The 106,873-nt window shown below is 31.5% G+C and overlaps 7 protein-coding genes and 2 pseudogenes across 11 annotated transcripts; 4 read left to right on the top strand and 5 right to left on the bottom strand.

Annotated features, from left to right (window-relative positions):
* Positions 1-262: 262 nt before the first annotated feature.
* Positions 263-18,881, bottom strand: LOC124846094 (hyperosmolality-gated Ca2+ permeable channel 2.1-like). The gene is made up of 12 exons (XM_088107255.1): positions 18,568-18,881; positions 14,625-14,980; positions 9,490-9,636; positions 8,570-8,633; positions 8,237-8,446; positions 5,119-5,310; positions 4,163-4,461; positions 2,770-3,046; positions 2,299-2,577; positions 876-1,109; positions 623-791; positions 263-531 (listed from the first exon to the last, which is right to left on the bottom strand). Exons 2-12 carry the CDS (start codon positions 14,900-14,902, stop codon positions 455-457), a joined length of 2,226 nt encoding a protein of 741 aa, XP_087963381.1. The 5' UTR covers positions 14,903-14,980; positions 18,568-18,881; the 3' UTR covers positions 263-454.
* Positions 18,882-19,366: 485 nt separating this feature from the next.
* Positions 19,367-21,301, top strand: LOC148204180 (uncharacterized). Its single transcript, XM_088107858.1, has 4 exons — positions 19,367-19,589; positions 19,642-20,030; positions 20,582-20,758; positions 20,804-21,301. The coding sequence occupies exons 1-4, from the start codon at positions 19,367-19,369 to the stop codon at positions 21,299-21,301; spliced, it is 1,287 nt and encodes a 428-aa protein (XP_087963984.1).
* A 2,410-nt stretch (positions 21,302-23,711) lies between these two features.
* Positions 23,712-28,605, bottom strand: LOC124846096 (1-aminocyclopropane-1-carboxylate synthase CMA101-like). The gene is made up of 4 exons (XM_088108036.1): positions 28,399-28,605; positions 27,796-27,927; positions 25,158-25,318; positions 23,712-24,769 (listed from the first exon to the last, which is right to left on the bottom strand). The coding sequence occupies exons 1-4, from the start codon at positions 28,537-28,539 to the stop codon at positions 23,857-23,859; spliced, it is 1,347 nt and encodes a 448-aa protein (XP_087964162.1). The 5' UTR covers positions 28,540-28,605; the 3' UTR covers positions 23,712-23,856.
* Positions 28,606-46,666: 18,061 nt separating this feature from the next.
* Positions 46,667-55,114, top strand: LOC124825315 (AUGMIN subunit 4-like; annotated as a pseudogene). The gene is made up of 14 exons (XR_015784450.1): positions 46,667-47,237; positions 47,413-47,460; positions 48,081-48,179; positions 48,361-48,683; positions 48,804-48,903; positions 49,026-49,074; positions 49,582-49,675; positions 49,877-49,948; positions 50,023-50,081; positions 50,864-50,932; positions 51,007-51,058; positions 52,128-52,205; positions 52,641-52,720; positions 54,689-55,114. The product of XR_015784450.1 is annotated as an AUGMIN subunit 4-like (transcript).
* A 1,210-nt stretch (positions 55,115-56,324) lies between these two features.
* Positions 56,325-59,730, bottom strand: LOC124829725 (putative pectin methylesterase CGR3). Its single transcript, XM_047303289.2, has 7 exons — positions 59,562-59,730; positions 59,109-59,273; positions 58,966-59,005; positions 58,822-58,863; positions 57,388-57,762; positions 56,881-56,936; positions 56,325-56,697 (listed from the first exon to the last, which is right to left on the bottom strand). The coding sequence occupies exons 2-7, from the start codon at positions 59,223-59,225 to the stop codon at positions 56,545-56,547; spliced, it is 783 nt and encodes a 260-aa protein (XP_047159245.2). The 5' UTR covers positions 59,226-59,273; positions 59,562-59,730; the 3' UTR covers positions 56,325-56,544.
* Positions 59,731-59,920: 190 nt separating this feature from the next.
* Positions 59,921-65,184, top strand: LOC124829726 (Chaperone DnaJ-domain superfamily protein). 3 transcript variants are annotated; one of them, XM_088107256.1, is made up of 8 exons: positions 59,921-60,171; positions 60,292-60,333; positions 60,744-60,869; positions 61,540-61,775; positions 63,386-63,422; positions 63,816-63,873; positions 63,976-64,083; positions 64,779-65,184. In XM_088107256.1, exons 1-7 carry the CDS (start codon positions 60,076-60,078, stop codon positions 64,044-64,046), a joined length of 666 nt encoding a protein of 221 aa, XP_087963382.1. In that variant the 5' UTR covers positions 59,921-60,075; the 3' UTR covers positions 64,047-64,083; positions 64,779-65,184. The 3 variants fall into 3 exon arrangements, with proteins under 3 accessions (XP_087963382.1, XP_047159247.1, XP_047159246.1); XM_047303291.2 differs by having other exon boundaries at positions 64,795-65,184; XM_047303290.2 differs by lacking the exon at positions 64,779-65,184 and having other exon boundaries at positions 59,922-60,171; positions 63,976-64,412.
* An 80-nt stretch (positions 65,185-65,264) lies between these two features.
* LOC124829744 (squalene monooxygenase SE1-like) lies at positions 65,265-69,556 on the bottom strand (annotated as a pseudogene). Its single transcript, XR_015784451.1, has 8 exons — positions 69,087-69,556; positions 67,825-67,936; positions 67,504-67,675; positions 66,925-67,092; positions 66,493-66,711; positions 66,133-66,391; positions 65,744-66,021; positions 65,265-65,642 (listed from the first exon to the last, which is right to left on the bottom strand). The product of XR_015784451.1 is annotated as a squalene monooxygenase SE1-like (transcript).
* A 6,450-nt stretch (positions 69,557-76,006) lies between these two features.
* On the top strand, positions 76,007-79,758 carry CSLC12 (Cellulose-synthase-like C12). The gene is made up of 5 exons (XM_047303295.2): positions 76,007-77,486; positions 77,620-77,928; positions 78,094-78,384; positions 78,501-78,614; positions 78,713-79,758. The coding sequence occupies exons 1-5, from the start codon at positions 76,701-76,703 to the stop codon at positions 79,340-79,342; spliced, it is 2,130 nt and encodes a 709-aa protein (XP_047159251.2). The 5' UTR covers positions 76,007-76,700; the 3' UTR covers positions 79,343-79,758.
* Positions 79,759-91,109: 11,351 nt separating this feature from the next.
* On the bottom strand, positions 91,110-95,053 carry LOC124829730 (AP2-like ethylene-responsive transcription factor ANT). The gene is made up of 9 exons (XM_047303296.2): positions 93,982-95,053; positions 93,201-93,849; positions 92,996-93,078; positions 92,819-92,827; positions 92,638-92,726; positions 92,478-92,551; positions 92,337-92,387; positions 92,169-92,245; positions 91,110-91,814 (listed from the first exon to the last, which is right to left on the bottom strand). Exons 1-9 carry the CDS (start codon positions 94,262-94,264, stop codon positions 91,141-91,143), a joined length of 1,989 nt encoding a protein of 662 aa, XP_047159252.1. The 5' UTR covers positions 94,265-95,053; the 3' UTR covers positions 91,110-91,140.
* Positions 95,054-106,873: the final 11,820 nt, after the last annotated feature.

The following is a 106,873-nucleotide window of genomic DNA, read 5'->3' on the forward strand; positions in this document are numbered from 1 at the left end:
TTAATTTAATCCCTGTTTTGTGAATTTAGTACTAATATTGTTTTTTATTCCACAAAATCCCAATTTTCATCAATTTAATTATTTTTCTAACATTGTTTAAATAACTAAAGAATAATAAACATTGTATGTCATACGTTAATTTATAATTTTTTTATTTTACTTTTAATTTTAATTTTAATTTTTCTTGATTTAAAAATAAAATTTCATATGTGAAGCTAAACCCTAAACCAGAATAGTAAGGAGGAAAGAGATGAAGTGCACATTTATGACTAAACAAAATATAGCTTTTGTATTTTTCAGTCAGAATTGAGAGTGTGTGTTGCACAACTGAACTTTTCAGGGATAATCCAAATCCTGTTTTCTATGCAGGTATCAAAATTGTTGATTCATGATGCTCCATCCCTTTTAGGGGACACCACGATTCTTACAACATCTGCGGGTGTAAAAACTAAAATTACTTCCCCCCTTTTACCGGCTTATCGAAACTATGAATAACTGGTGGCCATGATATATCTTCTCTCATTTCGTTGGCTGAAAAATAAAAACAAGAAAAATATATATCAAATCATATCCTTAAATTCAGATAGAAATTGAAAAACCTCCACTGGATATGGAAGCAAACCTTTCTCCATATCTTGCGGCGTTCGAACATCTTCTCTTTCCCCTTGATGAGTGCTGAAACAGTCGGATTGATCAGAACTAGAAAACTGGCAATACGCTGAACTCAGCTGTTCATAAATCTGTTCCATTCTCCCACAACGCTCATCTCTCCTATCCATGTCGATAAGAACCTAAAACAAACAAGAAGTGAAGTGGTCTTACAAAGGAATGAATAGAGTGGGAGAGGAATTGTAAGGGTAATTAAGTGAAAGCACCTGTGTTGCATTGTTCTTAAATATTGGCAGAAATCGTTGCCTACAATATTGGTGAAATAGTACAGTGCAGATCAGTAATGGAAAGGTAAACCCTGATGCAACTGGTGACTGTTTTATTCCAAACACCCCAAGTGCAATAACTTGAGCGACCAGCAACGAAAGGACCGTTGTGTTGTGAGCAATGGGCCATAACTGTCCCCCGCTATCATATTTTTTAATATATACATTCAGAATCTGAAAATGCTAGTGTTAAGTCCAACCTTTTTCTCTATCATCATAAAAATTTACTACTAAACATTAAAAGTTCACGCATGTCATGATGTCACACAAGGTAGAGTGAAAATTTTTAACTACGAAACTGCTAAAGGTGGATTAAAGTGAAGAAACTGCCACACACAGTAAACAAGATAATCAAATTCTAAATCCATCTTTCCAATCAATTAATCAAACCATACTCAAAAAAGTTTCTTATTTCTAAAGTTGCGGACATGATCTACGATTGTATTCTACGATTGTATTCTCAATCCGACTGATGTCTTCGGGCGACTAGTCTATCTGTTCTCATAGTCCAAAGGGAATCAGATCTACATACAAGCCATAAGCATTCACTTGAGTTCCAGATCTTCTCTTATGCCAACAATCCCTTCAAATTATATTCCTATTTCCACCTTGTAGCCCGATTCAATTTCGCGAACCTTGGTTTGAACTATGTCAGCTGTCCTATGGTTTGTTTCAGCCTCGTAACCACAATATATATTCCTTTCATTATACCTCGTGCAACAATGCTATTTTGAGGCATTTCATCACAAAAAGAGGTGGTTTAATCCATTCATACCCCTGCTAAACCTTATACCGTGAAAACATGGACGGGGAAATAGCTGCTGCTTCCAAAAGGTAAACTACAAAATGTCAGAATAAAACCTCGAGTGATGCATTGATATCGCACTAAACCATGGTAAACGAAAACGCATTCAACCTTATAAATTTTACTCGATAAACAAGGCGACACCAAAATTGTGGATTTCTGACCCCTGAACTCGTATTATCCCATAATATTTAATTGCATAAATCTCACAATATAAAATTGCTCGAAAATTGTCACCACATGAAAATGTCAAGTTGGGAACGGATTCAAATCTATCAAATGTCCAAAATTTGTTAGTATTTTATTGGTAAAAGGAGTTGAATCGACAACTTCATTCACCCTCCCTCCCAAACCCATCAAACCAATCTTATAACTCTCAAGTGTTGCATAATTTCAAATGCCAAACTTGCCCTCCCTTACAACTTTACCACTAAGCCACCTTAAAACAAATATACAATGCCCGTAAAGGTAAATGTGTATACATATATAAAAGCATCAACGCAATTTAACTTCACGATGAATCAAATTAAAAGGAACAAACATGAAAGAAGTACTAACCTGGTTTCGGTAAACGACGTATGCCAGTACAAAGTAGAACAACAAGAAGGGCAATATTAGGGGTGCCAGAATAGAACAGGTGAACCCAAGGAATCCAAACAGCAAGATCCTTGGAACTTCTGTATGGTATGGAAAAGTTAGGAAGCCATTCATTGTATCCTCATTATACCCAAGTATGAATCTTTGGAACAGATTGCAAAAAAGCGGAAAGAGTTGCATAATTTCAAATGCCAAACTTGCCCAACCAGATGATAAAACATATGTTGTGAAGTAGGTAGCCTGTATGACATGAAAATGTCACATTAAAGTGAAGAACTAATCATGGAAGAATTACTAATTCATTGTTCCAAAAAACTGAAGGGAAAAAAACACTTAGTTTAGCGATGCCAAAAAAAAATTATGCAAGTGAAGTCCACACAAGGGATACGCAATTTTAAATAGGCATTTGCCAAGTAAGTATGGGCATATCACCTGCGCAGGAACAGCCTTGGCAAGTTGGGCAGGTAATTCTGTTAGACTACTAAATACTGCGAGTTGGCTGATAACAGACCCGGCAAAAACATTTACAAAAAAAACATTCCAAATTGTGAAGTACAAAACTTGGGAGCATGCGCTTTTCTTCCTTTCACTACGAGAAACACATCCCTCCATTGTTGAAAATAGCATCACCACTGGTGGAACAACATATAAAAATAAAACCAAAATCACACTTGGTAAGTAACCAGTCACCAGCTGAATCACAAATTTCCTGCAAAACAAATACTTGCTCAATATATAATAATTTTTAAAACGGCTTAAGAATTAAATTACCAAGCTAACCTTCACATCCTACGCACAAATAATCATCAACTACAATTTATAATAATCCCCGTTACGGAAAAACAATGTTCTGACATTCTTTATGTGTAACTCGTGTATTTGAAATGAGATACATATGGCACTGTGTCTGTCGATTTTCAATAAGATTACATACTTGGCTTTTATTTGCTGTAAAGAAATTGGGTCTTTGAATGAGATTTCCGTAGCAGATACAGGAGAGATTGGGTACCTTTGCTGCGTTAGTTTACAAATTTTACTGTTGTTTAATGTTTTGTTTTTATGCCAGTGAGTATCCTTTCATCCATCCACCCTTCTCGTTGTAATTATTTTCTGACTTAAAGAATTAATCTTTTATCAGCAATAAAAGGGTATACGTGTGAAGTTATAAACGGAAATTAGGTGAAGTAGAAGGACAAATAATAAGCAACTTGAACAAGTATTCAAATACACAAACACCAGGTCAGAAAACAAACAGAGCAGATGGTACTAACTAATAAGCTCAATAGAAAGACATAAAATCTAGGAGAACTTACAAAAATGAATTCTTCGTTTGGTAAAAAAGTTTTTACTTAAAGATTTGACTATTAAATAGTTAAGCCAATAAGTGGGGTTACTCATTAACCACTCTTCAAGATAGTGAACCAGTTGAGTTGATCATTCTAAATGAAAACATTTCTACCAAGAATTCAGCTTTGTATTTCTTCTTAAAGGCTTTTGTTGAAGATCTACTAGCTTTGAACAAATTCTTCTACATCATAATTTATTGATGCATATTGCGAATCAGTGGCTTCACACTGTAATTTGTAGAGTAATCGAGCATATGATAATTCAGTAATTGAGGTAGGCCTTTGATCATACATGGATTCTAATACTTGAGGCAGGCCTTTGATCATATATGGATTCTTATATAATGCACCTTTGTTGCTCAGAGAGAAGGTTTCTTAAATGAAGTTCAACATTTAACTTTTCATGCATAATTATTTGTTACCAAATTCTAATCCATAAATATTGTGAAAATGTTGTCTGATGTGTAAATACAACTTACTTTTGAAGCATTCCTGTGAGAAAAGGGAACATTTTCTCAAGCTTGTCCAGTTGCGTCAATCCTTGGGCGAATGTGACAGGGATAAGGAATACAAGGACAAAGGTGACAGAAGCCGCAAATGTAGTTATCTTACGGATCCAAAGTTGCTTGTATGGTATGCAAAGGTTGGACCAGTAAACATCCTGTGGTTCAGGAGCTAGGTCTGTGACCCATAGCATAGGATTTGATGTTTGAAGACTTTGAGCAACCGTAAGAGCAGCATAACGGCTTTTAAAGAACACAAAAGCAGCTGCACATTCCTGTATTAAAGTCCAAACATGTTCTTATTTTGTTTGTTAAATGAGCACAAATTTGAAATGACATAAAATTGTGATTCTAGGACCAAAGCAGAGCGAGTATATGTGTACTTTTATAATTACAGTGGCAAAACAAATATCCCGGTAATGACACATCTATCGATCTAATACACAACGATCTTCTGAGATACAACAACATAACCCCCCACCACAATAAACAATGTCAAACCTATCATACTGTTTAAATAAAGAACCAATCCATCCTAATCAGCCATATTGGTTTGGGACTGGTCCAAGAACGATTTTTGTTCCACCAACTAAAAAAGAGTGAAGCGTCTTTGACGATGCCTTCATTGTCATGTTCACTAGAAATAGTTTATACTTGTTTCTAAGGTTTAAATTGGACAAATGATGTTGGGAGACCTAGACAAACGTCTACTAGAAATAGTTCATAATTGTTTCAGAGGTTTAAATTGGACAGTGCCGCAGAAGAGAAAATAATAAGTGAATCATTAAAAATCAAATAGAGTTTAAAGAGGTTTCACATGTTCATATTAGATCAAGAAAATTCTTATCAAGGGAGTTCACTAGATCACAAAAATGAAACGCCTTAACACATTAATATTGTAATTATATAAATCAAATCAGCCAGAAATTGACCTTTTTTCTTGCATTTAAATGCACGTCAGAGTAGCCTGTTCTTCCGTGTATACTATCAGTTTCATTAGAAATAATCTTAAAAGAATTAGTGGATCCTCCACAAAAGTAACATTGCGCAAAACTTGGCTTACACGTCTGTTCCATTGAACCACAACCAGAACTGAGCATTTTACACATATATTCTGCATCATCCTAGCAGAAAAAGATTAAAAAAAACAAAAGTTTAAACAACGGTAATGTCAACAGAGATAAGAATGTTTGAAAAGCTTATATTATTTTTGAAAGATTCTTAAGACCACAAGTGATATATAACAAGCCATGGCCACAAGTGATATATATTTCGCACTTGTACTTCTTGAATCATAAATAAATGCCTAATTACCCCGTCAAATAGGGAAATAGGGAAAGATGTCATAGATATTAAGAAATCCCACTAACTTCGTAAAAATGAAATTCAATAATTATGACCATGATAAAATTCAGGAACTCAAGCATGCCACAGGTAAATATGACCATGAAAAGCATTCAATAATTCGGACCACGAAAACTATTTATAAGCCTTCATTTAATAACTTGAGTTTTTTAGAGCATTGGTCATAATACTATAGAAACAATGACCATGTGTCCACAATTGCTTCTTCAATTCTTCAAAACAAAAATAGAATTTTAGTAGTTCCACTTCCAGGACTCTTGGTTTGATGGGGGCACCTTAAATATAAGATCATTCATAAGTCTTAATCCAATAGCTTAAACTCTTGAAAGAGTTTATTCCTGATAATTCTATGCATAAATTTATAACGACTTCTGTATTGGATAGCCTTGAAAGGCTTTGATGATATTTTTATCATCTCAAAATGGACATCAAAATGCAAAAAGAGGCGTATATCAAAATATTGAAAAGAAAGCAAACCCGTCTCAACTAAAAGTTCCTAGGATTTGAAACATTAAGAAAAAGAAGTACAGGAAAAAGTTCAACCAAATAAGCAGATAAATTGCAAAGCATGAATTCCAAAATTAAAGAAAAACAGAAACTTATTTCCATAAGCCTTGATGCAGGTTAATTCACCTTGAACAAAATAATGGAATTCTTGACTAGCATTGACTGTTATGAATATATTTATGTATGACATTAAAATAGAGAAAAAAAACTGTTGAAATATAAACTTGATTTTGGGCCTTAGTTGTCTTAACAAAAAGCCTAAAATCCTAAGAATGCTTAACATGTTCTAGAGAGACATTTTAGAAGCATGTTCTACAAAGGATCTCTTTAGGATATCATTTTAGGGTAGTATGTAGATATGCTAGTACTTGTGGAGAACGTCTAGAAAGGCACTTGTTAGATTAAGTACGTGTTGGCAAAATCCTGACTACAGGTTTATCAGGAACCACTAGTATAAATAGGGTGGTTGTCCTAGAGTTTGTGTCAAGTCCACAAAACCTTGAAGTGATCAAATATGACTAAAATATTCTATCCAAAATTCTAGTCTTCACATTCTTCAAATATTCCCTTCATTACTAAAATATCATTTCAACAAATTGACATTAGAGCTTGAAGACCCTATCTAAAGAGATGACATGTAGCATCATGGTTCCATTCCTAGTCCCAATTCTCAACAAGAACAACTATTGACGATTGGGTCGTTATAAGATGAAGACTCTTCTTGGTGCATAAGATGTTCAGGAGATAGTTATGAGAGACCACATTGAACCAAAAATGAGGATAATCTCTCTCAAACTCAAAGGGATATAGGTTGAAAGACCCCAGACAGAGAGACAAGGTTCTTTTTTTCAGTCTAACAAGGATTAGATGACTATATTTTGAGAAGATATTTGAAGCAATTTATATAAGATCAAAATAATGATGTTTTAATTGTGTGGTTCAATGTAGATAATTTTATCTTTAAACGTAGCAATCCAAACACATTCAATAAATTTAAGAAAGAGATGCAGAAGAGTTTGAAGTAAAGTAAGAAAACAGAGACATCTGTATGTATCACTCAAGAAAGCTATGCAAAAGTGACAAAAGAGTTTGAAGTAAAGCAACAAAAAAACAAAGACATTTTCATTACTCATAAAAGCTATGCAAGGAGACGATTAAAAAGCACAAGATAGATGACAGTAGTTTGGTCGATACACCAACAGAATGTGAAATGAAGCTAAAGATACATAATAGAGTGGATCCCACACTTTTCAAGAACTTAAGTTGAACCTTACGTTACATAAAGGATCGAACAACCAACTATAACACGACAAAAGAGGATAAAGGAACAATAAATTCTGGCTTGTACTATTCTCTAATGATTACAGGCTTCTTTTATGCACTGATCAGTTATTGGAGAAGAGATATGGATGATCACAAGAGGAAAATTGGCTTTGTGCTTTACATGGGAGACATTATCTTCACATGGATGTCAAAAGAAGTAATCGATCATCATTACTCTTACCACATGTGAATTGTAGTATGTGGTTGCTACCTCGTGTGTTTGTCATGCAATTTAGATGCAAAATCTCGTAAAGGAGTTGAGTTCATCACAAGAAGAGTAAACCAATATTTTGATGGACAACAAGTCAACTGTATCTTTTGTCACAAAACTCATTTCAGTTTACCATGATGTAAGAACATTGATACGCACTGCTACAACATTAGAGTGCATTGCGAGAAAGGACACATTACTAGAATATGTGACAACCCATGATTTTGGAATATGAACTTGATTTTGGACCTTAGTTTTCATAATAAAAAGCCCAATTTCTATATATGTTTAGAATATTCAAAAGACATATTCTAAAAATATCTCTTTATAATGTAAGCCTAGAGTAGTACCTAGAAGGATCTAAAATATATAAGTAGACTACTATTTGTGGTGAAGTTCTAGAAAAACACTTGTATTCATTCAATTATGTGCGGGAAAACAATCCTAATCGTAAGTTTACGAGGAGCACTAGTATTAAGCCAATAGAACTAGAAGTGATCAACTTATAAGTACTTTTTTCTCCCATTTTCCCTTAATCAAACTTTCCCTTTACTACTAAAATGGCATTCTCACAAAACTCCAGAAATATTAATGTAGATTTTGTAAACACCATAAAAATAGCAAAAATTAAAAAAGAGACAAACCTTCAGTTTCTGGACTGAACCAGACTTATACACAATTTGGTGCGACAAATATGTTGAGGGGTGATAGAATGAAAAAAACTTTTTCACTGTTTCGCAGTATGATTGATCTGAAGACCAAGGTATTCCTCTGACAAGAATTGCAAAATGACTAGGATTTGGCTGCGATGAGGTAATATGTAGTAGCCGCAAATTAGTAATGCTTTTGTATTCCTGAATATTATTTCCACTTCATTAGTCAATATTTAAATATTTGAAAAGTAAAGCATAGTTCACTCTGAAAACAGATAAAGAAATTAATCTTGCGATTTAATGTCGCTAGTCACAACTCCTTACAATGTAAAGAAGAGTACAAGCTGTTAATGTTATGATGTATAATGCGAGACAATGAGCCCAAAGCCTGACATCAAGCAAAAGAATAAATGCAATCAATAAGTAAGCAGTTTGTAGGAATATTCCTGATTGAAATCATTAACTATTCACACAATATCATCTAAAACTTGAAGTGAAAATAAATAATAAGCATGATTCTACCTTTCCTGTTGCTGTTAGGAGAAAAAGGTAAAGCTATCAAATAATAAATAAGATCTAATTTTACTAATCATTTTAATTTAAAATGTATATTTTAGATTTTGAGGCAACAAAATTTTTTCTGAAGTTAAGTAAATTCACTCCTATTGCCAATTTTCTTTTATCTACTCTTTATTTGTTACCCAGTGTTTGAAAAACTATCACGTAAAAAAAAAATATTTAAGCTTGATTAAAGTTTGAAAGATTTTATAAGATGTGAAATTAAGGTCTTACGGGGAAATTTTTTTAACATCTTTCATATTTTCATTAAGATTTAACATTATGTTAATTAGTCATGCCCAAAAGAAGATTTAAAACAATTTTGTCATATACAAAGAAAGATTCTAAATAGAAAAAAATTATTTTAAAGTGGTTTTAGAACTCACAACAAAGTATAACCTGACATATAAGTGAGAATAAATTTCATGTTAGGAAGTCGATTTTGAGTTAGACTTGAACTCTCTTTTTTTCTTAATAACAAAACTTAATTTGCTTCAATTATGAGAGACATCATTAGTTATTAAAAATAACTTGAAATAACATAATCACAGCCTTGACAGAAGTGATCAGATCAAGAAATCACTTTCTTTTTTCTGTTGTTTATTCGTTGTTTCTCAGCTTCAACACAATATTGACTATCGACATGATGGAAAATCCCATTTAGAATAAAAGTAACTGCTTCATACCACTCGGATCCTTCTTTAACATTCTCAATAGTAAATACTTCCAGTGACTCAAAAGGTATATTCTTATGTTTTCTGTCCCGACCATAATAATTCACTGGAAGCACTAGAATAGTGCAGATGACAGCAGCAACAGAAAATACTCTAATACTGAAAGAGGAAAATTGATACCAAGAGTTAGTAAAGCACTAGAGCCACAAAAATGGACAACAAAATTAGTTTCCACTTCATTTTTATGTACTTTTAAGTGGATATTAGCCCATGGTTTTAAATTCAGTAACATAAAATAGTGCAGAAAGCAAACTCATCAAACCCAAACAAGTAAATTTACCATACAGAAAATAATAAAAACGGTAAAATTCCATAGAGGGCATCAAACTCAAACAAGTAAATTTACAAAACTGAAACTAATAAAGACAGTAAAACTCCAAGAAGGACCATAATTACCAAAAGGTACTTTGGTGACTGGATAACTCAAATTGAATCACCTATATCAATTAAGCATATTTTATAGTCAACATAGTATCTCTTCTGTGAGCACAAGTCTCAGTTCCATTTTGATGAGGCCAATATAGAGATAAAGCCCAAAGAACCATTGGTCCATTCTTATTGGGAGAATACGGACCCTACCAAGTGGAAAGTGTAAGTGAGAATGAAGAAAGGCGTAATGCAAGGATGTTGAGCTGGCAAGGGCAGTAGGGTCAATCCCTGTTGGGAAAATCTCACAAACACTCAAATATTTTTTTTAAATTGAATCTTATTATTTATCATTCAACATTGACTTTAAATAATCATAATATTTATAATGTTATAAAAAATAAAAATAAAATATCAATTATCTTAAAAATAAAATCTGCTTAATTTATTATAAAATAATATATACTTACATAAATAAAAATCTCTCTATTCTATCCCTTCAAATGAAATTAAATATTACTTAACTCAAAAATTAATAAAATAAAATTTAAATAAAATTATTAATAAAATTCTTTTATCCCTCTTATTGTCAGGGTTATTACGGTGAGAGAAAGAGAAATTTCGTTATAGGGGGATGTTGAGAGAGAGAGAAGGGGAAGAGAAGGTTTTCGGTATAGAGATCTTGATTTCTCTATATAGAAGCTTTGCTCTGGGAGTTGGAGTCTCACTCCTTTTGTTTTTCCTATCTTTTCAATAATATCATATACCTTTCTATCACCTATTGTGCTCTGTTCTATTACTGTATTTTTTGTATCCATCAATTTGGTCTCAACTGTCGGATTTGTGCTAGTGGTGGATGCCAAAAGGGAGGAAGAAGAAAACCATCGCACAGATCGAGGAATTAGCACACGAGGATAACATCGAGTCACAAGTGAACTTGTTGGAGGCTGAAGTGTCACAAATAAGAGTGTCGGTTGAGGAGCTTAAGGCTCAGGCAGAGGTACAAACGAAGTTGATGGAGGCAATCTCCCTTAGCCTATCGCAAAAAAGAATGAAGGAAGAAGGCAAGTCAATGAGCTCAAAGAAGAAGAACGAAAACAAGAGTGTTTTAGGGTCTGGACTGTGCCCCTTCAGCGGGATGCAATGGAGGAATTCTGACAATTAGCCAAGAAGATCAAGTGGCCCTTGTTTAACGGTGATGATCCTGCTAGCTGGATACTAGAGCTGAAATTTATTTCAAAATCCAGGAAACTAGTGAGGAGGTGAAGGTCAATTTGGCACCAATTATTTCTTCAATTCTTTGGTGAATGACAATGAAGATTTGTCTTGGGAACAATTGAAGGAAGCTCTATTGGAGAGATATGGAGGCTGGGGAGAAGCCTTGGAGGGAAAAGTAATTTACGAGTGGAGGGATGCTAAGAGAAACCTTGGAGGGGGTACATCTAATTGGCCAGACCCAAAGAATGAGATGGTAGACAAAGGAAGACATGGGCCACGTGATAAGGGCATAAGACATTTACCCTATCAAAAGCTAATTGATAGAAGGCAGAAAGGCGTATGTTTTAAGTGTGATGGGCCCTACCATCCTTCCCACACGTGTCCAGATAAGCAGATAAAAATAATGATATTGGAGGATGGCAATACGCAAAACGAAGCGGAGGTTGACATATCAACACTTGAGGGTGACTAGACTGACGATGACGTAATTGAAGGAAACTGAAGCATTTTAAGCCTCCAAAGTTTAGTGAAGGATAAGCCCACTCATGCCCGCACTCTGAAATTGAAAGATAAAATTAAAGAAATTCCTATTCTGATTTTGGTTGATAATGGGGTAACCCACAACTTTATTTCTCATAAATTGGTGGAATCTCTAGACTAATAAAAAGAAATGCTTATTTGGTCAAAAAAGTGTGGAAGACTTAAGACAAATTATTTCCCAAGAAGGCGTAGGAGTGGACCTAGTAAAGGTTCTGAGTGTATAGGAGTGGCCAATTCAAAATAAGTGTAAAAGGTATGCGTGGCTTCTTGGGTTAACAGGTTGTTATCGAAAGTTCATTAAGGAATATGGGAAAGTGGCCAAGCACCTCACGGATTTGACGAAGAAAGATGCATTTTGCTGGAATTAACGTGCTCAACAAGCCTTTACGACAACCATAGTGTTGGCACTTCCTGATTTCAATCAACCGTTTGAAATAGAGTGTGATGCCTCCGGTGTTAGGGGTGGAGCTATCTTAATGCAACAGGAACGCCTAATAGCTTTTTTCAGCAAGGCTTTGGGAAGTAGGAATTGGGCCAAGTCTGTGTATGAGAAGAAATTAATGGCCCTTGCTTTATCTATACAGCATTGGCATCCATATTTGTTAGGATGGAGGTTTCGTGTGTACACTGACCAGAAGAGTCTAAAGCAACTTTGCAACATGTGACGACTGGAAGCCACAAAATTGGTTAGCAAAGCTATTGTGATATAGCTTTGACATAATTTATCAACCAGGTTATGAGAATCGTGGTGCAGATGCTCTATCAAGGAGCATGGAAGAAGGTGAATTGTGTTCAATGGTGTATTTTCCAATGTGGGTAGACTCACAATCATTAATTGTTGAGGTTCATTGAGATGAGAAGTTGAAGAAAATTATTGAGGAAGTGAAAGTGGATCCTCAAGTTCACCCTGGATAAAGTTATCAACAAGGAGTTTTTATTTATAATGGTAGATTGGTGCTTTCTGAAAAATCTACTTGGATTTCAGTTTTGTTGCAGGAGTATCATTCCACACCCTAAGGTGATCACTAGAAAATATGTACTAGAAAGGATGAAAGCAAAAGTTCAACAATTTGTGAAGACTTGTGATATTTGTCAAAGGCAGAAATACTTAACTATTGTCCCTGGGGTTTACAACAGCCCTTACCCATTCCAGACCGTGTTTGGGAAGATATTTCGCTGGATTTTATTAGAAGACTTCCAAAATCAAGAGGTTTTGAAGCAATCATTGTGGTGATTGACGATTTGAGTAAGTGTGGTCATTTTACTCCTCGAAAACACCCTTACACAGCCAAATTAATTGCAAATGTGTTTGTGAAGGAGATAGTTTGTTTGCACGGTGTTCCCAACTCAGTGATAAGCGACCATGATCCTTTGTTTATGACCCAATTATGGAAGGAATTCTTTAGAATACAGAGGACTACTTTAAAAATGAGTATTGCTTACTATCCGCAAACAGATGGACAGACGGAGGTTGTAAATCGTTGTGTTGAGACCTACATATGTTGTTTCATTTATGATGAACCAAAAGAGTCGGTGCACTGGATTCCATGGCCAGAGTAATGGTACAATGCTACATACCATGTTCCATAACCACATCACCTTTTGAAATTGTATATAGTCGCAAACCTTCTATTTTGGTTTTGTTGTGTCCAAGGTGAAGTTCAATTAGAATCAGTCCAGAGGGAATTGTTGAACTATGATGAGGCTTTGAGACAATTAAAAAATCATCTACACATGCTCAAGTTAGGATGAAAGCTCAAGCGAATGAACACTGGAAGGAAAGAAGTTTCAAGGTGGAGGAATGGGTATTTTTGAAGCTGAAACCTCGCCGTCAACATTCAGTGATGACAAGAATTTGTCCTAAACTGTCTGCAAGATATTATGGACCTTTTGAAATCTTGGAGCAAATTAGGGTTGTGGCTTATAGACTAAAGCTTCCACAAACTTCAAGAATTCATCCTGTTTTTCGTGTTTCTTTATTGAAGAAGGCAGTGGCCAATTATTCTATGCAACCTAAATTACCAACACGATTGGAGGGAGACAATGAAATGCACTGGGAACCATAGCGATATTGGCTATTCGTAGCATTTGGAAAGCTCGAGATAGAGTCAATGAATGGCTCGTGGAAGGTCGGTTGATGAGGCCACTTGGGAAGATGAGATTGTGTTGAGGAGCCCATTTCCCACTTTTAGTCTTGAGGACAAGACTGTTGTTGCAGGTGAAGGCAATGATGAGACCCGTATAGAGATGAAGCCCAAAGAACCATTGGTCCATTCTTAGTGAGAGAATACAGATCCTACTAAGTGGAAAGTGTACGTGAGAAGAAGGAAGAAAGGCATAATTCAAGGATGCTAAACTGGCAGGAGTAGTAGGGTCAATCCCTTAAGGCTGTTAGGGGTTGTTATGGTGAGAGAAAGAAGAATTCCTTCATAAGGGGATGTTGAGAAAGAGAAAGAAGAGGGAGAGAAGAAGGTTCAGGGTATAGAGAATCATCTTGATTTCTTTGTATAGAAGCTATGCTCTAGGAATGGAAGTCTCATTCCTTTTGTTTCTCCTATCTTTTCAATAATATCATATACCTTTCCATCATCTATTGTGCTATGTTCTATATCTATATTTTTGGTATCCATCACAGTTATTATTGCACAAAGTGTTTATCTTCATTTATTTCAAAGACAAACAAATCATAAAAGTGTTGTTCTCACATTCGGCATTTTAACAAATATTGATCAAAGAGTTTTGTGGTGCATAATGCCAGGCCTAATATCATAATGGTTGAGCCTAACAATGTAACATCTATTCAATTCTACTTATTTAAGACTAAGACATCTTCACTCTGTAGGTAGGTGAGGGCATCTTGTGGATTTCAGATTAAAACTATAATTTAAGCATTTCTTTATTTAGTCTGCCTTAGTATAAGACATGCAGCTTGAAAAGTTTCAATTTTAAAATGATTGAGCAACCTGAACACAACCATCCTGCTAAAAACCACAGCATCCAAGCCACAGGTAGTCAACATTTCCTCTTGAGTTGTTTCCCATGCTTTCATTACCCAAGTAGGAGAGGGAACAAATCTATCCAAACAAAGATCCCGGCTTTTTGAACACCTGGAAGCTAACCTTTTTCCAAAGTACACATTGACATTGCTGGGCTGTTTTCTTAATATTGAATAGAGTGAAAAGAGCACCACGCACACGGCAATATTAATTCCAGCAGAGGTTAAAAGAGCAGCAATGTCCATCTCTGCCTACTGAGGCAAACTTGACTGATCTCATTACCCAAGCAGAAAGACACAAGACATCCAAATCAAATTCATCACCTGAATGAATAATATTCCAATTAATAGCCCGATAAATATGGATTTCTTAGGACAAGTTCAGGAATGCAGCATATGTTGTTCCCTTTAATTATTTGGTTAAGTTGCACCTTAACCTGTGTGAATTTAACCTCAAAAGCAGTAGTAGAATATACCGAGAAGCAAAGATTTTTCAAATAAAAAAGAATGATCATTCATCTGAAACTTGCACACACCAAGACCAATCAAAAGACGTAAAGTTTAAATGCAAAAGCAACATGGGATCAAGTATTATAAACCTTTCATCATAATAACTAATACCCTCACGCAATTTACCAAGGAATACCAGAGAGACTATATTTCATAAATATGATAATGTGACTGTTCTACTTTGTTTTCATGAAATCGCAGTTAAAGCTGATAGTGTACGCAACTAAAAGGTAAGATAAGGAAACAGGAAAATATAAAAAGGGTTTAAAAAACTTGTGCAGTAAATTACTAACATATAAGGAAAGGGAAGGATGGGTTGCCATTAAGTTCAACTGAACATGTTTCAAATAAACACTAAATAGTGAAACTGAATAAACTTAGGCACCAATTGAAAACAGATATTTCATATATATGTATAACATATGACCAAATAGACTAACTTTGTTATGGAACCAATGTAATACCGCTAATTTAGATTTCACAAAAATGTGTAAAAATTTAAAATTTTCACATTCATGAATAGAATCATTTTATTTTAATCGATTAAGGTCTGTAAAGGAAATTTCTTTCATATTCCTCATCATGGTTATTCAATACTTATAAATCAAAGATTAAATATGAAAGTATACGACTACAAAACTCCTCATCATGGTTATTCAATATTTATAACTCAGATTAAATATGAAAGTATACGACTACAAAACGCTTCAAAATCATGTTAAATACACATGTCTCTAATAAATTTTCCAAAGAAATAAAACTTTTACAATTTCAATATATAATCTATCACCAACGTAAAAAGTTTAATACGATTCTTTACATAAAATGGATAAACTTTAAATAAACTCCGATTCTCAAATATCTCTCTCGTCAATCTTATTACTCCTGCAATGTCTGTGTTCCTATCTAGGCTTCCATATAACATACGTTGTACAATCATTGCACAGGTACATACACTGACAAGCAAACACACAAGTATGGGTGAGCTAAGAAATTCAATTAATATGCAATTCAAATTTACTAATTTATAATCACTTAGTAAAATTACTAAATTAAATAGTTAACTAATATCAAACAATTTGATAACTTGTAATCCATTCAAACAACGATGATTCATTATTTCAAACAACTAACTAATCAAACTTAAAAATATATTTTACAACCCAAGGTTTAATCAAATTATCGTCCATTCCAAATTTCCAATTTACTCTCGTAAAGTTATGATACTAAAATCAAAAGGTATTATTGTGCATAATATTAGTTCAAATCTCGTGGTACATTCACATATTCATACATCTAAATATAATTAAATTATTGCAACAATCTAGTTAATACTTCTAATTCCCCAACCATTATCTAATACTTAATATAACATACTAATAAACCCCACAGGAAAAAGTTTATTACAAGTTATCTAATATATATATATATATATATATATATATATATATATATATATATATATATATATATATATATATTCAAGAGTTAAATGATTTTATTTCTTTGACAACTATTCATAAAAATAATAACATAACAAATAGTGAATGGTTTATTTTCTACCGAAGCAGCCGTTATATATGTGTGTAACACTTAGCATAATTGGTTATACATAGATGTTAAAGTAATTATTTATTATGATATAAAATACTTAGAACAAGATTGTATTAAATTAGCCATGTACATAAAACCGTTAATTTTCTATATTAGAAGTTACTTTCAAATAGCCATGTACGTATATTTTAGCATCTTGATTTAACAAAATTAATGATAACAAGACTAAAACATAATTATGTAACTTATGATAAATAACTTATGAAATCTAAATTAATTAACACATATCAAAACACATTGGGTTCAGGTTATCAAACAGATTGTAGATAAATAATTACTGTTACTCTTAGATTTAATAAATTAAAATAACCTAATCTAGTTCAATAAGCATGTATCAGATAATATAATTAGTCATTCTAATCAACATACTACAAATCAGATTTGTAATCACTTCCAGCCAACCTATTTCTAATTTTCAACCATACTTTAGTCCAAACAGCAATTAATTTTCTGTAACATTTTTATACCCAAACAACAATAGTTTTCAGCAAAGTTTTATTCTGAAACAACAGTCTAAGCAGAATTTTGAAACAACATACATAGTAAACCACAACCAGAAAAATTTCAAGATTTATGCATACAGCAAAGAAAACAATATATAAACAAAATCTATAGCAGCTAACAGGAAGTCTTCGTGACAGCAAACAATAAGGTTTATATGCCAAAGCTTCATCTATACAACCCCTTGCTCTACCGGTTCATACTATATCCAATTATTTAATCATTAAAAAAAATTACGGTTCATCAATTATCTAACATATCCAGAGTTCAATTCACTGTTCTCATTTAATCAAAGCTACATTAACTAATATAATATTCTAGCAATCCAAGTTCTTTTCTTCCAAACTAATTTGTCATACTTGGCTCTTTACTAATAATTTTAAATCCATATATTGATCTTTATAATTTTTAACCGAACAGTACGTGAAAACATAACATTTCTATTCCTTAACTTATACAAATTTAATTTATAAAATAAAGACAATTCATTCACAACTTTTAAATTCTCGTCCCAATATTACTTATTTTCTTTCCTGATGTTTTTCACAGATTAAAATGAAACACTCTTCACCAATCAAATATCAATCATTCTTTACCTTAACCCATTTTCTGATTTTTGTTTTTATATTTATTTTTAGGTCTTGATTCCACGTAGTTCAAACAGTACCCATTTACACTACACCTAGATTATCCCTATATTTTTCTTTCCCACTCAATTATTCATTACTACCCAAATTCCAACTGCATCAAACTTACTCCCCTGTTTTCATTCGAATGTAATATCATACACGTTTTCCCTTTTCCAAATTATGACAAGATTATTTCCAGTTCAATAACAATTATTCAAAAAGAAAGCATACTCCCATGTCCCCCTCTAATTCACACCTTATCTTTTGCAGACCACAAACACAGTTTTAATTCAAACATAAATATCCCACTTTATCCCTTTTAAATTAGTTCATATACCCATTATTTCAACTTATAACAAATCCCCAATTCAATTCAATAGAAAGAACATATACGAGTTTCCCGATTAAGAATACTCAATTTCAATATCACTGGACCCAAAAAGAATTCATACAATCAAGCATATCACCACCATATAATTAAACCACCATAAGATACAAAAATTCCAAATTTTCCAACCAGCATCAAACCCAACTAAAATTTCCGCGACGTACAAGTTCTTATCAACCCAAACCATAATCTTGATACATCATTTCATTAATGAGATAAGAATAAAGACAATAATAGAATCCAAACATAATCAGTTTAGCTCCTCATACCTTGATCCGAAATTCTTACGGCAACCTCTCAACTCACCCATTTATGCAATAAATCTCTACCCTTAGCAGCCTCCAATCTTCATTGCTCACGGTTCTAGGGTTTGGTCCGAGGAAGAGGAAAAACCAAATTTGAAGAAGAGAAAGAACTGGGTCAAAAAGAGCTTTTGATTCTAAAAGAAGAAAAGAGAGGAAAATAATTGAAGAAGAAGAATGAGGATGGGTGAGTTTTTTTTTTTTTTTTGCTTCTCTGATCTTCTCCCCTCCCTCTTTGAAAACGCTCCCCCGACCCCTTTTTCTTACCGCAGACCCCCTTTATTTAATTATTATATATATATATATATTTTACGCATAAAAAAAATCAAAAAGAAAATATGTATGTAGAAATAACCCACTTTTGTTCTCATGAGGTTCGAAGATGCGTCCATCAAGTCATGGATACACAATCAACACATATACTACTAGCCCAACCCTATAATAAATATATAAAGTAAGTTTAATGTTTGTAGGTCTAATATTTTTTTACTAGAATCTCAAACAGGTCTCTTTCTTTTTCGACGTCTCAATTGAGTTTTTATTTTATAAAAATTGCAACAATTAGACTCCTACTGTTAAATTGGGTATAACGGCGTTAGTGTATGGTTGACGTGGCATGCTCATCTTTATTTTTAAATGACGTGGAGTAACATATTTAATGTATGTGATTCTGATGTGTTTTTTATTTTTTTTTTAAATAAAAGAAATTTGTAAATGAAGTGCAATCTACTTAGTATTGGACAATTGGTAGAGAAAGGGTATAATCATGGGGAATCACGACCGAGTGGAACTGCTGGACATAAATAAGAGGTTGATCTTGACAAGCAAGATCTCTAAGAACCGAACGTTCCAAGTCAGCCTAGATGCAGTACCAAATCTTCGATGTCTGACTACCGTGAAGGATGAAGAAAGCTGGAAGTGGCACCTGCGGTTCAGTCACCTGAACTTCAAGGATCTTCAGCAACTTGGGGAGAAGGATTTGGTGATAGGTATACCGAGCGTCTCTATTCCTGACAATGCTTGTGAAATCATGTTTAACAGGAAAACATACCCGAAGACCATTTCAGTCACAGGTGCAGATGAGATTAAAAGGATGCCTAGAAGTGGTGCATTCGGACATCTGTGGACCGTTCGGTGTGCCCTCATTAGCCAGAAACAAGTACTTTCTCACATTTGTTGATGAATACAGTAGGATGCTATGTGTATACATCATCAAGATGAAGAATGAAGCTTTAAAAGTGTTCAAGAAATTTAAGACCTGTGTAGAAAGAGAAAGTGGAAAGCAGATAAAGATCCTCATAATTGGTGGAGGAGGAGAATACATTTCACATGCATTCGAGGAGTACTGCCAAAATCACATAATTGCACATGAGGTGACAGCGTCGTACACCCCTAAACATAATGGACTAGCGGAAAGAAGAAACCGAACGGTAATGAACATGGTCAAGTGTCTCATAAAGGAGAAGAGATTGCCACAAAGCTTTCTGGGCAGGGGCCGTCTCGACAACTGTTCACATTCTCAATAGATGTCCTACTAGAAGGCTTCAAGGCAAGGTACCACTAGAGGCATGATCAGATAATAAACCCTCGGTTCATTATTTTAAAGTGTTTGGTTATCTTGCATTTAGTCATGTTGCAGATCAAAAACGATCGAAACTACAAGATAAAGGCGAAGCTATGATTTTTGTTGGATATCACTCAACTGGCGCATATAAGCTCTACAACCCGATCATAGAAAAGATGGTGCTGAGCAGAGATGTGATCGTGCTTGAAGATGAACATGGGACTGGGATCACAAACGAACCAGCCTGAAAAAATTGATAGGAGAATTGTTGACCGAACGACAGAGGCATTCTGAACCGAACAAAGGAGACTTGTCAACCGAATGGCAGAGGTGTTGTGAACCGAACGGTCGAGATCCTATTCACCGAACAGCAGAAGCACTCGAGAATTCTGATGATGAAATCATATATACCAATAGGGCAATGTCGATTCAGCAACAACTCAAAGGCCACGTAGACAAACAGGTATACCTCCAAGGTTTTCAGATTATGAGATATATTTTGATGCAGGTATTAATGATGAGGGAGATCTTGTTCACATTGCGTTGATGGCCGAGGCAGAACTAGTGAATGAGGATGAGGCTCTACAGCAACCGGTTTGGAAGAATGCTATGATAAAATAACTCAGATCCATTGAAAAGAATGAAACGTGGAAACTGGTTGATCTTCAAGCTGGAAAACACTACATTGGGGTAAAGTGGATTTTTAAGAGGAAGTTGAATCCGGATGACACAATCTCAAAACACAAAACGAGACTGGTGGCAAAAGGGATAGTGGGATCACTGCATTTTCTATGCAACAGCCGACCGGATTTGATGTTCAGCATTGGGATAATCAGCAGGTTCATGAGTCAACCAAAGAAGAGCCACATGCTTGCTGTCAAACAAATTTTGAGGTATATCAAAGGAACAACTGATCGTGGAATTCTGTTTCGAGCCGAGAGATATAAAGATGAATTGAAGCTCATGGGTTACGCTGACTCAGACTATGGAGGAGATCCAGTGGAAAGGAAGAGTATGTTCGGGTACATTTTCTTCATCAATGAAGCACCCATCTCATGGTGCTCCAAAAAGCAGTCGGTCGTTGCCTTATCAAGCTGTGAAGCCGAGTACATAGCAGGATGTTATGCCGCATGCTAAGGAATATGGCTTATGGAACTATTAAGGGAACTAAAGTTACTCAGGGAGAGGCCAGTGCAACTGAGAATGGATAATACATCTGCCATAAACTTAGCAAGAAACCCTGTAAGTCATTGCAGGAGCAAACACATCGAAGTCAAGTATCACTTTCTGAGGGACATGGTAAACAAAGGGGAGATTGAGTTAGTCTACTGCAAGACCGAACGACAGGGGGCGGAGCTTTTCACAAAACCGCTAAAAATTGACACATTTGAGCAGTTGAGAAAGGAGATCGAGGTTATATCTCTTAAGGCTTGAATTAAGGGAGAGTGTTACGAGATTATAACTCAAGCCTCCAATTAGTTAGTTTTTTTGTTATTTCTATTACTGTCATATACAGTGTATAAATACACACTGCACCGCTTGTACTTTTTTTAATGCACTCAATACAATTCACTTTCATTCTTTTACTCTCGTTACATTTACATCGTTTGGTCACGTAGTGCTTCCATTACGTCGCTCGGTCATTTCGTGCTCACTTTCACACCGTTCGGTTATAGTTGTTCGGTCACGATCACTGCACGTTCAGAACCACTCGATCAAGGTAATCTCTCTTTCAAAACACTCTTCTCTTCTTTTCTAACAATGATCCCTTGTAAATTGAATGGTATATTAATAATAATTATTTTAAAAATATCCTTAATTAAATATATAAAATGATACAACTATTCATAAATTTTCATTCACGTGAAATTATTTTCTTGAATTGATTTATATTCACTCATCATACAAAGATCTCTAATAACTTTGTATCATTGCATCACAAACAATGATATAAAGATTTCTAAAGTTATGTATGTTTATTATGAATTTGTGATGGATCATATATTATAAGATGGTTGTAAATACGATTGGTGCAATAAATAAATAAAAATAGGGTTATAAACCCTACACTAATAAAATAAAAATAATAAAAATAAATAAATAAAATTTAAAATAAGGATACCAAAATAAATAAATAAATTAACAAATACAGATAAATGAAATACATAATATATAAATGTTTTGTTTCCTTTATCTTATAATTTTTTTAAAACTTGTAAGCTATGGATGACGAATAAGGTAAATAGGAAAAAAAAATTTGGAACTTGTGATGAAGAATTTAGGTAAATAATGAGTGATGTCTTATAGAGAAAATAGTTGGATATTTATAGAGTGATGTGGGTACAGATGATGAAGGTGGAAAATGATAAAACATTAGTGAAATAATTAGATAAAAATAATAAAAAATTATGGGTGGAGTAATTGGATAAAAATAATAAAATGGTTGAAGTAAGTTGAGTTTGTCAAAAATTTGGAAGTGAAAACAAAAAACATTGGATTAGTTGGTGCATTAGAAGGGGAATAAAAATGTAAAACTAGTGAGAGGGGGTTTGAAATCAATAGAGAGAAGAAAATAATAATCCTCATAATAATTTTTTTTACCCCAAATAACATACATAAAATAACATTAATTTTAAAATGTTACACTAACTATGAATATCTTACTTATATAGTAATTGATCTCAATAAAACATGTTTGTCTTATCTTTAGTTAAAAAAACTTTAAATACAATAACTCGTTTAAATGATCATTAAAAATGAATCTTTAATTTTGATACTGAATCAGAGGAAAAAATTATAATAGTATAAGTTGACTGATCTCGTTGATGTTATGGAGACCAATAAATTGAGTAGTTCTAAAATTACATTCATTTAAGACTCGTTTTTAATAATATAATAATATATATTACACTTTTAAAATAAAAAATAGTATACATATGATTAAAATACTATTACTTTTTAATGTCAAATGGATGTAATTTTGCGCTTGTGGTCTCAAAATATCACCACCATCGGAGAAAAAGGTTGACTAAGAAAATAGAGTCTTCAAAGGTGATCGCGAAATCATCTCATTATTCAACGGCAAATTTTGCTCTACAAATGTTGAAATCGTCCTAAGAATTACTGTTTTTTTTAGTGTACTTCATCTAATTTCAAATATCGGTAACCATGTTATTTGTCTTCCATTTTCTCACCATTAACTGTTCATCCGGTAACTTCGTTGTTTTTGGTGATGATAACTAAATTTGATTTTTAATTTTTTTTTATTGGCCTTGGTTGAAGTTGCTCTAAGTTTTCACATCTATGTTGAACTATATGACCTAAATTCATTATTTTTGTTTATTAGCATTAAGTATACGCACTATTATTTATTCCGTCTCCCTATTTTCATACTTTATTATAACCCATTATATTTTTTAAATTTTTTTCAATTAATTTAGAATTTGTGGAGTATTCTTAGGAACATAGAAATTAATCAAACGCAATTTCAGACGTAGATTAAATAATTTTCTAGTAATAACATTTCCATAAATTGCATTTGAAAGAATATAAAATCATAAGTGGAAAGAAACTCCTCCTGAACATGATTTGTTGCAGTATAATATTTTAGGAAATCATCACTGTTCATCACCCCTGCAATAATCTGGAAATGGAGAGAATAGAAGGTTAACGAAGCATACGAGTTTCCCCACTCAGCAATTGACCCTGACAGATTGCTCACAAGTACAACCGTTGTCGTTGACAACAGAGACGGTTGAATCTATAAAAGCCTTCATTCGCCGCATTGCAACTTTTAACGTGGCTTCGGACATGTTGGCAAAACATACCCTAAACCACCCAGGTTCAGAGCAGTGGCAAGAAGAGCCAGGAGATATGTTCAACCCAACATGGCAAAGAATCATCATCCAAAGCTCCTTCTCTGCCTCAAAACTCGCAGAGCTTAACAAATGTCTCATGTCCACCCAACAGAACAACCCTGCATTGCTTTTCAAGCACTGAATCCCTGCGTTTCTCAGACCACAAACTAGCATCTCCATGCGCCTCTTCACTCTCCTCTGATTCTCTTCAATGTAATTAAAAGCGAACTTCTTGTCCTTCAGCACGTTGCCCACCAAATGTTGAGTCTGTGATGAAACCAATCCAAAGCTTGACATTTTTGTTGCGGCGGCCACCACCGTTTCGTTTTCAGAGTAAATCATCCCCACCCTAAATCCTGGTACTCCGAGATCTTTGGAGAGACTGTATATTATGTGAGTACGATTCCGAATGTTGTTGATGCTACTTGTTCTCTCGTTCACAACTTCCATTATGCTCACGAATTCGGGTGGGTCGAAGACCGTGCCCGAGTAGATTTCGTCGCTGATTATGTGAATGTTCTTCTCGATTGCGAAATCAATTAGAAGGTTAAGTTCCGCTTTGGTCATGGTTGTTCCTAGTGGGTTCGAGGGGTTTGTTACTAAGACCCCTTTCACTTTGAGATTCAACTTTTGTGCCTTTTGATAAGCTTGTTTTAAAGCAGAGGACGTGATTCTGAAACCGTTTGAACTTGAGCAATGCAATGGAACAATCTCAACCCCTGTTCTCCATTTCAGATCTCTATCAAACCTATCCAATAGCAATATAAAATTATTTTACACATTTTAGACTAACGGTCAAATATATTTCAATGGTTTAATCATTTTTTTTTATATTTAAGTTTTTTATTCGGTTTGATTTTTATATTTTTTAATTTAATTGAATTCTTAGTTTTAGAAAAAAATAAACACTTAATGAGATCTTTTCCATTACGTCTTAAAATTTAAAATTGTCATTTATCAAAAAATTTAAATGGTGTTAATATTAATTTAATGTTATATATTAAGTCTTTTTAGAAAACAAAAACAAAAAATACAAATATAAAAATCAAAATAAAATAAAAAACTTAAATATAAATGACCCAAATTATTAATTAAGATTATTAGAATATATGATTAATTGAGAAGAGAATTTATACCCGGGATAGTAGGGTGTGGGAAGAATGAAAGCCTCTCCTGGATGAGCAAGGCAAAACATCATAATCTCATTAGCAAGAGTGGCACCAGCGGTAAGGACCAGCTTCTCCGGAGCAAATTTTATTCTATTTCCTCTTATTTTGGACATAAATTCCACCAGTTCCTTCAAGGGACCAAAACAAGTTTACAAACTAATCTTCTATCTTATAATTTCAAATATAAACTCACAAACTTTACAAATTAAATAATATATTTACAAAATTTTATTAAGTATTTTAAGTAATTTTTCCTATCAAATTACAGTTTTACTTCAATTGTCAACCCCATTATTTTAAATGCGTTTTTAATTTTAAATAAGCTTCTTTATCACAACCAAAATAACAGGATATATAAACAACTTCTAAATCACTAATTTGGTTTCAGTATAACATGGTAATTAAATTGATTTTTATATAATTGATATTAAATGAATTTTTATATAATAATAATTAAATGATTTGTGATTAAGATCAATCTCTAATATTTGTTATAAAAAATTTAATTATTTATCGTAATTAGATTTTAAATTAGTTTTAATTAAACTAGTAACTAATTTAATTTTTTTAGAAACTAGTAATTTAATTTTTAAAATCAGATTTTTTTTATATTAGTGATAGATCTTGTGATACAAACTTTCTCTGTACATACAAATATTTAGCTATTTGAAAAATGCTAAATAACTTTTCATTTTGCTTTTATGTATTTTTAAATAACAGTTTCATATTAATTTTAACTCGACCTGTGTTATATAAATATGTTCATACTGTTTTCAATATTAAAAAAAAAATAGAGTTGTTTCTAATTATCTTTTAATTAAACGACTCTAAAGTGTAGTCACACCATTTGTACCAAAGATTTATGTCTCTCTCTTTTTTATTTTTTTGTTGACTGTTTTTCTTACGCTGATGACTCCATGATCAAGTACAAATAACCAAAGCAGCGCAAACATGCTACGTTGTACGCGAGAAAAGTCTTCGCATGATTATATGTAAGAAAACGGTGCACTTCTATAGGACATAGTTTTAAAGAAAAAAATTTAGATACAATATTACGCTTTTTCCTTTTTATTTTGAGTGGATTTGAGAAAGTGAATATGAGACGATTTGAAGATAATTTTTTTTGTCGTTATTTTTAGCGAATTTGGAGGTAAATAAGAGTTAAAAATAGAGTTTTATTGTAATGATGTTAAAAGAAAAAGTTGTCAAGTTATTTCTAATTTTATTAAGACAATAACTCTAAAAATACTTATAGAGTGTTGTACCTCGGTTTTTGTATTTATTCAGTTCAATTTTTCTAGGCATACTTCAAACTAATGAACAGAGAATACAGCAACACAAAACACTATGTGTTGATTTCACAATGTTTGTAACATTTTCTCTTCGTTTCACTATTCATAACTTATTATCTTGATCAAAATATAAATTATTAATCAATAATATTAAAAAAAATCATTTAAAACTTTTCATTTTTCTTAATGTAATAATAATTATGGTGTGTTTATAATTGATTATATCATGTTAGACCAAGCTTGGATTTTACTCACTTCCACATATAATTCATACAGTAGATAATCAAGTGTTTCATATTGTTTTGAAAAAACTTGACCTTTCAAAAATAATGAATTATTTCTAACAATAATTAATTATGTTAGGTTTTGTTTCTTTTAAAAAAATTTCGCATCACATCCACTGATGATAAATTAAACTAAGTAATAATCAATTATATTATGAAAAACATAATCAATTATATAATCGATTATATCATTAAGTTACTTAAAAACTTCTTTTTCCTTTTCAGACATAATTTCACATCTTTCAAATTCAAAGAATAAAAATGGTGTAAATTATACACATGTTACAATTTTAACTTTTGAAACAATATAACATTACTTTTCACTTGAAATTATCAAGGAAAGTTTAATATATATATTTGAAAAAGCTCACATAAAATATCAAATTTGTTTATTATATTTCATACTGATTCTCTTAAACTTTTTTAAACATAATATAGATAAAACCATAAGGTTATGTTTTTTTAAGTAAAAATAGAAAATATACCCATTAGAATTGAACTAATATAATAGATATAAAAAGGTTGGTTATTGCAATTATGACAATCAGTGAAAAATATGCGCCGTGGTAAAAATATAATAAATTATAAAATAATTATAAAAATAAATAATTTATATAATCTTTTTATGTAAATAAATTTTTATTATAAATAATTATTTGAATATAAAAAAGTAGTCATTAAAATGATGAAATTAGAAAATATTTTGCATTATGAATAATGATTTGAATTTAAGAAGATAGTTACTAAAGGATAAAATTAAAAAAAAAATATTGGAAAAAAATCATTTCCCTATATTTTTGTGTTTAAGTAAAAGTTAAGTCTCACTCACACATTCAATGCCAAAAAAATAACAGTAAATTTAATCAATAATATTAAATATGTTACTATTTTAATATAACTATTTTAAATTCTCACTAATTCTATTTTCCTTACAAACGTATACTAAAAAAACACATAAAAACCTAATTATAAAAGGAAACAAAAATTACCACCCCCATTTCCTTATTAAGGAAAATACTTGTGTGTTACCTTTTTTAAAGCAGGTAATCCATGATAATCTTGGAACAGAGCAAGCTCTCTAAATACAGATACTCCATCTTGCTTCATCCCCACAATTTCAGGATTTCTCTCAAGCCATGATTCAAGAAGGTCAAATGAAAGCTGCAAATTAAGAGATTTCAGCAAAAAATTGTTGAATAGCTATACCTACAGAATGAATAATATGTTTATATATATATATATATATATATATATATATATATATATATATTAATTAATAGTCGCACACCAAGGAAATTTACATGTGCACCGCACTCAGAAAACATTGTGTTGACATATCCCAACCCCTTGTTGCAAGGTCAACTGGTCAAGCATGCTTGTTTCAAACATTCTCGTGTCTTTCTGTCGGGACTTTTTGTTTACTTTTCTCTTTAAGACACATTTTCTTCTTTTTAAGATGTCTCTTATCAACATGAAGAAGGTCTATATTTGATAATCGAACTTTTATTCACATGTTTAACAGATATAATTAACAGTAAGTAATAGTTGTTAGTAGAGCAAGGAGCCTAGTTCATAGGAAGCAAATTAATGTGTGTTAATTAAGATGTAATTTAATGAGGTAATTAAGTTAACCTGATTCTCTGCGAGTCCCATCTGAATGATTCCGGTTGGGTTTCGAATGTGGTGATAAGGATTTTTGTCGTACTCTTGCCATCCTAGAAAGTAAGAAGAGTCTTGGCCATGAGAGTCCTCAGTAGTCTTCCTAGACAGCATGTCTTTTAACCCTAAATCAGTGTGCGTGAGCAAAACTGACTCCAGAATCAAAACACAACTGAATGGTGAAAGATTTTTTAACGTGTGATGTGGTGAAATAATGATCTGCTAGGGTTGTGTATTTATAAGGACGAAATCTTAAAGACATGAGCCCGACAATGGGAATGACCTCTTCCATTGACATCATCAAACCAAGCATGGAAACATTACTTCTATTAACTAATTATTATATTAAATTTTTTTCAATAAATACTTTTTTAAAATAGATACAAAAATATTGATAAATAACATTATATCACATTTATTTCTGTTTTCATATTCGATTTTAAAAAATAGATATTATCTTTACTCATATTTATTCAATAAGAAAGTTTTTCATAAAAAAATAACATATCTAGACAATATCTACTATATATATTCATTTGTCATCTTTAGGAAAAAAAACACTAGTTTTCGTGAAACTAATAATTTTATATAGGTTCTTTTATACATTTGTTAAAGTCATATCAATTAATAAGTATTTTTTTAAGTAAACATTATGTTTTTTTTTTAAATCTGTTAAAGTCAAACAATCTAGAAAAAAAAACTATTATACACTATTTGTTTATCTCATGAGTTCTTGATGAGGAATATATATATATATATATATATATATATATATATATATATATATATATATATATATATATATATATATATATATAGTGAATTAGTTCAACTTACAACATATATCATCTTACTTCATCACTTCATTTGTTTAAGTTATACAGAGTATTAAATATGAGAAACCGAAAAATTCTTAAACATTTTAATATTTGCAAAACCTTTGATTGTTGTATTGAACTGTTGACTCTTAGGTTTATTAGATTTATTATTGATTTAAGTATTGGATTAAGTCAAATATTTAAGTATTGCAAATTTAGACGTTATTTTCGTTTATTTTTTTATATGATTTTTAACAACAAGAACCATTATCGTCGTTTGAATTTTTTAATAATAATTATTTTTACCTTCGTTATTTTTGTCAGAATTTTAATGACATTGACATCTATAACGATAAAAAATTATTATCAGATTTTTAATGACATTAACATCAGCGGTCAAAAATTATTGTTGGAGGGTTGTTTTAATAGTCAATGAAAAATTCTTTACAGGATAATATAAATCTTTTGGAATACATGTATTTTTCTTTTAATCTTATTATATTGCTCATTGTATTTATGTATTCTTTGTTAATTTATATGTCATTACAGGGTAATATAAATCTTTGGGAACATATGTATTTTTTTAATCTTATTATATTGCTCATTGTATTTACGTATTTGTTAATTTATATGTCATGATATTTTAGTGTGATTATAATTGATACAATTGTAGAAGATGATTCGATGTTTCGATGGAAATCTTAAATGTAAGGGATTATTTTGTGGTAGTGTTAATTTATTTATGTATGTATATATTTTAGTTAAATGAAATTTTGGTTAAGAATACAACTATATTGGGTAAAACTTTAAACTATTGTTATATTAGTACAATTGTTATGTCTTTTTAGGTTGTTATAGACTTATATTCCAATGATGACTTTTAATAAGAATCGCATTATATTTTTATTTGTATTTTTTTTTACAATTTAAAGAGCTAATTTAATTATATATAACTAAATATATATTTTTTTTATTCTCAAGACTTTCATCATATCATATTATTGAATTTATATTTTCGGTATTATTTGTTTGTTGTGTATTTCAAAATACACTAATTTTAATATTTTAAAATGTGTTAAAGAAAATAATATATAAAAAAATTATGTATTTTTAAAATACAACATCAAAAACTAAAAAAAAAAATATGGATTAACATGTTTCAATAAATTTCTCATAAAATCTTATTCTTAAATTTAAAAAGATCATGATTAACACTTCTATATTGGAGATATTCTAAGATTAAAAGTTTTTCACAACTATATATTAGCTAAAAAAAAGTTTTGTCCACTATAACCTAACATTATAAGAAAAATATTAAATAAAATTTAATTTAAAGATAAATAAATAATTAATCATTGACTAGTTTAGATACTATTTTATAAATTAAAAATTATCAATATTTAAAATAATTTTTATTATTAATAAAAAATTATAATTAGTTTATAAATTAGAGTATAAATAAATGTCTAATATTAGTTATGACTCTTATTAATTCTAAATTAGTGTTTATACTTATTTATTTGCAATAAATATATAATCCTTGATTTTAAGATTTTTCTTTAACTATTTAACATCATTCTATTGGTAGTAATTTTATTATATTTTTAAGAAAAGGATCCAAAATAAATTGTTAATGACATTGTTATTTTTTTTAAAAAATCTAGCTACTTACTTCTTGTGAGTCACAGTTGTATAAGATGAGGGAGACCATATAGTTCATAAGTTTTCTGCAAGCTGGTCCGTCTCTATCCGTTACTTATTTTTGGTAGACCAGATACAACATGGTAAACCAAAATATTAATTATACATGAAACTAAAATCAATTTTAATTATAAAATTCACATGCTAAAACCGTCATCACATTAGCTTTCAATCTACATTAAGAATGCCCAAACATTATATATATTTAAATTTTAAAAAACAGAAATGATACAAAAGAATATTAAAATATATTTAATATATTTAAACATTCACATGTACAATATGTATTTTGTATAAGTAAATGAGAAAATATTGTATATGTAATTGAATTTGAGATGACTTTACGAATATAATATGATAATTATGTGTGTATTTTTTTAAACGTAATGTTTGAGATACTTTAGTGGAGTCGAAGGATGAAAATGTTACGGTTGATTTTAAAATAATTTTTTTAAGGAACTGTACTTAATTATTTCAGTGAAATGCAGAATTTATTTACTTAAATTTAGAGCTGAGTATTTTTAAAAAAAAAAATCAGTTAAGACAGATTACAAAGTTATTTAATTTGAATTATGTTTGTTGCATTCAATTTAACCATTTGTTTCACCCTGTCCAAACCAACTATTTTTTTTGTTTGAAATACGACTTTCCAAACCGTTTTATATAATAGGTTTGATGGAACCAAATTGTGTTTATAAAGTGGTTAGTTTTAATATTTTTTATATAAAAAATGTAACCTTAGAGTAGGCATACTATATCATTACCATGATTTAGATTGAACTTGTAACTTTTTCACAATTATGAACTCGTATTTGGGTTAGCAAAAATTTCATGTATATTTTATTCTTCATTCTAGATAGAGAAAATATTGAAATTAAGTTTTCAAATATTCTTTAAGAAAAGAGATGGAGAATTTGAAAAGGTTGAAGAAATGAAGAGTCAAACCTTTAGGCCCTGTTCTTTTGAGTGGATTTGAGAGGATGGATTTGAGGGGATTTGAGAGGATTTGAAGATAATTTTTTTTGTCGTTTATTTGAATGAATTTGGAGGTAAATGAGAGTGAATTTGAAAATAAAATTTGTGAGAATTAGTATAGAATTGTATTGACATGACAAATTAAAAAAAATTATTTCCAAATTCACTCTCATTTACCTTCAAATTCACTCAAATAAACAACAAAAAAAAATTATCTTCAAATCCTCTCAAATCCCCTCAAATCCATCCTCTCAAATCCACTCAAAAGAACAGAGCTAAGGAAGAAACTTCAATATTTTTGTTATGTTAACCTTGAAAGAGAGATTATTTCCGTGTTCAACAATTATTGTGTACATAATTGCATGGACTCTCACCTTTCAACTTTTTTACTTTTCTAAAATGAGCAAACTTTGTACTCTAAAATAATATAAATTTTAATTGAGATGTAAAAATATCACCTATCAATTATAATTTTTGCATAAAAATAATACATTATAGTTATTTAATTGGAATTAAAATATAAAATAAAAGTATTTAATAAAAAGCGAGTTATTAAAAAGGGTAAAAACAAAAGTTGAAAATGAGTTGAACTTAGTATTGGCAATCTTGATTATAGATAATCATTGTTATATAAATAGAGATCATGTTTTATTTTTGTACTTAATTATTTCGTTATGTTATTAGTACTTTGTGATGTGATTTGAAGATTTTTTAAATACTCTAATTAGTTATTTCAGTGGATTATTATCAGTTGTTTTGTTCATTTATTAATGAACTTTTTAACTTGTGAATTGTGATATGTCCTATGATATCAAGAATTGATCAAAGATCTTTTTCGTGACTGAAATATCACAATATCTATCGTTCAATAAACAAGTATGTAAATTATGTTTTTTTTTAAGAAATTAGGATTTTGAACTTGAAATACATGTAAGAATTAAACCCAGTTGAAATAAATTTAAAAATGTGTAGTTTTAATTGTGAGTATGTTCCATAGTGTGTCTTTTATGAATAAATATTTTAATATACAACAATTAGTTAGTTTTCATTATTATCTTTATTTGTTTGTTTTATTTTGTATTTGGTCGATAAAAACCAAACTGGATTGACGTGATCGATATAAGAAATATAAACTAATCCTTTTAATTTGTTTTGCATAATATTTCTTATATAGACTAATCTTTTTAATTTGTTTTACATAATATCTAACCCGCATAGCTACGGGTCAATTTTGTAACATCTCGTAATCTTATACTTGATAATTCATAATTTGTATATTATAGCATTACATTTAAGGTAAACATCCTTTAATCTCATACTTGAAAATTCATAGTTGACATATATATATATTTTAAACTCAGATTTCAACTACAAATTCATAAATATAACTTGAATTCTTCTAATTTATTCTTCTATCTCTTTCTTCATTGGCACTGGATCAGACGACCTTCCTCCATCTGCTCCCGTATAACGAATTATACGATCATCGCACATACACAAACACAAAAACAATTAGGGTGAGCTAACATGCAACCAATCATTTATAAAAACATGCATAATTAATTTGATACACTCAACAAACATCACATAATAATTATGTCAGACACCCTCATACCATCATACAACAATCACATCATAGATACTCATCCCACAATACCACAATTACTAATAGACATCCGTCCCACAATACTTAATAGACACTCGTTCCACGATACTCAATAGACACTCGTTCCACAATACCCAATGGACACTCATTCCACAATACCCAATAGACACTCATCCGGATGATACGTTGATGAGCGGTCACGGGAGGTTATGCACTTGTGATGACTTCTACTTCATCTTACAAATACATTTCCAAAATACTCCATATCATTCACAAGGTTAGTCCTCAACACTATGTCCAAAACCGGCACATAAACCAGGACCTCCTGCCCCTCTCACCACATAATTCATCCTTCTCTACTTGAGACTGGATGATTATTAGAGTATCAGGATAACCTCCAACTACAGGACCCTCAACATCAACATATACACAAATACCACATCATTACTGAATCTCTCCACGAGACTCATACCATGCTCATATTCCTCAACTCATATTATACCCTTACAAAATCTCTCCATAATACTCATATAATATTCAGATGCATAAATTCAAATCCAATAAAATCCAATCATCGCAGAAATCATACAAAATGAATATATCACAAAATAAATTAACAATACTAAAATATCACCATAAATGGTCACCGGAGAAGAATCAAATGTTTGACGAATCAAACTCACCATAAACGCCAGTACATATGACTAGTCACAACTTACTGGATTTGACCCGGGCTGCTCTATGATCAGGGATGTACCAACTCCGGTTTTTAAGATTCCTCTATCCTACCATCACAATTATAATTCATAATTTCATATCTACCACAATAACATGAATTCATCAGACATTTTCATTCCAACGAGATATATTGCACAATAATTTAACAGTACATAATATGTTCAACAAGATTTAAGTTAAAAACTTGTCGAGTAGACTTCCAAGAAAGAGAGGTGTGTCACAATGGACAACTTAAGTACCAAGTCTTTCCTTAGCCAAAGTGTTCCTCAACTAATTTTAACAAATTTATTATTTACAGATTCAAAACAATAACATATAATATTAGCATAAAAATTCACTATTGGTAGATATACAATAAGCACCTATGTTTTTTATTAATAGTATTCACACAAAATTTCAAGACATGAATACTAATAAAACAATACTAAATCATAATATAAAAGCTTAGAAAGGTTAGCTCCCCTACCTCTATTCCAGACTTCTCTTGTTCCGAATTTGTTTCTCCAAAAACTCTCAAGAGCCTCTACTCTTTTTGCAACTAAAAATTTCTTCCTAACTCTTTCTTCTCTATTTCTCAAGGTTTCTCACTTGATTCTTCCTCTCTTTGTGCAAAATAGTCTCCCATCTCATGGCTATTTATAGTCCAAAAATTTTACTATTCAACAATTTTTTAATATTATTTATTATTTTATTATATTAATATGTTAATCACTACTTACATAATGGATTTCTCAATAATGCCTATGGAGTGCTTTGTCCACTATCAATATTTTATTTTTTTGGGTTAAATATATTTTTAGTCCCTAAACTATTGGTCATTTCTGGTTTGAACTCATGTTCTTGAAATCACCACAATTTTCTACCAATTAACCTACCAAAATTTCTTATTTAGCTTTCCACATTTTTTTTTACATAAACTTATCATATTTTCCATTCACAAAGAAATTTATTATTACTAGTAATAAAATTGTTACTATTGGTAACTATTTTTCATGGATCTTACAAATCCACATAAAAGTTACTTAATTTTTATTTTTGTACACAATGAATTAACAAATATAATACATCGTATGAAAAGAAGAAAAAACGTAATTTAAAAATAACCAATAAAATATTTATACATTTTTTTATGTTGATTTTTTCAGTTTGACTATTAACATTTTTTATTAAAATTATGAATATGATCAATCATAATTGTTAGGTTAAGGTCTAAGTGCTTAATTTAATAACTTATATATTTATACACACCTAATTATTACAAATATCTTTTGATGTATTATGGAGTGTTTGTTTTTTCATTTAATACTAAAAGCCTATAATTGTTTTTTTTCAATTTAAAGTTATGTTAATTATGTGAGTCGACTCGTCCCACCGAGTCGTTAGTTTATGTGAACTGCAAGTTATTCGAGACAAAACAAGTTAACAAATTTAAAAACTTAATCTATTTCGAAGTTTTTTCAAGATCGTGAATCGATCTACAAAGCTTACTCCAAATTATCACCTTAGAATTCTTTCTAATTATGTTTAAATGCATGTGAATAACATTAAAAATATTATTTCACTTAAAAGACTACAATTATATTTAACACATGCAATAAATTAATAAAAACAATATTTAAAAAAGTTGTAGCCATATGTGTTAAATAACGAAATGATGTTGATTTCAATAAAAAAAGATGTTCATAATTCAAAGTTGTGATTATCTTAATCACCAAATGTAAATTGTTTTAGTATTTTTAAATTTAAACATGATAAACAATTGAAATATATTTTAAGGTTAATAGGAAATTTTGCAAAGACTTCTCTTTTAATTTTCAAATAAAGATACGAACTTAACAAAGTAAATATTATTTTACGCCAACAAATGTAACAATTAATTTTTAATAAAATAAAATTTGTCTAACTTATTTACTTATTATCGATGTGAAACTTTTAATATATTTATTTGCAATAAATAATAAAAAATAAAACAGGTTATAGATTTTAAAAGCAGTTTAATGAAATAGAATTAAAATGAAATTCCTGTACGTTTGATAATGTTAGCCATGGTACTTATCCTTATCCCTGTCCCTGTCCCTGTCCCTGTCCCTGTCCCTGTCCCTGTCCCATATCTTTAAACCAAAAGTAAACATGACGAGATGGTCGGACTGTACATAATTAGACTAACGTAAAGGCGTGTGCTCTAGTGCAGCAGTCTCTTCCACTTTTGTCATCTCTTATATCCCTCTTCAATATTCCTAATTATCAACCAGTTTTCCATCTTTCTTTTCAGTTTTTTGACTTCTGCCCTATATTTTCCATCAATTCTCTAAGCTAATCATGAAGCCATAGAAAGACTATTCCAATAAAAGTCCCCCTTTTCACTTTTCCAGTTTCAGTACTTCTCTCACAAACCTCTCTCCAATATTTATCTTGCCTTTCTTCCACAAATCAGGAAATCACTTTTCTCATCCGCATGTTTTCATTAACAATGTAATTAAATCATACATTACTCTGGTTTCCTCTAAAAATACAAATATATGTAATTAAATCAGAATAACCCTATTGTTTCGGAGTGTAGAGAACTTAAACAGAATTTGAGGTTGTAGATGATTGAAGAGCATTATAATAGACTAAACAAGACATGTAAGAAACTTTAATAGGCTTAGTAGGATGTACAAGAGACTGACAAACATTATAACAAACTGGATAGACTATTAAAGAGGTTGACTGAACTGTTGGGAAGTTCGACTATATTTTATTCTGTTTATCCAAAATATGTGGGAGAATGTCTGGAAAAGACATTTCGATGCTTAAGTCAATAGATGATTGTTCGAATGACTAAAGATATATATTGTGTGTATAATGTCTAAAGTCATACCTGATGGTCAACTTGATCGACCTGGTTGACCTAGTCAGTCTATCAACCTAGTAATAGGCTTGGTCAATCTTATCGACTTGATTTACTTGATAGTGGACTTGGTGGTGCAAATCCTTTAGGAATTCGACCGTACAATATACCTATTTACACTATCAATATTCATCTTAAATTAAACTTTTTACATTTTTTATACTAAATATAATTGTAATAATAATTTCTTTTGTTTGGAATTTGACCACTTTTTATTATAAATGACATGATGAAATATTGAATTAAAATGAAAGTAAGAAAATCAGAGAAGAGTGCACATATATAGTGACTCCAATTGTTGGGGCCCTTAGCTTTTGCTACAAGAGTTGCAACAGTTAGCTAATTGGTATTTGCCAAATGTCCTGGATATAACAGAGGACCACCCAGGGAGACAAACACACTGATGGCAAGTGGTAGTTGGAAGCGAAGGATTAATTGGTAACTACAAAAATGCATTTGTACTCTTGAGCTTCCTAAAATCAATGTCGGCCATTCATTCTGTCTCTAGTTGCATCACAATTACAATGACCATGTCTCAGTGCATATTGGCTTATCTGAGCTTGCCTTCTTCTTCAACCCCACCGCATTTGAAGGAATGATGAGCTACAATAATTCATAACATTACCAAAATTGCTGCAGACATGCTCAAATTTCCTCCATAAATGCCAACTATGATGTCATCGATTAAGGGATAATGCAGGACGTCTCAACAAATTTCGTATTACAACACTTAATTTGAATTGTAAGTGTCTGGCCTTGTGTATCTATATTGGATCTCAGATTGTCTGGTTCATTTTTGAAACAATATTAATTGTTTTATTCTTGAAACATTATTAATTGAGGTGGCTATTACTTGTTTAAACTTTCTCTTGTTTAAATGCCTCACATTTATTCTAAATCAGTAAAATAAATAATATATAAAGTTTAAACTCATTATATTTGAGTTTTAAGTTAAAAATAGTGTTCTAATTTCTTATTTAGAAGTTCTATTTTTACCATTAACTTTATAAGGTGAGGAGGTAGAAGTCAGAGAATTTATCAAATTATTATTTGACGTATTAGAAAATAAATGACCCTTTCAAGTCTCGTTTTTTTTTTTCTAATTCTTGCAATCCACGTACATACATGTATTTTTTTTCTATCGTCTTTTTTGACAAGTATTATATTAGATGTTTAACTTTTGTATTTAATCTTCTTGATGAATTCAGCTTATAGCATATCCTCGGTGAGTTACACTTCAATTTAGAGTTTTTGTCTTATTTTGTGCTACTTATAAGTTATATTATATAAAGTCTACTTTTAGTTTATGGGTTAATCGGTTGCATGTAGCTCCTTTTTTAAGAAAAAGAATTTCAGTTGACTTGGGAAAAGTCACTTAGATATATCTTAATCACTTGTGATAAGTTCATTTATAGGGTTTAATTAGGGTTGAATTTTTAGAGAACAAATTAATTCCGTGGTGAACTCTATATACTACAATATTGAGAACGTCCATGGTGAATTTTTTAATGTGACATAGGTAGAGTTGTTAAACTCCCACAAACTAACACGTTAAGTTGACTTAATTCAAAATATAGTTATAATTATTTTTTATTATTTTTTACAATATATTTTATGGGGATTTAATAAATAATTTTCTTGAGTCAGAAATATATTTATTCTTTTACTGAGTAGAAGCAATTGATTACGTCAATCTAATATAAATACTACTCTTATACCTACTTGTTATGACATATCATGAAACCTTTTTAATCAATAACCATACTTATCATGGTTGATAAGTTTCAAAGTAGTCAATACTTAACTATCCACACGTGAATTATGGAGAAATTTGTATCTCCCTCGTTAATGAAGTGAGTAGGTTGATGAACTAGTTTCACCGTCAAATAGTTAAGTTAGCTCATTTATTTTTCTACATCATTATAGAATAACCTAGATAATTTTTTTAATTTCTAAATTAATATTTCAAACACATTCAAACCAAAAAAAATCAATTTCCTTTACAATAATTGTTATGCTTCATATTTTTCCAAATCAAACTCTCTAAGTTTTTCTTCAATCATTCCTCCTTTTGTAGGCTTTTTTTTTATTATTTATTCTTCTTCTCTTTTCTTTCATATTTCTTACGAGCATCTCCTTTAAAATCATTAACATCTTTTTAGTAAACTGTATTTAATTCATGATCTCATCGATTATAAAAAAATTAATTTCTAATTTAGTTTTATGACTTTTTGTATAAGAGTGTTTCAAAACTTTGTGTTCAAAATATCATGTCACTTTAAATACTTATTAGTGTTAATTGAAAAAGTAAAAACTATAAACATTAATCAACTTGTAAGGATGTTGAGTCTTTAAATTCATGTTCACATATAAGAATGTTGAGTCCACACAAACAATAAAATCTATATTTTAACCAGAACAATCCACAACATCAATAAAAAAAAATATAACTTATTAATAAGAAAAAAAATATGGGTAGTCATGATCCTTAAAATACATAATTTTTTTTGAGTTTAAATGTTGTTGTTAACCATACATTTATTACAAGTAACATTAATTATTTCATAATGAAGGTCCATTGGAGGCATACAAAATATTTACATCTTATAATTTTTGACTTAATAATAAATTTTGGATCTGACAAATTTTATATGCATCATGCATAAGACTTGATGCAAAACATAAAATAACATTAAGTAAAAATTTGTCTTGAGTCTTCATGTATCATCTCTTCTTAGAAGATTCTCTAATAATATGAAGTGAGAAAAACTTATATATTAATAATTATATAGTGTTAGATTGAAAAGGTTGAAACTAATTCATTTATAATTATTTTTCTCTCTCTAATAATGAAGTATTATTTTATTTGCATGAAATGTTTTTAATTTTATTTTTAAATTCAATTAAATAATTTCAATTAACCCAAATATATCATCATTATATAATATTATTTTTATTTTAAAAACATATTTTAATCTCAATTTTCCCATTATTTTTAGTATTATTAGGATGTTTTTAATTGGAATAGACTAAAGAGGTTCAGAAAGTATTAGTTGTCCACATATGATAATATAACATTACCTTCTATATATAATCTTCAAATTTAAATTTTGTATATTTTGTTTTTGTTATACGATACTTAATTATCTTATTTATACTTTATACAAAAACTTTCAATTAATACTTAGATTTCTAATAAGTATGATTATTATTTCTTGTTTATATATTAATTTTGTTTTACAATTTATGCAAGTGAATTTAATAAAATAAATTTTACATATTTAGTCATTTCAAATATTATTTAAATGGATCGCTGTTCTTTAAAAGTTAATAGTGACAAAAATTTAAGAACTGAAGGAATATAATTAAAGTAAGAAATTAAGAAATAAATCCCTAATTTGAAATTATATATATATATATATTACAGCCATTGTTAGGGACGGACACGACTTGCACCATGACTTATGTGCATCATTCCTTTACATTTTAAGACTACTATGTACCATTGCTCAGTGACCATTTAAATCTTTTTTTGGTAGAAATTCATTAACTTGTTTTCCTTTACTAAAAAAAGAAAAATCAAATTCAATAAAATTCTCAATGATAAAATCAATCAATACAAATTCTAAATCTTGAAATTTTATTTAAACTTATATAAAGAAAAATATTAGGTGCTTTAATTTTTTATTTATGTAAGTATTTTTTTTTTCTCTAACCATTTTATTCACCTATTGTTTACATTCTTCAATAGAGCAGTACACCGCCAACAACTCGTTATTTGTCATAATCATTATCATATTTTTCTTAAAATATGAAAAAGAAGAGTGTATCATTTTGTTAGAGTAAAAAATATATTTAAATAATAATTAATTGTAGACACAAGGAATAATTACTCACTAATCTCTAAAATATAATATAAATAAAATACTATAATTAATTATTAATTATATTTTAAATTAATCATTAATATTAATTATTAATATTTTAACTATCAATAAAAGTAATGTATAAATTAATTATTAATGATAATAATAGTAACTATTTTGGAGATTAATAATTTTTAGACGATAAATTAATATATAAGTTAGCCAATATATTAATTATATTTTTTTCCTTAAAATTGATTGTTATTTAAGGATTTTATGATAATATCAATATAAATCAATAAATTATTATTTTTAAAAGGAAAAGAAATTAAAATGTATTAAATCCTATAGTTTAGAATATACTCCTTTATGATTTTTTATTTAATCAAATAAATTATTTTTTCTTCACTAACATAATACGAATCTCTTTTTTTCTCTGACTATGATCAGGCGTTGAGTTAGATAATAGATTTTAGTATCTCATCAGAGTTTTTTACCCTAAAATGTGGTGAAGGTATAGTTGTTTAGTGGGCCTTAATGAAGTAATTAGAGGGATTGTAGGTTTTAATTAGCATGATTTGAAGATGGAGCTTAGTGACATGGAGGAACCAAGATTCCCGACATGATAAGATAGGAAGGCACTGCAGATTCTGAAGTGAGCAGTCGCAACAACTTTTGAAGGCAACAGGGATTACTGGTTTTGGTGTTTGGGGGAAAAAATTAGTAATGATTTGCAATTGGCAGACATGGAATGCACCTTCTTCTGACCCTCTTCTGCAGCGTCGCTCATCTTGCCACTTGTACTCCATTTCCCACTCACTAACTTTTTAACAAATAGTTGTTCTTATGGATGATGGTCTTCACTCCACCCTTTGTAATGATGCCACTCCGTTCGAACAACATGTTAATCTAAATTATCATGGATGTCAACTATGTTACTTTATGGGGAGCAAAAACTTTAATATACACGTCATCACAATGAGACGTTTCTTTTATCAATACAGAAATGTATTATAATTGACAGAAAGAGTGTCTAATTTAGAAAGAAATTAAACGACAAGTAAATAAATGCGTTACTTATTTATAATAAAATTATAAAATATACTATATAGCCATATGGACGTATCGAATAGATGGTCGAATAAAACTATGAGAAGGGACTATAGTTCTAAATAGGCAACTATCAACATCATTCGGTACCACATAACTAATTGTTAATAAATGTTTGTTTATCAACTGGCCACAATATCATAGGGCTAGGAGACCGAGAGGTCGGACTCGACAAATGATAATTCCTAAACATTGTTTATAATCAAGATTATTAGTAAGAGTTACTAAATAGAGTTGTGATTAGACCGTGTTAGGATTACATCAATCACAAATTTATATATTGGAACTTATAAATAAAGGTTAAAGGTAAGAAGATAGGTAATTGTATTTATTGTGAATTAAAGATTTTATACTCTAATCAGATTAATTACTAATTTGAGCATTATAATGTCTTTGACAATTATACTTAGACAGTTTGAAGTTTGGACGAAAGAGAATTGTAACTAAGAGTGCTCAGGATGATCTGAGCTAACTTGAATTAAATTATGGAGGAGTGTTTACGAAGATCTCAACTCTACTTCCAAAACATAAAATATAAATAATTTTTACAATAAAAGATAGTTTTACAATGATGTCATATTTCTTGATTAATATAGTCGTATTAAATTGAGTTGGATTAGAGTAAGACTATGAAACACGTTTGTTCATACTTGAATTATTTCGAAAATAATTATTTTTCATTTTGTAAGGTTGAAAACAATAAAATATTTGCAATTTTGAGCTTAAAAAAACGTTTGTGTATTTATATGCTATTCTTACATAGTCAACTAACTATAATATAAAGACTCTTAACTTTAAGCATTTTTAATTTTAAATATCAGGTAATCGTTTTTTTATTAGAGGTAATCGTTTTTTATTAGAGGTAATCGTTTTTTTATCAGAGGTGCACGTACCCTTACATGATTAGATACCGGCTACATTAATTGAATTATCGTAATTAATCATGGATCATATGGTTTAATTTATAGATTAATATAACTAATAATACGACTTTTTCCTAAATAGATATGAATGAGTACATATTAAATTAGTAGACTATATGTATTTGGTTAGATCAAAGTTCTATGCAATTACGTATTACATATATTATTTATTCATTAAAAGAATATAATATATATAAAAGTGTATGCGGTTTACCTTTTAAAAAACAAAAAATTATATGTATATAGATTCTATCTTAAAAATTAACCACACATTATTTTTAAACAAATAATTATTAAAAAACATTTTTTTTACAAAAAACACTTAGGTATAGTAAATGAACGTGTTCTCATGAGTATTGTTTAATTCAGTATTTCTTTTAATCAGTAACTCCTGTTTTGGTTACATATGAATATGTCACAATACTTATTCTCATCCTTATGTCTGTCAATTTTAAAATACTAAAACAACTTAAATATTTGGTCTTGAATAAAAGAATATATGGAATATTTTGACATTAAATATTTGATAATATATTTTTTGTTTATTTGATTTTTTTTATATAAAAAAACATATTTGAAACAATAAATTAGTTGTAATGGATGTGGATGTGAGCGTGATAAGAGTGGAAAATGAAACTAAAATTTTATACGTATTAAATGTAAAAATGAAAATAGAAATAAATTTTGATTCTGACGGTAGAAATGAGATAATCAAACAAGTGTTCCATTTTCATCTCATACACTGAAGAAATTATTTTTCTTATAACTTAGAATACGTTAAATATCGTATAGACATTAATTTACTTTATAGTAAAGTAGGTTATAATATACTCATAGGAATAATTTTGTAGAAGAACAAAAATTGAAGATTCCACAATAAACCTTGACACTTTGCAGCATAAGTAAAATAAAGAAGTGAGAAATAGATGTCAGAAGCAACTTGGATGAACTATATATATGTACTTGAAAATGTCTCCACTACAGGAGGCAAGGGGTGGGGGACGGGGATGATAAAAGAAAAAGTTTGTTGAGTCTGTGGAAACAGTTATATGATGTAGTGCTGTGCCATGCAATTCCCACGTGACTTTTTCCCTAAATCACGTGTTTGGCTGTTGTCCTTGCAGCCCTAGGGTCATACATAATCCCTATCATCCCTACAAAAATTCTCTACAATGAACTAAATAAAAAGGTGTTAAGACAATAAAATTAGTTATGAGTAATAAAATTAGATTGTTATAATCATTTATGTATATAAAAGATTAAAGTTTTTATTCAACAACACAGATTAACTTACTATATTTAATGTTTTAGAATTTAATGTATTATAACAACAAAGTTATTAATATATGCATACATGAAAAAGGTACAGAAACTACTAACCCATTAAGAATGCTTTTACAAATCCAAATACTTTATAGATTTGAATAAAAGAAATTCATCCCTGTCCTCAAAACTTACATAAAATTAAATTAAACAATTCAGTAAAAAGTGACACTGTATAATAATTTTTTTATACCATAGCATTATATTAAATTACTTTTATACTTTAAAAAACCGTATTATTTACACAATCTCAAAAGTACAAGTATGGACTGTCTAAAGTAGTCAATAACACTCAAAATACATTGTTAGAGTAAAGGTAAAATAATCGATTGATATCACTAATTAAATTGTGAAATATACTTATGGTTGCATTTTGAATCATTCATTACAAAATCATGGTTACTAAAATAATTAAAGTCAATCTAGATGGAGAAAGTGTACAGAAACATGATCAAGATGACTATGGAAAGGAGAAAAACAGCGATAGATATTTCAATACACGATATTTTTTTAAAGTTGTATAGAAGAAGATATTTCTGTTGTTATTGGAAGTCCCACATCGATTAGAAATAAGGTCAATTCTTAATTTATAAGTGGGTGCAAACCTTATCTTACAAATTGATTTTGTGGGGTTGAGTTAGGTTTAAAGTCCACTTCTAATACCATATAAAAGTTATGGCTAGATCCTATCGGACCGATTTAAGTAATTTAGCGTTCCATTTATTTAGAGTAATATTTTTAAATTTATTTTTTATGTAGAAGTAGGAAGATGAAAATAATTATAATGTAAAATTTATCGTATTATAGTATATACTCGTTTAAATCAACTCATTAATTTTATTTTATATTAGAAAGATTTAAATTAGTTTTATAAAAATTACTCATAATAAATGAGTTTTACCATATTCTTAAAATCATACCTCCAATTATAATGTGATAAATTCTTTATTCATTTATTATTCTTCAAGAATAGATACACGCTTTAAACTCATACTAAATACTAACAATCTCTCAATTAATAGGTTTATGAATTTTTTACTTATGTATTAATAATTTTTATCATTATTATCATCTATGCGAGACTTTCCACGTACATTGATTCCTAACCATCTCTCTCTATTTATATATTCCTTATACTATTTTTACCTTGAACTTTATTTAACTCTAACCTTTCTACTTATACATTCATCATACTCATATTTATCGTCATCAAAACTCATCCAAAAACCAGTTTCGTTGAAAATTAATGTTGTCAAAACTTATCCAAAATACACTAAATCTATCTATAATCACGTTCAAACCAAGTGTTTTCATAATGAAGAGATATCAGAGATAGATAATACACGTAACCTTCTTCAACTATTTAGATGGCATATTTATATCATTAAAAGGTGACTAATTAAGCTTTTAATATATATATTACAGCCACTTGTTAGGGACGGACACGACTTGCAACATGACTTATGAGCATCATTCCTTTACATTTTGAGACTACTACGTATCATTGCTCAGTGGCCATTTAAATTATTTTTTTGGTAGAAATTCATTAACTTGTTTCCTTTACTAAAGAAAAAACAAATCAAATACAATAAAATTATCGATGATAAAATCAATCAATAAAAAATCTAAAATCTTGAAATTTTATTAAAATTATATAAAGAGAAAAATTAGGTGCTTTATTTATTTATGTATTATTAACCCACTGTTTACAGCAGTACACCGCAAACAACCCGTTATTTGTTGTCATAATCACTATCATTTTTTAAAAATATGAAAAGAAGAGTGTATCATTTGATTAGAGTAAAAAATATATTTAAATAATTAATTTTAGACACAAAAAATAATTACTCACTAATCTCTAAATAGTCACTAATATAAATAAAATAATATAATTAATGATTAATCGTATTTTCAATTAATCATTAATATTTTAACTATAAAAAAAGGAAATTAATGTCTAAATTAATTATTATTAACAATAATAGTAACTATTTTGGAGACTAATAAATTTAAGGTGATAAATTAATATATAAGTTAGTCAATATAGTTAATTATTTTTTATTTCTAAAAATTAATTATTTAAAGATTTTATGGTAGTATCAATATAAATCAATAAATTATTATTTTTAAAAGGAAAAAATTAAAATGTATTAAATCCTAATTTAGAATATACTCCTTCATGACTTTTTATTTAATCAAATAAATTATTTTTTCTTCACTAACATAATACAAATATCGTTTTTCTCTGACTATGATCAAACGTTAAGTTAAATAACATATTTTAGTATTTCATCAGAATTTTTAACCCTAAAAAGTGGTGCAGGTATAGTTGTTCAGTTTGTTTTAGAGTTTCTTTGGCCTTAATGAAGTAATTAGAGGGATTGTAGGTTTTAATTAGCATGATTTGAAGATGGGGCTTCGTCTTCTTCGAGTCGTCATCTTCTCGAGAGAGCAGCAGCCACAACTCCATTTCAGGTTTCGCTATCATCATTTTAGATCCATATCTTCCATTTTTCTCGACATTCAAACATCTTCTTCTCCATTTTCCTACCTCACCGAACCTTACAACCTATTCCTCTAGGATTTCCTTCGTATTTCACCATTTTCTTCATTTTCAATCGATTAAACCTACTTTTGCACCGATTAAACGCATTTCCACCGATCAATCTTTCGTTTCCACCGATTAAACGGTCCAGATTAGGGTTCATTCTCCATTCTAGGATTTGCACGGCCATCATGAAGGGTTTGCACGGCCAGAACCTCCCTGGCGACGTGGCGCAGGTGGTTGATCAGCTGGAGCGCCACTGCTTCGCTCCCGATGGATCTCTCATCTCCAAGCCTCTCTTCAACGATCTCCAACTCGTATCTCTCTCACCCCATTCTGATCTCTCTGTGTTTGTAAAATGTCCCACTACAGTTGCCATATGACTCCTCCGTTCTTCTTTTCAAAATTTGTACTTTTTTACCCGTTTTGTCAAATTTCTCAGAAGTTGAATAAAATTTAATTGGATATTGATCCTTTTGTGTTATTTTGCAGGCCAGAGAGGAGATGTGCAGGGAAAGACTGCGTTACCTGGAAGCCATGGTAAAGCTTTATTTATATAATGAGTGTATAGTATGTGTTTGTTGAAAGGATAAAACTTATATACAATACTTTTTAGGTGCTGCTTGTGTTGTTATTTAATCAGAATTAGGATTGTACTTCGGTAATCAGTGGAATATGGCTTGTTTAAAAGATTACGCGGACTACTGAGATGAAACTTCAATTCTGGTTGTATAACATTGAAAACGCCAACCAAGGTACTGCATCTAAGTTTAAAATAGAGATTTGCTAAAATGGTATGTAATATTTGAACTAAGAATTGTGATATTTTGGGGGTAAGATTGCAGTTTTCGGTATCACTGGAACGTGTTGGTTAGTTATAGTGTGATTGTTTTCTTGCTACAACAATAACAATTTTATTTTATCACGCTTGGTGAGATTTGCTACTTGTATGTATGACATGATGTTATTCAGTTTGGTTAAAGACCAAAACTTCAAAAATATTATTTGCCATAAGATACTTCCTATCAACTTCCAATTTATTTCTTGGTCTTCGCACTCTTTGAAGGACTGAAAATCATGCGATCTACTCTCCTTACTAATATTTTTAATGACCTTTGTACTTTGTGATTTGTATTTCTCATATGGGGATCTGGTTGCAGGCGATATATTCTGAGGCTATTGCAATGGTGGAAGAGTATCAGCAAGCCGTTTCTGTAGGCAACCTTTATCCACAGCTTGGGTTGAGGAACACTCTTCAGGTTTTGAATTGTTGTTTCTGAAAAGTATGTTTGATTCATGAACAAGTATGTGAGAATGTTGTTGATTTTTGGTCTTGGATACTCTAGTCTTGGCATTTTTTGTTTATATGTTTTTAATTTTTTGGCACATTGGTCTTTATTGATTTAAACAAACTTTACATGTGTATGTATATGTTGTCAGGTTTATCAGACTCTAGAGCATCAAATGGTTGTTGCTGAAGTAGCTCAACGATTGAGACTACCTCTTATCTCCAAAGATGGGAAGTTCATGATGAGGACATTGAAAAGCTAAGTGTAGTGTCTCGAAGCTCCCTTGACAGTACTGTTAGTGGGGTCAACTCTTCTAATTATAACACACCAAACAGCTCTGTTAGTGGGACTAATTCAGCTCTTGTTGCTTCGGATCCAGTGGAGCCTGCTGTTGGTGGTGTTCCAAATCGGTTTTTGGGAATTACGCCTGCTTATTTGTGGCAAACTCAGTGCCAGAAAACACCGTTGTCTGTGGTATATTATGTAATTGCATATGAAAGTCAGCTAAGAATGCTCTTTCTGTGGTAGATTATGTTTTTATTTTGTGATTAAGTGTTATGCTTTTCATTATTGACACGTTAACAATATCCTTAGGATATGACTGAATATCGCTTGCCTGTTTCACGGGAGGTAGATGCTCGCTTGCAAATGAAATGTGAAAAATTATCAGACGCCTTTGTATTGGATGATAATGGTAACTGTGATCTGCTTATTACTTATATATGGAGTTGTGGTTGTAGAATTGCTGATTTTCCTTGGTTACCATTTTGATTTTATGTGCTGGCTGATTCCTCATTTCCTCATTTATTGTTTCAGATTCTTCATCGTCTGCAAGTCAAAGTTCAAGTTCTCGGCTTCCGGAAAGGTTTATGTTCATTTGAGTAGTCTAATTCTTTTCTTTTTTTGGCAACGTATTCACTTACATGAGAAGTTATGGCCTATATGGCTATCCAGTTTTAGTCTTGTCTCAACTCTCACAAGATGAGACTTGTAAGTTTTATGACATATAGTCAACAATAATTTACTGACCCACAAAATCACGTCAGTATTTATGTTAAAGTTGTTGGATGAGGTCAGATCTGTATTCATCCAATTTTAGATTAGTATAATGATGAAAGAGCCTGATAAGAATTTGCTTTAATTTTAGTGATTGTAACAACAAAGGTTTATTTGATTTTGGTTTCTTTTTTTTTCTTTTCTTTCAAAAAATATCATTTTATTTTGAATTCTAGGTGAAGGATCTATCTCATTTGCTGTTGCATGTATATGCTGTGCAAACAGCAAATATTTGAAATGGTATTGTGAGTCCCGTCCTAGAAAAATAACTGTAAACTAAAGTTTCTTGCTTTTATTTTTCCCGTTACTTTACCAGGGTGAAATTGTTGATTGACGAAATCGAAAGAGGGGAAACAGCACTGCGTGATGACCTATATTCTGCAGATAGAAAGTTTGCTGAATATTACAATGTACGTGCACAAACATTTAGTACAAGAACCATCTTTTTGTGGACGCAAACATTCTCTGAAACTCCCATATTAAATCTGTGTGCCTGTCAGAGAGATAAAGAATTTACGTGTGTGGTGTATTATGCATTACAAGTTGTATTTCATTTTTGGTAACATGTTTATGGTGGCATGTAGATTCTGAATGTCATTATGCTTAAATAGGTCTTGGAGCAGATACTTGCAGTGCTTATTAAACTTGTCAAAGATTTGAAGTTGGAGCATCAACACAAATACGTCAGTATTCATTTAATGAATTCCACTGTATTGATTGCTAAACACATATCTTGACTAATCCTCTGTACTTGTAGGATGACCTGCAAAAGACTTGGCTCTATAAAAGATGTGAGACCATGAGTGCTAAATTGAGGTTAGTTTCTTATCTGATACCTATGTATTTTCATTGTTCTTCACCAGAAATATACTGAAATTTGAGGTAACTAGAAATGAGATGATAAATCTAAATAATTGATAATAGAAAGTCTCGTATGAGATGATTTGGTAAAAATAATTTTGCTTTTGTGTAATAGACCGTGTTTTAAATTCCAAAGAGGGTGTTTCTTGTACACCAGTTAGATGCAAAACTTTGCTTCTATTTATGGGTCACGGTAATTAAAAAAAAGAAATTAAACTTTATATATATATATATATATATATATATATATATATATATATATATATATATATATATATATATATATATATATATATATATTAACATCTAGACAATGTAAGATAGATGGGTTCATCTAGAGAATGTCTTCTATAGTATATAATTTTTCTGTTAGCAGGATGGTTGGTTGCAAAAATACATCACAGTAGATTTGTTGAATGTACAATGGTTATATTTTAGTGAGGATAAAGGGAAAAAAGTGCAAAAAGAATTGGAGGCAGTTGAGACTAAACGATAGGATGTTGAGTCTGAAACTCAAGGCATAATTCTTGAAATTAATTCGTTTTAAATTGAGATAATAGTATTTCTATTTTCATATGTTATTTGTAACATTTTTCTACCTCCACCCTAAGTCAGAGAGAAACATGATTTGTCTAAGTTTGTTCATAATGGTAGTCTGATTTAAGTCCAGATCTTAGCAACGATATGTTAATTCTGTCTGGCTCGTTATAATTCTGATATTACCAATTTCTTGTCAGGGTTCTGGAACACGTTCTCCTGCTTGAAACTTACACTAAGGAATCCATACCTGCCCTTCATAAGATAAGGTATGAATAAAATCTTTACAAGTCTATGAGCACTCTTTATTTTAAATACACCATTTTTTGTTTTTCAATGTTAGGAAATATCTTGTTGAGGCAACAGAAGAAGCTTCTATTGCATATAACAAAGCGGTATGTGCCTGTGTCCTCGTGCATATTTTAGTTAGAACTAACCTAATTTAGTAGGCATCGACTTAGTTCTATGTAATTTCTTACCATGAATTGAGTTCTTCACCAGGAAAAAAAAATGTTAATGTGATGAAGTTAGGTAAATTTGTCAAATTAGCTCGGAAAATGCCATCCGTGTTGAGAGCATCTTGTGATTTCTTATGCATTGAAAATAATGTATTGACGCCTTTTCAGTCTAGTTATTTTCTTTTCTAGTGTTGTGGGATCAGAGAACTTTTAACGGGCAAATTATAGCACATCTGTTCAAATTCAAATCTTAAATACCTTATCATTTTTTATACAATATTCTCAAGTCTCCTCATTGCTGTGACTGTTTTAATTGAACAAGAAATATTTGTTACTTATTATAATGTGAATGAGATTAAAGTATTTTGATGGATGTTGCAACTCCAGAACAGAATAAGGGAATGAGGAATTGAAACATGCATTTGAAGGAGATTGAAACATGTACTTGAAGGAGCAAATTGTGAAGTAATACTATCATCTACATCATAAAAGTGTGAATTCTTTGTTACAGAAACATAAGAAAATTATAGTAGTGTTGTTACTGTGGAATTTTGAAATGTGGAGTCTGTGCCAAGGGTTGACTGTCAGTATCTTAACCAGTACCCCGGATCTAATTTTTGTTTCATCTGTGAAATAGTTATATAACATAGTTTCGGTTAGTGGTTTGTACTACTCAGTAGTTTTCCTTCTAGTATCAAGACCTTGTTTAGATATTCTTTTTTTCATAAACCAAACTTTTACAACTTAAAATCAATTTATGCACCTTAATCGTATTAAATGTGAGAGATTAGAGAGCTTTTGTAAAAGTTGAAGTGTAAAAATTGATTATAAATTAAAAGAGAAATTTAATTTATTTTACATTTTTGTTATCTTTCTTATTGGTACTTATAGATAAGTTTATCACAGCAGATTTTCAATTTATTTTTGGTCTCATTGTGATTGTCTTTTACTCCTCTACTCCAATAGTTCATCATGTCTGCTAGTTATATTCTTACCTTTAAACCAGGTTACCCGGCTGCGCGAGTACCAGGGTGTTGATCCTCACTTTGATAATATTGCAAGGCAGTACCATGACATTGTGCAGGTAATACCAGTTTAGCTCAAATATTTACCTCATTTCTACCAAAATATATTTGTTGTTGTAACTAAGAGAGTTACTTGGGGCTTCTGGTTGACATCCAACTATCCTTTCCCACCAAGCCTGTCCATTTCTAAGTTGTGACTAAATATTGTATTGTAACTGAAGATCGAACCCCAAACTTTGTTTAAAAGACTTGTTGACTGCTTCTGTCAACGGCTTCTAGTTTTCTATCAAATATTTATTAACAAATAGATATGTCAACCAACTTCTATTCAATTCTCTAGAGTATTTATATTCGGTTTGTCCCTGAAACTTTCCTTGTTTGTGATGACAAAAACGAAGAAATATGATGATATAAAAAACTCATCATTTCAATTTCCTACGTCTGTTTTTTTATTTATTTATTTTCAAGTTTCATATGTTGGTGACATTGTGCAGAAATTGGAGAACATGCAATGGACAATCCACCAAGTTGAAATGGATCTGAAACGTTTGCCAGATAAACCTAGCACATAGAGGTTTTATCTCCTTATCTTGCTTTGAATAGCTTCATGTAAATGATATTTAAGACGCCCCTTTCCATAACTCATTATTTATCATGTCCCTAATGATTGATAAAGGTGTGTAATCTTCAATATGTGAGCCTGTTTAAATATTTAGATTACTTTGCATTACCTTACCTGATGACAGAGGAGAAAAAGGAAAGCCAGCTGTTTCTTAGTTTAAGATGCATCAGTGTCTTTACTCCTTGTATTCCATCATTGTAGTTTTCTACTAGCATCATTATAACACTAATATTATTTTAGACTTATCTTGATCCAGTGACTCTAAATAATTTAACATTATTTTTTGTTTTTATTTAAAAATAATTAATTAATTCATCAAAACCAATAAAAAAGATATGGTAGTCGTTTTTACACAACCAGGTGTTTTAAATCACTTTTGATTATTCAAAAACAGCAAAGTGTTTTTAAAAACAAGTCCAGATTGAGAAGCTCTCTTAGAGAGTTTAAGTCAATAAAAAGTTTATATGAAAGCTTGTATAGTTGTTGGTCTTCTATTCATGCGGTCTTCTTGATATAGGTAGCTTAAAAAAAGATTAGTTACTTAGAAACATTGACTTTGACGTAGGTAGTGTAGCCTTTTGTATGAGGTTAGATCAAGACAATTGTGCTGCTTGTATGGATTGGACAGACATAGAATCGAAGAAACATTTCTAAAATGTTCTTCTAAACTGGTGTAGAACATTTGAATAGCATTTGTCCTTATATGATTTGCACATATAAAGATAAACAACACAATAGACAAATAAAAGGTTAGATCAAGACAATTGTGCTACTTGTATGGATTGGACAGACACAACATTGAAAAAACATTTCTAGAATGTTCTTCTAAACTAGCGTAGAACATTTGAATAACATTTGTTCTTATATGATTTGCACAGATAAAGAGAAACAACACAGACAAATAAGTACCAATCATACATTTGGATTTAAACTGTTACATTGTAGCGTTTAGCTTAGTCCTTGTATTATAGCATTTAGTGTAGTATGTTTATCAAATCATTACGTTTAGAGCAACCTATTGCTTTTATGTTAGACTATTCTCTTTAGTGTTTGTGATAGACATTGTGTTCAGGATATTGTTTAACATTATATATTGCGTTTAGTTCGTTATTCTAGAGAGGTATTTTTATAGACACTATTTTGTTAGATGTTTTTGTTAAACTTCAAAATAAAATGCTTCTAGACAATTTTGTCTTAACAAATTTAAATTTTATTTAAAAGTAGTAAGAATTTGATGATTTTAATGATAAAATTTAATAATATTGTGCAGAATTATGTCATCTGCACCTGAATTAGACTAGTTTTGTAGTTGAATGCTTGTTCATAATATGTGTAAAGCTATTGAAGTTTGTTTGTGGTAGTTGTTGCAAGATTGTCTACTGTGCTCATGATTTGTATGTCACCTTTTTCCTTCACTATTGTGTAAAGAGGTTTGGGTGAATGCAGGTGGAAGACAAATTGAAGCAAAGAAACTGAATAATTGAATTATAAAATGGAAATTGCTGCATCAAATTTTAAAGTTAATTATTTATGAAACTATTTTACTTGTCATCAAAGATGTATCATCATGATCGATGAGTTTTGGAAAGTTAGATTACCCAACTTTAGCATAAAGCCAAAAGATACTTTTCTTTTTGTTATATTTATATTAAGAAGATTAATAATTTTGATTTAAATTGAGAAAATTATTAATTGGTTGTTTCTTTTGAAAATTGTCAATTCCGATTTATAGTATAAGCATATATTTAAATTATATAGTATTTAGGTTTAGTAGCATCTCTTACCACTAAATTTTTACACTTATACAAATTTTATCATTTTAATTTCAAAATATACATCATTTATCTATTAATTGATTACCAAATTAGTAACGTTGACTTTCATTTAAATGTTTTATATTTTATAAATATGGACTTAAAGTGACATGGAGGAACCAAGATTCCCGACATGGTAAGATAAGAGGGCACTGCAGATTCTGAAGTTGAGCAGTCGCAACAACTTTTGAAGGCAACAGGGATTACTGGTTTTGGTGTTTGGGGGAAAAAATTAGTAATGATTTGCAATTGGCAGACATGGAATGCACCTTCTTCTGACCCTCTTCTGCAGCGTCGCTCATCTTGCCACTTGTACTCCATTTCCCACTCACTAACTTTTTAACAAATAGTTGTTCTTATGGATGATGGCCTTCACTCCATCCTTTGTAATGATCCACTCCATTCGAACATGTTAGACTAAACTATAACTGCTCATGGATGTCAACGTATGTTACTTTATGGGGAGGAAAAACTTTAATATACACGTCATCAGTGAGACATTAATACAGAAATGTATTATAATTGACAGAAAGAGTGTCTAATTTAGAAATAAAGTAAACGACAAGTATATTATATTGTAGTAGTGTAAATAAATGCGTTACTTATTTATAATAAATTAATAATTAAACTATAAAATATAAATCATTTTTACAATAAAAGATAGTTTTTACAATGAGTATTATATTTCTTGATTAATAAAGTCATTAAACTGTGTCATATTCTGAAACTTGATTTATTCTGAAAATAATTATTCCTCGTTTTTTAAGGTTGAAAAAAATAAACTGTCTACAATTTTGAGCTTAAAATACATTTGTGGATTTGTATATTATTTGAGTTAATTATACTCTCAATTCCAATCACTTTTAATTCTAAACATTTTTAACTTCAAACACTAGGTAATAGTGTTATCTAAGATAACCATTCTTTCCAATTTGAACAGAGATTATCTTTGTAAAAAACACTATGACAGTTAGTTGAGTATCTTAGAAGATAATCAATATGTTAATAATAGAACGTTATTAATGTATATCATAAAATGTATTATTAATTGTAAATTTTTTGGTTTAATTTATATATTAATGTAACTAAAAGTATAATTGGTATGATCTCGTTCTGATAAAGTAGGATCAACCTAGTAAAGTAACATGTATTCAATTAGATCACATTCTATATTCTCATTATTAAATGTATTCAATTAGATCACATTATATATTCTCATTATTAAAAGACATGTGAACATATACAATACATATGTTGTTTATTCATTAAATGAATATAATATATAAAAGTTTATATTCACCTTGTATATTTGCAAATAATTACTTTTCCAGTTGCAAAAAAAGGCACAAAAAAGAAAATCTTTTATGCATGACGATATGATAGAATCGATACCACTGGATAAATAATCCAATAATTCAACATTCATCACATTTAGTCATACAATTGTTGCTCATGAAAATGATAAGAGCAATTTAAATATTTGGATTTAGTAAAATTGTAACAGTAACTGATACGCAGATATTAGGAAAATAACACGTTACGGAATACAGTACAGGATATGACCTCTTTTCATTACTAGAATACATAATCTATATGCTCACAACAGGAGTGGAGAACAAGAAAGAGAAATAACTTCATTTTGGTTTTCTGGTCTAATATATAGAAATTAGCTAGTGGTTTGACTATACCTAATTTCATACGAGGAATAGTTTATAAATAATATAGCTAGAGAAAAAGCGAAGTATGTAACGAGATTCAATCTATATCTCAATGAAATAGTTACGTTCCTTTAAAGTACAATAGTCAATTCCATTGCATTTAAGATCACCTATTCAACTAAGAAATTAATTAAAATTTGATAAAGTAAATTACCTTTTATAGAAAAAAAAAAACGTTTTAGATGAAACTCACGGGTAACAACCATTGGGAGCTTCAATAATTCAAATGTAATCATCGTGAAAGTCAATTGAGAGACTTCAGGTGGAATATCTGGCAATTTGGAATATATGAACTCTTAGTTGAAGCCTGTGCAAACTTCTTGGAAGCAGCATCATTCTCCTCTAGGTTAATCTGAAGGAAATACCGGACCCACCAGGATGAACTCCTCATCTTAGCCTGAAGCAAAACAAATCCGTAAATTCTTTTTCTTTCATGTTGTTTGTATATATGTGTATATATATATATATACACACACACACACACTATCATTGCCTCCTTATTATCTATATATGTGTTACACACAATAATAATGAAGCAATGATAATAAAAATATGATTACTCCAGGTAAAATGTACTCACCGTTTTTCCATATTTAGAAACGTCTGCACCCTTAGCCTTTTTATTATCTGGAAAACCTACATTTACACACAAAATCATCAGATGCTAATACGCCAGACAGAGGTTCAAAAGATTATTGATTGCAGCTTAGGATAACCTTTCAACCTATCAGAACCAACACAAGAAAAAGCTTCAAATCTTACTACCATATTAAATTTTCAACCAAAGAATGCCTCAGATTCATTTTAAATCCAGTGAGAGAATTTAAGGGTATGGTTAAAACACAATTCCTCTCAATACACAAATGTCATACTTGACGCCATTGTATACAACACACCAAAAAGTTAATTCCTATATAGCTTACGAACTATAGCAATCCTGGAAACGTTACCCAACTTTCATTTCCTTCTAGTGATTTTGCTACTATAATAAAACTACATGAATTATTGCTAGATTACATGACTCTCCTTTCAATGATCTTTTTTTTTTATATAGACGGGATTAGGCACTAATTTTGAGTGCACTTACCAGTAAATATCACTATTCCATCAGTTGATACCCTTGCCAAATCCGGAAGAGTTTTGTTAAGGTATCTGGGAGATAAGAAATCAAGGGCATCGGAAATGATTACAAGAGAGAAAGCTTTTGGCCTGTATGGAAGAGGAAACTTGATATCAGCCATACGCACAATGCCTTTGCGAATAAGTGCTTTGCAATTAGCATCAGCATCCTCTATATCATAAGGTTCTATACCCCAGGCTTCAGTTTCCTCCTCTTTTAGCAATTTAGAGACCACATAGCACGTATCAGGGCCAACATGCAAAACTTTGTGTAAGCTATCACCATATGCTTTCTTCAAAATGGGAATTGCTCGTGGGACCTCTCCAGTACACAAAGAGTCACCTGCATTTGAAGATCTGCATGTTATTACAGTACATTTGGAAGTTAAACAAATTCCAAGTAAGTATCTGTATGTTCAAATGATTAAAAACATTTTTCATAGAGATGCAACTAAGTTATGGCTCTTAGTTAAGAGCAACACCACAATTTATTAAACAACTCCAAAAACTGAACTCTTTTTCCAGAAACCTTTATCATGATTTATGGATATTTCCCATACACGTGAAATCAGTGTAGTGAATGTTACTGAACTAGTCTATGAACTGCAGAAGTACCAAAAAACTGGTCTTTCCTCACACAACAGCACCATTAGTTTAAAACCAGGCTCCTTAACAAGATGCAAAACACTGAAGTAACACGGTGAATGGCACAGTAGGAAAAACATATAACGGTCCATTCATTTTGTGCAATATCATTTATCCTATTTACGCAAGTCAGAAGATAGCCATAATGCACGGCCAGTACAAAACCAACTAGATTGTTTTAGTTACAATCAAAAAGATAATAAGGGGTACATAACCAGTGGCAGGATATTGCTTTCCTGAAGCAAGAAAAGATAAAACCAAGTAACTGCACAACGGCTACTTGTGTTTTTGAGCTTACAAAAGGCTAATAAAACAATGACAACAAAAGCCTAATCTCATTAGTTGGCTATATGAATCAAATGACACCATCATTAAACTCTCCTAAAGAGCAAATTCTCAAAAACAATATACATCATATCTGTCTTAACAACATCTTCCAATGTTCTTCCTTCTCACCCTTTTCACAAGAATAAAACTCATTTAATCTATTCTCCTCACTTCACTAGTGACCTTTATAATGCCCTAGTCGAATTTTTCCATCAAGGTAAGTGAGACATGGATTTTTCCTAAACAAAAGAGTTATAAAACTTCTCACAATCAAGAAGTAACCACAAGGAGAATCGCCAATGAAAAAAATAAAATCAAACAAGGCACAATTAATGCAATACCAACAAAATACCACCTTCATATGTATAATGTCTTAAGAAAATAGAAAGTAAAGCAAATACCATTTAAGAGTCAGGGAAGAAAGAGGTACCTTGAAGCCTGCTGAAAGACTCCAAACGGCTGCCAAATCCACCTATAAAAAGCAACAGGGAGGAAAAATAAATAAATGCACGCACGTAAAACAGTAATAAAATCATAGCATCTGAATTTAAGTAAGAAACAATTGGAATTAAACCTGAGCCCTTGTAAACATAGCCAATGAGAAACAAGCCTCCCTACAGAAGTTACCAACATAAAAGTGATCAGAAATCTCCACCATATAATAAAACTGCACAAGTAAGCTCCACGTGTTTATCATAATCTGAATCTATACACTACCAAAATTATGAGCCCAACCGACAAAGCTGGCGAAGTCTTTGATTTCGACGATGAAAACAATCCACCTCCGCTGTCTCCAAATCGCCGAGACAGATTCACAGGTCTCCGCGACATCATTCAATTGTTTATGTTATGACCACGACGATGTTAATGTTATATAGTACTCTGCAAGATTAATCAGCAGGAACATCTCAATAAATGGATCACTGAGTTAAATAACGACACAATATCATATAATTCGCACCATCTAAACATCAAAAGCTAATATGAGTAATTTACTTTAGTTTGAACATTTCGTTTCTCCAACGCATCCAGGACTATAATTCTAAGAACTAGACCGTTGGAAGCAAGGAAAAGAAGCAGATATATCAAAACAAAAATAGAAAAATATTAAAGGTTATTCAGATAATTGATGGACACGGATCCGAACAATGTTCTCTGCTTAGTGCTTACCAGCAAAAACAGCGTTACTGAACCTTCTCTATGAAATTGGTATTAGAGCTTAGATCTGAACTTCGTGCATTCTGTCTGTCCTCCACAACGCGCATGGATTAAGAAAGAAAGAAAAAAAGGACAAAAACAGAGACTGGGTTCGTGGGAATGTAACTAATATTTCCTGTTGCTATGTTTTACCAAGTGTCGGTCGGTTGGTCTGAAAACAATATCCAACGGTATGGGTTCATAATGGGCTTCCTACTGGCCCACTTTCTTTATTATTCAAACCGGCCCAATATAAGAAATGTTTAATTTCCTATGGCTCGGTAATAGTAATAACTAACCGCAATTTTATTACTATTAATTAACAAATAAAAATCTTACCTGAGAGTGTTTGTGAATTGGCAACGACTTCGAATGGGGAGTTGCGAATAAAGCGAAGATAGGAAAAGTGCTGCAAAGGATGTGGTGTGTGTTCATTTAATCGTGGAATCGGTGGTGATAGAAATCGTCGAATGCTATCTGTGTTGCAATGAAGGAGGACCCGGAGAACGATAAAGACAAAGACGCGAGGATTTGGGGAGCTTTACTCTTCGGCTTAATTGGCGCCACCTTCACTACCTTTGCGGTGATTCTTTTTCTTCAATTTGTTTTTCTCAATCGATCTTAGGTTTTGCTCAAGAGGATTACAGATACGGATTTTATTTAATTTAGCTTTCGAATATTAGAATTGCTTTCGAATTTGTAGGTCGGTCCGCTGCGGAGGAGTGTTGATTGGTGCTACGTTCAGGTATGGAAAGTGAATTAAAAATTGTTACGAGCTAAACGCATAGAATTCTGTTAGAGCGATCGTATTTGTAATTGACGGTTTTACTTTTTTGTATGATGTACGAAAATTGTTAGGATATGTTTTTCTTTGTATGTTATTCGAATGATTTGCATGTCTGAAACCTGGACGGCGTTGGTTTTTCTCTTCTTGATTATTATCGTGTATCAATCAGTTAGAGACAAATGAGTCTGTAAACAATTTTGTTAGTCTTTTGACCTGTACATGCATTCGATAGGCGAGACCTTGTATTTATCCCTTTTCTGTCAACTAGTATTATTTCACAGTTTATGGTAAGTATCTTGTAATTTGGTGATTCAATTCTCGGTGAAACTGGCGGTGTAGTGTTTTGAACATGTTAATTCTTGTTGTAGCTAACGAGGACACAGTCACATAAAGGACACAGAAGTGGGTCGTTCCGAACATCATTTCAAGAAGAGGCTTGGAGGAGGCACAATAAGCGACTGCAAGAGGAGTACGAGGAGGAGATGGAAAGAGTGGTGAGTTTTTGTTGCTATGCTCGCTACTTGTATACTTTTGTTCTTATTGTTTTTATATGAACCTTGCATTGCATTTTTCAAATTTGAGATGGAATGGTGTGTTGTGCTATATTTTTTTCAGAAGGCTGAATCACAATATTTTGGAAAAAAAATCATTTTTAATGCTTCATAATGAGCCAGAAAGAAATGCAAAGCTTAGATTGCATGAATGCTTGATTGGATGGTTGTAGGCACCTTAGCTTAAGCCAAAGTAATGTACAACAATAAACCTAAGCTAATGGGATTCAACAAAGGCTGACTGGAGTAATTCTGTAGGGCAAAGAACTCACATTTAATGAGTTTTTGAGGAAAAAATAATCTCATTGTTATAACTATGATCAACAGTCTAAATGGTATAAGGCACTGATAACGTGTTTAAGTCAAAGATGATAAAAAAATACTACATAAATCTTACTGAAATAAAAAAATCCTAATCGAATATGAAATTCTAACATGAGACATAATTGAATCAAATCAAATATTAAAGAGTATTTTCCTGAGAAACATATAACTTATTATTAAAGATCGAGTCCCTATAAATGACATGATAATCCCACTATTACACTTTAATTCTTATAAAATGTTTTTTTAAGTTGTAGCACTTGATGATTGTCCATATGCACTTTTGAAGGAGCGAATAAGGCGTATGCAAAGTGTGTTTAACAGAGAAAGGAACAAGTATAAAAGAAGCTACGAGAGCTGGAGGGAAAACGGTCATGGTGCATATCATCAGCATTACCAGAGAGATGATTGGTACTGGAAGACTGATACATCCTTTAGAGATCGGAGGACCAATTATCGAGAAACTCCAAGAGAGACCGGAAACTATGCATTATCACATCACTACTCAATTTTGGGTCTTGACAGGTACTCACAAAATGTTGAATAACTGGTCAATTTAATATCTGGTTTCGGGATAAATATAACTGGTTTTGCTTGCATCACTTGTGGATGTAATATAGCTATTCGTACTATAGAAATAACAAAAAAGAAACAAGTGAGAATTGATTTGAGGGGAAGAAAATGTCTGATAAGAAGAAATATTATACGGGTCCCTTATAAAATACAACCACAGAATTCAACAAACAGTCTCTCTTTAAGAAACATTTTTGTTAACATCACAATTAAGATTGCAAAAATGATCCTGTGATCTTTGGAGCCAGATACAAGGTGAATTGGTCACTGGATTGTGACTCCGCGAGATAACAGTGAGGATCACAAACTTGTCTGTACAATTGTGTGATGGCCAGCCCTATTTCTAGTGGAATTCCAGGCCAGATTTTGGGACCTGATTTGAAAAATGCACCTTTTCATCCAATTTTCACTCCATTTTGTATATTTCAAAGTTCCTTCCTAGTCACATGACCAGTGCCCTAATTTTCTCGTTCCCCTTCTTTGACTCAAAACCCTAATTGCTCAGTGATTTATAGTTCAAATCTTTTGGCCTTTGTTGTTGGGTGCCTGTGACTTCAGTTTACTTTGTTGTGTACCCTGATGTTGGGTTTGCCCTTCTGAGCAACTTGTGCACACCCCTGTTGCGTGATTTGTCTTTTTTGTGCCTTTCTTTTGTCCTTCTTTTTGTCTCTTTGATCATTGCTCTGCTCTATTTCAAGAGAACATGGTTTGAATCTATCTTCTATGATAAAATTGAGTTTATAACTTATGCCTAATTATGAATTAAATCGGATCTTTAAGCTTTTGAACTTTTAGTTTTAAGTTTAATTCACATGCTGTGATTGGATTTATAGGTTATTTTCTTTATTTATGCTATTTAATGCATATGTACATGTTGCTTAAGTTTATTTTTGCATTGTGGTTAAGATATTCTATCTTTCAACCCCTCCCTATCTTTAAGATATTGATTTTGACAACAATGTTTACCAGCATTTAATTACAAAGCTAAACAAGAATCAAGTTTATGATTTTGACACATACTAACAATTGCAACATGCAAGCAACTTGTGATGCCGCTGGTCATACTGGTAGATCAGGAGGAGCAGGCCCAATTGGATAATTTTCCAGACCTGACAAGAAACCCACAGATGGAGAGTTTACTAAAGGAGGAAGGGACTGTTCCATGTGAAGGAGAGGTTGTTAACTGAATAGTTGCATAGGTAGTTCTGAGAGAGATTTTGGGGTGGTGAATCAGGTATTCTAGAGTAGGAGTTCCGAATCATTCTGCAACAGAGTGAATCTTTTGAGGTGCGTCATGCACTGGGAGAAGGAATGGTGTTTCTATAATGATTCTGCCATTTGACCGTATTCTTCTTATTATTCAACAAAGCCACCTCTGTTATTAATTTCTAATTCCCCAACTAGTTGCAATGTTGTTTCCATATTTTTGCTTTAAATGTAAATGTGCAACTTTGTAAATATTAAAAGATCATGTACAAGTGTGTGAATATTTACATAACAATTTAGCGTGCTTGTTTTAAATTCATGATTAGTCATTGAATTACTGTTTTCATGAACCTCAGGTTTAGAAAAACACCGTATTCAGATGCTGAGATTAAGGTAACTATTCTTTTTTGTCGCAATACCTTGCATATGACTTTTACTGGTTTACTATGATTTTATAGAAAAACGTGCTTGTCTTATTTTACTTTCAGATTCTATGGTATGTAACATGTGACTAGAACATAGAAATCATCTATGATTTGTGCTTATTGCTTCAAAAAATTAAAAACCCTGCCATGACTTCCTTCCAGTTTACCAACAATTGCCCTGCCATGAAACCATAGTATTCTATATTTAGTTACGAAATTGTCATAAGTTAGTCCTCAGTTGATTTCCTATAGCGTGTTTTAATTTTTGCCAAATATGTTGCCATTGTTGGCATTGCCCTGTATTATCTACAGTCTCTTGATATTCTGTCTTCGTTTCATTTATATCCTCTTATCTTTGCAGACAGCATTTAGAACTAAGGCAAAGGAGTATCATCCTGATCAAAACCAGGATAATATTCGTAAGTATTGATTTATCAGAGCATACGATCTTGTTGCCTCAAGCCATAATAATAATATTATTATTATTAAATAACATATCCGTGTGTATGGAAATGTCACAGAGGCTGCTGAGGCGAAGTTCAAGGAAGTGTTGACTTCATACGAGGCCATAAAAAACGAAAGAAGAAACTAGATCTGTTCAACTATCCTGGGACCCGAAAGGATGCGAGGTATTCGAAAAGGATTACTAAAGTTCCTCATTACTTCATTGATATATCATCCGGCTAAAATATAGTTGCTACGTGATTAAATTTTCTGCAATGACTAGAGAATTAGATAATGGTGTTTTTATTTATTTTTTTCAAAATCAAATATAAGGTTATGTATTGAATATTTAGCATTCCAACCACATATAGTGCCCCTGTAATGTGGTCTCATTAGATTCGAGGGGGTTCTGCTAGGCCATTAATTCACTTCATGTACGCAATTGGAGACCTTCAAAGTAACCAAACTGTAAGTGCATTATTATTACTACTATGCATAGCACACGTTCCATGCAGTATCCCTGTCAATCACTGATGCTGCATTTAATGTTTAGTCACATCACTAACACTTGGTTTGACGACCCATTCATCATCCTATTTTAACAAGGCCAAGTTTTACCGTTTTGGAATCTTGATTTTAAGTGCTGACTTTGTAGTTTTTTGTAAACTAATTATTTATTAGGCTGATTACCTCGTAGCAACTTAAAAAGTGGTTTGCTAGTTAAAAAACTGATCCCTGTTAGCTTCGTGATTAGAGATTACATTTGGTAATTGCAGAAAAATATCTTAGAATTTTAGCTCCGCATTATGTGCATTGTACTGATGATATTCAATTATGTTTTCCTCCTTTTAACAAATAGAGTGTAACGCTTGTTTAACAGTCTGTCTTGTACAAAGTATTGAATCAGTGGTAGCGTGACTTGATTGAGTAGCAATGTCCTCGCCAAGCCTTGATTGAGCGGCAATGTTTTTGCCAAGTGCCGAACCCAGGGACCCTCGATCCAAATGCTTTTGAAGTTTAAATATTGTCCCATGAAGTGTTGGGCATACTATTTCCTCCATTATTTAAAATGTTTGATAGCGTCCCTTTATATACTTGACACGTGTTGAAATCTTATTTTGGTCATCACTATTATATATATATATATATATATATATATATATATATATATATATATATATATATATATATATATATACTTCAAAATCTGCATCAATTATGTACCAGATGAGCTAAATTTGAGGTGATTTGCAAAGTGAATTAGCTAAACAGTGGTTTCTTATTCAGTACCTACTTTTTCTTTAGCTTACATTTTGTCAGGTTGGTCCTTGGGTTTAACAGTATGTTGATCATGCATGTCAGAACTGCAATTGTTACGCTGCTGCAGTTTCAGCTTTTGCAACTTCAGCGAAATTATGTGTGAAGTTTTAAATTATATTGAGGCGCTTTAAAATATAAGTTGTAACTAGTTAACAAATATTAAAAAGATCACCTATTAATTCTAAATCGATTTTATAGAGAACTCACGTTAAATCTGGATTGCTTTCAAATGTCCCAATTGAATACGGTAGATTTCTAAAGAATAAAAATATCGGTAGCTCATATTGATTGATTCGTGAAGACGTCGTTGAATTCGAGTTTAAGTAGCAGGGGGATTTCGGTAATAAGCTGGAACGGTTTTGGGGAAGAACATCTGACGGACTCCTTCTGCCTTAATTATTGGCATGATGATTCCGGATGCACTCTGACAGTAGATAAAATAGGTTTTTGCAGTTAGATTAAAAGGAGTTTTCCGACTAATTTTCCAGATGAAAGAACAAAGAATACACAAATTTTGCTACTTACAGAAATTAATCGAAGTCCAATCCATATCTGTTTAGGTGACCGAAATGGTAGCAGTAATCGGCCGACACCATATATTGCAACAGCAAAGAAATGGAGAACCAGGGTCAAGGGCCGAGGATTTAACCCGAAAGCAGAGAGATTGGTCATTCCGAGAATTGACCTCCAAGACTAAGATAATCGAAGCAGGCTTGGCGCATTTCCTTCCTCGCTGGATCAGGTGATGCGCAAAAAACCTTATAAAGAGTTCCTGCAAGCGTATTTATAGTGGACGCCACAGGCTGCAAATTAAAAGATGAAGATAGTTAGAATAACATATTCGTGATTTTTGTGTGGGAAAAAAAATAGGTGGTTGCCTCAATTCAGTGAATCGATGTAATAAACCACATTACTTTTCGCAAGGTATAAAAGGATTCAAGGTATTTGCAAAGGCTGGATGCGTCATTCAGATCATGCAAAGCCCTAAGAAGATTTCAAAGCACTACTATATCAGATAATGGAACAGTCATGCCACCCCCTGTTAGAGGATGGCGCATGTTGAATGCATCTCCCATCAGTAGGGCTCCGGGAGTAGGATGGGGAGCTGCTAGGATGCTTGATGCTGCCTTTGTCCACTGCAGCTATGAATGCGTCATGAAGTTCATGAGGAACCTGCATTCAATTTTCCCTTATCATTATCCAACACTATGAACTGAGAATGCGAAATAAATTCCTGCTCCCGTTGAATTTGTAGAACCTCTATATATAGGTACCTGTGGAGCGATCATCGTCCTCAAATACTTAGCCATTTCACCATTGGAAATAGACGGAACTTTCTGACCAGGAACATCAACTAGACAGCGGATTTTTGTACTACTTATTGGATAGAACAGAACTGGCGAAGGTTCTCCCAGTATGACATGGCCATGATTTGCACAAGGAAGTTCGCAATTCTCCAAAACTAGGCCTACGAAACAAGAGGGCACATCTACCTATAAACAAAGCATCGTAATCAGGAATACACTAAGCAAACGTTAACATTTAACCGAGAGAAGGTGAAACTCTCGAAATGAATAATATCAAAATGTTAATTCCTGGTATGAAAGGCTGATACTTCTTATATATAGGTACCAAGAGATAAACCAAATTTTATTTAACTCTGGAAACTAAATCATGTGTTTAAGCTTAATAAGTTGTATTATCACCTTAGGATTACAAAGAGAACGACGCAGTTTGAAAAACAGCCATCACAAACAATGGTAAAGGGTGCACAAACTGATAATTCTTGACTATCCTTGGTTTTGTACTGCACGCCTTTAATTACCCCCTTCTCTTCGAGTAGGGAAGTAACTGTTCCTTGCTCCAGTCTTACACTGTTAAATGAAAAAATAATTAAGTGAATAAATAAATATGTATGTACGTGTGTGCGAACAAGAAAGTACCTTCAGTTCAAGTATAGAATGGTAGGTCTATTTTCAATCGTTAAATATAATATTTGAATTATATTAGCTTATAATAGTGACCACTTATAGCTATATAGCTGTCTGGATAATTGGAACATAGGGAGATAACCTGATTGCATACATAACTTCAAACCTAAGTAACATGATTAGAATATCAAGCCAAGTCAGATCAAATGGCATTGATGAGAGAGTTTGAAAAATCAGGTAAAATGATGTGCTACTCAAAAACTAAATCCTGTGTAGTAGGCAGGTGCGGCACCGTAGCAACTCAATTTTTATAAGAAAACCAAGAACTGCAAAGTAAAGGAAGAAACCAAATACTTGAGAAGAGAGACAGCCTTTTTTTCTCATCCTCTGAATAAAACGTCCATTGTGAAAGCTTCTGCCGGCAACATCTGAGTGAAACTTTTCCAACGGATAAGAGAGTCTTATGTGTTTCCCATCCTTGAAAAGAGCATAACCAAACACTTGTTGAGCATCAATTCCACACAATCTGCAGTGATAGGGAATCAGTGGTCATTCTACACTTTGCACAAACCATAGTTAAAATGACCAAACAAATGTGTATTATTTCTAGCACTCGCGATTAGTCACAGTAGGACTATTATATGCCGAATGTCCATAAAGTTCAGTTAGCATTACCTTCAAGTCCTAGCTCAATTAACTTGAGATAACCTTCAGGCTATAGCAACTCTCCAACAATTCTGTCTGGTGCACTCAAATCTCTTTCAATGACAAGTACTTGACGCCCATCCTATGATAATTATGCTATCAAAAGTTAATTGTGAATCTGTTTGAGAAAACAGTACTTAAAAAGGCCCAAAAAAAATTCTGCATTCATACTGATCAAACGCCACAGCGCAAAAATTACTAGAAAAAGGTATTATGTTCATACATTCAGTCTCTCTTCCATTATAGGTTCCTTCTTATCTTCCTCTTCATTTTTTATCAAATTATTTATCGTATTTACCAGCTCTCTCTCTTTGGCATCTTTTTCTTTAATACCAAGCCAAAAAAACCCATGAAAAAGGACACGGAGAAGGATAGAACCAGCTGGACCGCATAACTCCTAGTCCTGAATTACATATTGCTATACCATTTAAAAACTACAATCAACCAATATAAACAACATCACCAAGCATAAATAAAGAATCTCTGTCAATAAAAGTGAAAATTTCTGGCCATACGTTTAAATTGGACGCAGGATAAATTAATACTAAATAATCCGTTTTTTCTGTCTGTAAATATCTCTAAAATCGAACTGTTTATTCATGGAGGTATTGTAAAATTATGCTGTACCGTGGTCTTAAAGTTAAAAACCAACAAAATCTTCAAAACATGTACCTCACTGCTTGTCCTTGGATATTTTATTTAAAATAAATAGATTAAAAAAAATTAAGTACCTAAAGTCTTGTTCATCCGAAATCAGACTATCACATCTTCAGCTGCTTAGAAGAAAAAACAAAATCGAAGTCGAGAGTGTTCGACTTTCAAAGTCATCAGGTGCAGATCGATCCCCTACCAACGGATTAGCGTAGTGTTTCTTCAACACACGTGTGATCGATAAAATCAGATACTTCAAATCGCCCAAGCAATTAGGAAAGCAATATTCGTAACATTTTTTTTTTCTGAAATCTCACAAGAAAAAAGTACTCTAGAGCAACTTCCTACAATCACTATTCCTTCCTCTAATAATCTCTGTCTCTATAGCGCTATAACTACATGCAAGCGAAGCTTACTCTAATGCGCATCCTTACTGCCAACAACCAATCGAACAATCATTATTAAAGAAACAACAACGCATTTTTCGTCCGGTTTTGGACAAAACACAAGAGTAAGACAAACAAAGAAGAAACGGGTATCGAAATAGAAATACATTAAAGGAGACATCAAATTCAAAATACCTTGCCGAGAGTGTAAGCCAGAGCGGAGCCGGCGACACCAGCTCCAACAATTACGACATCAACTTCGCCGTCGCGCTTCGACGATCTGCATTCTCCGACGACAGTGGTAATGTTTTCGGCGCACATAGCGGCATCGGTCTCCAACTAAGCGCAACATTTCTTCCCCGCGAAAACGAAATCGCGAATCGAAAACGCGCTCAGCGCGACGCATATGATCCATCCAAACACGTAGGTGTCCAACATTTGGAGGAACCTCACAGAGACGACGGGTGCGGTGTTCTCGCTCTAGCTTCTCTCTGTAACTCGCTGGCCGTAACGAGGATTTCGAGAAAAAACTTGTTTGCGTGCGTTACTTAAGAGAAGCGAGAGAAGTTTCAGGAAGGAACGAGACTTTCATACGTAGACAGGGTGGTGGCCATGGCATGGATCCTCTAGCTGTAACTGAAGAAGAAAATTCGAAAAAAACATGTTTTCACATTAATTTGCATCCCTTTGGTATTAGCACGGGACATAGCACACGCAAGTCTTACCACCACTGTTTTTTTTCCTTTTTCTGCTTTTTAAATTTTCAATTTTCTATATAGCATATAAAAAATTAGGATAAATTATCAGTTCACTCAATATATGTGAAGTGTGGTGAATTTAATCTAACCAATTCATTTTCTCTATAAGCTATAATTAAAAATTAATTTTATGATAATTTTTACATTAAATTGTAAAATTTAAAAATTGATTCGTACTTTTATGTGTTACGAGACTCAATCATAGTTTTAATTTTTTTTCTAAAGAAATAATTAATAATGACTGGTATATATTTAATAATCTAGTTTAAACAAAATTACTTAATTTATAAAATTAGTTAAATTGACTTAAAAGTTATTGATTTCATAAAATAATACACACACACACATATATATATATATATATATATATATATATATATATATATATATATATAAATTATTTTTAAGTATTGTCTAAATTTAAATATAAGAGTACTTTAAAGATAACAAAAACTGAATTAATTAATTTAATTATGATTCATTTATGTGAACATAATTTGCTTTCTTCATTTAATATTTTTAATAAGAATGCTTTTATTTATATATATATATATATATATATATATATATATATATATATATGGAAGATTATTAATAATCAAGAATAGTTAATATAAAGAAGTTTATAAATTATCATTACAATTATCCAAAAATATAATTATAACTTAAAATTTATACACTACATACATTGGACTAACAATATGTACAATTGAATTATAAGTTTTTTAAATGATAACTAAAGTGAACAATAACTAAACTATTTATATATCAGGACTTTCACTATTAAGCACATGCTTCACATAAACCTTATCCTCTGTTCACACCAATCAAGTATCATTTAAAAGGATAGATTAGCAACATACAAACAATACAAAAGGATAAATTAACTTATCAAAGAATTAATCATGCCGCCAAACAAGTTAGAACATCACAATTTAATCTCGTATTAAGCAAAATTTAAACATATCAATAAGATCTAGACTTGACAATCCGGATACATGTATTGATATATTATACTATAGCGGGTCATGCCCTTGTAGTGGTGAAACAACTTGTCCACCCAAGTTACTACATAAGGTTAGTCTGTCCACCACCTTTGATCAAAAGAATATCAAACCATAGACTATGACCTTCTGCTACTCTTCACCATATAACTCATTGTTCTCTGCTTAAGATTGGATAGTTATTAGAGCATTAGGATAACCCTTAAAACAGAGACTCTATATCAATACATACACTACTTGAAACAACTAACAAGAACTTCACATTGGAATTCTCTTCACACCTACATAACCATATACATAACCTTGCTTATAATTCATGTTATAAATCAATTAATACTTCAGGAAAGCATTAAAGTATTAAGACTACTTAAATTCAATAAGGATTAAAAGAAAACAAAAACCAAGACAGCACATAAAACACCTAGCCAACACCCCTTTCGTTGATTTATTTTTTGGATAATTGATTATTGCATTTGATAATCAATTATTCTACTTAAATTTTATGCAAAAATGACATTTTGACTGAAATAATCGACTACCAAATAAGATAATCGATTATTTCAGAGAGTTTTGAAGAAATGATGAAATTCTGACTAGAATAATCAATTATCAAGTGAGATAATAGATTATTCTTGTCAATCTTTTACAACAACCTGAATTTTTTTTATTTGGTTGCACCTAAGACCAAAATGACATCATAAGCTGTAGAATTGATTCAAAAACAAGTTTATAACTTAAATTGGATATCAGTTTGGTTATTTGGTCATGAAACAAGATTCAACTGATTAACTTACAACTCAAAACTCATGTATGAGTTTTCTCATGCTTTCAACCAGATTCCTAGTGCACCAAGTAGCCAACTAAGTCCAAAATGACCTCAAAGCAAACACCAAAAATTTGATTTAAAAGTCTAACCATTCTTCTAAACTTTCACCTATCAAAATCCTATTTTCTTGGCTAAAACTGACCACTTCACTAATCTATTACCAGACCAAAAACTCAATCAACTAATAACTTTATTAAAATAGCTACTCATGAATAAAAATTCATCAAAACTCAACCAAAAACCTATAAACCTACAACTTAAGTTTTTCCTTACATCATAGTACAATTCAGGAACCAATTAATCCACTAGACAACACTTATCACCTAAAATTCACCAAGAAACATAAATCAGCAAGCATATTATCATATCAATTACCAAATTTCCATTTGTAGTAACTAGTGCGCATAATTAATAATTCATTAATTAAACATCAATTTTATTACATTTTAAACATGAACACAAACTTATATTCTCTAAAAATAATTTAAAAGATATTGGTTAGCTTCCTTTACCTTTTAAGATCTCACACAACTTCTAAAGGATAAAACAACCGTCTTACAGGCCAAACGATTTTATCGACTCCTACAAAACAACGAATCATGATCAAGGTTCCTAAAAGAACCATTAATCAACAATGATCTGAAAAGAAAGGTTGAATAACACATGTGAATAAACTAAAATTGCACGTGACTCAAAACAACCAAACGAAGGAAAATGAGTAAAAATTTACTTACTCTTTTATAAGAATTGATCGGTTAGAAATGGAAGTCTTGCTGTCGTGATCGTTTAAATACTCTATAATCGTCAAATAAATAACTTAATAAGAAGAAAACTTAGAGAAAAGATAGATGAGACGTAAGAGATAAAATTTAGAGAGATAATAAATATCTTAAGTAACAAGACTCCTTTATAAACTTTTTATTTAAACCTTTGATTCTTAATATTAAAATAACAAGATATCATTATTTAAAACAAGTTATCAACTCACTAAATTCTGTTTTCCTAGATCCTTACATACCATAACATTTTTAATTATTATTTTTCAACAATTTAGTATATTTTTTCATTTTCTTCTATATTAATTTCTTGTATTTATCATCAAATTTATGCTTTCTTTCTATTTAGTTCACTATCTTTTGTGATAAATTTTAATCATCTTCTTTTATAAATATTTTTCTTTTTAATAATCACATTCAATTTATAAAATTTAATACACGCTTATAGTGAATAATCTACTAAAACAGTATTTGTCTCTTTTTTCAAATTCTTATGGAACTATTATATATGTTATTTATGATAAAAATCCAAAACAAAATAGCGCGCAAGGCCTCACAAGATGAGTATAGTATATTAATTTTTAATTATGGCCTATGATTTATTTATCATTCTTAATTTTATTTTATTTAATCTCTTAATTAATTTTACTGATTACATTTGTGACCTATAATTTATTAATTATAATTCGTTTCATGTTTAAAATTTGAAATTCATTTTAGTAGAACAATTGCAGTGGACATTGCGATTGGATTGGAACTATGCACAATATTTCTCAATCATTATCCAAACAGCGTTGATACACTAAAATAGAATGTAAAAGTAGAGAAACCAGTAAGTACCAAAGTAGTTTTTTGTTGCTGTAAAAGTAACCCATTTTGAACTTCAAACAAGAGATATTGAAAGCTCACTACATTCATGGTTTTCACTAAGTTAACAAAATTACAATATTCAATGAATCATTTACATCAATTTACGTAAAAATGTTAAAAGAAGATTTTGAGCATCAAGAAACTGTAAAAGAGAAACAAGATGTCAAAAATAACCTTTTGATTGTAAAATTTATTTTGAAGAGATCTTGAATTTAAAAAATAAAATCCAAGATTTGATTGTTAAAAAATTACTGTGAAGAGATATTCAATTTAAAAATAAATTTTTAACAAATATTTAAAATGAATTAAAAAGAAATTTTAAAAGAGTTATAATTTAAATAAAATTGCTGTGTACTTGTTTGAAAAACTAAAATTGAAAATAAAATGGATAGAAAAAAACATTGAGATTTTAATTTGAGAAATAAATGAAACTGGATGAAAAGATTTTCAATTTTTAAATAAATGGAAAGAAAATTTGATCAGTGAAAAAATTAAATTTAATTCGATTCACCACTAGATTAAAGATTTAATTAATTACAATTTTTTAATAAAGTATAATAAAATTTTCAATTTAAATTTAAATAAAATTCACTCTAAATACAATTTAAAAATTAAACTTCAAATATAATTCAAAAATAAAAAATTATAAAACAATCTACTATGTAGCATTAAATTATTAATTTTATTTATTTATCTATAATATTAAAATTTTAAATAAATAAATTTATAACATAAAATAATTTTAAATTTAAAAATAAGTTAACGAGTCAATCCAATTTATCATAAATTTATATATTTACGTTATTTATAGGATATGTGGAATATTTAATAATATAATATAATATTTAATTGTGATTGAATGTGTTAAAAATATTCCGTTACATGTTAATCCAATATTTGAGATATAATAAAATAATTATACAATAATAACCAAGAACAGATATCCAAAAAAAAAGTAATTGAGTTACCATTTAATGTACAAACCTCATCTTCTATTTCAACACTTTAATGCATGTTGCATATTATGAGAGGAGATTTTGGCAACATTATTCATTTATAAGTAAAATATATTACACAACAACGAAATTTATAATCATCATATATTATTTTTAAGGGTTACATTTTCATTATTTTATTTAACATTATTTTAATGTTTGAGACGAAACAAATTATTTTTTTAATTTTTAATTAGTCTTGTCTTTTTAATATTTATTACAAAGTACAGAAATTAGAAATATTTTACTAAAATAAAAAAACAGTATTTTTCAGACAGTAAATCTTAAACCTTGAAAATAAACAAAAGAGTAAATTATACATTTGTTATAGAAAAAAAATTATTTAATATATTTGTATTAATACGAAGAGGAACAAATGGCATTCATTGATAACTTGATACTTTTCTAAACTCAGAGAGACAATAATAATACGGATTTTAAGCATTTCGTCTATAATTATTCGTAAAAGAATTATTCTTTTAGTTTCATTTGTTTCTTTTATAATTTCCAATTTTGTTATCTTAAATTTAAAATTTTTAAATAATGTCAAATTTTTAAGTAATATCTCAATTTTTTACTAATAACATAAAAATAATATATTAAATTTTATATTAGTATAAGCATTAATATGTAGAATAATAAAATTATTATAATAATCAAATTTTAACTCAATAAAAAAAATCATGTTTTCTCTAAGATATTATAAATTATAATTATTTTCTCAAAGTTATACATAATGCTAAACCTTTTTAGTTTTTAAAATAAATATTTATCTCCATATTTTAATGAAAAACATTCCCACTTCCTATTATTTATAAATAAAGAAGCATTTTCTTTCATTGTCTATTAATATATATTATCTACATATTATTTACATTTCTTATGTAGTGAAACTTATTTCTTTTATTTTATTCATAACAACTATTTTTTAAAATATTGATTTTTTACATTTTAGAAATTTTACTAAACTTTAGTTCGTATAAAATTTGTAAAAAGTATGATTTTATTGAAAAAATATAATATTTATCATAATACGGGGGATGAGTAATATTTTTTGAAAGATATATCCTATCAAAGCTCATGAAAGCTGGTGGCATGACCAAGGAGCCAGTGGATTTAGTTTTTAAATTTATGCAACAAACATAGGAAATGTGATGTGTATCAAATGGCCACGCGTCTTGGTGAGGACGTGTGGAACACTGCCCCCAACTCATAGTTACAAATGTCTCATTTTGGTGTTTGGGATTTGTGTTCCAGAGGAAAATCAGGACCTGGTCAGCTCTACAAATGAACGGGACGGCTACGATCTCTCTACCACCAACCAAAACCTAAAAATTATTCTCTGAAAACCTGAAATCATCACTGGAATATAAAAATCAACATACTTTCAAAGAAAAAACATTATATTAACCCACCATAATTAATTATTAATTGTAAAAAAATAAAACCAAAGACACCTTTTGGCTTTTTTGACGCGTTGGTTTGCGCTTGGCGGTTAATAATTCAGCTTATCGGCATCTCGCTTGACTTAAAATAATAATAATAATAATATTTCAGTTAAAAAAATTTACCGGTAAGAGACAAAATTAAATGATTAATCACCACTTCAGAAAATCCTCACGCGCTAGGGAGTAGTAAGAGAGAGAGAGAGGAAGAGATGAAGCTTTCAATTTGGTCATGCAAAGGATAACTCCGTAACTTTAAATCTTTACCTACCTCTGTAAAATATATATATATATTTTTTGTTTCTAAAATTGCATATTTTCTGAAAGAGATTGCATGGGAAGGTTTTAGTTGTGTGGTTGTTGTGAATGTTTATTGAAAATTAAAAGGAGTGGGTGGTTTAATGAAGTAAAATAAGCAGGTGTTGGAAAAATTGTTCCACTTTTATCAATTGTCTCCATAAGCATCACCTGTAAGAGATTATAACGCAGGATGATTGCTCTCTTGCTATATTTAAATGGATAGTTGAAGTTTTGTTTTTTTTTACTGTGGAAAGAAGCATGTTTGCCCTGGTTGAAGACTTTGAGGGGCGAAGGTGCTTTCTGGGTAATATTTTTGTTGAATGGGTATTTCTTTTTCATTGAAAAAAGAAATATTCCCGGAATCAAACAGAAAAACGTGTTGAGCTGTTACCCTTTCTAATCCCACTTTCCATTTTCAAATTTCCATTTTCCAAAATCTCGCCTCCTCCCTCGTAGTTTTCTTTTAAGACACCGTTTGTTCTGATTTTTGTTGAAAGGGGCCTCTTCTGTACTACTCATCCAACCAAGTCACAGTTTTTTTTCTCTCTCTAAAACATTCACCGTATAAACTTTCTCCGAATGTCACAATGGCCTAGCGACGCCTCGCTCTGCTTTCTTCCTCCACGCGTCTGTCACCGTTAAGATTTCTCACTCCCATTTCGGTTCTTGACAATGAGATCAAACTCGTAGGAGTGTACAACTGCTACTCTTTTTCTCCTCCTTTAGATTTATCATTATTAGAAAAAAAAAAGGAAAAAAAGGGGAAAATAGAGAAAGGGGCATTGTTATATTTAACATAATTTCTGGTTATCGGTTGGTGAGATCAGATAAGAAAATGGCACCACCGTTGTTCAATTGGGGGGTGAAGGACACCCACAGGGGAACCCCTGTGGTGGTGAAGATGGAGAACCCAAATTGGTCGATGGTGGAACTGGAAGGTCCCGAAGAAGATGACTTAATGACACCGGCTTCTCCTACGGGTGTTTCACGAGACAAAGGAAAAGGAAGAGGCAAAAATGCGAAACAACTCACATGGGTTCTTCTCCTCAAAGCACACCGCGCCGCCGGCTGCCTGACCTCCCTGGCGCCGGCATTGTGGGGGCTCGTCTCCGCCGTTAAACGCCGCGTCGCCGCCGGAAAAACTGATGCCGACACCGACGGCGGCAGAGAGCTGGAGAACCCCACCGTGAAGACGCGTTTCTATTCTTGCATCAAGGTCTTTCTGTGGCTTTCCGTGTTTCTCTTGTTTTTCGAGGTTGCTGCGTACTTCAAAGGGTGGCATTTCGTTGCGGCGGGGATTCAGTTAGAGCACTTTCTGTGGGCACCCGCTTTTGGAGTCAAGGATTTCTTCGTTTGGCTCTACACGAGATGGGTTTTTTTTCGCGTGGAGTATCTCGCTCCTCCTCTGCAGTTTCTAACCAATGCGTGCATCGTGCTTTTCCTTATTCAGAGTGTGGATAGGCTTGTTCTGTGCTTGGGGTGTTTCTGGATCCGGTTTAAGAAGATCAAGCCTGTCCCCAAAAGTGGGGATGCAATTGTAGATCTTGAATCTGGAGAAAGCAAGGGTTTTTCTTTTTTCCCAATGGTTCTTGTGCAGATCCCCATGTGCAACGAGAAGGAGGTAATATAAAGCTTGAATGGGAAATTGTGGGAAAAATTATCGTTGCATTTTCTTGTCATTAAGTATTATTTAAGATTCGTTATTTCAATCTAGTTTATGTTTTTTTTTCTCTTGTCTGTGTGCATTTGTTTAGGTTTATCAGCAATCGATTGGTGCGGTGTGTAATTTGGATTGGCCGAAGGGGAAGTTGTTGATTCAGGTTTTGGATGATTCCGATGACCCAACGACGCAGTTGCTAATAAAAGAGGAGGTTCAGAAGTGGCAACAAGAGGGTGCCAACATTTTGTACCGGCATCGCGTGATTAGAGATGGGTACAAGGCCGGGAATTTGAAATCCGCTATGAATTGTAGCTACATTAACGACTATGAGTTTGTTGCAATCTTTGATGCAGATTTTCAGCCTACTCCAGATTTTCTGAAAAAAACAGTTATTCACTTTAAGGTCGGTAATTAGTTATTTGTTCATTGTCGTTTGTTATTTTGTAGTGTTGAGTTATAAAATATAGATATAAAACTGATATTTGCTTTTAATGTGATTGTCCTGTTGCTCGAAGGGCAATGAAACGGTAAATGTATTTGTTTGACATGATTGGTATGGGTGGTGCAGGACAATGATGAATTGGGGCTTGTTCAAGCAAGATGGTCCTTTGTGAACAAGGATGAGAACCTCCTAACGAGGTTGCAGAACATTAACCTGTCTTTTCATTTTGAAGTAGAGCAGCAAGTGAATGGGGTTTTCATTAATTTCTTTGGGTTCAATGGAACTGCTGGAGTTTGGAGGATAAAGGCTTTGGAGGAATCTGGTGGTTGGTTGGAGAGAACTACTGTTGAGGACATGGACATTGCCGTTCGAGCTCATCTTCATGGCTGGAAATTCATTTTCCTCAATGATGTTGAGGTTTGTCAGTTGCCATTCACATTGTATCATTTTAAGTATTGTTGGTTCAATAGTTTGTCTTTGCTAATAATTCATTCTCAAAATCATTCCATGTTGCTTCTTGTTAACGTTTGTAGTGCCAATGTGAGCTACCGGAATCTTACGAAGCTTACAGGAAACAGCAGCACAGATGGCATTCTGGGCCAATGCAGTTGTTCCGCCTTTGTTTGCCTGATATCATTCGGTCCAGGGTATGCATATGTATGTGTGTATGTGTGTTGTAATACTTTGGCAAATCTTTCTGTTGTTGTGGTTCTTATGTAGTGTTGTTGCGATTATGTTTTTGCAGATAAGTGTGTGGAAGAAATTCAACATGATATTTCTCTTCTTCCTTCTCAGAAAGCTGATCTTACCATTCTATTCGTTCACCTTGTTTTGTATAATTCTACCTATGACAATGTTCGTGCCGGAGGCTGAGCTTCCTGCGTGGGTAGTGTGTTACATCCCTGCTGCCATGTCCTTTCTCAACATTCTTCCGGCTCCGAAGGCGTTTCCCTTCATTGTCCCTTATCTCCTATTTGAGAACACCATGTCAGTTACCAAGTTCAATGCCATGATCTCAGGCCTGTTCCAGCTAGGTAGTGCATACGAGTGGGTGGTCACTAAGAAATCTGGTCGTTCTTCTGAAGGTGATTTGGCTTCATTGATTGAGAAAGGACCAAAGCTTCAAAGAGGGTCCTCGGCACCTGATCTTGAGGAAATAAAAGAGGAACTTAAAAGGCAGGAGGAGAAGACCTCTAAGAAGAAGAAAAAGCATAACAGAATATATATGAAGGAGCTTGCTTTGGCCTTTCTACTCCTAACAGCCTCAGCAAGGAGTCTCCTCTCAGCTCAAGGGATCCATTTCTACTTTTTGTTATTCCAGGGAATATCATTCCTCTTGGTTGGTCTTGACTTGATTGGTGAACAGGTGGACTGAAAAAAAAAACGAAAAAATTGACACGACTGTGTACTTTTTTACATGCACGAATTGTATGGACGGAAAAGCAAAAAGGTGGGAAAGAAGCCAAGGCCTTATGAAATTACCGAAGGCATGTATTTGGGGGCAACCGGAGAGTGTAGAGGACCCATAGTGCTGCTTTTTCTTGCTCATGCTCCTCCCTCCGGGCTCGTAAATCAAATCCACCCAATACGATATAATTGTGTTATATTATGGACCGAAAAGGGTTTAATTTGGAAATGGGTGCTGCTGTTGAGGCCAATTCAATGTGTAAGTTTAGCCTTGTTTCTTTTGTTATTTGATTCTTTTTTTGTAATTTTATGTGGATTCTTTTGTAAGAAAGTCTGTGGTTCAAACTTCAAACTTTAAACATCCATTTGGGACCTTTTCTATTTTTTCCATAAAAAAAAAAAAAGAAAATCCACAGCCATAGTCGTCCTGGTCACGTCTCCAGCGACTTCCTCCACCGCTTGCAATGCGGGAATGCAAATTTAATATTTAAATTTCGTTTTTGTCAACTTTCATGATGATAGAGAGCAAGTGGGTTTTGATTTCTGGGGCCCTTGGAATGTGATGCTCGTAGCAATTGAAGGTGGTCCTCCTCCCTCGCTTTAAAATTTGCCTATAGTTTGTTATTCTCACCGCTTTTGAACATTGAGCTGGAAAAATTACTAGATGTGCACCACACTGCTTTGGTGAAGAGTCTGTCTGTCCCATTTTGTGTTTGGTGAGCGCTGCTGCCCACTGCTCTGTCCTAAATTGAAGATTCCAACTTTTATTACAACTGTGCCGCTACAAAGGGATAATGCCCTTTTCGGCCCGAAACACTGTTCGATAAATGCAATCCGAAATAAAACCCGAACATGTACTTAGAAAAACAGGTAGCTTAGTACAGCGGCACGTGGATGCTTCGTTCGGTTCATTATAATGGTTAGGTTCTTCTCCAATATGGCTCCGCTATTCAAGTTTCTTCAAGAATTTGGCTCAATAGAATTCGCTTCTGTCGTGTCCTGTGTCAACTCTGGAGACCAAACCAGCTTTTTTCCACTATCATTAATAACCTCTAGTTTTTCTTTTTTTCGGTATAAACCAATTACCAATGGTTACTTCATAGATATCTGATAGTTCCAATTTACTTTCATGTCTTTTCTATTCATCAATTTAAATAGTTGCTTAATATGACAAGCAAAAATGTCAGTGCAGTCGAAGTTCGATTGACCCTCCAGCTGGATGTTCAGTATCTTTTACACTAAAACCATCTTAGATAAAGTTATCTGTAAATGTTTTCAATAAAAATAAAAACTAGCATAAAAATTAAAATTAGTCTAGTTTAAAAACTTCTATTTGATTCCTCAAAGTCTTTTAGCTCAACTATTACAAGTTAATCATAAACATAACCGTTCATCAGCACTGGCAGTTACAATTTGACAGAACTTTTGGCTCCTTAACTTGGCTATCGTTTACTCATTCCATGCTTGTTGGAGCAATATTTTGTTTGTGAGGGTAATTTATAGGGCTTTTACAGTTACAGTTGCGGATAACGTTGGAATGAAATTTGAAAGCATTGGTTCGAATCAAAGGTGTTTTTGACCTGGGAATTTGATGGAAAGCGAAGTAGCGGTGGCAAACGGCTTTGTGGGCTGCATCAAGTTGGTAGCTGTGGCGCGTTTGGAGGCCCCACTCTATTCGTACTTATTTGACAGCATTGTGCCAGCTAAATATCCGAACTTTTCCTCCCACACCAGGAAAAAAAATTCAAACTTTTCCCTAATATCATATATCGTATTTTTTTTTACAAGCTCATTAAGGAATCAGTTGTACTTGTTGCATAGAAATAATAACAATGAACAAGGATTAGTTGTGCTTTTTCTTGTTTGCTTTTGCTTTTTGCTTCTTAAAACCGGGACTCAGAATTGGACGCTTTTGTCATCCGACAATTCATTTTCGTCGTGTTTGATGCAGTTCTACTATTCAGCCTTTTCTTTTACAAACTTAATACACTCATCACACCGTCGTCTAATAACGGGATATGCTTTAATTGCATTTTTAATCGTTTTTATCATCGTAGCTGATTTTGGTAGATTTTAAAGTTTCTTTTCTATAAAATAGAATCTTCAAGAATCACACCTGTTTTCCATTAACGTTTTGTAATATTTGACAGATTTTATTGACACGAAACTAGATTTTTAATTAATTTCATTAATGATCAACCTTTGTAATAATAACTTTTAATCTCGTGTCTAAAATAACTTGAAACGGATGGCATAAAAATGAACCTTCCCATTTCAATAGTACTAATTTATGAAATCCAAATTATGAAAGGCGTGTTAGAATGATTTGCCTCTGATTCTTTGATGGCTTCAGGTGCTCTTTATGGTCGCTCTCATCATACAAATTAACCCAAAAGCTGCTACTACTTTTTGTAGTTATCACTTTATCATTGTTAATTGGTTTGGGTTTGGAGATTGTAGCAAAGAAAAAGGGTGAATGAGTTACTTACTATATATCTTATTGCTGTCTCCTCTCTAATTAAATGAATGATTGATGCAGCATATGCATAGAGCACCCACCCAATTAATGAGTTGTCATTTTGTTTCAAAATTTACGTGCAACTTCTGCTTTATAAAGGAAATGCTATTTGTGAAACAAGTAATTTATTCTTTCCATCGATCATGTTGGACCATTTCTCACTTACACCTTGCGTGAACTCGTGAACCTTCTCAGACCTCGCGTTGACTATAATTTCAATGGGTTTGCTCCTTACTCATAAAGATGAACATATATTGTCTTTTTGGGATTTTTTTTTCCAAAAGTATACTCATTTCAAACATTTTTCTTCCAAGAAAGTTATTCCTATTTTAATTTTTTGACCATGCCTGTTTATCCTCAGAGAATCGAATTTTCAATGTGAAATATTTTTCACTCCTTTTTTTATTTCAATTTTGAGGGAAAATAAATTAAAAATAAGGGGAAATTTAAATTTCAATGACGTGTTTGCACCGACTGAGTCATTTATGAATTAAATGGTTGCAGAGGTTAGATGTCATTCAGAAAGAGTAGGAGATGTGTAGATGATAGCTGCTGGTACGTATTTTGTTACAGAAGCAGTTTGATCCAGGCTTTTCTTACTTTATTCAGGTAACACGAAAAATAATGAAGTAATTTGAAACTAGTGAATACAAGTAGCCCATCGTTAGCCAACGAAAGAGGTTGGGTCGATATAAATTAGGCCTGAGAAAAAAATCCACATCGTGTTGAATCAAGAGGTGATGTTAATTAAATAAAATTAAGTAAAATGAATAATTATAGTTGAGTTTGGATAATAGATTATAATTTTGTGAAAATATGACCCAATCTAAAAATAATGTTTTAATATTTATGAATTCTTAGATATATTTTAAATTTTAAATTTTCTTTTTGATATGATATTTTTTATTAAAATTTAATAGTAAATTATATAAAGTTATAGTTTATTACAATAATAATTATTAAAATCTCACGTGCTATTCTTTTAACATTAAAGATTTATTATCTTTTTTTCTAAAATAATTTAATATTTGAATAATCTGTCCAAATTAACCTAATCCGAAAAACTAGTATCCAACTAACTCAATAAATTTGTCAAATATAAATTTTGAAATATCAATTTTAATTTATACTAAACTGTAAAATATCTTCTTAAAATAAATATAAATGAAAAAAAATATATCAAATCACTAAAAAGGTTAATTTTTGAAACATTTATCGATAAAATAAATAAATAATAAAATAAAGATCCTAGTAATTTTTTTCTATATTATTATACATTAGCATAACATAACAAATTTAAATAGAAAAAAATGTTTTTGTAAAAGGAGACAACTAGTACAATGGAGATCGAAGCTTGGGCTATCTTAGATTTTGCTGTTCCTTCAACTAGTAGATCTATCATTGACAATTGAAAATATACTTTCCTTAATAGATATCAGTCATAACGAAACTTTTTTTTTTCTTTTAAACACAATGTTTTATTTTGTAGGGTTTCACAGAATCACCAGCATGACGTTTTATTTTGTAAACCCAATGACGTCCAATAGTTATCTTGTGAGGAAGTGATTAGAATCCAACGGTCATGCTGTGAAGCCTCTTTGTTAGATTCGGGTACAGTGATAAAGAAATAAATGTAGTTAAATACCAACTTTATACTAAAATTTCAGTGAAGCTAAAAAGCTTAATCTGTTAAGAACTTCACTTACATTTGGTCGAAATATAGAAAAGCTGCTATTTGTAAGACTATAACTTCACTTACATATCATAGACGTTAAAGCATTGCAATGACTGCACATGGTTTACAATCTCATCCAGCATTAAGCTTTACCCGTTATCTGAAGTAGAATAACAGCATATAATTAACATATCAGAAATCATCATTCCAATATTAGAAATCATGACAAACACAATCATCTCGAATTAAGTTTCTAGTAATAAGCATTTATGTTAAGATGTTGATACCCTTTCTGCAAGGCCACGACTTTTGTAGCTTCACTTCTTTGGGCTCTCACGTGAATGGAACAAATGGATCCAAGAAGAAGAAGCAAGAAAAGGATCAGCAATGCCTGAAGGCATATCCATAACACTGTAGGACTAACTATCATTTCTGAAACACTTGGATACACCAGTGCATTTTCAAGACCACCAAACACCTAGATCTAAGAAAGTAACTAAGAATGTATCTAGGTGAATTTTGACAACTACAAAGACAAGAGAGATATCTTGCACAACTAAACATGAAGAAATTTTGGCAGCTTTATAGGACCCAGAGAACGATAGAGTAAAAGAAGAGACTCATATTGTGGCAAGGAACAAAATTAGGCAGCTTTATAGAAGCGATAGAAGGATAGTATTGTGGCATTGACAGAAAGCAAAAGGAATAAAAATCTTTTGGTCAGACACAAGCTAGTTACTTTTCTTCCTTCAAAGAGTAGGATCAGGTCTAACAGTATAATGTGCAGGAAAAAAAAGTGAAGAAAGCGAATCTTCCAGACCATAAAAAACTGGACACGGATAAGGAACGTGATAAACTCATAGCTCACTCTTACGGCCTAACCAAACCAAAATTAATTTCATTTTGTTTCAGGTCAATGTAATGATCAATTTCAAGTCTTTTTAAGTTATTGTTTTGTTCATAGAATGCGAATGTTACTTGTAAAAGATAATTCAATACGAAGATAGCAAAGATATTAAATACAATAATTTTTTTCTTATTTATATTTATAGATTTTAGAATAAATTTCTATAAATAATAAATTAATTACAATCCAATCAATAATAATTACAATTTATTTTAAATTATTAAAAATTAACACTAATTTTTGTGTGGGCTGATCATTCCATCGAGTTTTTTAGTATTACTATCACAAAAATAGTTAATATAGGAATAGACCTTTGGAGATTTGTGATATGATCGGACGACCATATTTAGGTCGTTCTTACATGTGTTCTCAAAGCTAGAGATATTTGTCTCCCATTGTTAGAAGAGTAAATTGGATATGAGGATGAGAACTTGTTCTTCTGTAAAGATAAACCCGTCAGAATTGTTTCTAAATCACATAAAAGAAACAAACTCTTGCGGTTATTTCTGAGAAAACGACCAAATCATGAAATCCTTGACAATCCATCAATGAGTTGTGAAAGGTCATGATTGTGTTCAGTAGCCTTTGCCAGGTATCTGACTGTGTGATCAGGTGCGTAAACATCCAGGATAACACCGTAATCCACTTTTTTTTGTAAATTATTACAAACAAGACAAAGTGATACTGAACTAAAGATAAAGATAAAGAAATATGAAATTTGGCATGCATCATTTTAGAATACTTTCAGCAGATACCCAGGCAAATTTTCAATTACTACAAAAAAATCTTATACATGTGTACCTATGTCAGGTATTTGAATACTCAGTAAAAGATAATTAAATATTTTTCAATACTGTAAATTAGAGACAAACTTTTAAAATCCCTTGTTTTAATAGTTACTTAATAATCAAATCCACACTATAGCTTTACACAAACTTGTGGATTCTACCCGATTGCCATCTCTATGTTTGGGGTTTGTCAATCCAAGCTTTACAAAAAAGCTTACATTTGGGTTTTGGGACCATTTCTAAGTGGACTCCATTTCAATTGCTTAACTTATCGAGTTTAACACAGTTATGGGCTTCGCATTTGTCGGCCCACTATTAGTTTAAAAATTTTACGATTATTTGTTATCTGAGAATTTCTTCCAGCACCAAATAAATAAATAAATCTTCAACCATATTCATAATGAAAAGTTTATCTCCAAATCGCAACATTTTTTTAGGTACATAAACTTAATTGGTGTGACCTACACCCATTGAATTTGAAAAATATTGAGCATTTTGAAAATATTAAATAATATCACCAATTATTACTCCAATTCTCATTAGGCACATAAATTATAGACAGTAACTTCTTAACTAACTTTTTATTAATTTTTTAAATCATATGCATGTTTAGCATAAATAATTAGCAACCACGTAAAACCTTGAGAAGAAAATATTATTTTCAAAGCACTTACTGAAGAAAATTGGGTGCACAGACAATAAAACATGTTTAATGGGTATAAAATTGATATACTTTTTCACTAATATAAAAATATACTCTTTAAAAAATAGTACAAGGAACAACAACCATGCCCAAACAATAACGAGATCACGAGGCAACTGTGTCAGTAGCACAAGATTCTTACTTAGATCCTTGACGCTGACATCTATATATTGTTTCCCGCGTTTTTGTTTTCTCTTCTTGATCACTTTAATTATTAATACTGGTTTAAGTGAGTATTTTGTTATGGTAATAAAAAAATCAATATAATTAAAAAATTAGCTATTGCTATAAAAATTAATTTTGATAATATTAAGTGTATAATTAAAAAAATATACGATATAAAGTAAAACAAATTAAATTTACAGTAGGATATATATAGTAATAATGTATTCGTAATAGAACAAATAAAGAAATAACTAAAATTAATTATTTTTTAAAATATGTTTAATTTTTCTTAAAATGTAAAGTAGTGTGGGGGTTTTTTTATAGAAAATTATTTAACAAAAATATCACTTACTCACATTTTTTTTTAAATACCCTTAAAATATAACTGCCACCATAATATTTTTCCATTGAGCTTTCATTTTAAACAGATATTAAAGGAGAATAAAAGGTGTTTTGACTTAAAAAGGAATTGTTACTGTCATTCCCTATATCTATCTAACTTGACAGTTTTTGTTTTTTCGATTTTCCACTTTTGTTTGCGTACTTATGTTCTTATTTGGTATGTGTTATTTAATTTCAAAAAAACACAAGGATCCGAATTCTCCTGTTGGACAAAACATGGTACAAGAAAAACATAGTGAAAAGAAACAGCACCACAATGTATGGAAAAAAGCGTAGGTATTTCATGGTGTGCTGCCGTTTCCAGAGGAGCCATGGGTAAAACATGAGAAAGAAGAGACCAAATTGAGACGAGATGAGAGGTTTCGAAGAATGAGCCAGTGAGTCTAACAGTGTTAAGCGTAGGTATTTCATGGTGTGCTGCCGTTTCCAGAGGAGCCATGGGTAAAACATGAGAAAGAAGAGACCAAATTGAGACGAGATGAGAGGTTTCGAAGAATGAGCCAGTGAGTCTAACAGTGTTATAGTATTATTATAGGCCTCCCTGGAAGAAACATGGCTTGTCCACAGGAGACACACATTATACTCTCTCTTTCAGTAATGCCACAAAACATTCACAACGTTATATTTTGGTCCCCCTACAGTCCTATTATTGAAGAATACGACATCTAATTTCGTGTTTCAATCAAGTTGTAATAAAAGATAAGGCTACACCATGTTTGGGGGACCATCTCTGTTAGAATGCATGCACCTGTTTTGTATCTCTGTATCTATATTTTTGGGGGGACCTTACACCTGGTAAACATTTATGTTTATCGATACATGTATCTGCAGTAACCAACCATAACTGAAAAAATTTAGGGGCATAAAATAAATTTAAACAAATAAAAATAAAGCTTTTGGGTTAAGTATAAAAAGTGGTGGAATTCGCAATATGAATATAACTGACTATAAATTTCAGCTTATAAATTAATTTAATGAGATTAATTTAAATTTAAAATCTATTTTACAATATAATATTAAAGTTATAGATTAAAACTTATGTTAAAAAAATTTATTATCTATTAAATCTATTTTTTTTATTGAATCATTCATTAATAATGAATTTCATTCTTAAAATATATATGTCTCGAATTGAAAAAATTAATTAAAAAACTAAAATAAACTATGATTAATTTATAATATATAAATAGATATAAACTTTGAAACATGAGAATGAAGGAACATTGTGCAGCCTTATTCAAAGGATGTCACAGAACAACTACCAGCCTTAAATCATGCAAATGTTTTTGACTATAGGATAAATTAGAAAATGATAAGGAATACCTTAAACTCAAAGGGAAGCCGATGAACCGTTGGTTTTGACCTATGCCTTCACAGCTTGTCTCAAATGAAACATGCTACGTGCTAACTAGCTTCATCTTTCTTTTCTGTGTGCCTTGTTATTCAACTTTAATTATACTCATTTTGAATTCATACCTACCGCATTCATGTTCTTTAATTTCATATCCTATCGTCAAGTCCTATCAATGTCTTCAATGCAACAATGGACGTACATAATCCTGAGTTTTTCTTCAAATTCTGATAAACTGGCACCATAATCAAGCTCATGCGCAATTACTTTTCGAAAGTTGTCCTACGTGAAGGTTTTTTTTCCTTTTTTTCGTGTTTGTTTGCTTAAGCTGTCCACAACAATTAGATCTGTAATCATATTTGTTGACTAATTTCTATGGATAGAAAGAAAAACAATAAAACTGAAGTGGATCTTTACTTTTTTTTCCTGTGTGGAGAGTGAGGTACATCTTTTACTTTCCATTCTTTTACACAACACTAGCCAGCTTTTTGACCATCAATATTCTTATTCTAGTTTAGCCTTTTGCTTTTAGTGCAATCTACTTCTTCCTGTGCATCAGTTTTAGACATTCTTGCTTTTCCTTTCTCACAGCAAAGATCTCTTTTCTATTCCGCACACATTAATTTCGGTACAGAAAAGATAAGATGAAATTAATTATACCTTTTTTTACCACACATCTTTATACACCTCAAATCGACAAACACCCCAAATTTTAAATCATTGAAATAGTTCATTAATGAGAAGAGGTACACGTACACTATTCTTCTCTCTGTGGCAAAAAAAAAAATTTGGACCTTAATTATATTTAAAATTAGTTAGATTCGTTAAATTGATGAAAGTGGTGTAAAGTTAATTTTAAAATAAAATCATTTATGCTTATTTGGTAAAAGAAATTCAGAGTTTGGGCATACTAAAATGCCAAGTAAAACAAGGTATGACTAAAATTTCTCAATACCTTTGGTTCGATCGAGGGAATGGTGCGGAGGAAATTTAATAAAGGGGGGAAGGAAAATTTGTTTGGTTTTTTCAGGTAAAGAAAAAACTCACTTTTGTAGTTCCTAAGAAAATATATATATATATAAAAAAAGATAATATACTATTATATATCACACTGTAAATAAATACAAGTGAATAAAAAAGTCTTGCAAAATTCTAATCAACATAATCTAAAAATTATAAATAATTTCCTCCTTCTTTTTAAATTTTTCAAATTTGAAATGATAAATATTATTTAGTGATGTTGATGGACGACACCCTACCATAAATTATTATTTAATGATGGTCCTTGTACATTTGCTGGATGCAATTACGAGACTGAAAGAAGTATTATTTGAAACTGTAGGAATTGCTTGACTAACAATATGTGAAACATGCCATCTTTACTATTTTGTGTTTTAATTACCTATTATTTACTCTGTCCAAAGGTATGAGAACAGAGTACTTTGTTTACCTAATCCACTATTTGACATGCTCCACCATTTTTCAAACAAATCATTTAGTGGATAGTAAAACCAACAAATGATTTGAGATTACTGTAACTAATTCCTAACGTATAATTATTTATGTTTAACAAAAAGAATTGTGAAAATTGATTTAATAAAATTTAATTAAAATTCTTATGTCCTTTAAATAGTTTGATACTATGTTTTTTTCTTCTTTATTCTCCCTTGTTAACTATTTAACTACTTTTTACGGGCTTTTTTTTTATCATTTTTTAAACCCATATGATAGATGACTTGAGTGAATTTTGTTTAAGCTATCCGATGACAAAAAATAATATTTTTTTACTATATGACATACACTTTAAGTCACATGCCATGTCTGAAATTAATTTTATCTACAGAGCTATTATTACAGCAAATCACTACCAGATTCCTTAAACTGATATCTTAGATCAATCACTAGAACCTGTCGTTTTCTATTGTTAAAGACGGATTATAAAATAATTAGGATTATAATTAAACTCATCACCTAAGACCATGCAAAGGAACAGCTATTACCAACTTCAGGATTGAACTACTTCCAGCTTTCCCGGCACTGATTCCTCGCTGTCGTTCAATGTTATGGTCAAGAATCAAGAACAGTATTGCAATCAAGCACAAATACTTACACACACGAGGGAGACTAACACACAATCACACACGTGGGAAAACACTCCATAACAAGATGGACTCAACTTGTATTAAGGCTCCAAAGCATCACATCAAGACATGGAATCCCCTTTCAGTTCCAATATCCTTCTGGATTTCGGCAATTGGAATGAGAAAAAAAGCTATAACCTTTTATTTATAATAATAATAAAAAAAATTAGTGGGGTGCCCATGTAATTATGAGAATGTAACCAACAAGAACTTTTCATGCAAGAATCTAGTCGATGATCACCTTTTCTTTTTGAATGGAAAAATGGAGAAATATTAGGTGGCTCTGAAGAAAGGTGAGATAAGAACGGTTCGTGCAATGATAGTATTATCCAGAATGAGGAACACATTAGCAACAAAACAAGATAATTTGGTCAAAGTAGTGGTCTCATTGCATTATTGGGAAGCATTGAGCTCATTTTGTACTTAGGAGGACCTAGAAAAGAAAAGATGTAACTCCAAAAAGAAAGTTCAATAATGCAACGCCACTTCCATTTTGCCAAACATCATTTCACGGAATTTAATCATTAGTTCCCCCTTCAATTAATTCTTTCTCTCAAATATCAATATTTCTATTCCAACATATAGCCAAAAGGTTATGTATGCAAAGCCCATGCTAAACTTGTTACATAAAGATGACAGATAGGTGGCCCCAACATGCCTTCCATTAATTCCCCAAATTCCTCCACTCACGTCTTCGCACAGTGGAAACGCCAAATGTTACCTCAAAACCCACTCTTCCTTTCATCATCCATTGTCATTCCTTCAAAATACAACAGCCCACCCTATTACTGCTGCATGCATGATGTAACATGGCTAAAGTATGTTTTTTTTCTCCTTCATTTCTCTTACTTTTGATAAATATAATCTTACCACTTTAATGCCTTACATTCGTGCTAAATTATAATTGATTTTTCCACCCATATGTTACTTTAATGCTAGATGGACATTAACCACACATGGGAGTGTAAGAAAACCGACAAAATAACCAGTTTGGTCTAAAAAAAAGACTCTGAATTTAGATGATCAAATAAAACAAAGAGAAAATGAGATAAAAGAAAGAGTGCGATTTAGCCAGCAACAGGGCATAATGTGAAAACTGAAAAGGATCTATCTTTCTTAAGTATCAGTCCAAGCAGCAAAAACTGGCAAGTGAGACAAAGAAATAGCAGGAGGTGGTCTCATTTGAACCGTTGGTGAGGGTAACCAAGATGTAACACTAGTACTAATGGGGTTCAATAACTTTGTTTCCATGGAGGGCTTTGGAAACAGAAGCGAGGGACCCGTTTTCTCAGGACTAGCCTCTCTTGAGCTGCTTAAACTGGTCACCAGCGAGGACGCGTTTGAAAAATGAGTCCCAATTTTGCTACACTCCTCCACCGAATCAATCCCAATGAGATCTTGTAGGGCCCCAGAGAATGCACTGTTTCTATAATTTCCGCAGTTCATTATTTTTTCCTCACTGCCATTTGACTGTTGCTGCTGTGAAGCTTGATTAAACAAAACCATTTTCCACTCTGGATTGTTTTCATTGCTGTTTCTACCTTCGACTATTTCCTCCTGGCTCTCACTTGTCATCACACTCTTGTTATTGTTTTTCATAGTGCACTCCCTCGCCTCGTTTCTTGGATCATTATCTTTATTTCTCCTTGCTAGCTCACCTGCGAGAAGATTAATACTCGCCATGATTCTCTCCACATCGTATCTTGAAATGTCAAAGTTCGTGACTGCATTTGCGCCGCGAAATTTGATTGCGGCTACATCGTATGCTTCTGCTGCTTCCTCCTGTGTGCCTGAAGGAAAAAATAAACACCCATTTAATTAAAAACTTTTTAAATGAAAAGGGCACTTCAAAAATTTCAGCTTTCCTTAAAACGTATTCTTGTGAAGATACCCTTTATCCTCTCTATCATATTTTATCACCGAGAGTAACAGCCTTAAAAAAAAGGTGGCACGTTGCATTCAAAGTTGCGGTATGGTCAGCCTTATAAAAGCACTAATAGTCACTGGTGTTTGGGAAAAGAGAGATTGCAATATATATCAAATAAAAGACTTACTGACAGTAATTTAGCATTAATTGTATCTAATACAAATGTTAATCTCACACACCCATTTTAATTAGGAATTGACAGTAATTTAGGACTTACTGAATGTCCCAAGGTATAGGTCCTTGTTCCCAGCAACTCTACCTATCCTTGCTTGCCATCTTCCGTGTTGGTGGTGCCTGCGTAACACAAAAAAGATGAAAACTTAACTTGATTTTTCCAAACAGAAATAATAAAAAGGAGGGTGGGGTTCAAGAGAACCACACGAACCTTGTGACCCCTCGGTATATTGAAGCACCCCTTGAAAATCCACTGCTTTTTCTGCAAAGCAAATAAATATTCTGTCATCATGATTATCACATAATAATTGGTAGCTTTTGCCCACATAATTGTTAATTATTCGATGTGTACCTTCGTAAATGTGCAACGTATTCCTGCCTGCTCATGCTCTTCATTTCTTCGAGTTGAACATGGTAATTTTCAATCTGCCAAAGCGAACCAAAAGAGAGTGTGATTCGAAGGAACAAAAGATTCGAATGAAGCAAGAACAGTTTCAAAAAACGAAATATACCGAAAAATTTATATGCGTGGAAGGTCCCCAGTACTTAAGAGCCGCGAGATCATAGGCTCTTGCAGCTTTCTCTTCCATATCGTAACCCCCTAAGATCAAAACCAAATTTGACCACGTAAAAATTAGAAACAGTAGCAAGAGTGTTAAAAAGGAAAAAATTTAAGTGAGGATGAGGAGTTACCCAAATATACTGCAACATGCAAAATTCGATTTAATCGTCAGGAGAGACAAAGATCAAAACATTGCACAAGTTAGTGGGCACATGTCAGATTAGGGACCAAAAATCTTTAATGGAGAAGAATACTTCCAAAAAAATAATAAAAATGTCAACCACTACCATTCTTTATTTCTCACTAACCTTGTCTTCCTTTCCTAGTCTGCCCTTCCTTCTTGCAACTATTATCCCACAAATGCGCTTCATACCTACCAGTCCATCTATGCCTATTGGAAAACAACCAAAGGGATTCAATAAACAATATTTATTATAAACAATAATAATAGACTAGACAAAGAAAACAACTTCAGTAAGAAATTACACAAATGAAGAAAGATTCAAAACTGACCTTGTGACACCTCTATACTGAGAGGTTCTCTGCCCAAATGTGTCAATAGATTTCCTGTGCACTGGTTGCTTTTGACCCAACTTTACATGCCCTCTCTTCTTTGCATCCACAGCCACAGAATCAGGCCCAGAAGGTGCAGTGACACAACTAGACTGAGAACCAGGACTCATCGATAAACTCAGTGACTGTAACTCGCCACACCCCACAGTTCCAAGAGACATGCCACTTCCTTCATTCCCCATTCCACAGTTCATTTCCTGCTCCAAAACCTGCTGATGAGTTGAATATTCCCTTGAAGCCATCCAGTTTTTCAAACTATCTTCTGTCATTTGAGGCATTAGGGAGCTGCAAACTGATGCGCGAGCTTCCTTCGTTGCTTCATCCTCCATCTGTGCTTGATACATCCCGTGGCAACCAAGTCCTGAGTAATAAGGGTGCGTTTGGACGTTCATATGCCCCTGTTGCCTGAAGGATTCTGAGAGAGTGACTCTGTTGGGTTGTGCCTGAGCATTTTGGGTGCTATAGTAGATGCTGTCTAGACTCAGAGCCATTGCATTTGCCCCTCTCTCGTGGCTCCCATATTCGTGAGTTCCCATAGTTGCACCACCAAGAAAGTCCTCCAATTTAGGCGTAGAATTCGGTGCCATCACTTCAATAATGCAACCAAAGTCACAGGGTAGTAGTTATAAAAGAAACATACATGACAAAAATAAAATAACTTCACAGAATACTATCTTATGGAGAAATAAAAAAACAAATAAAAATGAAAACGAAAGCCAACCTTGCGATTGTGATCTATTGAGAGCTTCCAAGATACAAAGTGACCCATCTGACTTGATAGGCATAACGGTAAGAGGAGAATGGAAGTTACCATTTCCCCCGACACCGTAACAGATTCCTGAGCTGGAAATGTGAGGGGAGGACATGTAGAACGTTGTCGGAACAGTGGGGTTGGGAATAGTGGCAGCTGAAGTAACCTCCATGTTCATGTGGGGTGAGAGAGAGAACCCCAACCAGTTATGATTGCTTCCATCATCGGTGTTACTCTCGTCCATGCCCTTCATCTTCCTGCTTTTGTTTTCTTTCTTTTTAGTCACCCGAAAAGGTTTGGAGTCGCTACACTGTGAAGAAGGAATGCAAGGCAATCATTGCTTGGCAAATAAAATAATGATGGTGTTGAACGAAGAAACACTCTTGCTTCCTCTGCTGAATAAGAAAACTTGGCTGTTGTTTAGTTGTTTTGCTACAACTATGCAAAGTAATTTTCTCCTCTACCAACCGAACTCATCCTTGTATGCGAGCTCACCAAAAATATGTCTCTCTCACGAAGGGAACAAAACTGGTCTCTTTAAACTAAGCAAAAGGAATGAATTCTCGGCAAGCGAAGATTGGGGAGCACCCACTTCATTCCATAGGGATCTGTGTAAATATCAATGAGAAAGACCGAGTTTTTGGTTTGCCTCCACACAAGAACTCTATCTCTCTCTTCTTTTTTCTCTTTTCGTAATTTCTTAAAAACTCTTTCTAGTTTCTACGAGTTACTATATTACTTCCTGGTTAAACCCTATCTTAAACCCAGAACGAGGGCGGAAGATAATGCAACAGGGAGATTCTCGAGAATAGTGAAGGGAAAAAGGAAAGAGGTGGAAATGTAAATGTGAGGAAGATATAACTATTTTGGTGAGGTTCTGAGCGTGTCTGTGTGTAAGAGCGTTGGAAACTTGAAAGCGTGTAAGGAGGTAGCTATGTAGCTGAATCTAGTGAGCATGACATGAAATGGGCAGTAGAGTGGGCTGGGAAGTGTGAAATGGGAAAGGATTCAGAATTGAGGATTCAGAACATGGATAACCAAAAACTCACAGCAAAACCCTTTTATTTACCAATTTAACTTTTACTGTGACAGACAACGTAGCTAGAGATAGATTTGACAGGAAGGACCTATCTGCCCATGCAGTCACTTCACACAGTACAATAACTCTAATCTCAAAAATTGTTTTATTTTAGTAAAGAAAAACTGCAGCAGTTTGGTTTTAATTTTTTTTTTTTTCTTTTTGGTTGGGTGGAAAGCTTTGAATAAATAATAATGAAAGAAAAAGGACAGATTAGTGATGCAGTGTTTGAGTGAGAGGGTGAATGGGTAACAACCCATCGCCCACTGTGGATATGGACAAAGAGAGGTTTATTTGGTGGGTCATTTCATCTGACCTCTTTCTGCTCACTATGCCACCCAATCTAAATTATCCTTAGCTGCTTTCTTCCTTCCACACTTCTCAATGTCAAAATTCCCACAACTACTCACAAACAAACACATTTCCATTCTTACTTTACTATACATACAATCTTTACATCAACTTCTCTTTAACTCTCTTACTTCACAAAACCAGATTAAATATATTTCACAACTCCATGCCTTACTATACCTTACTTTCCCTTTTGATGTTTCAAATTTATCCAAACAGATTGCAAAATATTTAATTACTATCCTTGTTTATTAACTTAATCATTCCTCTCACGATAAAGTTTAAAATTTAAAAACCAGACTTGTTTTGTGATAAAGAAAAAAAAAACAAAGGACGATAAATATTTAATTATTACTTTTGTAGAAAATATTGGAGAAAAAAATGTTACCATTAATATATTATTCTACAGAAAATAAATATTTAAAAGATGTACTATAGCATTTTTAAAAGAATACTATCTTTCTCATTCCTTCCTCTGAATAAAAATTTACTTATATACTTAAAAAGAATCTATCAAATGTGAGGATATATATTATTTTTAAGAGGGTTAAATATGTTTTTCGTCCCTTAAGTATCACACGATTTTGGTTTTAGTCCCTACTCGAAACTTTGATGGTTTTTAATCCTCGTAGTTTTGAAACTATTAGTATTACTCCTTCAAAATGGACGGCGTTAAGTTTTAGTAGACGTGGCAAACGGCGAAGCCACGTCATATGTCAGCTGTCGTGCCACGTTGATGGTTTCGTTTTTCAGGTTGAATCTAACTTCGTCATCTGCGGCCAACCAGAAGCTTCTTGTCTCTGCCCCCTCGTCCTCCAGCAGCACCGTGGCCAGGAATGCGCTAGCGTCGCCGTCCACGACAACCTCTTGATAGGCATCAACTCACCACTCTCCTCGAAATCTAAATAACTAAAACCATAAAACTGGACGCCAAATCTAAACTAATCCTTATGAAAAAAGTTCCCATCTTTCCCACCGTAGACGATCTGGATTAGTTCCCATCAACTCATCACTCTCGATTTATTCTATTATTGTCAGCTTCTACAACACCATGTAGATCTGAATCCATCCTCCATGTTTAGGGTTCGTCCTTTCACCTTCAGTTGCGATCGATTTTGTGTTGATGAATTCTGAGTATTTTTCTATAGACTCACAATGGTGATTGTGCAATTTGTTGACGCAGTCGCTGCAATTTCAAATTCCGTTACTTGTTTTGTTTCTGCAGATGGCAGGGGCGGAGAATAGCGATGGGAGCGGGAGTGAACGAGAATTAGCGGGAAATGGTAACAATGGGTTTTTGGAGTGTAGTGGTTCTGCTGGTAGTGAAGGGAACGACAGTGTTTCTTATGCGAACGTCTTGCGTTCGAGGAACAAATTTGCTGACGCTCTTGCTATCTACGAGCGTGTCTTAGAGAGCGATGGTGCAAATGTGGAGGCGCTCATTGGGAAAGGGATATGCCTTCAGATGCAAAATAAGGGAAGGCTTGCGTTTGAGAGATTTTTTGAGGCTATCAAGCTGGATCCTCAAAATGCTCATGCTCTCACACATTGCGACATTTTGTATAAGGACGATGGTCGCCTGGTGGAGGCTGCAGAGGTATGCCTACCTCTGTTTAATAACTTCGGTTGTTGAAATTGTTGCTTCGCCTTTTTCTTTTCTGTTGTATTGTTTCTTGAGAATGATCAACTGTTAGTAAGGCGGATGATGTCTTTTATCACAGCAAAATTTTCCTATTCTTTTCAGAGGTTGTATTTTTACTAGTCGGAATTCGAGGTTGTAAAAGGTTTATTTGTTGATTTCACGCCATCTCTGTTCACGCCATCTCTGTTCATATAAATCGCACCACTGCAACACAATCGCGACCTTGTCTCCACTTCCTCAGCCACACCGCACCGCCGTGAATTGTCGCGTCCCTCGCGTCTTCACCGTCAATCCGAATCGTCATCTTCATCGCAACCCCCCTTTCTTCGATCCGCGCTGGCCGTGATAGCTCCAAAGCTGAAATTGTGTGGTGGCGCGTCGCACCGCTGTCATGGCTCGACCTCCGTCGAGTTCGTCCCACCACCGCGCGAGATGCATCAACATCACAGAGAGTGCAGAGCGAGAACGAGAATGACGCCGTGAAAACCTAGATCTTTGCCGTCGTCAGGTGAGGGAGGAAGAACGAGAATGGCCACGTGAGTGTCAAATTCTTATTGGCCAGCAACGTGGCAGAGAGTGCAGAGCACAGCTGGGCATCGTCGTTTGTCACGTCTACTAAAACTTAACGCCGTCCATTTTTAAGGAGTAATACTAATAGTTTCAAAACTACGAGGATTAAAAACCATCAAAGTTTCGAGTAGGGACTAAAACCAAAATCGTGTGATACTTAAGGGACGAAAAACATATTTAACCCTTTTTAAAATTATTTACGTTTTAAATTAGCCACGACATTTTTACAAGATAAATTATACGCTACTTATAAAAATTATAACTAGGGTATATCTAATGTAGAAATAAAAATAAAGAAAATGAATACCCGTAGAAAGTATCGTACTTATGTATTCTGAAAGAATAAAAATTTTCTTTCTTTTTTATATGTAAACAAAATTCTTGTTTGATTATATAAAACAAATTTCTAGAAGAAAAAAATGTGTCCTTGTTATTAGTGTTTTTAACATATTTTTTCTCATTGTGTATAGTATAAGAATATTATACATATATTAAGAACAATGCTCAAATTTTACAATTTCCAAAGAGTTTTATTATAATAATAATATTTTGAATTAAAAATAAGGTAATTTAAACAAAAACACGTTAAAAAAATTAGGTACTATATCCTTTATTCATTAATTTGTTTTCTTTCAAGATTTTTTTTTACTCAATTAATTTTCATTATTTATTAAAGTTTTGACTAGTTTTAATATCTTCAAGGTATTTTATATTTTCTAATATTTTTATTTATATATTTTTTTGTACAGTTTTATTCAATAATATATTAAATTATTTGTAAGATGCACATTTAATTATTCATATTTTTTAACATGGTTGTTTGTTGTTTTTTAATGATATAGAATATTGTTTTAATAATTTTTATATTATTAAGTTTATTTTCTAATTCATTCTTGATAATAGTAATTTTAATATTATAATTGTGTAAAGACGTTTCACTTGTTATAAAATAATAATTTAATATAATTGTTATAATGTTTATATATATATATTTTAATTTGAACAATTTTTAATTTAATATTTTTTCTAAGTAAAATGATAATTTAATATAATTAACATAAAATTTAAATATATCTCAATTTGAACTTTTGTTATTTAATATTGTTTTATGTGAGATTTCGGTTAACTTTATCAACTTTGTTTTATTTCCAAAATTAATAAATATTTTAGTTTTTATGAAATTTTATTTATGTATAATCCGTATTTTTATATAATTATATTACTTTTATTCAATTATTATTTGGAATTGTGATTTAAGATTTATAAATTTTTGTTGTGATTATTTGTAAAAATTATTTAATTTATATTAAAATAGTAAGAAAGCATGTGCACATATACAATTATCATTTGAGAAGGAGGATAAAATTTTCTTTTAATACCTGTTGGGTATGAAAATAGATTTGGATATAAATTTTTACTTCGCATGTGAAAATATGATAAAGATACCCATCCAAGCCCTTGTGTCATTGTCATTTTTAATCATTTGAATCATATTACTCATTTTTAAGGTTAATTTTGCAAAATCATAACTATACGTTTTAAAAATATTTATTTTTAGCAAAGTACTTAATGTCAATTTAGTTGTTTTTTTATTGATTAATTAATATGATTTTTTCTAAATATTTAACTATTTATATGTCTCTCGTTCAATATTTCTAAAAAATTTGGATTACAAAATATGCTCAAATCCTATGAAATATCTACAGATAAATTTAAAAGATAAATATTTACATATAAACAGTCTTGAAATATTTTATTGTATAATAATAATAATCATATTGGTTGTATTTATTTTATTATTTAGTTGTGAAATTTTGGAACAATAAAAGAATATTTTTAAGATAAATATGTTTTTGTTTTTAGGATATTGGTTTAATGTGTTTAACTCGACGTGAATTTTTTGTTCATTAAACTATCAAAATAAACCTTTTCAATCTAAATTAATGTATAATTAAGACAAATTCATCAGGGTTGAATATGATAAAAATATACACTTAGGTCTCATATATCTTAGAATAAGCAAGAAAATGAATATTGATGACTAAATAATGGATTGGTATTTTTTGTCTTATATCTAAAATACTGTTTAACTTTTCTTAATACTTTTATAGTAAAATCTTGTGAGGTGTAATAAAATGTTAATGTGTAGTTAATATTGGAAGTCTTACATCGGCTAGATATAAGACCAAATTATAATATATAAGTGAGGTGCAAACCTCATCATGCAAATCGGTTTTGTGGGATTGATTTAGACTTAAACCCACTTTCTAAGATGGTATTAGAGTCATGATTAGAGTCTATCCTAGCGATATTTCTTATTTTTTGAACATTTTTATTTCATCCGTTGTCGGATCACCCAATGCAAGGATTTGTTATATAAATTTTCACATTTATTTTTTTTTTCTTTAAACAATAATTTTTATTTTATTTTTCGGATTTGAAGTTTTTATGTTATATTATTTGTGTATTATTGTGTTTATGTATATATATGTTGGTATAGTGATTTTTGAAAGTAAAAACGATATGTTTTTTTCAACAGTAATTCACTAATATTGTTAATTAATTTCACAAGTACATTTAATTCACTAATTTATTTCCAAAAGACATATCTTTGTGTTTTATTTTTGGTTTGTATATGAAGACAGAGTTGCACACGGTGAAAAGAAAAATAGAGAAGATGAAAATTGATTGAAGCGATTGTAAAAACATAAATTGCAATGAAAGAATCATACAGAATAAAACGAAAATTGAGAAAGAAAATAAACGGAATTATGGTATAGATCATAGATTTGTTATTTTTCATATTCGTGACATTATCAAATTTAAGTTATAACCACAATTTATCACTCATGCTGTATATTTGAATGATTAATATTTTTCCCTTTTTGTAATAATTAAATATAAAATAAAATTAAAGAAAAATTAAATAAATTGTAATAACTGTTTTAAAATTGTCCATACAGCGAGTTGTGTCCAATTTTCTGTGTTATCACATAAACAACTCTTTCAATCCAATTTTAATTCTTTATTGACTTCCAGAACAAACAAGCTTCTTTCAATGCTATCTTGCGGTGCTTTGATCTTTTTATTATCTTTTGTTAACTTGAACATTATTTCTTTCAGTTTTACTCGTCGATTACATCTAGATATATATGTGTGTTACATCATATTATTCTATTTGTTTCTTACCTCGATTCTCATTCAATGTCTCAATTTTTGAATGTCCATTTTTATAAAGTGAATGTATTTAATGAATAAAAAAAATTGCATATGTCAAAATTTATCACAAACTAGTCAGGAATCCGCCTACTTTGTTTTACATTTTTCTTAAAGACAAATTTAAAAGTAGAAAGCGATTATCTTTTGCTTCTCTATTACATGTCAACTGTTTTTTATTTAAACAAAATTATTAAATTTTCGCAAACGTATGCATGTTTCATCGAGCAAGTTTAAGATAAAAAAATAGAATACAATCGTGAACTTAGATAAAAATAAAAAAATAAAACAATATACAAAGATGAAAAACTCATCAATTCATTATCTTAAAAGTTTGAATAGACTAATAAACAAAAGTACGACCCACTCAAAGAACAGAAAATGTGGAAACTTAACAAAGTGTGGAAACTTAACAAATTAGAACATACATGGTTTGCTTTAGTTATATGATTTTTAAAACAGCTAAAATGTTTTGCCAGTACGTTTAGAATATATTTGTTTTAAAATAAAAGAGCGAAAAGAAAAATCTTGTAAGGTATTTGATGAAAGGAAAAGGAGCGTAGATGATTTCGTGTAATTGTATAAAAATCTTTTAAGAATTATAATTTTGTGGATAAGAATTTGGCCAACATTTTTTAAGATAAAAGTTTGGTTTTCGTGAGGTAGTTACAGAGTAGTGATGTTCTTCAAATAGACGGCTATGATCATATGTGAAAACGCTAAATTAACAGGGAAATTCTTTACTTTTGCCGTTTGTCTCTGTGTGTGTAGTCGACACCTACTTTAGACAAAAAGTGGAAAAGTAGGCCTCTGATAAACTCCCAAATATTCCAGGAATGATGACCAGAAGCTTTAGCTGCAAAATATTTTAATTTTAAAATTGCATTTCAATTACATGTCTTTGGTTTGTTTTCTATGAAACCAAAAGGAAAAGTATGCCATTATTCACACAAAGTAGGTAAATGCCCAAATTAATAGCAACAAACTAACACTGAACTTTTTTTCTACACAAAGAAATCCTTATAACAACACGAACACAAAGTTGTAAGTAAAAGACAGCACATGTCATAAATCATCGAAATCTCACAAATTAAGTGTTAAAAAATTTAAGCATATGACTAAATTACATATTAAATAAAAATATAAAATTCAACATTAAAAAAAAATTCATAAACCAATTATTTCCAAATTTTGTATTGCGAATAATCTCATGTCTTATTGATTGTATCTTTCAGAAATTGGAAAATCCAAATAAATTTAAATCACACGAGGAATACAAATAAACAAATTGAACATCATGTAAAAAAAAAACATAAAAACTTATTGTGTTAATTTTTTTACTGGAGATTATATCAAACATATCTTATTAATATTATATTTCTAGATGAATTTTTTTCTTAAAAGACTTGTGTAAGAATTGGTGACGTTATCGGGTGACTCTGAACACATGATTGATACACGTAAGCTTAAACTTTTTTTTTCACATCTGTCTTAAACCCAGTGTTTGATCAGAACAATAACATTAACTTATGCATGAATACAATATCAGTTCCACCCGCATGAAAACTCGTGTTTTTAACATGTCCACTGGAAAAAATATAATATAATTGCTCTGGAACCTTAATTTAGAACCTACAATTAAGCCTTTTGGGTCTCATTAAGTTCGTCACACCATATGCAACACTCCACATGGTACTATATATTAACGACTTAAAAAAAAACCAGGGTATATAGTTGGAAACTTTTTTAAGATTTCATGTATGTTGTTATTTTTTTATAAGTGAATGTAATTATATTTCATTGAAAGTGCTACATAAGCATAACTAAACTCCTTGTTTTTATGTTATAACATGAAACTTCTTCAATCTTTTGTTAAATTTAAATTATATTCTATAATCTTTTAAAGTTTTAAAACATTATATAGTGATATTACATCCAATTATATTTTTAAAATCTATAATTTATCACAAAGATATTATTTTGATTTTATCTTCTTTAAACAAGTTATTCAAAATAAAATGTTGAAATTAAATTGGTATGTAATCTCATAACATAATAGCAATAGGAGTAACACTAAATTCAACTAAAAATAGTCTCTGATATTATTTAAAGCATTGAAATTTATATTTAACTTGATATTAAAAGAAACTTCTAAATCAAGGTTTAAATGATTTTGTAGAGTGTATTTTAGTGCTATTTTTTTTTATCTTAGGTACATAGATGGTAAATTTTGGAAATTTTCATAAAATTAAATTTTTGAAAAATCTACATCCATTAAAAATAAAAAAAATTTATAAATATATAAACATACACAAATTTATTTATAGTATATAAATATAGTGTAAGAGCTTAATTCTCTTTGATGGAGTCTTTGACCTCTTTAATTTTTATACTTCTATCAATAAAATTTGTGCACCTATCAAATATTTTTGAAAATCTACTTTATAGTGAAAACTTTACATTAATAGTTTATTTTATAAGATTGATTAGTCCGTGGAATTAGTATTTGATTTTTATTATGTAATAAACAGTAGAGTAACCTATTTGATTCAAATAATATACATAATTTTGCGTTACTCTTCCTGCTATTCCGAAACAGGCAGCAATCTTGCAGGACACTTGATAATTGATCGATTTTTTCTTGTTTTCTATGTATTGTTATTTTGGTTGGTCAAAGCATCTCTTTTGCACCTTTTATTTAGGGTTAAGCTTTATTGCCAGGAATGAGGAAATGATGGTGTGTTTGTTGTATGCACCGCATATTTCCCATGCTGGTACAATGTTTTTTGCTCACATTGTGTTGCATGCAAGTTTTCGTTTCATGGTCGTGGAGACAATTTTTCAAAGGGGAATGATTTGGGTTTGAAAGGTAAGTCCCAATTTGCGAGGGAAAGAAAAGAAAAGAAAAAGATTAGGGTATGTGCGTGAGCACAGATGTGGGAATCATTCTTTGTGCTATTATAACGAAATCATCACGAAATCCATCAGAAATAAATTCACACACACATTCTCTTTCTCTCACTTTTGCCAAAACCCCTTTTGCAAAACGCTTTACGTGCTGCTATCCCAATTCATTTCTCTTCTTTCACTTTCACCAACCTTTTCAATTTGCAGCAAATGTGGTAGACTTGGTAGGTTGTGCCACACCGGTGCATTCCTGTAATTTCATTCATACCCTTTTACACTTTCGTCCTTTCCTTGTCTTCGTCAAAAAACCAAAAAGATTAACAAAATGCAAGGACAAAAAGATGCCGACTCTCTTTTTTTTTTTTCTGGTTTTCTGGGTGAAATAAATAAATTTTAAGTATGTGTTATAATGCAATTTTCCTTTTGAACCCTCCGAACCCAGAACAAAGATAACCCCAAAAGTGGTATGCGTGTTTAATGCTAATGATGGTGACAAAGATATATTTTTGAAGTATGTGTGAGGATTTGTGAAATTTTCATGCTTTCCCTGTCACAAGATTTATAGAAGGAGTAAAAGTTAACAAGACAAAATTGAAAACACTGTTCAGATGCACAGAACAGGCGAAGCATGCATACGGAAAATGTTGCAGTCACAATAATGAAGAATTCAAAGGACAGATATTCCCATGTCATTGATCAACAACATTATTTGATAAATAAACCACATCATAACTTTCAATTCAATATTCAAATTCCAAGTTAGATATCAAATTTACGACCAACTTTACTTCGTTACCTACTGCACATCTTTTCTTCACCAAGGAGACTGACACCGCCACTCTCACTCACAGGCACTACACATAATAAATATATATAATGCAATTGATTAATTTTATATAAAAATATGATTTTAAAAGGACAAAACTGCATTTTAACTTTTCAATCCAGGATTGCGTTAGTCGATCAAACTAATATAATATCCTATGACATTACTGAATAGAAATCAGATCTATATTATTAAAAAGTGTTTTTATATTTAGTATTTAATCAATAAAATTGACTTTAAAAAAAAAGAGATACTGAATATCTATGAAAATACAAATAACGTTGAGAGGCCCAGCCCAAAGGATTGCATGTAAAATCATTTATGAAGAAGAGTAAATGAGAATCACGTGAGATCAGAAAATCCAAAGCATCGTGGCAGAACAGAAGCTAAGGAGAGACTACGTGTAATATAACAGAAGAGAAAAAAAAAGACAAAAATTGGATTATGATATCAGTGATGGGTAGCAATCTAAGTGCAGCCTCTGCTACAATATTTGCTCACAGCAATTTGGTTTAATTTTACATAAACCAAAAATATATTTAACTAAAAAGAAAATATAGTAAACTTTAAGAGTGCGTTTTTTTGGGTATATTTGGAAGAGATGATTTGAATGAATTTGAGTAAATTTGAGAGTAATTTTTTAGTGGATTTGTAGTTAATCGATAGTGGATTTGGAAGTAAAGTTTGTGAGAATTAATGTAGGATTTGATTGATGTAATAGATTTTTGAAATTAGTTTAATTGGTAAAAAATAATGATTACTAAAATGCCCCTAGGTATAAAAGTATTATAAAATATTATTTTGTAATGTTATATTTAATCGTAAAAATGTTTATGAAGAGAAAAAAATTATGAATATTTTATAAAACTAATGGTGAAAAATTATAAAAGCACAATGCATTTGCTGAGTACTATTTAAATGAAACCCAATACGTTAATACATATTTTATTCAATGCTTCTGAAATTATAAAATTATTAGAGGGACATAGACGAGTTTTCATCCCAAATCGTCTCAAATCTTTTCAAAACTGGGAGATAAAAAAAACAATAATACGCGCAAATCATTTATGATCTCTACTTTTCCATCCTCGCAAAATCTTTCTTGCAAATCGGCGACTACAGTAAATCAAACCCCACCGAACATAGGGTAAGAAATTAATTGAATTGGCTATGAATTATTTAAATTTAATATAGTATAAGATTATCCATAATGATAAAATAAGATTTACATAAAATGAATAGAATAGAAGTAGAAGCATAGAAAAGTGTGTGGTGAAGGTCAACTGTGGCGTGGGTTTTTTAGCCGTGTGATTTGACAATTGACACCGCAACACAAACCTCTTTTTGGCGACGGCTAATGCCAGACCTCATTTCATGCATTTAATATTTTTCTCTTTAACGTTACTCATATTAATTACTTCTGTTATGTTACGTTGCGTGTGCAACGCCAATGGCTTTTTTCCACTTTTTATTAAAAATAATATTCTAACACACTTGTTTTCTAAGAGATTATATACCAGTGTGGACAGTTAAAAAATAACACAAATCGTATACCACCAATAAGCTAGTTAAACCAGTTTACAAACTCTCAGAAAATTGACTTTACAAAAGTTTATTAGTATATTAAAAAACCGGCACGTGAAAATTTCATATCAAAATTTACTTTCATTTTTTTCATTATATTTTTCTTTAAAAGAATTATACGTTTTTTTTTTTCTATTTTTCGTTCAGATATAATGATAATCCTAACGGTTTTGAATTCAAATGGATTTTAATTTTCTTAGACTCAATATAATAAAGTTATCATCCGAAAGCAATATGTATATGTATGCCTTCTGAAAATACGTGTGATGATTTGAGGAGTACATTATAAAAGCATATGAACTTCTTCAGAATTGTATAGTAATCTAGAGTCTTGTTTTAGGATGGAGAGTGAGCAAGAGAACTTTACATTGGTAAATGATGGGTGCAGGAAGTAATTAGCATTGATATAATGGCTGAGAAAGTGACCCAATGCTTCTTCTCGCACCTCCTTGTTTTTCTTCTTACATTTGCCCTGAATTTAGAAACTTGAAAGAGAATAAAACTTGAGCGATATCCCTGTTTTTTTTTTTTTTTTTGTGAAATACATCATTGAGAATATATTTCTTAACCTTTTTTTTCTAAATGCACTTTGGAACATATTTTTAAATCAGGAAATATATTTTAGAATGTACGTTTCAAAAAAAGTAAATTCTGGATTATGTAATGTCAAAAGTATTTTTAGATTTAG

The sequence above is a fragment of the Vigna umbellata genome, chromosome 2 (assembly GCF_029865625.1).
Source record: "Vigna umbellata cultivar VRB3 chromosome 2, Vumbellata_1.0, whole genome shotgun sequence".
Classification (NCBI taxonomy): Eukaryota; Viridiplantae; Streptophyta; class Magnoliopsida; order Fabales; family Fabaceae; genus Vigna; species Vigna umbellata.

Bases quoted from the DNA above. Each gene is read 5' to 3' on its own strand.
- LOC124846094 (XM_088107255.1), bottom strand. From the start codon at position 14,902: ATGGACATTGCTGCTCTTTTAACCTCTGCTGGAATTAATATTGCCGTG. The intron at 5,311-8,236 runs GTTTGTCTCTTT...TTTTTCTGCTAG, and splicing joins GTTCAGTCCAGAAACTGAAG to GATGATGCAGAATATATGTG. The intron at 2,578-2,769 runs GTGATATGCCCA...CATGTCATACAG, and splicing joins CCAAGGCTGTTCCTGCGCAG to GCTACCTACTTCACAACATA.
- LOC148204180 (XM_088107858.1), top strand. From the start codon at position 19,367: ATGGGGAATCACGACCGAGTGGAACTGCTGGACATAAATAAGAGGTTG. The intron at 20,031-20,581 runs GTAATGAACATG...ATATACCAATAG, and splicing joins CGGAAAGAAGAAACCGAACG to GGCAATGTCGATTCAGCAAC. The intron at 20,759-20,803 runs GTTTGGAAGAAT...TCCATTGAAAAG, and splicing joins ATGAGGCTCTACAGCAACCG to AATGAAACGTGGAAACTGGT.
- LOC124846096 (XM_088108036.1), bottom strand. From the start codon at position 28,539: ATGCTGTCTAGGAAGACTACTGAGGACTCTCATGGCCAAGACTCTTCT. The intron at 25,319-27,795 runs GTAACACACAAG...GGTCCCTTGAAG, and splicing joins GATTACCTGCTTTAAAAAAG to GAACTGGTGGAATTTATGTC. The intron at 24,770-25,157 runs GTATAAATTCTC...GCTATTGGATAG, and splicing joins CCCACACCCTACTATCCCGG to GTTTGATAGAGATCTGAAAT.
- LOC124829725 (XM_047303289.2), bottom strand. From the start codon at position 59,225: ATGATGTCGCGGAGACCTGTGAATCTGTCTCGGCGATTTGGAGACAGC. The intron at 57,763-58,821 runs GTACCTCTTTCT...CTTCAAATGCAG, and splicing joins GTCTTTCAGCAGGCTTCAAG to GTGACTCTTTGTGTACTGGA. The intron at 56,937-57,387 runs GTAAGTGCACTC...GTGTAAATGTAG, and splicing joins TGGAATAGTGATATTTACTG to GTTTTCCAGATAATAAAAAG.
- LOC124829726 (XM_088107256.1), top strand. From the start codon at position 60,076: ATGAAGGAGGACCCGGAGAACGATAAAGACAAAGACGCGAGGATTTGG. The intron at 60,870-61,539 runs GTGAGTTTTTGT...GCACTTTTGAAG, and splicing joins AGGAGGAGATGGAAAGAGTG to GAGCGAATAAGGCGTATGCA. The intron at 63,874-63,975 runs GTAAGTATTGAT...GAAATGTCACAG, and splicing joins TCAAAACCAGGATAATATTC to AGGCTGCTGAGGCGAAGTTC.
- CSLC12 (XM_047303295.2), top strand. From the start codon at position 76,701: ATGGCACCACCGTTGTTCAATTGGGGGGTGAAGGACACCCACAGGGGA. The intron at 77,929-78,093 runs GTCGGTAATTAG...TGGGTGGTGCAG, and splicing joins AAACAGTTATTCACTTTAAG to GACAATGATGAATTGGGGCT. The intron at 78,385-78,500 runs GTTTGTCAGTTG...TAACGTTTGTAG, and splicing joins TTTTCCTCAATGATGTTGAG to TGCCAATGTGAGCTACCGGA.
- LOC124829730 (XM_047303296.2), bottom strand. From the start codon at position 94,264: ATGAAGGGCATGGACGAGAGTAACACCGATGATGGAAGCAATCATAAC. The intron at 92,388-92,477 runs GTACACATCGAA...TTTGCTTTGCAG, and splicing joins TACGTTGCACATTTACGAAG to AAAAAGCAGTGGATTTTCAA. The intron at 92,246-92,336 runs GTTCGTGTGGTT...TGTGTTACGCAG, and splicing joins ATATACCGAGGGGTCACAAG to GCACCACCAACACGGAAGAT.